This window comes from Phyllobates terribilis, unplaced genomic scaffold (assembly GCF_046119375.1).
Source record: "Phyllobates terribilis strain yellow unplaced genomic scaffold, ASM4611937v1 Scaffold_12__6_contigs__length_324123572, whole genome shotgun sequence".
Classification (NCBI taxonomy): Eukaryota; Metazoa; Chordata; class Amphibia; order Anura; family Dendrobatidae; genus Phyllobates; species Phyllobates terribilis.
Window position 1 is genome coordinate 150472616 of NW_027362772.1, and position 144179 is coordinate 150616794.

A 144179-nucleotide genomic window follows, 5' to 3' on the forward strand; every position below is an offset into this window, starting at 1 on the left:
TCGACAGCACAGTACGCACCAGAAAGTGGCACCTGAGTCTCATCATCAGATGCGTACTGAGGTGTGCTGCTGACCATAGGCACTGGCCCACCCGCCTCTTCAGATTCAGAGAGACAAAACGGTTGCGCATCACTGCATACTACCTCTTCTTCAAATTCTCGAATTCTGCTTGGCTGGCCCCCTCTTTCCAAGCCAAGAGATTCAGAGAACAGAAGTAGAGATGGCTCCTGTCCAGGGCTCTCTGACTGCCTGGGCAATTTGGCAGGTGGTGAAGAGACAGATGGGTGCTCTTCAGTGCTCAGGACCTGAGAGGATCTGGAACTAATTGAAGTCGATGCGTTAGCTGCCATCCATCCGACAACGGCTTCAATTTGGTCCTCGCGCAGCAGTGGGGTACGGCTAGCTCCTACAAAGCTGCGCATAAAGGACTGTTCCCTGGTAAAACTGGGGGATGCTGAGTCACTGGTGCCCGCAGCAGGCACAGAATCCCCACGTCCTCTCCCTGCAGGCACAGAATCCTCACGTCCTCTCCCTGCAGAAACTCCACGCCCACGCCCACGACCACGACCACATGCCTTACTCCCTGCCTTCTTCATCTTGGTAGACTGATAAAGATAGGCAGAAAAGTACTAAGGGCTTAGTGTGCTTATTCCTGAACAGCTGCTAACAGGTATAAGAAACACTAATTTTATAAAGTGTGGACTAGACTTTAATATGAGCTAATGTGGCCTACACAACTGTAAAGTGGAGTGTTTGGTGAACTTTATTTAGGTTTTTTTTGTCACAAAAAGACACTGGATGTGCCTAAAGATGTAATAACGATAGTATCACAAACTTTTTGTAGCTATTACAATGTAGGAAGGTAACCTACAATGCAATAGATGAGGCTGCAAAAAATAGGCTAATACTAATCTGGCTGGGGCTGCAGGGCCCAATGCTGCAGAAAGGCTCCTCTATCTACTCCTATATAGTGTGTTTGGAATCAATTTAGCTGAATATGGATGGAACCACCACACTAATAGGAGATATCAGGAAAAATTATGAATTGGCAATAAAGGACAATGTATGAGGCAGTGACACACACTGAGTGCACTACAACCAGACGGGGTTGAAGCACACACTACAGGGTGAGCTGCACTCACACACCAGACCTTGCAGACAGCGGTGAACAGTACAGATGCAGAGCACTGTGCACTAGTGCTGCAAGACGGAAAAAAAATTCTCTATCTACTCCTATATAGTGTGTTTGGAACCAATTTAGCTGAATACAGATGGAACCACCACACTAATAGGAGATATCAGGAAAAATTATGAATTGGCAATAAAGGACAATGTATGAGGCAGTGACACACACTGAGTGCACTACAACCAGACGGGGTTGAAGCACACACTACAGGGTGAGCTGCACTCACACACCAGACCTTGCAGACAGCGGTGAACAGTACAGATGCAGAGCACTGTGCACTAGTGCTGCAAGACGGAAAAAAATTTCTCTATCTACTCCTATATAGTGTGTTTGGAACCAATTTAGCTGAATACAGATGGAACCACCACACTAATAGGAGATATCAGGAAAAATTATGAATTGGCAAAAAAGGACAATGTATGAGGCAGTGACACACACTGAGTGCACTACAACCAGACTTGGCTGAAGCACACACTACAGGGTGAGCTGCACTCACACACACAGACCTTGCAGATAGCGGTGAACAGCACAGGGAACTGTGCACTAGCACTGCAAGGCACAGTGATTTAGAAAGTAGCTTGGGTAAAGCAGTATAGAGCAAATAGGTAGCTAAAACTGTCCCTCAGAACAACAGCATCCTATCCCTAACTGAATTCACAGCAGAGTGAGCTCAAAATGGCGGCGGTGGCTTTTATAGTGCATCATGACATCATTTCAGCAGCCAATCACAGCCATGCCATTAGTTAAGATGCCTACATGCCTAACAGGATGTGCCCACACTTCTTAGGATCCTCATTGGCTGAATAAAATGAAAATGTCTCATTGCATTATGGGAACTTCCGATTCCGGTATACGATATTGCAATAGTATCGGAATTAAGTATCGGAATTCCGATACCGCGAATATCGGCCGATACCCGATATTTCAGTATCGGAATGCTCAACACTAATCATCACTTCGATCAAGAAGAATATATCCAGCAGTGCCGCCATCACACGATAAAAGGATGGACGTGGTGTAGGATCTATGTCAATGTCATGAGATTATTCAATTGCAAAAATTTGGACGCCCGACTGCCGCTTCCTTCATTCTCTTTGGTTCCACCAGAAAAAGCCAAGCACATTCCATAGGGAACGAATAACGCAGTGGTTGGACGTCCAACTGTTCTGCCGATCGGTGGTCGTACACCCACCAAGCAGAATCAATAGGGCACATTAATGTAACTCCTGTATTTCATCCCGCCATCACTCACATCTTTGTCGCTCTGTTCCAGGTTAAGATTGAAGAGGATTATTTGTGTGACGGAGACGAGGAGCTTAATCTGAGCTGGCGTCCTCTCAGCCCACGAGACAAGATCCTGCAGTACACAAAGTTTTCCAGCCCGGATTTTGATTGATACATAATACTAAAAATGTGATTACTGGAGACGCTGTGCCTTTAATGGAAGAATGCGGCCGGCGTCTCTGCAACCGGATTGTGTGCGGATGGTGCGCCTCGCTGTGACGTCTTTGCTGCATTCCATGATTGGTCTCCTGCTGCCCCCCACTGGTTTGTCTGAGACATTTCACCTCTGATGTGCCCCGTTATTTCAGCCATTTATCTGTCCGCTATTTCAATACTATGAGAAAGGATCAGATCCTGGTTTTATACTTTTCTATGTGGATGTAATGTTTTTCTGTGCAGTAAACGTACAGCGTCCGTGTGTCTGCGCATTTCATGGAATCCATCTAATCTTCTGTATATTGCGACTCCTTTATGATCATTTCTAACCTTCCTCCTGATGGCTATACATTAGTGTTGAGCATTCCGATACTGAAATATCAGGTATCGGCCGATATTCGCGGTATCGGAATTCCGATACTTAGTTCCGATACTTTTAGAATATCGTATACCAGAATCGGAAGTTCCCATAATGCAATGAGCCAGTTTCATTTTATTCAGCCAATGAGGATCCTCAGAAGTGTGGGCACATCCTGTTAGGCATGTAGGCATGTTAACTAATGGCATGGCTGTGATTGGCTGCTGAAATGATGTCATGACGCACTATAAAAGCCGCCGCCGCCATTTTCAGCTCACTCTGCTGTGAATTCAGTTAGGGATAGGATGCTGTTGTTCTGAGGGACAGTTTTAGCTACCTATTTGGTCTATTCTGCTTTACCCAAGCTACTTTATAAATCGCTGTGCCTTGCAGCTCTAGTGCACAGTTCTCTGTGCTGTTCACCGCTGTCTGCAAGGTCTCTGTGTGTGAGTGCAGCTCACGCTGTAGTGTGTGCTTCAGCCACGTCTGGTTGTAGTGCGCTCAGCGTGCGTCACTGCCTCATACATTGTCCTTTTTTGCTAATTGATCATTTTTCCTGATTTCTCCTATTAGTGTGGTGGTTCCATCCGTATTCAGCTACATTACTTCCAAACACACTATATAGGAGTAGATGGAGGAGCCTTTCTGCAGCATTGTGCCCTGCAGCCCCAGCCAGATTAGTATTAGCCTATTTTTTGTAGCCTCATCTATTGCATTGTAGGTTACCTTCCTACATTGTAATAGCTACAAAAAGTTTGTGATACTATCGGTATTACATCTTTGGGCACATCCAGTGTCTTTTTGTGACAAAAAAAACCTAAATAAAGTTCACCAAACACTCCACTTTACAGTTGTGTAGGCCACATTAGCTCATATTAAAGTCTAGTCCACACTTTATAAAATTAGTGTTTCTTATACCTGTTAGCAGCTGTTCAGGAATAAGCACACTAAGCCCTTGGTAGTTTTCTGCCTATCTTTATCAGTCTACCAAGATGAAGAAGGCAGGGAGTAAGGTATGTGGTCGTGGCCGTGGGCGTGGAGTTTCTGCAGGGAGAGGACGTGGGGATTCTGTGCCTGCAGGGAGAGGACGTGGGGATTCTGTGCCTGCTGCGGGCACCAGTGACTCAGCATCCCCAGTTTTACCAGGGAACAGTCCTTTATGCGCAGCTTTGTAGGAGCTAGCCGTACCCCACTGCTGCGGGAGGACCAAATTGAAGCCGTTGTCGGATGGATGGCAGCTAACGCATCGACTTCAATTAGTTCCAGATCCTCTCAGGTCCTGAGCACTGAAGAGCACCCATCTGTCTCTTCACCACCTGCCAAATTGCCCAGGCAGTCAGAGAGCCCTGGACAGGAGCCATCTCTACTTCTGTTCTCTGAATCTCTTTGCTTGGAAAGAGGGGGCCAGCCAAGCAGAATTCGAGAATTTGAAGAAGAGGTAGTATGCAGTGATGCGCAACCGTTTTGTCTCTCTGAATCTGAAGAGGCGGGTGGGCCAGTGCCTATGGTCAGCAGCTCACCTCAGTACGCATCTGATGATGAGACTCAGGTGCCACTTTCTGGTGCGTACTGTGCTGTCGAGACTACCCAGGAGAAGCAGTTGTTTGAAGAGGGTGGTGTAGATGGTGAGGTCCTTGACCCATCATGGTGTGAGGGACAGGAAGGTGGTGGGAGCAGCTCTGAGGAAGAGATTCCCCGAACGGCCCAAAAAGGAGGGAGAGGGAGGGGGCAGACTTGGTTGCCTGTAGCCTCCACTTCGGCACCCATTAGGAGCATGGCTCTTCCAAAATCCAAAGCGGGCGCTCCCAAGACTTGCAGTGCCTGGTCCTTTTTTGACACAATTGCAGATGACATTTGCTTTGTCAAATGCAAACTGTGTAATCAGAAGGTGAAAAGAGGGAAAGGTGTCAGCAACCTCAATACCACAAATATGTGGAAACATGTGCGGACCAAGCACATGATGGAGTTACAAAAACACACTGAAGACCTAGGCCAACCTACAGCGCCACCTACCACCTCTTCAGCTCGTGTTGTAGCTTCTTCCTCCAGCTCACACACAGCTGGTTCGGCTTCCTCACAGGATCGCTATGGAAGAATCTCTGGAACTGTTGTACAGAGACACAGTGTAATTCCACCCTCAGCACCACTTTCCCTGTCATCCTCACACTCCTAGGCCAGTCTACAGCCATCGTTAGCACAGGCATGGGAGAAAAGGCGCCCATACTCGGCAAACTACCCCCGAGCATAGGCTCTGAATGCTGGCATTGCTAAACTACTGGCCCTTGAAATGCCATCATTCAGGCTGGTGGAGATTGACACCTTCCGTAACTTTATGGCATTTGCAGTCCCACAATACGTGCCCAGCTGCTTTTATTTCAGCAGGCAAGCCGTCGCTGCCCTGCAACAGCATGTCGAGGGAAAAATTAAACATGCGCTACAAAACACCGTCAGTAGCAAGGTCCACCTGACCACCGATGCGTGGACCAGTAAGCATGGACAGGGACGATACCTTTCCCTCACTGCCCATTGGGTAAATGTTGTGGAGCCGGGTACAGATCTTGAGAGTGGCGCTGTACGTGTTCTGCCAACTCCAAGTATTGCAGGAATCCAGTCTGTACACATTGACTCCTCCTCATACTCCAGTTCCTCTGAATCAGCGCTGCAGGAGCCGTCACGGTCTACCTCCACATCGACCCGTGAACGGTTACCTGTTATGATGACCGATATGAGCACAGCAATGGCCAAACGTCAACAGGACGTATTAAAATTAATTTCTTTGAGGAATTGAAGCGACACAGCGCAGGAGCTCTGGAATGCCATCAAGCAGCAGAGTGACGTGTGGTTTGTGCCAGCGAATCTCCAGCCAGGCATGGTAGTGTGTGACAATGGCCGAAATCTGGTGGCAGCTCTGGCCCTAGGCAACCTCACTCACATCCCATGTCTGGCACATGTGCTCAACTTGGTCGTGCAGAGTTTTTTGAGGGACTATCCGGATCTTGATGCACTGCTTCACAAGGTCCGCATAGAGTGCGCTCACTTGCGGCGTTCCAGCAATGCAAGATCGCGCATTGCAGCTCTGCAGCGCTGATTACGTCTTCCGGAACATCGCATCATATGTGACCTACCCTACAGGTGGAATTCAACGTTACATATGTTGGAGAGGTTGTGTGAGCAGCAGGCAGCAGTAATGGAGTACCAGCTACAGCAGGCGCAAACAAGTCGCAGTGCGCGCCGTTCACACTTCACCACCACTGAGTGGGCCTCTATGAAGGACATTTGCCACGTTTTGCGTGCCTTCGATTATTCCACGCGGATGGCGAGTGCAGATGATGCACTAGTCAGGATGACTATCCCCCTTTTCTGCCTGCTTGAAAAAACACTGCAAGCACTAAGGGAGGAGGTTTTGGAAGAGGTGGAGGATGAGGAGTCACAAATGCCATCTGCTTCTCTACAGTCTGCGCAACATGCTTCCTCACAAAGGCCTAGGCAGGGGACACTTTGTGAGGAGGATGAGGAGGAGTCAATGGAGGAGGAAGACATCTGTCCAGAGGAGGGAGGTACACAATGCTCTAGTAGTCAGTATCTAGAGCGAGGGTGGGGTGATGCAGAGCAGGCAGAGATCACGCCTCAAGCAGGGGACAGCGTTTCTTGGCCAGTTGGCAGTGTGCAGCACATGGTTGATTTCATGCTGCAGTGCCTGAGAAACGACCGCCTCATCGCCCACATTCTCAACATGGCTGATTATTGGGTGTCCACCCTGCTAGATCCTCGCTACCGGGACAACTTACAAAGCCTCATAACACCGTTGAACCGGGAGCGTAAAATGCGGGAGTACCAAGACGCACTGGTGCATTCCATCATGTTCTCCATTCCAACCGAGCGCATTGCTGCTAGTGCTTTACAAAGCAGCTCAGTGCGGCGAGGCAGTGGAGGAAGCTCTGCACAAAGAGGGAGCAGAAGCAGCGCCTCAGCACAAGGCAAGACCAGTATGGCCCAAATGTGGCAAAGTTTTGTGTCCCCGCCGCCACAAATGTCTACACCATCACAGACGGCTCCAGTCAGCAGGAGGCAACGTTTCCGTCAGATGGTGACAGACTACATGTCTTGCCCTCTCAGTGTACTCCAAGACGGCTCTTCTCCCTTCAAGTTTTGGGTCTGTAAGCTGGATACATGGCCAGAGCTTAGCCAGTATGCATTGGAGGTGCTAGCTTGCCCTGCTGCTAGCGTATTATCGGAACGCGTCTTTAGTGCCGCAGGTGGTGTACTAACAGACCATCGCATGCGACTATCCTCCGATAACGTTGACCGGCTTACGTACTTTTCTCAAAATGAACAAGGCCTGGATCTCGCATGAATTTGCCAGTCCTCTTCCAGAATAAATAATTGGTTGGCAACAGTATCCAGGTCTCCTGTGTGTTCATGTTTCTACCACCTGAACTGTAATCCCTGAGCTCCAACACCGCCAGTTGCTGCTCAGAAGTGCCGTCTGCACAGTCAATGCTTGCTCCAGTGTTATTGGGGTTCAGTAAAGTCAGCTGATCTCCAGCTGTGTGTCCGGCAAATTCTCCTGCTCTGTCCACATCCACTGTACTACTGATTTAAAACTTGCTCCAATTACACCTCTGGCTCCTCTGTTTTCAGTATTATCCCTGAGCTCCAACACCACCAGTTGGCGCTCAGAAGTGCTGTCTGCACAATCAACACTTGCTGCCATGTTATTGGGGTTCAGTAACGTCAGCTGTTCCCCTGCTGTGCGGACGGCAATTTCTCCTGCTCTGTCCACATTCACACTGCTACAGATTTTAAAGTTGCTCCAATTACACCTCTGGCTCCTCTGTTTTCAGTATTATCCCTGAGCTCCAACACCGCCAGTTGGCGCTCAGAAGTGCTGTCTGCACAGTCAACACTTGCTGCCGTGTTATTGGGGTTCAGTAACGTCAGCTGTTCCCCTGCTGTGCGTACGGCAATTTCTCCTGCTCTGTCCACATTCACACTACTAAAGATTTTAAAGTTACTCCAATTACACCTCTGGCTCCTCTGTTTTCAGTATTATCCCTGAGCTCCAACACCGCCAGTTGGCGCTCAGAAGTGCTGTCTGCACAGTCAACACTTGCTGCCGTGTTATTGGGGTTCAGTAACGTCAGCTGTTCCCCTGCTGTGCGTACGGCAATTTCTCCTGCTCTGTCCACATTCACACTACTACAGATTTTAAAGTTGCTCCAATTACACCTCTGGCTCCTCTGTTTTCAGTAGTATCCCTGAGCTCCAACACCACCAGTTGGCGCTCAGAAGTTCTGTCTGCATAGTCAACACTTGCTGCCGTGTTATTGGGGTTCAGTAACGTCAGCTGTTCCCCTGCTGTGCGGATGGCAATTTCTCCTGCTCTGTCCACATTCACACTGCTACAGATTTTAAAGTTGCTCCAATTATGCCTCTGCCTCCTCTGTTTTTCGTATTTACCTTGGGCTCCAATACCGCTAGTTGCTGCTTAGAAGTGCCTTCTGCACAGTCAACGCTTGCTGCCGTGTTATTGGGGTTCAGTAATGTCAGCTGATCCCCAGCTGTGTGTCCGGCAAATTATCCTGCTTTGTCCACATCCACTGTACTAGTGATTTAAAACTTGCTCCAATTACACCTTTGGCTCCCTAGTTTTTAGTATTGACCCTGGGCTCCAATACCGGTAGTTGCTGCTCAGAAGTGCCGTCTGCACAGTCAACGCTTGCTGCCGTGTTATTGGGGTTCAGTAACGTCAGCTGATCCCCAGCTGTGTGTCCGGCAAATTCTCCTGCTTTGTCCACATCCACTGTACTACTGATTTAAAACATGCTCCAATTACACCTCTGGCTCCTCTGTTTTTAGTATTTACCCTGGGCTCCAATACCGCTAATTGCTGCTCAGAAGTGCCGTCTGCACAGTCAACGCTTGCTCCAGTGTTATTGGGGTTCAGTAACGTCAGCTGTTCCCCTGCTGTGTGTCCGGCAAATTCTCCTGCTCTGTCCACATTCACACTACTACAGATTTTAAAGTTGCTCCAATTACGCCTCTGTCTCCACTCTGTTTTTAGTATTTACCCTGGGTTCCAGCACCGCCAGCTGTTTCCCAGCAGTGTCTTTGGCACAGGTACTCCCTCCTGCCCAGCCTGGTTCCAGCACGCCAGCTGTTTCCGGGTAGTGTCAACGTCACTTTGCCTCCAATGCGTTGTCCTTTCGTGTTGCGGTCGGGATAGCCGACTCTATGGTGCCTGCAGTTTAGGTGACTCCTATGTGGGCTGCGGGATCTGGCAATGAAGGCTGGTTCCATAGTGCCAATAAGACAAGCACCCCCTGTAGGACCGTGGGTTTCGGTAACTGCGGCCGGCTCGCGGCTTTGCTACTTTTTTTTACATGGGTACCTTCTGCTACCCATCCGGGTTCCAGTACCGTCAGCTGGTTCTCGGCAGTGCCTTTAGCTTAGGTGCCTCCTTCGCGGTATCCAAGTTCCACCAACGTCTGCTGGTCCTTGGTAGTGCTTTCTGGCACAGATACCTCCTGCTTAGTAACCGAGTTCCAGTACCGTAAGCTGGTCCTCGGTAGTTCCATTGCCTCTTGTACCTTCTGCTACCCATCGGGGTTCCAGTACTGTTATCTGGTCCTCGGTAATTCCATTTGCTCTTGTACCCTCTACTACCCATCCGGGTTCCAGTACCGTCAGCTGGTTCTCGGCAGTGTCTTTGGCACGGGTACTCCCTCCTGCCCAGCCTGGTTCCAGCACGCCAGCTGTTTCCGGGTAGTGTCAACGTCTCTTTGCCTCCAATGCGTTGTCCTGTCGTGTTGCGGTCGTTTTAGCCGACTCTATGGTGCCTGCAGTTTAGGTGACTCCTATGTGGGCTGCGGGATCTGGTAATGAAGGCTGGTTCCATAGTGCCAATAAGACAAGCACCCCCTGTAGGACTGTGGATTTCGGTAACTGCGGCCGGCTCGCTGCCTTGCAACTTTTTTTTACATGGGTACCTTCTGCTACCCATCCGGGTTCCAGTACCGTCAGCTGGTTCTCAGCAGTGCCTTTGGCTTAGGTGCCTCCTTCTCGGTATCCAAGTTCCACCAACATCTGCTGGTCCTTGGTAGTGCTTTCTGGCACAGGTACCTCCTGCTTAGTAACCGAATTCCAGTACCGTCAGCTGGTCCTCGGTAGTTCCATTGGCTCTTGTACCTTCTGCTACCCATCCGGGTTCCAGTACCATCAGCTAGTTCTCGGCAGTTCCTCAGCCTTCTTGTACCTTCTGCTACATTTCCAAGTTCAAGCTTTTTAATATGGTTCTTGGCAATCACTCTGGATCTCCTTGACGAGGACCCTGAAGACGAGGACCCTGAAGACCAACCCGAAGAAGACGAGGACCCCGAAGACGACGACCCTGAAGACGAGGACCCTGAAGACCACCCCGAAGAAGACGAGGACCCTGAAGACGACAACCCTGAAGACGACGATCCTGAAGACCACCCCAAAGAAGACGAGTACCCCGAAGACGACGACCCTGAACACGAGAACCGTGAAGACCACCCCGAAGAAGACAAGGACCCTGAAGACGACGACTCTGAACACGAGGACCCTGAAGACCACCCCGAAGAAGACGAAGACCCCGACGACGACGACCCTGAACACGAGGACCCTGAAGACCACCCCGAAGAAGACGAGGACCCCGAAGACGATGACCCTGAACATGAGGACCCTGAAGACCACCCCAAAGAAGACGAGGACCCCGAAGACGACGACCCTGAACACGACGACCCTGAAGACCACCCCGAAGAAGACCAAGAAGATGACCCTGAAGAAGTTGACCAAGAGGACAAAGAACAAGAAGACAACCACCAAGAAACAGAAGAACAAGAGACAGAAAACCAAGATGCAGAAGTACAAGAAGCTGCAGAACGAAAAGCGGAAGAACATTAAGCATAAGACTAAAAATCAGAGCAAAAGATATTATCTAAATTATAAGCAGAAGATGACTAAGCAGTGTATGTGGGTGAGTCCGTTCCTCCTCGTGGTGCCCCTGGAAAAGACCTGCTGCTGCAGGCCAAACTGAATGCGGACAAATCCTGTTGTAAATCTTTTGTGACGGGCAGAACGAAAGGTGTAATGTTCAAACTTTTATAGATAACAACTACAGGAATGCCTGTCACAAATAAGAATATGATGAAGAAGAAGAATATGAAGAAGATGAAGAAGTAGAATATGAAGAAGAATAATAGTTGAATAAGAAGAATATGAAGAATGCAAAAAAAAAAGAATAATACGAAGAAGGTGAAGAAGAAGAAGATGAAGAAGGTGAAGAAGAAGTTGATGAAAAAGATGCTGATGCTGAGGATGATGAAAGAGAAAGTGTGGGAGAAGTAAAAAAGAAGGTGAAGAGCATGGAAGTAGTGAAACATAAATATCTGACAAAATATAAAAAAACTTAACATAGTCAATATTTCCGTAACTCAGAACGTCTTAAAAAAAAAAATTAATTCCTGCTATTCCATTTGATTGGGCTAAACCTCTATGCCTTTATTGTCTCCCCCACCTCCCCCAATACATTCTACATTATTCTTGGTTGTTTTCCTTCATGTAGAATTAACCTACAAGGAAAGAAAGGGTTTATTTTCATTCCGATATTTCTGTCCCATTGACTTCCATTGGTTTCCGGTATCGGAATCGGCGATATCCGATACTTTTTGGGTATCGGTCCGATCCAATCCGATCCGATATTTCCCGATATCGGAAGGTATCGCTATACATCACTATAAAGAACACTTGATTTATTTTCTGTAAAAAAAGTTATAAATACACTGCTCAAAAAATTAAAAGGAACACTGAAATAACACATAATAGATCTGAATGAATGAAATATTCTCATTGAATACTTTGTTCTGTACAAAGATGAATGTGCTGACAACAAAGTCACACAAAAATCATCAATGGAAATCAAATTTATTAACCAATGGAGGCCTGAATTTGGAGTCAACCCCAAAATTAAAGTGGAAAAACACAATACAGGCTGATCCAACTTTGATGTAATGTCCTTAAAACAAGTCAAAAGGAGGCTCAGTATTGTGTGTGGCCTCCACGTGCCTGTATGACCTCCCTACAACACCTGGGCATGCTCCTGATGAGGTTGCAGATGGTCTCCGGTGGGATCTCCTCCAGGATGGCACATCAATGCGAGCTGTGGCAAGAAGGTTTGCTGTGTCTGTCTGCGTAGTGTCCAGAGGCTGGAGGCGCTACCAGGAGACAGGCCAGTGCACCAGGAGACGTGGAGGGGGCCATAGGAGGGCAGCAACCCAGCAGCAGCACCGCTACCTCCGCCTTTGTGCAAGGAGGAACAGGAGCACTACCGGAGCCCTGCAAAATGACCTCCGGAAGGCCACAAATATGCATGTGTCTGCACAAACAGTTAGAAACCGACTCAATGAGGGTGGTATGAGGGCCCGACGTCCACCGATGGGGGTTGTGCTCACAGCCCAACACCATGCAGGACGCTTGGCATTTGCCACAGAACACCAGGATTGGCAAAGTTGCCACTGGCGCCCTGTGCTCTTCACAGATGAAAGCAGGTTCACACTGAGCACGTGTGACAGACATGACAGAGTCTGGAGACGCCGTGGAGAGCGATCTGCTGCCTGCACCATCCTTCAGCAAGACAGGTTTGGCAGTGGGTCAGTAATGGTGTGGGGTGGCATTTCTTTGGAGGGCCGCACAGCCCTCCATGTGCTTGCCAGAGGTAGCCTGAATGCCATTAGGTACCGAGATGAGATCCTCAGACCCCTTGTGAGACCATATGCTGGTGCAGTTGGCCCTGGGTTCCTCCTAATGCAGGACAATGCCAGACCTCATGTGGCTGGAGTGTGTCAGCAGTTCCTGCAAGATGAAGCCTTTGAAGCTATGGACTGGCCCGTCTGTTCCCCAGACCTGAATCTGATTGAGCACATCTGGGACATCATGTCTCGCTCCATCCACAAACGTCACACCACAGACTGTCCAGGAGTTGGCGGATGCTTTAGTCCAGGTCTGGGAGGACATCCCACAGGAGACCATCCGCAACCTCATCAGGAGCATGCCCAGGCGTTGTAGGGAGGTCATACAGGCACGTGGAGGCCACACACAATACTGAGACTCATTTTGACTTGTTTTAAGGACATTACATCAAAGTTGGATCAGCCTGTAGTGTGTTTTTCCACTTTAATTTTGGGGGTGACTCCAAATCCAGGCCTCTATTTGTTAATAAATTTGATTTCCATTGATGATTTTTGTGTGATTTTGTTGTCAGCACATTCAACTTTGTACAGAACAAAGTATTCAATGAGAATATTTCATTCATTCAGATCTAGGATGTGTTATTTGAGTGTTCCCTTTATTTTTTTGAGCAGTGTACAATGATCGGATTCACTATGCTACATGAAAAATCCTCACGTGGCTGGCTATAATTTTCTTTTACTTAAATGCATGTATTTGAGGCTACAATTCATTTTTGCAAATGGGTTTCAGTAGCAAACGGCCTCTGTTTATTTCTCACTGCAGAATGAGGTAACTGAGAATCCATCAGTGAGCTCATTCTGGTAGACCACAGAGAATTTTTTCGTTTTTTTTTTTTTTTTACATTCTTAACTAATTTATGACCACATCAAAGTAAAGTGTGCAAAGAGCCTAAAAAAGCCAAATAGGGCAAGATTTTTATTGAACTCAATTGCAAAAATTATTTTTAGCCTCAAGTATAAATAAAGTGAGGAAGAAAAAAAAAAAGTTCCCAGAGATGAAAAAAAAAAGCCACTTTAAAATCCACTATTGCACAGAGCAGATCATTCACATATCTATATATTACAGCAAATATTGGACCCTGTGACGGGATGTGCCACCCGCAGGGTTTGCAGCAAGAAGAACGGCGCCATCTTGTGAGCGCAGCTTCTGATTGGCTGTTAGTAATGGTCACAAGCTCTGAATACAAGTCTATGAGAGCCAGAATGAGGTTTTCATAGACTCGGCGCCGCTCCATGAAACACTGGAGCAACTGGCAGGTCACAAACTGCAGGAGAGGCAGCGAAAACAGATATAAGACAGGGTACTTGGATTTTAAGCACCACCCCAGCAATGAAATAAAGAAAACTCTGGAGTGGTGCTTTAACCTTTTGGAGGCAATGGCCCGTTTTCTCTAATGGAGGGATATGCAGAAAGTTTCCAAAGAGCATCTGTGGAACAATCTCTGCCCTCCACTAGCTCAAAGGGGGGACAGTAAAAGGTAGAGCGCGTTCTATTGGGAAAGTAGATTTATTGTGTTAATGATACAATACTAGGCGGTAATTCTGGAGAAGCAGACGTCCTTTACACATCGCTCTTCCAGAAGAATAATTTACTCCTATTTCGGCATTCCTGGCTGACGCGGTGCTATGTGTGACCATCAGACCTAACAAGTCCATAGAAGGTTGCTAAGGAGACACAGACGGGGTCTTCACAATTACAGGTTCTTCAGCCAATCCAAGTTAGGCCCAACTTTGTCGCAGGGATGGCTGGGGATATCCGGCATGTTCCCGTCATCCCGAACAGGAACTGATAGAAAAACACATTAATGAAACAATTAACTACGTTGGAATCTTACTGTATCCCAGCCTCCAAAGAGGGAATCTCATCTTGTATGGTGTATGATACGTGCAGCACATTAAAGGGCATCTGTCAGTAGGATCTGGGCATCTATATGGCCATGTAGGTCATAGGAAGCTGAATAAAATGATACCTTGATATCTGTGATCCGATGTATTATTCCAGAGAAACACTAAGGTTACTTACCGGTAGCCGGTTTTTCCAGAACCCATGACAGCACACCTGAGAGAGAGGATCCGCCCTTCAAGGACAGGAAACCATCTGAAATAAAAGGGCGGCACCTCTCCCCCGCTTCAGTTGGTTACAGAGCATTGAGAGGACCTCCATAAAAAAGAGTTAAACACAAATCCAACACCACATCAAATAACACCCAACACACGTGCACATCCGTATGGTGAGAGAGAAGGGGGGGAATATACGGGTGCTGTCATGGGTTCTGGAAAAACCGGCTACCGGTAAGTAACCTTGGTGTTTTCCCTTCACCCTATGACAGCACACCTGAGAGAATTTTGGAGAAAGAAACACCTTAGGGAGGGACCACCGCTTGTAGCACCCTTCTACCAAAGGTTAAGTCAGATAGGCAGAATAGATCCAAACGGTAGTGTTTGAAAAAGGTAGATGGTGATGACCATGTAGCGGCCTTACAGATTTGATCTATCGATACCTCTGCTTCTCTGCCCAGGAGGTAGCCACGGCCCTGGTGGAGTGAACTTTGATGCCGTCCGGGATCGGGGTGCTACTTGTAGAGTAGGCTAAGCAAATGGCCTCCCTAATCCATCTGGCTATAGTTGCTTTCGTCACCCCATACCCCTTCCTACTTCCCTGGAAGGCTACGAACAGGGATTGGCTACGCCTCCACTGGCTAGTTGCCTTTATGTATTGTAATAGAGCACTTCTAACATCAAGGTTATGAAACTTTTGCTCCCCTGGGTTCTTTGGGCTGTTACAAAAGGAGGGCAGAACAATTTCTTGAGATCTATGAAACCTGAGCGCAACCTTAGGAAGGTAGGCTGGATCAGGCCTCAATACTATTCTATCCTCAAATATTTGCGTATATGGAGGATGTATGGATAGAGCCTGTAAATCACTTACCCTACAGGCCGATGCTAAGGCTACCAAAATAATTGTTTTGAGAGTAATGTATTTTGCGGACAGCTCCTGAACTGGTTCAAAGGGTTCCATAGTTAGTGCGTCAAGTACTAAATTTAGGTTCTATGGAGGAACTTTGGGTATTGAGATTGGCCTTGATCTACCGCAGGATTTAATGAACCTTGTAATCCATTTATTGGCTGCAAGGTTATGGTTATATAGCGCACCCAAGGCAGAAACCTGGACCTTAAGTGTACTGGTAGCTAGACCTAACTCAAACCCCTTCTGTAAGAACTCCAGGATGGATTTAATTGGAGGTTTTTGGCTTAATGGCTTTCATAGAAAATGCAAAAATTTTCTCCATGTTCTACCATAGATTTTGGTGGTTATGGGCTTTCTACTTTTTAATAGAGTAGACACTAAACCTGATGAAAACCCTTTGCCCGTCAATATTGCCCTCTCAAATTCCATGCTGCTAGGTGGAAACCCTTCACTTGAGAATGGAATATTGGTCCCTGAGCTAGAAGGTCCGGGGTCTCTGGTAGGATCCATGGGTCTGATTGTGACATCATCCTCAAAAGGGAGAACCATGGTCTCTTTGGCCAGAAGGGAGCTATGAGAATCACTCTCGCTTGATCCTTCCTGATCTTCCTCACCACCAGAGGTATCATAGCTATTGACGGGAATGCATAGGCCAACTTGAAGCTCCAAGTAATCTGGAGAGCATCTATTGCCAAAGGGTTTCCCCTTGGGTCTAGTGAGCAGAATTTCTCCACTTTCCTGTTGTTTTTGTCGACAAACAAATCTATCTCTGGTAGACCCCACGGCTGTACTATCTGATGGAATACTCTGAGATTCAGGGCCCATTCCCCTTGTCTCAACTTGTTGCGGCTTAGGAAGTCTGCCTTTGTGTTGTCTATTCCTCGTATGTGTAGCGCTGTGAGAGGTAAAAGATTTTTCTCCGCTATTTGAAAGAGCCTGCCTACTGCTTCCAGAAGAGAATAAGATCTCGTTCCCCCCTGGTGGTTTATGTAGGCCACAGTGGTTCTGTTGTCCGACATAACCCGAACATGGCGACCCTGGAGTAAAGGGAGGAAGCCTTCTAAAGGGTTTCTCACCGCCCATAGCTCCTTTAGATTTGATGACCCCTTTTCCTCTAGGAATGACCAAGGGCCTTGAATCATGTCATTTTCTAGGTGTGCGCCCCACCCTGAGTTGCTTGCATCGGTCATAACGATGTCCTGTACTGGTGTGTCCCACTGGACACCCCATGAGATAAATTTGACCTGTCTGTCCACCACAAGTTAGCGTCCCTGGTTCGCAAGGAGAGATGAGCCTTTCCTTCTAAATACCCTTTTAACAATCTTTGTGCTGACAAGATTTCCCACTGAAGGTTTCTTGTGTGAAATTGGGCCCACTTGACAGCCGGAATGCAAGATGTTACCGTACCTAGCAGGGACATAGCCTTCCTTAAGGACATGTCTGGCGTGTGTATGGCTGCTGACACCAAATTTGTGACTTTGTGTATTTTGCTGTCAGGTAGAAGACAAGTCTGACTCTGAGTTTAGGGTAAACCCCAGAAAGGCCTGGATCTTTGCGGGCTCTAGCCTTGATTTTTGGGCATTGATCATCCAGCCTAAATTCTGCAAGACAGCCATGACTTGATTCAGTTGTGAAATACAGTGGCTCTCTGAATTCCCCACTATAAGGAAGTCGTCCAGATATGGTATTATAACTGTATTCTGAATGCGGAGAAAGGCTGTTACCTCGGCTATCAGCTTGGTGAATACCCTTGGAGCAATCGACAACCCGAAGGGAAGAGCATGGAACTGGAAGTGTCTGAGACTTCTTTGAATGTAAAGAGCAACCCTTAGATACTTTCGATGACCTGGGTGAATTGGGACGTGATAGTACGCGTCTTTGAGATCTATCACTGCCATAAAGCAATTGTGAAAAAGAAGCTTTATTGTTGAGTTTATTGACTCCATTTTGAACGTTTGGTTGCTTACAAAACGGTTGAGGCCCTTTAGATTTATAATAGTTCTGAATGAACCGTCCGTTTTTTTTATTAAAAAGAGAGGGGAATAAAATCCCCTTCCTTTTTGACTGACCGGAACCTCGCATAGCACTTGCTTATTCAACAGGTTCAAGATCTCTGATTCTAGAGCCAGTTGTTCGTCTGGGGATTTTCTTACCGGAGTGATCACAAACGAGCGGTATGGCTGCTGAAGGAATTGAATCCTTAGTCCATCTCTTACTATGTTGAGGACCCAGGGACTGGAGGAAATGTTTTCCCAGGCATGAGAAAAAAAGAGAAAGTCTCCCTCCAACTTGTGGCCTGGCGTCATTGTGGAGGCTTTTTGGAGGCAGCGGAGGGACCCCCAAACATATATCCAGACTCTTTTTTGTTCTTAAAATCCCACTTTCTTTTTTCTCCTGGGGGGCGACCTCTACTAAATTTCCCCCTCCGAAAATAGGTCTTTCTGGCATCCGCCGAAAACCCAGGGAACCTTCCTTTCCTGTCACTTGCTTTCTCAAGGACATCGTCCAATTTTTTGCCAAAGAGAAATTGGCCGTCACAGGGGATAGAACACAGTCTAGACTTTGATTGTAAGTCCCCAGGACATCCCTTGAGCCACAGAGCTCATCTAGCCGCGTTTGATAATCCAGTCGACCTGGCTGCCAGTTTTACCGAGTCAGCAGAGGTATCTGCTAGGAAGGCAGCTGCACCATGCAACATGGGGAGGCTGGCTAGAATTTTTTCCCTTGAGGTCTTTTTATTCTTCAGCTGATCTTCCAACTGTTGTAACCATACCATACGGGAACGAGCGGTACACGTTCCTGCAATGGCCGGCTTTAGACCTCCTGCTGCGGATTCCCAGGCAACTTTTAAAAAGGTATCTGCCTTCTTGTCTAAGGGGTCTCTAAGTACCCCAGAGTCTTCAAGAGGGAGTGCCGATCTTTTTGATGATCTAGACACTGCAGCATCAATTTTTGGCACCTTGTCCCAGTTCTCAGAGTCCTTTAGGTCAAAGGGATACTTTCTCTTTGAGGATGAAGGAGAGGCTCCTACTTTTTCAGGTTTCCTCCATTCTCTATTGATAAGTGCCTGGACCTTAGTGTTCACCGGGAAGGTGTGTTTCTTCTTTTCTTCTAACCCTGCAAACATGATATCTTCTAGGGACTTAACGGATTTATCTTCCTTTAACCCCATAGTGGTTCTGACAGCCTTTACCAATTTGTCTGTGTCTTCTATAGGGAAGCATGGTCTCCCCCCTCTATCGCTGTCCGAAGAGGAAGAGGATGAGGATGAGGCCCCACTATGATACTGTCCAACCGATAATCCAGAGGAATCAGAGTCAGAAGAAGGATCGGATATGATTTTCCTTCTTTTTTTCAAAATAGTTTTAAGGGAGCTCTCTACCTCCGATCTGATAACCGATCTGAGGCTGGCTGCAAAATCCGGGGTGCCCTCACAAATAGTTTTTTGAATGTAGTCCGAGCAGAGCTCCTTCTGCCAGTCTATTGCTAGCGGGCATTTGCATATGGCACATTCTCTGTTCCGCTTCTTTGCGGTTACTTTCCTGGGTTCCTCCTGGTGATTTAAACACACAGTAGGAGCCCTTTAGCGAAATATCTAATGACATTCACGAAGATCACTCACCCCGCCACTGCGGATACCGGAATTGAAGGCTTTTTCAGGATACGCGACGTATCCCTCCTGGAGACCGTGGAGTCCTGAGAAGCTTTACCCCTCTGACTCGGACGACCGCTGCTCCTTCCGCTGGACCCTCTAGACCGACGAGCAGACAGAGGTGGCGATGAAGGTGGTAGCGACTGTGGCCATGGCGACAGCTGCTGTTGCTCCATGTCAGACATTATGACGAGCGGTGTTCTGACCCCAGGTGCTCCTCTTTATAGGGAGTTGGGCGAAGTCAGCCACCTCCTGGTCCCTGCGGTCTCCCTTCCGGTAATTAGGCCCCTCCCCCAGGCGCCATTCTCCTCGCAAATGCCACCAGCGTTTTTGTGATGCCGGCCGGCATTACACAGAGCGCCGCCATGTTTTCCTTCGGCACCTCCCCCGACGTCATCGGACACGCCCTGCCCAGCGTGCCCCGCACCATGACGTCAGAGGCACATGACCGCGGGGAGGGAGGCGCAGCGGTGTACGGAAGCCCAGGATCTCTGCACCGCCTGCGCCAGAACGTGCGACAGGTCCCCGGGGAACCTGCGGACGGCTCTACCAGCACCTGAAGGCCGGCGCCATGGACAAAACCGCCCGCTCTTCCAGCGCCGGGACAGGTCTGGGTAAGTTTTTCTTCAGCCTAACAGCCGCCTGATTACTTCATGAGGATTCCCATCAAGGACAGGAAACCAACTGAAGCGGGGGAGAGGTGCCCCCCTTTTATTTCAGATGGTTTCCTGTCCTTGAAGGGCGGGTCCGCTCTCTCAGGTGTGCTGTCATTGTTATGATCTGCTACAAGCACTAAGGAAAGACAGGAGATCTGTCCCTACAATAGAACTAAGCTTGATCCCTACAATGTAATGGGGAACCTGATCCTGCGATCAGACCCGCTAAAGTCCTCAGCTAGTCTGTACGAAGACCTATAGATGTGAGGGAGGGATCCCTACAAGAACTAGGGACTGGGAGAAAGATGGACACCTCCTAGCAGAAATTGTAGCAGAAAAGGACAAACAAACAACATAGAAAATAGAGGTCAAGAGACCTAACTAAACTGACGGAGTAAGGTAACAAAGCACCTGGCTAGCTTAAGAGTTGAAATTATAATGAAGTTCAGCAAGGCCAGAAGGGCGGAGCAGGATTAAATAGGCAGAAAAGGTCATGTGACCAGCAAACTAGAAAAAACCTAACAGGAGAGTTCTAACAGTACCCCCTCTTCTATGAGGATCCTCCGGATCCCCTCGGCCCAGGCTTATCAGGAAACCTCCTGTGAAACGCTCTGACAAGTCTGGAAGCAGAAACATCATCCGCCCTCACCCATGAGTTATCCTCGGGACCGAAACCCTTCCAAGCGACGAGATACTGCAAAATCCCTCTATACCGTCTAGAATTAAGGATGCGGGAAATTTCATATTCCCCGTCCTCCACCACCGGAGGAACAGTGGCAGTGGCGTCTCTATCAGATACATCAGCTTTTTTCAATAGAGAAACATGGAACACCGGATTAATCTTCCAGGAGGTGGGAATCTCCAACCTAACAGCAGATTGGTTAACTACCTGAAGCACCTTAAAGGGCCCTACAAACTTGGGACCCAATTTTTTAGAAGGAATCCTCAACCGCAGATTCTTAGAGGACAACCAAACCATGTCACCAGCCGTAAACAAAACCTCTTGACGTTTCCTGTCAAAGTACTTCTTAGATTTTTTATTAGCCTCCTGCAGATTACCACGCACATCCGTCCAAACTCTTTCCAAATCACCGGAAAAACTCTCCTCCTCAGGCACAGCCGATACCAATTTGGAGAATGACCCAAAAGATGGATGTCTCCCAGAACAACAAAAAAATGTCGAACACCCAGCAGAAGAGGATGTATGGTTGTTAAGAGCAAATTCAGCAAGCGGCAGAAACTCAGACCACCGACGGAAGTGAGTACAATAATTTTCCACATTACCTGATCCCTGCCTCAAATGTCTTAATTCCGTCTCAGCTGATGAGACACGATCAGGAACATCATACAACAACCCCAAAGCAGAAAAAAAACTATCCACTGATCTAAAGCACGGATCATTAGGTTGGAGAGAAAAGGCCCATCCCTGAGGTTCCTTGCGCAAAAGTGACATTATGAACCCTATGCGCTGTGATTCATCACCAGAGGATCTGGGTCTTAAATGAAAATACAATAAACAAGCATTTTTAAAGGAAAAAAAATCTTGTTGTTCACCAAAAAATAAATCAGGCAAATGTACCTTTGGCTCTACAAAATGCGCTCCAGAACAGCTACTCACGTGTTGTTGGAGCTCTGCCGCCTCCAGAGAGAGTCCCTGCAAGCGTTGAGCCAAATCCTGAACCGACACCATGATGGAAACTGGAGGTCTTTCCTTAGAGAAATTTTTAGGCTGGACTTACTGTTATGATCTGCTACAAGCACTAAGGAAAGACAGATCTGTCCCTACAATAGAACTAAGCTTGATCCCTACGATGTAACGGGGAACCTGATCCTGCGATCAGACCCGCTAAAGTCCCCAGCTAGTCTTGTTAGCAGAGGATTAATCCGCGTGACATCTAGAGTTTAGAACACAAAATGTAGGTTTATTCATATCCAGCATAGGCACAGCATGGAGTCTGGTGTTACTGCAGCATGAGGAAATCAAATACATATATAACAACAACACAGGAAGAGAAGGAGGGGGTATCCTGTCTGTGGGAGTTTTTTTTTTTTTTTAACTAAACTTTGTTAACAACCTCACAATATGCACAACATATGAAACAGCACAGTAGTTGTTGTAATACACATACAGATTAATATGTATTATTCCAACACCCCCACTCAACAACTACTTATCCTCTTAGTCCCATTGTGGTTCTCAATTCTTGGAACCTAGCTCGTGGCAATGGCTTTGTCATAATGTCAGCTACCATCTTATCAGTTTCACAATAGACAAACTGAATTATCCCACGATCTATCAAATCACGTAGATGATGATGTCTGACGTCAATGTGCTTGGTTCTAGCACTGATCTTTTTACTGCATGCAAGTTTAATGCATCCTTGGTTGTCCTCATAAATCACCATCGGCTGAATTGTCGGTTTGCCAAGATCGTCCATCAATTGTCTTAACCAAACAACCTCCTGGCTTGCATAGGCTGCGGACACATACTCCGCTTCTGTAGATGACAAGGCAACAGACATTTGTTTCCTACTAGACCAGGAGATTGAACTTTCTCCAACTTTAAACAAGTATCCACTTGTGGATCTACGATCACGCGAATCACCAGCCCAATCCGCATCTACATAGCCGGTAAGTTCTAGATCACCTGCTGCAGATAGTTTTAAATTTACATCTTGCGTTTCTTTCAAATATCGGAGAAGTCTCTTAACAGCATTCCAGTCTCTTTGGTGCGGTTTTTCCACATATCTGCAAAGGATTCCAACTGTTGTTGTGATATCCGGTCGAGTCATAGTTGATATGTATAGAAGTGCCCCCACTGCCTGACGATATTTCTCATTGTTAGGCAACAGGTCATCTTCTCCTTCCAGCTTCAGGTAGGATGGTTCCATTGGGGTTGATATACCTTTGGCCTCTGACATTTTAAACTGATTCAGAATCAAATTAATTTTTGCACTTTGGTTTAGAAGAAAACTTCCATCTTCCTCTCTCTGGATTTGGATTCCTAGATAATATGTCACACTTCCAAGGTCTTTTGTTTCAAAGTGCTGATTCAGAATTTCAGTCATTTTTCCAATTTCTGCGTCGTCTTGATGAATAACAATCACGTCGTCCACATATAAGAGAATATACATCCACTTTCCATCTGTATATTTTGTGTATAAGCACGGATCTGCTTGACCTCTTTTAAATCCTTCTTCTAACAAGACTTTATTCATCTTGGTGTTCCATGCTCTTGCTGATTGCTTAAGACCATAGAGAGATTTTTGTAGTTTGCAAACAAGATTCTCTTCACATCTTTTTACATAACCTTCAGGTTGAGTCATGTATAAGTCCTCCTCAATGTCACCATTTAAAAAGGCAGTTTTTATATCCAAATGTCTGACATACATCTTTTGTACAGCAGCTACAGCTAACAAAGCTCTGAACGTGGTCTGTTTAGCCACTGGAGCAAATGTAGCATCGTAATCTTCGCCATACTTTTGAGAATATCCTTTTGCGACCAACCTTGCTTTGAATCTGTGGACTTTACCTTCAGAGTCATATTTGGTTTTGAAGACCCACTTGCACTTGATTGCCTTTTTGCCCTGTGGTAGCTTGGTGAGTTTCCAAGTTTGGAGTTGATGAAGCGATTTGATTTCCTCATTAGCGGCATCGATCCACTTTCTTCTTTCATGGACAGGTAGTGCTTGCATTTCATCCCATGACTGCGGCTCTGACTCAGGTAGTGTCTTGACAATGTAGGATAGACGTTTAGCTGGTATACCTTTATTTGATCTTGATGATCTCCTGATTTCAGATTCACCTGATTTTTCTGTTGTTTCTTCATTAGTTGAAGAATCCAGCCAGACCTCTACATCCTCCTTGTTGCTGTCTTGTAATTGTGACTTCAGCTGGACTACTGGCGTGATGTCACAAAACTTGGGTGATACAAGGTTCTCATCAATCACTACATCTCTACTTATTGTGATCTTGTTTGTTTCTGGGTGTAGAATCCTATGACCTTTCTGGGTTTCGCTGTAGCCTACCAGGATACCTTCTTTAGCGTGAGATTCCCACTTAGTTCGCTTTTCTTTGGGAACATGTACAAATGCTTTACTTCCGAATATTCTTATGTGATGTAGTTTTGGCTTTCTGCTATTCCATTGCTCAAATGGAGTTTTCTCTGTAGCTTTACCTGGTAGTCTGTTCTGAAGATAGCAAGCTGTCATGATTGCTTCACCCCAATATGCTGTGGGCAGATTTGCATCAAATAACATGCTTCTTCCACTTTCACATAGTGTTCAGTTCCTTCTTTCCGCGACACCATTTTGCTCTGGGTTGTACGGTACAGTGGTCTGAAATAGGATTCCATTTTTCTTTAAAATGCTCTGTGTCTCATTACTTGTATATTCAGTCCCATTATCTGCACGTAGAATCTTTGGCATTCTTCCAAATTTATTATATACTTCAGCTAGGTATATTTCAAGTTTCTCTGGAACTTCCTTCTTGCTGTGAATCAGGTGGACAACTGTATATCTTGAATGATCATCAATAAATGTGAGAAAATATCTCTTCTTCCCTGGAGTCAGAGTGCTCATTGGACCACAGACATCTGTGTGTATTAAATCTAGTGGCTGTGCTGTTGTTGTACTAATTCTCTTAGGAAAAGCTTTCCTAGACATTTTCCCTTTGATGCAGCTAGTACACTTCATTGTCTGGTTACATAGATCAATTGTAATATCCTCAGCTAGTTGCTTTTGGACTAACTTTCTTATTGCTTCTGGGTCTCTGTGTGCCAGACGCCTATGCCACACATGAATACAGTTTTTATGCTCTTCTTGTTGCGCTGTATACACACACTCTTTGCATTTCAGCTGATAAAGTTCATCTGTGATGTTTCCCTCTGCTAGTGTGTGACCTTCCTTTGAGATGATGCAGCTGTCATGCTTAAATGTAACTTCATTTCCTTGTTTTGTGAGTTTCTTCACAGATAGCAGATTACTTTCAAGACTAGGCACATACAGCACATCCTTTACTGGGATCTTCCTGCTTTGTGTTGGTGAGATTTGACAATCAATATAACCATCTCCTATGCCTTCTGAAGTCATGTACTGACCATTAGCCATAATCACTTTCTCTGATTTACTTTGGTCAAGCTTAGAAAAGAAGTCTCTGTTATTAGTCATGTGACTAGTTGCTCCAGAGTCTATACACCATGCATGCTTTGATGTATTTGCACTGACAGTAAATGCAGTTTCAGTATTCACATAATCATTTTCTCCAGATACAGCACTTTTAACCCTTTGATGACTGCTTTGCTTTTTCAGCTGATTCATTCTAGCTTTCCAGACTCTGCAGTCAGCTTTCATATGTCCTGATTTCTTGCAAACAAAACATTCACGTGTTTCTTTTATATGCTTCCTGTTATCAGTTAGGTTTTGTGTCTGTAAAGCAGATTCTGTGTTGCATGTCCTACTGTTTACACCTTCTGCCTTTCGCTTATATTCATCTATGAGCTTCCCCCTGACATACTCCAGTGTAAGCTCATCATCTGGACGCGCATCTAGTGCGGTTACAAGCATATCATAGCTCTCTGGAAGGCCACTAAGCAGTAATGCGGCCACATGAAAGTCCTTTAGATTTACCCCAATGCCTCTCAGGCGTTCTACAATTTCCAGAACACTTCTTATGTAATCCTGCATATCCTGGCCTTTCTGTAGCTTAGACTGGTACAGCTTTCTCATGAGATAGAGCTTATTGCTTAAATTTATCCTCTCATGTACCTTTTGCAACTGCTCCCACATTTCCTTTCCAGTATTACATTTACACACATGCACAATCTGGTCATCATCTATACTGAGTGATATGGTACTTTATGCTTTCTGATCCATCTCTGTCCACTCCTGTGGCACTGGGTCAGGTTTAGGCTCCTGTGTGTATTTCCACGTACCTTCTCTTATCAGCAGCATTTTCACTTTGAATTTCCAGGATTGATAATTCTGGTTAGTGAGACTTGGCACTGTAAATTTCATGGAGCTGCTGGTGGTGGCCATCTTTGCTTCTTCTCAGTTTGCTGTCTTTCTTTCTTTTCTTTCCTCTGTGTTCTGGGGATCTGTGACTCTGGGACTCAGGTACATCTGGGTCCATAACCTGTTAGCAGAGGATTAATCCGCGTGACATCCAGAGTTTAGAACACAAAATGTAGGTTTATTCATATCCAGCATAGGCACAGCATGGAGTCTGGTGTTACTGCAGCATGAGGAAATAAAATACATATATAACAACAACAAAGGAAGAGAAGGAGGGGGTATCCTGTCTATGGGAGTTTTTTTTTTTTTTTTAACTAAACTTTGTTAACAACCTCACAATATGCACAACATATGAAACAGCACAGTAGTTGTTGCAATACACATACAGATTAATATGAATTATTCCAACAAGTCTGTACGAAGACCTATAGATGTGAGGGAGGGATCCCTACAAGAACTAGGGACTGGGAGAAAGATGGACACCTCCTAGCAGAAATTGTAGCAGAAAAGGACAAACAAACAACATAGAAAATAGAGGTCAAGAGACCTAGCTAAACTGACGGAGTAAGGTAACAAAGCACCTGGCTAGCTTAAGAGTTGAAATTACAATGAAGTCCAGCAAGGCCAGAAGGGCGGAGCAGGATTATATAGGCAAAAAAGGTCATGTGACCAGCAAACTAGAAAAAACCGTCATAGGGTGAAGGGAAAATACACATTATTCTTTATATGTAAATGAGCTGTTAAGATCTAGGGGCCGGAAATAGATCTCCATGAGAATCTGCCTCTTGAGATTATTGTAAATCAAAGGGGGATTACCAGTGTGAGACATGTAGATCAGGAGATCAGACTGTCAGTCATTACATGTCTCATGCTGGTAAACTAAGCTCTGGAGGCAGATTCTCAGGGAGAGCTATGTCCCTCCCATAGATCTTAACAGCCCATTTACATATTAAGAAAAAAAGTGGGTTTCTCTGGAATAACACATCGGATCGCAGATATCAAGGTGTCATTTTCTTCAGCTGTCTACGACCTACACTTTTTCCGGTATTTTCTGAGCAGACCTACTTTAAAAATAAAGAAAAGTGAGAAAATACTGTATTTGCCAGAATTTTTTTTACATTTTTTTCAGGAGCTAGCAAAGGTTCTTGCCCATAGACTTACACTCCCATTCTTGGGTGCTTGTGCCTTTAATATGGTCCATCAGTCAGAGACATGAAACCCCTCTCACCTGGGTAACTGTAGGGTACAGCTTTGTTGTACATGGCGGTGTATTTTGTATAAGGACTGACGAAAGGAGCAATAGCGGCTGCAAGGAGAAAGGTGACAAATTATTGTCTGATCAGAACACGGCACACTCATGTACAAGGGCAGTATGGGAAATGCTGGAGCTCTGACAAACCCCCATATCTGAAATTAAAAGGAACCATCTACCTTTGGGGACCAATTTTTTTTATATTAAGTGCATATTATTGGAGCGAATAATCATTTATGCAATTGGGTTGCATTCAACATTTTGCACCATTTGCCTCTGGACTGCACTGTCTGACTGGCTGCAGAAAGAGTTAACTGAGAATCTGTCAGTGAACTCACTATGATGGTCTGCAGGCAGTGTGTTTCTGAGCCGATTTATCAACACAAAGTGTAGCAGAGATCAATGTGTGGTGAAAAAAAAGAGCCTGTAAGGAGGATGGTGGAAAATTTTTAATCAAATCCAAAATAACTTAACCTTAAATACATGAATTTAGGTAAAAAAAATAAAAGAAATTGGCCCCATAAGTGGAAAAAAAAACCTTTAAAAGACTAAATCAAAAGGATAGGTTATCATTGCTATTGTTGGTAATCTATGGTAGAAAAGCCAGGGACGCTCACAGAGGTCAGCCCCACCAGTGATATCTTAGCAATACGACATTTAAAAAACCCTTAAAGGGAATCTGTCAGTAAGATGAACCTCCCACCCCCTCCAAACTGTATACATGAGCATGCAGGTCTTTGAAATATAAATCCATTGACACCTTTATATCTTCTATCTGTTGCTGCATTCCCAAATAACTCGTTTTTTCATTCATATGAAAATGAGTCTTTAAGTGCTCAGGGTGTGACAGAGCACTTCCCGAGCCTCAGTCTCTAGAGGTTGTTCCCCCCCCCCCAGCATAAGCCCCCTTATCTTGACTGACAGCTGTCTGTGTGATATCAAACAGTAAGCCATCAATCAATCTAAAGGTTCTGGTGCTGGATGGGAAAACAACCTCAGAGTGCTATGTCACGCCCAGAACACTTAAAGCTTCATTTGCATTTGAATGCTGATCTCTCAGGAATGCAGCAACAGATAGAAGATATAAAGGTGTTGATGGATTTATATTTCAAAGCCCTGCACGTCCATAGTCCATATGTTCGAGTACCAGTCCCTTTGTGGGTGGGATGAGTCCTTAGACACTGTCAGCACAGTTTGGACCGTACCTGGGCTATCTAGAGCAAGTCCCCTTACCCAAAATCCCGATGCCGATGGACACAGTTACAACGGGTTCTTTATTCCAGGCATTTTTGAGGAACACTCCCACTTCTTTAAGAAACAAAACAAAGAAGAAAATAAGATGATGAAGCAATTTACAGCCTATAGCTTGTAGAAGGATGAGGCACCAAAATTCAACATGCCCAATCCATCTCTATGATGGCCCTCATACTTGAGATGAGTGATCGATTCCCTCTGACAGGTTTTGGTCCAGTGGACGGCCCTATCAGTGACTGACAGCTACCTCTGTATGCATTCATATATGGAAGGCTTTCGCTCACCGACCGGACCCCCCCACCGACAGGACAGCCCACTGGACCAAAACCCCAGAAAGAGCCGAAGATTAAATGATGAAAACACGGGTTAAAGTGAATATTTCCTCACAAAACTATATATCCATCTGCTCAGCCCCTCCTGCTCTATAACATGCTGCCCGCAGATTAGACTGCATCTTCATGGCGACAGGTTCCCTTCAAAATTTAAAAAATTTGAGATCTTTGGTTCCAACCACCGTGTCTTTGTGTGACGCAGAAAAGGTGAACGGATAGACTCTACATGCCTGGTTCCCACCGTGAAGCATGGAGGAGGAGGTGTGATGGTGTGGGGGTGCTTTGCTGGTGACACTGTTGGGGATTTATTCAAAATTGAAGGCATACTGAACCAGCATGGCTACCACAGCATCTTGCAGCGGCATGCTATTCCATCCGGTTTGTGTTTAGTTGGACCATCATTTATTTTTCAACAGGACAATGATCCCAAACACACCTCCAGGCTGTGTAAAGGCTATTTTACCAAGAAGGAGAGTGATGGGGTGCTACGCCAGATGACCTGGCCTCCACAGTCACCAGACCTGAACCCAATCGAGATGGTTTGGGGTGAGCTGGACCGCAGAGTGAAGGCAAAAGGGCCAACAAGTGCTAAGCATCTCTGGGAACTCCTTCAAGATTGTTGGAAGACCATTTCCGGTGACTACCTCTTGAAGCTCATCAAGAGAATGCCAAGAGTGTGCAAAGCAGTCATCAAAGCAAAAAATATTTTCAGTTGTTTCACACTTTTTTGTTAAGTATATAATTCCACATGTGTTAATTCATAGTTTTGATGCCTTCAGTGTGAATGTACAATTTTCATAGTCATGAAAATACAGAAAAATCTTTAAATGAGAAGGTGTGTCCAAACTTTTGGTCTGTACTGTGTGTATATGACGCGAGTGTGCACGTGTGTGGGATACCCGGAGCCGGGTCTCTGGGGGTTGTAGTCTCCGTGGCGGCGACCCGGTCCCGTGGCTCAGGGTGGTCAAACCAGTGGCGGTCTTGTATATGTTTTAAGTTAATTGTCCGACTACGCCACCTGTGGATTGCGGTCAGTGCGGACCGCCGCTGCAAGGTAGACCGCTGGGGCTGATGGTGTATGCAGCTGAGGTAGTGTGACTCCCCACGGGAAGATTGCAGCCCCAGGGCAGTGTAGTAGATGGTGGGGGTGATGGTGCACGGGCGTCCCAGCACTAGTAGTGCTGTATGCGGTGAGAAAGCACAGAGTCAAGGTTTTGCAGTTCAGGTTCTTTACTCACAGTTCTCATCCAGGTCACTTGTGCACAGGTAGGACCGCCCGAGACGTGCTGCGTCCACCAGGCAAGGGGCTCGACCAACCCCCAGGTGATTCCAGAGTGTGGCACAGGACTCCCTTCTGTCCTGTCGTCAGCCGTGCCCCATCAGTGACACTATTTCTGTCCAGCTGCCTTGGGTCTTCTCTTGGGAGGCTGGGTGCCCACTTCCCTGACCCTATGTGGTATGCCTTTCTAGTAGGTATAGTGAGGGGTCGCACCAGTAAATGGTAACAACCGCCGGTTCTTGGTTGAGGATTAGTCGCCTCCACCAACTTGGGATCCGGTACCCTGTTCTGCCAACCCGTCACCCGCAATCTCCTGGGTCCTTAGGGTTCCTTCTGCCTTCGCGTCTCTGGGCCTCCCTTGCTGTTCTGTTCCTTCTCACTTTCCTTTCTGTTCCTTTCTGTTTCTTTCTGTTACTTTCTTCTGGCTCTGGCCTTCACTCTAGGCCTGCCTCGTGGAGCTGGGCCCAGACTGAGCCACAGCTCCCTGTCAGCCCTCCTGGCTGAACTCCTTCTCTCACTCCTCTGACTGAACAGACTCTTCTTCTCTGACTGACTGAACTAAGATGGTGCCCACCTTATATACCTCCCTCTCTGTGCATGAGCCCAGGTGACTTGCAACCAATGGGCTCCTACCTATGCCCAGAAACCGTCCCCTCCTGCTCCTACATCACTGGGTTTTCCTCCCACCTCCCCACTCCAGCCAGGGACATGATCTGTCGTGCCTGCATTACTTTACTAATGGGAGCACCATTGAGCTGTCCCCCGGAAATAGGGTGTGTGTGATGCATGCAGCTAACCGAGCCCTGGTCCACACTCTATCCTTACCCGGGAGTGGAATATCACACCTCTGGTTGAGGTGCAATACCCCTGTAGCGTCCGAACCCTCGGGGCGCTACATATATATATATATATATATATACACATATGATTATTATTTACACATATGATTATTATTTCTCAACCATATATTTTCTGATTATATATATATAGATAGATATCAGAAAATATATGGTTGAGAAATAATAATCTTATATAATGTGTGCGTGTGTAATATATATATATATATATATATATATATATATATATATATATATATATATATATATATAAACGCATCGGGTATTCTAGAATATGTATGCAGCCGACCGGGCGCGACTAATCAGCGAAGCAGTGTTTAAATGGGTTGTGCACTTGTGTCACCCCAGGCCTGGATGCCACAAATATAAAAGGCTGTGTCTGAGAGCAGGAGGGAGGTTCTCTGGTCAGGGACCATAAGCATGCAGCACCTCCTGTCCCAGGCCAGTAGGGGGAGCAGGCTGCCCCTATAAAAGCTGGAACTGAGGGCAGGGTTAGAGAGACCAGGACCCACTTCTGAAGCATCCAGAAGGGTTGCCAGAAGAGAGGGACAGGTCAGCGGCAGCTGAGGAGTCCGGGAGGCTGAGGAGGAACAGCAAGCCAGGGACAGAGGCGACGAGAGCCGGTCCTGGCTGAGAGAGAACTGAACAACCGGACACTGGGGTCCGAGGCTGTCAGGGTTGCAAGCCCGGCAGCAGATCACCTACCTGCGAGGGATTTTAGGTCCCTTGGCCTGAGAAGCCTGGAGGCTCCGCCACGCAGAGGGACCGGTACAGCACAGAGAAGCAACAGGTACCTAAGGCCCGAGTCGCAAGCCATACATGCGTAGTGCACGGCCAGCTCAGGGACGTGGGCTATCACACCACTAAAGGGGGAGATAGTCAGCAAGGGCAGAGAGAGTACGGTAGGCCTACCCACTCACCCTGACCAGTGGGGCTCGCCCGAATGTTCTCAGACACTCAGGCCCATTCCTACCCTGTACTCCTGTTGGGTCATAAGTACCACCTACAATAAAGACCCTGGACTGTTTGAAGTAGACTCTGGACCTTTATTATTGCGGCCTGCACCATCACCCCCAGCATCCTATTACCTGCCCTGAGGCTACACTCTTCCCGTGGGGAGTTATCCTATCCCTGTGCTGCACACCAACATCAGCCTCGGCGGTCTGCCTTGCAGCAGCGGTCATCCCTGACCGCAATCCACGGGTGGCATAGTCGGACATTCAAAACCCCACAAATAGACTGCCACAGCATTTGGTCTGACCACCCTGAGCCACGGGATCGGGTTGCCACTACTACCCCCATCATCACGCTGAAGCCTGGTTCCGAGTGCCCGACGGCCCAGGGGGTGAGTCACACTACTTTAAATTAACCCCCCAATGTATCCCCCCGGGGCCCCTAATGAATTTTGCAATTATGTTATGATGTCAATACTGCTTGTGACAACATCGCTGACCACGCACAGCCAGCACGTAATTCCCCCGGCTGCAGCTGGCTCTTGCTTCCGCTTACATCACGACTATTTGTGGCTGCAGCCAGGGGTCTCCTGTTCCGCGTACCACGGTGAATGATTGGCTGTGGGCGTGGTTATCCCCCATCGTGTCACACCCAGCATCCACCGCGAGCTCTGTCAATGAATGTGCGTGCGGTGGATGCCGGGTGTGACGGGATGGGGGATAACCCTGCCCACAGCCCATCACTCACCGTGGAACGCGAAACAGGAGACGCCTTGGCTGTAGCCGCAAATAGCGAACCGTGTTAGTGAGGACCGGGGAGCGGCGCTGCCTGTGCGGGTACTTCCGCTGCGAGCAGCTGGGAGATGACCGGCGCTAAGCCAGGAGATCGCCGCTGACCTCCATGCGGCTACCGTCGGGAGATCAGCGGCTAGGGCCCGCTGATCTCCCGATGGCAAGTGTGAAGGGAGTACCGGGGAGTGAGGCCGCCGGTCGGGGTACTTCTGCTGCTAGCGCCAGTCATCTCCCGGCTGCATCGCCGCTGACCTCCATGCGGCAGATGAGCCGCTAACGGCTGCCATCTTGTTCTGAAATCCCGCGTCGCTGATTAGCCGCGGCCGGACCAATCAGCGATGCGGGATTTCCTGAACGGACAGACGGGATAAGCCGATTATATAGTAGATATTTTGCATATACAGATATATTCTTTTTAACTATATATGTATATATATCATAGTAGTGTTATAATTCACTGCCAATAAACATATTACAAAAAAAAATGCTATTGGGGTGAGCGAGTCCCGGCTGCTGTCAGTGTGGACGGGGCAATGACATGACGTCCACACCTCTCACCCGACCGTCATTGCCCGGCCCTGCACGAGCCCACACCTGTCAGCACCGAAACGCCCAGCACCTGCAAATCCCAGGAGTCTCCTTGAGCGACACTTACTGGAGAACACCGCCACCTTTCCCTCTGACCTGCGAGCGGAAGCGGAAGTGCGGCACGCTATGACTTCTACATGTCAGAGGGCGGGGCTTATTTTCCGGGCTCAGCCCGCAGCCCTGCTAGAGCAGATGTTTTCTGACGATGAGTCTGGTAACATCCCTCTTACTGAAGTGGATTCTAATGGAGCCTCTGACATGCGCAATAAGCGTAGTGTGAACCCAGACCTAAGGCCTAATAGTGGTGCAGTGGTAACTCGCTCCTCTGCCGCCAAGAGAGAGGGACAGTCTAGTCTGTGGCGCTGCAGCCAACCTAAAGCAATGAGCTGGAGTTGGTATACATGCAGCGTGTAGGCGCACGTTCACACTGGTCATAAGGCAAAACCTAACAGAAACAAAATGAGCCTATACCCTGCTGTAAGTAAAAGCAATAGTTCACACCATTTTTGATAAAAAAAGAAGCATAAAAGCCATCCCACCACGACAAGGTGGGCACCCATAAAAGTACCCAATCAGAACAGTTCTAATCTCTGGTATTAAAAAAATGACCTCAATGTGAATGAGGGACGAGCAGGAGTGGGGCCGACTATGGACACAGGGACAGGAAGCTACATAAACCTAATACCCAGCTCACAGAAAGGAAGGCCGGGCCCTTGTGTGCACTGAGTGCAAGAAACAAATGCAATAAATATATTTGGAGGACTATGTGGGCCCATTATACTGTATGGAGGACTATGTGGGGCTCATTATACTGTATGGAGGACTATGTGGGCTCATTATACTGTATGGAGGACTATGTGGGCCCATTATACTGTATGGAGGACTATGTGGGCTCATTATACTGTATGGAGGACTATGTGGGCCATTATACTGTATGGAGGACTATGTGGGCTCATTATACTGTATGGAGGACTATGTGGGGCCATTATACTGTATGGAACACTATGTGGGCCCATTATACTGTATGGAGGACTATGTGGGGCCATTATACTGTATGGAGGACTATGTGGGGCCATTATACTGTATGGAGGACTATGTGGGGCCATTATACTGTATGAAGGACTATGTGGGGCCCATTATACTGTATGGAGGACTATGTGGGGCCCATTATACTGTATGGAGGACTATGTGGGCCCATTATACTGTATGGAGGACTATGTGGGCCCATTATACTGTATGGAGGACTATGTGGGGCCATTATACTGTATGGAGGACTATGTGGGCCCATTATACTGTATGGAGGACTATGTGGGCTCATTATACTGTATGAAAGGACTATGTGGGCCATTATACTGTATGGAGGACAATGTGGGCCATTATACTGTATGGAGGACTATGTGGGGCTCATTATACCGTATGGAAGACTATGTGGGCCCATTACACTGTATGGAGGACTATGTGGGGCCCATTATACTGTATGGAGGACTATGTGGGGACCATCATACTGAATGGAGGACTATGTGGGCCCATTATACTGTATGGAAGACTATGTGTGGCCCATTATACTGTATGGAGGACTATGTGGGGCCCATTATACTGTATGGAGGACTATGTGGGCCCATTATACTGTATGGAGGACTATGTGGGCCCATTATACTGTATGGAGGACTATGTGGGGCCATTATACTGTATGGAGGACTATGTGGGCCCATTATACTGTATGGAGGACTATGTGGGCTCATTATACTGTATGAAAGGACTATGTGGGCCATTATACTGTATGGAGGACAATGTGGGCCATTATACTGTATGGAGGACTATGTGGGGCTCATTATACCGTATGGAAGACTATGTGGGCCCATTACACTGTATGGAGGACTATGTGGGGCCCATTATACTGTATGGAGGACTATGTGGGGACCATCATACTGTATGGAGGACTATGTGGGCCCATTATACTGTATGGAAGACTATGTGTGGCCCATTATACTGTATGGAGGACTATGTGGGGCTCATTATACTGTATGGAGGACTATGTGGGCCCATTATACTGTATGGAGGACTATGTGGGGCCCATCATACTGTATGGAGGAATATGTGGGGACCATTATTCTGTATGGAGGACTATGTGGGGCCATTATACTGTGTGGAGGACTATGTGGGCCCATTATACTGTATGGAGGACTATGTGGGGCCATTATACTGTATGGAGGACTATGTGGGGCCCATCATACTGTATGGAGGACTATCTGGGGACCATTATTCTGTATGGAGGACTATTTGGGGCCATTATTCTGTATGGAGGACTATGTGGGCCCATTATACTGTATGGAGGACTATGTGGGGCCATTATACTGTATGGAGGACTATGTGGGGCCCATTATACTGTATGGAGGACTTAGTGGGGCCCATTATACTGTATGGAGGACTATGTGGGGACCATTATTCTGTATGGAGGACTATGTGGGGCCATTATACTGTATGGAGGACTATGTGGGGACCATTACTCTGTATGGAGGACTATGTGGGGCCATTATACTGTATGGTGGACTATGTGGGCCCATTATACTGTATGGAGGACTATGTGGGGACCATTATTCTGTATGGAGGACTATGTGGGGCCATTATACTGAATGGAGGACTATGTGGGGCCCATTATACTGTATGGGGGACTGTGTGGGGTCTATTATTCTGTATGGAGGACTATGTGAGGTCATTATTCTGGATGGAGGACTATGTGAGGCCATTATGCTGTATGGAGGATTGTGTGGGGTCTATTATTCTGTATGGAGGACTAAGTGAGGCCATTATTCTGTTTGAAGGACTATGTGAGGCCATTATACTGTATGGAGGACTGTGTGGGGTCTATTAATCTGTGTGGAGGACTATGTGAGGCCATTATACTGTATGGAGGACTCTGTGGGGTCGATTATTCTGTATGGAGGACTATGTGAGGCCATTATACTGTATGGAGGACTGTGTGGGGTCTATTATTCTGTATGGTGGACTATGTGGGGCCCATTATACTGTATGGAGGACTATGTGGGGCCATTATTCTGTATGGAGGACTATGTTGGGCCATTATTCTATACGGAGAACTATGTGGGGCCCATTATACTGTATGGAGGACAATGTGGGCCCATTTTTCTGTATGGAGGAATATGTGGGGCCATTATTGTGTATGGAGGACTTTGTGGGGGACATTATAATAAGTGAAGGACTATGTGAGGGCCATTCTACTATTTGGAGGGCTATGTGGGGGCTATTATACTATTTGGAGGGCTATGTGGGGGCTATTATACTATATGGAGGGTTATGTGGGGCCATTATATTATATGCAATCAATTGTACAGCTTGAAGGTTTGTGTGGGGTCCATCATACTGTGTGGAGAGCTTTATTGGCGTCATTATTCTGCCTGGCTGTGTTTTTGTGGCCATTATACTGTTTTCAGGGCTAGTGGGAGCCATTATACAGTGTGAAGGGCTGTGTTGGGGCCATCATAATACTGTGTAGAGAGGTGAGGGGGCCATTATACTGTTTGGATCGCTAGTGCGGGCCATTATACTGTTTGTAGGCCCATCATAGTGCACGGAGAGCTGTGTGGGGGTCACAGTTGGGGGATTATACTGTGTTGGGGTCACCATACTTTGCCGGTGGAGTTGAGGTGGGGTGTAGTAGGGTCATTATACTGCACATGTGGAGGAATTCACCATGGGGGTATCATATGTAACGGGTCTGGGAGGTGGAACCTCTGAGCAACTATACAAGGGGGCAGTCCTTGTAAGGAAGCGGGTGGCTCCCAGAGAAGGCGGGCAGGTAGTCACGGCTAGTGACGGGGACAGTCTCTAGACAGGCGGGTGGTCACGGCAAGTGACGGCAGAGCCTCCAGGTAGGCTAGCAGGCAGGTAGCAGGTGGACGCTCCCAGGTGAGCGGGCAAGAGTCTCTGGACAGGCAGGTGGTCACAGCACGTGACGGCGGAGCCTCCAGGTAGGCTAGCAGGCAGGTAGCAGGTGAGCGCTCCCAGGTGAGCGGGCAAGAATCTCTGGACAGGCAGGTGGTCACAGCACGTGACGGCGGAGCCTCCAGGTAGGATAGCAGGCAGGTAGCAGATGAGCGCTCCCAGGTGAGCGGGAAAGAGTCTCTGGACAGGCAGGTGGTCACAGCACTTGACAGCGGAGCCTCCAGGTAGGCTAGCAGACAGGTAGTAGGTGAGCGCTCCCAGGTGAGCGGGCAGGCTGGTCCATAGACAGACTGACAGGTGTCGGAAGGCAGACCGTCGGACCGCAGGCTTGCAAGCAGGTAAGCGGATATCAGGCAGGTATCAAGCAGGAATCTGGCAGGTGACTGGCAGGTAACTGGTAACGGGACCTGAGGGCTGAAGCAGAGTGAAGGCTTTGCAACAACATTGCTCGGGCACCTCCATTTTGGAGGAGGTGCCTTATATATGGGAGGTCCTCCGGCAATTGGCCGGGGACTCCTTAGGACGGCGCGCGCGGTCCCTTTAAGAGAGGAGGAGCTCTCGCGCGCGCGCGCCCTAAGCACACTGCCGGGGAAGGAGCGCGTGCCGGAAGCAGCGGGGAGAGAAGCGCTGGAGGACGCCGCGCCTGGAGCGGGGAGGTGAGAGGGACAGCGTCTCTGCCTAGTACGGGGCAGAGACGCCGATGCTACAGTCCCCCCCCCTTTAGGCCCCCTCTTTTTTTGGCCAGAAAGAAATTTTTCAAGGAGAAGCGGGGCGTTGATGTTCTCCCTGGGTTCCCAAGTTCTCTCCTCAGGACCAAACCCCTTCCAATCCACCAGAAAAAAGGTTTTTCCTCTTACCCTCTTGGAGGCCAGAATACTCTCTACCTCAAAGACATCATCAGCGGAAACCGGAGCAGGAGGGGCACCTGGATTATTGAAAAAAGAGTTAAAGACAACGGGTTTGAGGAGAGATATGTGGAAGGAGTTGGGAATCCGTAGGGTGGCCGGGAGTTTTAATTTGTAGGCCACAGGGTTAATTTGCCTGAGGACTTCGAAGGGACCGATGAATCGAGGGCCCAACTTGAAGGAGGGTACTTTGAGCTGCACATGTTTGGACGAGAGCCAAACCTTGTCTCCCGGACGGAATTGAGGCGGATCCAGACGTCTCTTATCAGCATATCTCTTCATCCGCTCAGAGGACAGAAGAAGAGCGGACCTGGTACTCTCCCAAATAGTAGAAAATTCGCTGACAAGAGACTCCGCAGCAGGGTTGTCCACAGAAACGGAGACAGGAAGTGGAATCCGGGGATGTTGGCCACCGACTATAAAGAACGGGGATTTGGAAGAGGATTCGCTCTCATGGTTATTGTAAGAGAACTCGGCCCATGGTAGGAGATCCACCCAGTCCGAATGGTGTGCATTAACGAAGTGCCGGAGGTAACTGGTCAGGATCTGATTGATCCGCTCCACTTGACCATTGGACTCTGGGTGGTAAGCGGAGGAGAAGTCCAGGGTGATGTCAAGCAGCTTACATGTGGCTCTCCAGAAGCGTGAGGTGAACTGAACCCCACGATCCGACACGATGTGGAGGGGCAGGCCATGGAGACGGAAGATGTGGTGGATAAAGTCTTTAGCCAGCTCGGGTGCAGATGGGAGACCAGGCAGGGGAATGAAGTGGGCCATCTTAGAAAAGCGGTCAGCGACAACCCAAATGACTGTACAACCGGCAGAAATAGGAAGATCGGTGATAAAGTCCATAGCAATGTGCTGCCAAGGAGCAGCAGGTACGGGAAGGGGCAGGAGATGGCCGGCTGGAAGATGTCTGGGAACTTTGTTACGGGCACAGGATGAGCAGGCCGCGACGAAGTCTACCACGTCCTTACGCAGGGTCGGCCACCAGTAATGTCGGGTAATGAGTTGGAAGGTCTTCTTTTGGCCAGCATGGCCAGCTAGTTTAGAAGAATGTCCCCAGCGAAGAACCCTCTCCCGATCTGGTACAGCTACAAACGTCTTACCGGGTGGGAGACGAGTCAGATCCAAGGGGGCCACATTCATCACCTTGGAGGAGTCGATGATGTGCGTAGGCTCCTCCTCTTGATCGGAGGACAGGAAGGACCGGGACAAGGCATCAGCTTTGACGTTCTTGTCCACCGGGCGGAAATGAAGAATGAGGTCGAAGCGGGCAAAAAACAACGACCACCGGGCCTGGCGAGGATTGAGTCTCTGGGCATTTTGGAGATATGCCAGGTTTTTGTGATCCGTGTAGATAATTACCGGGTAGAGAGCCCCTTCAAGCAGATAGCGCCACTCCCCCAGTGCCAATTTGATGGCTAGCAATTCACGGTCTCCTATGGAGTAGTTGCGCTCAGACGATGAGAAGATTTTGGAGAAGAAGCCGCAGGTTACCATTCTCCCGGTAGAAGATTTTTGGGTGAGTACCGCTCCGGCTCCGGAGGAGGAGGCATCAACCTCCAGGTAGAATTGTTTATTACAGTCCGGACGGTGCAGGACGGGAGCAGAGGCGAAGGCTTTCTTTAAGGAAAGGAAGGCCTCCTCGGCTTCAGGCGACCATGTCCTGGGATTAGCCCCCTTACGGGTGAGTGCAGATATGGGAGCAGTCCGAGACGAGAAGTGTGGGATGAAAAGACAATAGTAATTAGCGAAGCCCAGGAATCGCTGTATCGCCTTCAAACCTTCAGGGCGAGGCCATTTTAGAACGGAAGAGAGCTTCTCGGGATCCATTTGCAGACCTGTCTGGGAGATGACATAGCCCAAGAACGGTAGGGAGGTCTGGTCGAAGAGGCACTTCTCGTATTTAGCATAGAGGTGGTTCTGCCGAAACCTAAGCAGGACCTGACGGACATCCCTTCGGTGTGTGGGGAGATCCGGAGAGAAGACCAAGATATCGTCCAGGTATACCACTACGCAGGAGTACAGGAGGTCACGGAAGATGTCGTTGACTAGTTCTTGAAAGACAGCGGGAGCATTACAGAGACCGAAGGGCATCACAAGGTACTCATAGTGACCGTCCCGGGTATTGAATGCCATCTTCCACTCGTCTCCTTGACGGATACGGACCAGGTTATATGCTCCTCGTAGATCCAGCTTGGAGAAGATCCTGGCGCCCTTGAGACGGTCAAACAATTCGGAGATGAGCGGCAGGGGGTATTTGTTTTTTACTGTGATGAGATTGAGTCCTCTGTAGTCAATACAGGGACGTAGCGAGCCGTCTTCCTTTTTGACAAAGAAGAATCTGGCTCCAGCCGGGGAGGTAGATTTTCAGATAAATCCCCTAGCTAGATTCTCTTCAATTTACTCAGACATGGACCGGGTCTCGGCTGCAGACAACAGGTAGATACGCCCACGGGGAGGAGTGGTGCCAGGTACCAGGTCGATCGGGCAGTCATATGGCCTATGGGGTGGCAACGTCTCTGCTTCCTTCTTACCGAAGACGTCCGCATAGGGCCAGTAAGGAGCCGGAAGACCTGGTAAATTAGCTGGAGTAGGCGGAGGGCGAGCTGGGCGGACCGGAACCAGGCAGGTCCTATGGCAGTCTGGACCCCATCGGAGTACTTCACCGGATCGCCAGTTCAATACGGGTTCGTGTGTCTGGAGCCAAGGTAGGCCTAGCAACAGGGAGTGAGAAAGTCCAGACAGTACATGGAATGAGATTTCCTCAGAGTGCAGCATTCCCACCTGCAGGGTTATGGGTTCAGTGACGAGCAGGATGGTCTCCGAGAGAAGTCTTCCATCCACGGAGGCGACTGACAATGGTTCAGCCAGGGGCTTGGTGGGAATACGGTATCTCTCTACCAGAGACTGGGAGATGAGGTTTCCAGCAGCTCCAGAATCCAGGTGGGCGAGTTCAAAGTGACGGTTTTCTCCCCAAGCAATAATAGAGACCGGTAAAGTCAGAGACGGAGAGGGCTTACTTTTGTCTAGGACGACCTCTCCGAGCGGTCCTAGACACTGGCGTTTCCCGGCTTTTCCGGGCAGGAACGGATGGAGTGCTCCATACTGCCACAATAGAAACAGCTTCCCTCGGCTCGGCGAGATTCTTGGCGAGATCTGACCATCTTGGTCTGGTCGATCTGCATAGGTTCAGGCGAGGGCGCCCGCGGAGTGACTGGTTGAGAGGCAGGTCTCAGGGAAGTAGGAGCAGAGCAAGAAAAGTCTTTCTCCCAGGCAGTCTCTTTGGCACGTTCTTGGAACCGGATGCCAATCCGGGTAGCTAGTGACACCAGGTCATCCAGAATGGTAGGAATGTCCCGACCAGCTAACTCGTCCTTAATCCGACCGGAAAGACCCTCCCAGAAGACGGACACCAGAGCCTCATTTTCCCAGGTAAGCTCAGAAGCGAGGGTGCGGAACCGTATGGCATATTGGCCAACGGTGAGACTCCCTTGGCGGAGATGTAGCAGAGAGGAGGCAGAAGAGGTTTTCCGTCCAGGTTCATCGAAGACTTTCCGGAAAGCAGCGAGGAAAGACGGCAGGTCGGACACCAGGGGATACCCTCTCTCCCACAGGGGATTTAGCCATGCCAGTGCCTCCCCAGTGAGATGGGACATGATGAAGGCCACCTTGGCCCGGTCGGAGATGAACTGGTATGCCAATAGTTCAAAGTGCAGGGTGCACTGGTTTATGAAACCCCGAGCTAAAGTAGGTTCGTCGGCAAAGCGTGGAGGTGCCAGAAGCCGAGGTCCATAGTCGGGTACCATGACGGGACTGGATTGCGGTACCGCAGGAATGGGCACGGCTGGACCAGAGGTAGACAAAGACAAGTCACACAATGCGCCTAGACGAGAGTTAACGGACCGTAGATAGGACAGTACCACCTCCTGCTGAGTTTTCTGACGTAAGACTTCCTGGTGCAGATCGGAGATCTGGGGACCACCGGGTTCCATGGCCCGAGCAAACTGTAACGGGTCTGGGAGGTGGAACCTCTGAGCAACTATACAAGGGGGCAGTCCTTGTAAGGAAGCGGGTGGCTCCCAGGGAAGGTGGGCGGCTCCCAGGGAAGGTGGGCAGGTGTATGGAGGACTTTGTGGGGGACATTATAATAAGTGAAGGACTATGTGAGGGCCATTCTACTATTTGGAGGGCTATGTGGGGGCTATTATACTATTTGGAGGGCTATGTGGGGGCTATTATACTATATGGAGGGTTATGTGGGGCCATTATATTATATGCAATCAATTGTACAGCTTGAAGGTTTGTGTGGGGTCCATCATACTGTGTGGAGAGCTTTATTGGCGTCATTATTCTGCCTGGCTGTGTTTTTGTGGCCATTATACTGTTTTCAGGGCTAGTGGGAGCCATTATACAGTGTGAAGGGCTGTGTTGGGGCCATCATAATACTGTGTAGAGAGGAGAGGGGGCCATTATACTGTTTGGATCGCTAGTGCGGGCCATTATACTGTTTGTAGGCCCATCATAGTGCACGGAGAGCTGTGTGGGGGTCACAGTTGGGGGATTATACTGTGTTGGGGTCACCATACTTTGCCGGTGGAGTTGAGGTGGGGTGTAGTAGGGTCATTATACTGCACATGTGGAGGAATTCACCATGGGGGTATCATATGTAACGGGTCTGGGAGGTGGAACCTCTGAGCAACTATACAAGGGGGCAGTCCTTGTAAGGAAGCGGGTGGCTCCCAGAGAAGGCGGGCAGGTAGTCACGGCTAGTGACGGGGACAGTCTCTAGACAGGCGGGTGGTCACGGCAAGTGACGGCAGAGCCTCCAGGTAGGCTAGCAGGCAGGTAGCAGGTGGACGCTCCCAGGTGAGCGGGCAAGAGTCTCTGGACAGGCAGGTGGTCACAGCACGTGACGGCGGAGCCTCCAGGTAGGCTAGCAGGCAGGTAGCAGGTGAGCGCTCCCAGGTGAGCGGGCAAGAATCTCTGGACAGGCAGGTGGTCACAGCACGTGACGGCGGAGCCTCCAGGTAGGATAGCAGGCAGGTAGCAGATGAGCGCTCCCAGGTGAGCGGGAAAGAGTCTCTGGACAGGCAGGTGGTCACAGCACTTGACAGCGGAGCCTCCAGGTAGGCTAGCAGACAGGTAGTAGGTGAGCGCTCCCAGGTGAGCGGGCAGGCTGGTCCATAGACAGACTGACAGGTGTCGGAAGGCAGACCGTCGGACCGCAGGCTTGCAAGCAGGTAAGCGGATATCAGGCAGGTATCAAGCAGGAATCTGGCAGGTGACTGGCAGGTAACTGGTAACGGGACCTGAGGGCTGAAGCAGAGTGAAGGCTTTGCAACAACATTGCTCGGGCACCTCCATTTTGGAGGAGGTGCCTTATATATGGGAGGTCCTCCGGCAATTGGCCGGGGACTCCTTAGGACGGCGCGCGCGGTCCCTTTAAGAGAGGGGGAGCGCGCGCGCCCTAAGCACACTGCCGGGGAAGGAGCGCGTGCCGGAAGCAGCGGGGAGAGAAGCGCTGGAGGACGCCGCGCCTGGAGCGGGGAGGTGAGAGGGACAGCGTCTCTGCCTAGTACGGGGCAGAGACGCCGATGCTACAGTCCCCCCCCCTTTAGGCCCCCTCTTTTTTTGGCCAGAAAGAAATTTTTCAAGGAGAAGCGGGGCGTTGATGTTCTCCCTGGGTTCCCAAGTTCTCTCCTCAGGACCAAACCCCTTCCAATCCACCAGAAAAAAGGTTTTTCCTCTTACCCTCTTGGAGGCCAGAATACTCTCTACCTCAAAGACATCATCAGCGGAAACCGGAGCAGGAGGGGCACCTGGATTATTGAAAAAAGAGTTAAAGACAACGGGTTTGAGGAGAGATATGTGGAAGGAGTTGGGAATCCGTAGGGTGGCCGGGAGTTTTAATTTGTAGGCCACAGGGTTAATTTGCCTGAGGACTTCGAAGGGACCGATGAATCGAGGGCCCAACTTGAAGGAGGGTACTTTGAGCTGCACATGTTTGGACGAGAGCCAAACCTTGTCTCCCGGACGGAATTGAGGCGGATCCAGACGTCTCTTATCAGCATATCTCTTCATCCGCTCAGAGGACAGAAGAAGAGCGGACCTGGTACTCTCCCAAATAGTAGAAAATTCGCTGACAAGAGACTCCGCAGCAGGGTTGTCCACAGAAACGGAGACAGGAAGTGGAATCCGGGGATGTTGGCCACCGACTATAAAGAACGGGGATTTGGAAGAGGATTCGCTCTCATGGTTATTGTAAGAGAACTCGGCCCATGGTAGGAGATCCACCCAGTCCGAATGGTGTGCATTAACGAAGTGCCGGAGGTAACTGGTCAGGATCTGATTGATCCGCTCCACTTGACCATTGGACTCTGGGTGGTAAGCGGAGGAGAAGTCCAGGGTGATGTCAAGCAGCTTACATGTGGCTCTCCAGAAGCGTGAGGTGAACTGAACCCCACGATCCGACACGATGTGGAGGGGCAGGCCATGGAGACGGAAGATGTGGTGGATAAAGTCTTTAGCCAGCTCGGGTGCAGATGGGAGACCAGGCAGGGGAATGAAGTGGGCCATCTTAGAAAAGCGGTCAGCGACAACCCAAATGACTGTACAACCGGCAGAAATAGGAAGATCGGTGATAAAGTCCATAGCAATGTGCTGCCAAGGAGCAGCAGGTACGGGAAGGGGCAGGAGATGGCCGGCTGGAAGATGTCTGGGAACTTTGTTACGGGCACAGGATGAGCAGGCCGCGACGAAGTCTACCACGTCCTTACGCAGGGTCGGCCACCAGTAATGCCGGGTAATGAGTTGGAAGGTCTTCTTTTGGCCAGCATGGCCAGCTAGTTTAGAAGAATGTCCCCAGCGAAGAACCCTCTCCCGATCTGGTACAGCTACAAACGTCTTACCGGGTGGGAGACGAGTCAGATCCAAGGGGGCCACATTCATCACCTTGGAGGAGTCGATGATGTGCGTAGGCTCCTCCTCTTGATCGGAGGACAGGAAGGACCGGGACAAGGCATCAGCTTTGACGTTCTTGTCCACCGGGCGGAAATGAAGAATGAGGTCGAAGCGGGCAAAAAACAACGACCACCGGGCCTGGCGAGGATTGAGTCTCTGGGCATTTTGGAGATATGCCAGGTTTTTGTGATCCGTGTAGATAATTACCGGGTAGAGAGCCCCTTCAAGCAGATAGCGCCACTCCCCCAGTGCCAATTTGATGGCTAGCAATTCACGGTCTCCTATGGAGTAGTTGCGCTCAGACGATGAGAAGATTTTGGAGAAGAAGCCGCAGGTTACCATTCTCCCGGTAGAAGATTTTTGGGTGAGTACCGCTCCGGCTCCGGAGGAGGAGGCATCAACCTCCAGGTAGAATTGTTTATTACAGTCCGGACGGTGCAGGACGGGAGCAGAGGCGAAGGCTTTCTTTAAGGAAAGGAAGGCCTCCTCGGCTTCAGGCGACCATGTCCTGGGATTAGCCCCCTTACGGGTGAGTGCAGATATGGGAGCAGTCCGAGACGAGAAGTGTGGGATGAAAAGACGATAGTAATTAGCGAAGCCCAGGAATCGCTGTATCGCCTTCAAACCTTCAGGGCGAGGCCATTTTAGAACGGAAGAGAGCTTCTGGGGATCCATTTGCAGACCTGTCTGGGAGATGACATAGCCCAAGAATGGTAGGGAGGTCTGGTCGAAGAGGCACTTCTCGTATTTAGCATAGAGGTGGTTCTGCCGAAACCTAAGCAGGACCTGACGGACATCCCTTCGGTGTGTGGGGAGATCCGGAGAGAAGACCAAGATATCGTCCAGGTATACCACTACGCAGGAGTACAGGAGGTCACGGAAGATGTCGTTGACTAGTTCTTGAAAGACAGCGGGAGCATTACAGAGACCGAAGGGCATCACAAGGTACTCATAGTGACCGTCCCGGGTATTGAATGCCATCTTCCACTCGTCTCCTTGACGGATACGGACCAGGTTATATGCTCCTCGTAGATCCAGCTTGGAGAAGATCCTGGCGCCCTTGAGACGGTCAAACAATTCGGAGATGAGCGGCAGGGGGTATTTGTTTTTTACTGTGATGAGATTGAGTCCTCTGTAGTCAATACAGGGACGTAGCGAGCCGTCTTCCTTTTTGACAAAGAAGAATCTGGCTCCAGCCGGGGAGGTAGATTTTCAGATAAATCCCCTAGCTAGATTCTCTTCAATTTACTCAGACATGGACCGGGTCTCGGCTGCAGACAACAGGTAGATACGCCCACGGGGAGGAGTGGTGCCAGGTACCAGGTCGATCGGGCAGTCATATGGCCTATGGGGTGGCAACGTCTCTGCTTCCTTCTTACCGAAGACGTCCGCATAGGGCCAGTAAGGAGCCGGAAGACCTGGTAAATTAGCTGGAGTAGGCGGAGGGCGAGCTGGGCGGACCGGAACCAGGCAGGTCCTATGGCAGTCTGGACCCCATCGGAGTACTTCACCGGATCGCCAGTTCAATACGGGTTCGTGTGTCTGGAGCCAAGGTAGGCCTAGCAACAGGGAGTGAGAAAGTCCAGACAGTACATGGAATGAGATTTCCTCAGAGTGCAGCATTCCCACCTGCAGGGTTATGGGTTCAGTGACGAGCAGGATGGTCTCCGAGAGAAGTCTTCCATCCACGGAGGCGACTGACAATGGTTCAGCCAGGGGCTTGGTGGGAATACGGTATCTCTCTACCAGAGACTGGGAGATGAGGTTTCCAGCAGCTCCAGAATCCAGGTGGGCGAGTTCAAAGTGACGGTTTTCTCCCCAAGCAATAATAGAGACCGGTAAAGTCAGAGACGGAGAGGGCTTACTTTTGTCTAGGACGACCTCTCCGAGCGGTCCTAGACACTGGCGTTTCCCGGCTTTTCCGGGCAGGAACGGATGGAGTGCTCCATACTGCCACAATAGAAACAGCTTCCCTCGGCTCGGCGAGATTCTTGGCGAGATCTGACCATCTTGGTCTGGTCGATCTGCATAGGTTCAGGCGAGGGCGCCCGCGGAGTGACTGGTTGAGAGGCAGGTCTCAGGGAAGTAGGAGCAGAGCAAGAAAAGTCTTTCTCCCAGGCAGTCTCTTTGGCACGTTCTTGGAACCGGATGCCAATCCGGGTAGCTAGTGACACCAGGTCATCCAGAATGGTAGGAATGTCCCGACCAGCTAACTCGTCCTTAATCCGACCGGAAAGACCCTCCCAGAAGACGGACACCAGAGCCTCATTTTCCCAGGTAAGCTCAGAAGCGAGGGTGCGGAACCGTATGGCATATTGGCCAACGGTGAGACTCCCTTGGCGGAGATGTAGCAGAGAGGAGGCAGAAGAGGTTTTCCGTCCAGGTTCATCGAAGACTTTCCGGAAAGCAGCGAGGAAAGACGGCAGGTCGGACACCAGGGGATACCCTCTCTCCCACAGGGGATTTAGCCATGCCAGTGCCTCCCCAGTGAGATGGGACATGATGAAGGCCACCTTGGCCCGGTCGGAGATGAACTGGTATGCCAATAGTTCAAAGTGCAGGGTGCACTGGTTTATGAAACCCCGAGCTAAAGTAGGTTCGTCGGCAAAGCGTGGAGGTGCCAGAAGCCGAGGTCCATAGTCGGGTACCATGACGGGACTGGATTGCGGTACCGCAGGAATGGGCACGGCTGGACCAGAGGTAGACAAAGACAAGTCACACAATGCGCCTAGACGAGAGTTAACGGACCGTAGATAGGACAGTACCACCTCCTGCTGAGTTTTCTGACGTAAGACTTCCTGGTGCAGATCGGAGATCTGGGGACCACCGGGTTCCATGGCCCGAGCAAACTGTAACGGGTCTGGGAGGTGGAACCTCTGAGCAACTATACAAGGGGGCAGTCCTTGTAAGGAAGCGGGTGGCTCCCAGGGAAGGTGGGCGGCTCCCAGGGAAGGTGGGCAGGTGTATGGAGGACTTTGTGGGGGACATTATAATAAGTGAAGGACTATGTGAGGGCCATTCTACTATTTGGAGGGCTATGTGGGGGCTATTATACTATTTGGAGGGCTATGTGGGGGCTATTATACTATATGGAGGGTTATGTGGGGCCATTATATTATATGCAATCAATTGTACAGCTTGAAGGTTTGTGTGGGGTCCATCATACTGTGTGGAGAGCTTTATTGGCGTCATTATTCTGCCTGGCTGTGTTTTTGTGGCCATTATACTGTTTTCAGGGCTAGTGGGAGCCATTATACAGTGTGAAGGGCTGTGTTGGGGCCATCATAATACTGTGTAGAGAGGAGAGGGGGCCATTATACTGTTTGGATCGCTAGTGCGGGCCATTATACTGTTTGTAGGCCCATCATAGTGCACGGAGAGCTGTGTGGGGGTCACAGTTGGGGGATTATACTGTGTTGGGGTCACCATACTTTGCCGGTGGAGTTGAGGTGGGGTGTAGTAGGGTCATTATACTGCACATGTGGAGGAATTCACCATGGGGGTATCATATGTAACGGGTCTGGGAGGTGGAACCTCTGAGCAACTATACAAGGGGGCAGTCCTTGTAAGGAAGCGGGTGGCTCCCAGAGAAGGCGGGCAGGTAGTCACGGCTAGTGACGGGGACAGTCTCTAGACAGGCGGGTGGTCACGGCAAGTGACGGCAGAGCCTCCAGGTAGGCTAGCAGGCAGGTAGCAGGTGGACACTCCCAGGTGAGCGGGCAAGAGTCTCTGGACAGGCAGGTGGTCACAGCACGTGACGGCGGAGCCTCCAGGTAGGCTAGCAGACAGGTAGTAGGTGAGCGCTCCCAGGTGAGCGGGCAGGCTGGTCCATAGACAGACTGACAGGTGTCGGAAGGCAGGCCCTCGGACCGCAGGCTTCCAAGCAGGTAAGCGGATATCAGGCAGGTATCAAGCAGGAATCTGGCAGGTGACTGGCAGGTAACTGGTAACGGGACCTGAGGGCTGAAGCAGAGTGAAGGCTTTGCAACAACATTGCTCGGGCACCTCCATTTTGGAGGAGGTGCCTTATATATGGGAGGTCCTCCGGCAATTGGCCGGGGACTCCTTAGGACGGCGCGCGTGGTCCCTTTAAGAGAGGGGAAGCGCGCGCGCCCTAAGCACACTGCCGGGAAAGGAGCGCATGCCGGAAGCAGCGGGGAGAGAAGCTCTGGAGGACGCCGCGCCTGGAGCGGGGAGGTGAGAGGGACGGCGTCTCTGCCTAGTACGGGGCAGAGACGCCGATGCTACATCATACTGTGTCTGGAGACACTTTTGTTGGCATCATACTTTATGGGGGCAATGAATGGGGAATCTATGGGTTTCAATAGGGGGAAAATTACTTTGTAAGTCCTACAAAGTTGTGAGATCTGCTCTTGTGTGACCCCACCGAATATTATTATTGTTATTATAATTTTTTTTGTTTATGGAGAGCCCAATTAGGACTTCTGCTGTAGTTTCTATATAAGCCCCTGCCTGGGAAGTAGAAAGAATATTGCAAGGTACAGGACAGGCAACCATATTGGATTGGTCATAATCCCATTCTTTAAAATTGATGACCTATCTATGCTATCAATGCTATGTTGGGCAGGCCTAACTCAGTGCACCTGTTGAGCGTCATTGTATCATTAGTGACTGTTCTTGTGGCTTTGACATATACAGGTGAATGGAGCACAGCTGCAATACCAAGACCAGACACTACTAAACCTGCGGTGCAGAATCCCAGGCTCTTCATTCGATTATACAACATCATTGCAGCTCACAGGACTGGCTAATCAAATTTCACAGCCAGGGATTTTGGTAGGTGTGTGGAGTTTTGGACGGCTGTACTTTGGTGGCCATGGACTACTAAAATAGCCACTGGACTGGGGCCCGGCAAATATTTTTCTGAGAGTCAGAAACCACCGGAATAATATTACATCTGTAATTGGACCATCACTATCTTATGGCAAATATTTATACTTTGCTTTGATTATTATTTAGACAATTAAATCTACCTATATATCTTTGATCATTTTGTATTTTAGTATTAGCTTTATAAGTGTTGATAAAAGCAATAGACAGTCATTCTGGATCCGGCAGTAGAAGGTCATTATGCTTGGCCTTGCAGACACCTTCTTGATCCTTTCACCATCTTTCCCTCTCTAGGACCCAGTTGTGATCTCCATCTTCTGCTGCTAATTGACACACCCATGCTGGATCTTTAAATGCACTCCGTTTCTCCAGAGACTTGCTGGTGATAGAGTAAATTCCTCTGTTCAGGTCTGGTATTCTAGCAGTCAGCTAGATTCTCCTTGGAGTTCCTTTGTGGATTGTAGTCGTGATCTCTCTGGTGTCTTCTCAAAGCTAAGTGTATCCCCTTGTCTGTTTCCCTTGTTTGTCTTTAGTTGCATTGGCGCTGACTAGTGCTCACCCTTCCCCCTCCCTATCTAGGGCCTAGCTCTAGGGTCAGCCAGGGCTAAGGTATCCTGCTCGGCGATGGGTGCGGAACCTATTTGGAGACGATAGGGGAGTCAGAGTGTTGTTAGATCTTCTTAGGGGTCTCCACTCTCCCTTTCCCTAGTTACTGGGCTTTCCCCTTTTCCCATCGGCATGTGCTGGGTTCTTTCCATGCCTAGTATGACACTTAGTTTTTAAAAGTATAGCTAATTGGAAGGAGCCAGTTCAAGGACTTCTGCAGGATCCATAATTTACGATTTTGTTATTCCCAATTAAAATACTTTCTTAGGTAATGTATTAGTCATTCCCCTTTCTCCTGGGGGTGTAATAAAATACTTGTTGCTTGAGATTTGAGGGCAGACATGAATTGTACACTGACAGACACTGGCTGTGTGTTATTTTCTTATCTACAATGCATCATATTTATTTATTTTGAACCAATAATGGCAGATCTGGAGATCGTTTGCATCTCAACCCAAAGTAGTTCTTTTTAGAAGGGGCTACCATACCATGACATCTAGAAAAGGTTAAAATAAGTGCCAATAATATCAAGTCCCGTCTGTACTAGTACTAGCTGGACTGTATGGTTTTTCGGCAGTGCCATGGCATGTAAATCTTGAACATGGTGGTGATGCGGGATGTATTTCATTTTGTGTCATAGAAGTTATCAAACCACCAGATAGAAAGGGAGATTGGGACAAGAAAATACTCCAACGAGGAACATGTTGGATATATTGGTTGGAGTCTCTAAAAGACTCAATGCACAGTTGACCTTCTGTAGCTTCATCTGACCCCACTTTGGTCCTTTGGAACCAATCATGTGTGATTTTTTGAGACACCGTTTTTCTTTTTATATTTAAATCGCTTATTATGGTGGTATCTACTGTATATTTTTGTTTTATGGCTTTATTCTCTTTATATTTGTACTACTGGTAGTTTGTTCTTTAGGGTATTCGGGAGTATATATATTTATCGAGGGCGTTATATAATTAGATAATAGATATTTTGTAATAGAGTAGTGTGACTGGCAAGGATTATTAAGGACATCTTTAATCTAAACTACCTAAATATATATGTAGATACCCTTATGCAATGTGACCAATAGAGATGAGCGTTGTTCTACTCGAACTGTTCGCCAATCTCAAATTCGAGCTGTTTTGGGCGGTGTTCGAGCCGTTCGGCGAACACGAACAATTTGAGAAAAATTCGGCTGTTCGAGGTTATGTTCGATAACTGTTCGTGCACCAAAATCATAACTGGATTTTTTCTCAGTAATGATGAAAATTAATGTTAATACGCAGTTTGAGTGTACAGCGGGGTGGGGGGAGGGGCAGGGGATGGATCTCTGAGGAACAATGAAGATCTCCATTTTTTTTTCTCTTTCCCGCATTTGCAGTGGGGAGGTGCAATCTGTCAGCCTATCAGCAGCGCACACACGGAGCGAAGTGCTTTTTTTCACACAAGCAAGGGCATGTGTCATTGGCAGTGTATGTCACATGTCCTTGCCCTATAAGACCAAGCCATTTTCCCCGTCGCCACCATTTTCTCACTGCTGCAGCTGCGTGTTAGACGGCACCGCTGTTGCTGTGTGCGCTATACCTTGTTAATTTCAAGCCAATTTTCGCACAAATATACAGATAGGGAATAGTTGTGATTGCAGTCCTTTTAAGGACTAGGTTACAGCATTTCCTACGACTTTTATCAGGGAGGTCTGTGCTCTTAAATAGATAGATTGTGGGAGTAAAGACTAATTGTAATTGGAGTCCTTTTCAGGACTAGGTTACATCAGTTCCTATCAGTTTTTGCCAGGCAGGTCTGTGCCAGTGCTGTGCAAGTTTTTTTCACAGCATTTGGCTGAATCTAGCAAAGCTAATCCTTTTTGGCCTATTGCAGAGTGTGTTAGTCAGTGGAGTAGCCTATCTGTGTTGCAAGATATACCACCTGTGTATAGAATACCAATTTTTTTACTGCACCTAGTGAAGTAAAATCTTTTGGGCATAGCATCATTCTATTAGTCCATCTATACTGACCTCCATCAGGTTGCAAATTAAAACTAATTTTTATCTGCATCTACAGTACCTCTGAAAAAATATTTGGGCTTCTACCTGTGTGTGGGACTTGTTGTATTAGTCCATCTATACTGACCTCCATCAGGTTGCAAACTGAATATATTTTTTTCCTGCATCTACCTGTGAAAAAATATTGGGCTTCTAGCTGTGTGTGGGTCTTGTTCTATTAATCCATCTATACTGACCTCCATCAGGTTGCAAACTGAATATAATTTTTTTCTGCATCTAGCTCTGAAAAAATATTTGGCCTTCTAGTAGTGTGTCGGACTTTCTCTATTAGTCCATCTATACTGACCTCCATCAGGTTGCAAACTGAATATAATTTTTTTCTGCATCTAGCTCTGAAAAAATATTTGGCCTTCTAGTAGTGTGTCGGACTTTCTCTATTAGTCCATCTATACTGACCTCCATCAGGTTGCAAATTAAAACTAATTTTTATCTGCATCTACAGTACCTCTGAAAAAATATTTGGGCTTCTAGCTGTGTGTGGGACTTGTTGTATTAGTCCATCTATACTGACCTCCATCAGGTTGCAAACTGAATATATTTTTTTCTGCATCTACCTCTGAAAAAATATTGGGCTTCTAGCTGTGTGTGGGACTTGTTGTATTAGTCCATCTATACTGACCTCCATCAGGTTGCAAACTGAATATATTTTTTTCTGCATCTACCTCTGAAAAAATATTGGGCTTCTAGCTGTGTGTGGGTCTTGTTCTATTAATCCATCTATACTGACCTCCATCAGGTTGCAAACTGAATATAATTTTTTTCTGCATCTAGCTCTGAAAAAATATTTGGCCTTCTAGTAGTGTGTCGGACTTTCTCTATTAGTCCATCTATACTGACCTCCATCAGGTTGCAAATTAAAACTAATTTTTATCTGCATCTACAGTACCTCTGAAAAAATATTTGGGCTTCTAGCTGTGTGTGGGACTTGTTGTATTAGTCCATCTATACTGACCTCCATCAGGTTGCAAACTGAATATATTTTTTTCTGCATCTACCTCTGAAAAAATATTGGGCTTCTAGCTGTGTGTGGGACTTGTTGTATTAGTCCATCTATACTGACCTCCATCAGGTTGCAAACTGAATATATTTTTTTCTGCATCTACCTCTGAAAAAATATTGGGCTTCTAGCTGTGTGTGGGTCTTGTTCTATTAATCCATCTATACTGACCTCCATCAGGTTGCAAACTGAATATAATTTTTTTCTGCATCCAGCTCTGAAAAAATATTTGGCCTTCTAGTAGTGTGTCGGACTTTCTCTATTAGTCCATCTATACTGACCTCCATCAGGTTGCAAACTGAATATATTTTTTTCTGCATCTACCTCTGAAAAAATATTTGGCCTTCTAGTAGTGTGTCGGACTTTCTCTATTAGTCCATCTATACTGACCTCCATCAGGTTGCAAATTAAAACTAATTTTTATCTGCATCTACAGTACCTCTGAAAAAATATTTGGGCTTCTAGCTGTGTGTGGGACTTGTTGTATTAGTCCATCTATACTGACCTCCATCAGGTTGCAAACTGAATATATTTTTTTCCTGCATCTACCTCTGAAAAAATATTGGGCTTCTAGCTGTGTGTGGGTCTTGTTCTATTAATCCATCTATACTGACCTCCATCAGGTTGCAAATTCAAAATAATTTTTTTCTGCATCTAACCCAGCCAATAGTTTTGGCCTAATACCACAGTTTGGCCACTCAGCTCTGCTCGGTTACCATCCATTGTTTTTTTGTGCAAACAACTCCAGAGTTGTGAATTAGTTAACCACCAAAATGAGTGGAAAAAGGCCTGCTGCTGGTGGAAAGGGGAATAGGCATGTTGGGAAGGGGAAAAAAGGATGTGTCCGTGGGGTAGGTGTTAAAGCAACAGTAACATCTGCAGAAGAAAGACCATCTTCCAGCCAAACTAAAATGTCTACTTCTTTTAGCGGACAATGTGATAAGATCCCTTTCTTACGGCCACGCCAATCGCTACAAATTCCAGATGAGGCACAAAAACAGCAGGTGCTTCAACGGATATCAAGTGCTCCTTTAAGTGGGCTCTCCTCCACATCAACTTCAACATCACAAATACTCCAGTCCTCAAAGGTGTCACCCAAATCGCACTTGCTTCCTCACAGCTCCCAAATCTCCAGCTGCCCGTCTGAGTATGAGGTAGAACAGATGGTTGAGTCTGCAGAGCTGTTTACTCATACTATAGCCTGGGAATCAGAGGTCGACTCCAGCGCTTCTGTGAATCCAGACGAGGAAATGATCTGCACTGATGCCCAGAATCTTTATGAGTCGGATCCAGGACCAGACGCAGAAGGTTCTGACCATAATGTAGACCCTCATTCCCAAACTGTAACTCCTGTTGGTGGAGACAATGAGGAAGACGATGATAAGACTCAAATACCTGATTGGAGCGACAACTTTAGTTTTTTGTCAGGGCAGGAACAGGTTGGCTCTGAGGACGACGGGTGTGATAACGCACAGGGTGATGATGATGAGGTCGGAGATCCCACTTACTGTCAACCCACAGTCAGCCAAGAGATGAGGTCAGCAGAGGAGGTGGAGGAAGATGCTAGTGACGACGAGGTCAGGTTGCGCCTTCCTGGACAGAGACGTAGTACTGGAAGCACGTCAACAACTGCATCCTCAAACACAACTCTGCCTCTCACCACAAGTCGTGGTGGCTCTTCAGGTCGCATGGGTGCTAAGCCTTGCATAGCCTGGGCATTTTTTCAGATCGATAAAGATGACCCAACTCGTGTTATCTGTAACATTTGTCAGCAAAAGCTAAGTAGAGGCCAAAAAATACATAGTTTGAGTACTTCATGCATGAACCGGCACATGGACATGAAGCATAAGTTGCAGTGGGAAGCTCAGTGTGCTACAATGCGGCCTAGCCGGCCGGGCCAACCACCGTCTGCCATATCTTGTGCATCCGCGGCCTCTTCATCCTCTGTGACTGGGGGGACAGCAGTCACACCTGTTTTGGGGCGCAGACCTGCCACCTCTTTACCCGCAACAGCCAGCGTGATTGGCAGGTCATCATTTTCTTTGGAGGTGGTAACACCAGCTGGTGTTGAGCACTGTCCGACATCGATAGCACCACCTTTGGATCAAGGCAACCTAACATGTCCGCCTGCATCTTCCTCACAGACCGGCAGTTTGCCGGGGACACCCTTATCAACCCCGTCTAAGCACAATAGCCAGCCCTCGGTCCCTCAGATGTGGACAAGTAAAAGACCATTTCCTCCTAGCCATGAGAAAGCTAAGAGGTTGAATTTCACCATCTGCAAGCTCTTGGCTACAGAAATGCTGCCTTTCTGCCTGGTGGACACAGAGGATTTTCGAGACCTTATGTCCGTCGCAGTGCCCCAGTACCAGATGCCCAGTCGGCACTACTACTCAAAGAAAGGTGTGCCTGCGCTCCACCAGCATGTCGCACATAACATCACTGCTTCTTTGAGAAACTCTGTGTGTGACAGGGTGCATTTCACCACAGACACTTGGACGAGTAGGCATGGACAGGGGCGTTACATGTCGCTGACTGGGCACTGGGTAACTATGGTGACAGCAGGACAAGGGGCTGCTGTCCAAGTCTTGCCGTCCCCACGAGTTGTGCGTCAATCCTCTTTATGTCAAAGTTCCTCCACTGCTTCTGCCTCCTCAACCTCCTCTCGGTCTTCCACCTGCACCCAAAGCCTGTCTGGTCATGCCACAAGCTTTCTAACTGCGCAGAAGGGATCCTGCACACCTCCTTACTATGCTGGCAGTAGGGCTCAACGTCATCAGGCGGTTTTTACATTGAAATGTCTGGGAAATGTGAGTCACACAGCTGAGGAGTTGTGGTCAGCTCTGGAGAACCAATTTCATGAATGGTTGTCTCCACTGGACCTGAAACCAGGGAAGGCCGTGTGCGACAATGCTGCAAACCTGGGTGCGGCCCTTCGCCGGGGCAATGTCACACACGTGCCTTGTATGGCTCACGTGTTGAACCTGGTTGTCCAGCAATTTTTAGCCCACTATCCCAGACTAGATGGCCTTCTGCAGAGGGCACGGTCGCTGTGTGCTCACTTCCGCCGTTCGCATCCCGCAGCTCAGCGACTTACATCTCTACAGAAGTCGTTGGGCCTGCCACTTCACCGGCTAAAATGCGATGTGCCTACCCAGTGGAATTCAACTCTGCACATGTTGCAGCGACTGTGGCAGCACCGACAAGCCCTGGTGCAATACGTTCTGACGTATAGCCTGGGCCAACGAGATTCAGAGGTGGGGCAAATCACGCTGGAGGAGTGGTCTCAGATCAGGGACCTATGCACCCTTCTGCACAGTTTTGAAATGGCGACGAAGATGTTTAGTGCTGACGATGCCATTATCAGCATGACTATTCCGGTGATTTACATGCTGGAGCACATGTTAAACAGAATTCGGAGTCAGGTGGTGGCACAAGAGGAGGTGGAGGAAGTAGAGGAGGAGGAGTTGTATGCGGAAGGGCTAACATCTGCAAGGTCCAGACGGTCGGCAGCACCAAGGCGGCAGGCATGTGAGGGTGGGGGAGATGGTTTTACCAGGGCGCATGGTAGCAGCCAAACTAGTGAGGAAGGTGCAGGAGCCCAGGAAGAAGTGGAGGACGAACTGATGGAAGACTCATCAGATGAGGGAGACCTTGATCACATTTCTGTTGTGCGAGGTTGGGGGGAGAGGACAGAGGAAGGAAGCATGATTGTTACCTCGCCACCAACACAACAGGGACTTGGTGCTCCTGGATGCGCAACACACATGAGTGCCTTCTTGCTGCACTACCTGCAACATGACCCTCGAATTGTGAGAATTAGAAATAATCCTGACTACTGGGTTGCCACACTGTTAGATCCCCGGTACAAAAGTAAATTTGCAGAAATTATTCCTGCCATAGAAAGGGATGCACGCATGCAGGAGTATCAGCAGAGACTGTTGCAGAATCTTACATGTGCTTTTCCACAAAATACCAGTGGTGCACGTAGTGAATCTCACAGTTCCAACTTGCCAACCGTGGGACCGTCAAGTGTTCAGCACTCAAACCGTAACAGAACCACAGTATCTGCTGGTAACATCAATTTTGCGGAATCATTTCACCACTTTTTTAGCCCATCTTTTGCAAGGCCACAGGAGACAAGAAGTCTGACACATAGTCAACGCCTAGAGACGATGGTACAGGAGTATCTCCAAGTAAACATTGAAGCCATGACTGTGTCACTGGACCCTTGCTCTTTTTGGGCTTCCAATCTGGATAAATGGCCGGAGCTAGCCACTTACGCCTTGGAGATCTTGTCATGCCCCGCAGCCAGCGTTCTGTCTGAACGTGTGTTCAGCGCTGCTGGTGGTGTGCTGACAGATAAGCGCACGCGGCTCTCCACTGATAATGTAGACAGACTCACGTTCATAAAGATGAACAAATCATGGATCCGAAACGACTTTTCTACCCCTGTGTCATCCTGGGGAGAGTAAAAGCTTGATGATTGGTTAAAATCACCCTACCAACCGTTTTAAGCTTTCAAATTACTAATCATGTTTATCTGTATCTTGACTGGAAAATAATTTGGGCTTTGTAGCAGTGTGCAGCACTGATCCTATTAGGCCATCTATACTAAAGCTTCACCAGATTTAAAATTTAAAATAATTTTTAGCTGCATCTAGCCCGGAAAATAATTTTGGGGCTCCGAGATGCGCAAGACACATAAGTGCCTTCTTGCTGCACTACCTGCAGCATGACCCTCATATTGTCAGAATTTGAAGTAATCATGACTACTGGGTTGCCACACTCTTAGATCCCCCAAACTTTTCGATCAACCTTTTCATTTTAATAAAGACCAAAAAACCAAAAAAATGGTCATTTTTGAAATTATAAGCATTAGCAGGTTGTTAGAAACTGAAATCAAACAGTTTTCAACTCAAAACTTTATTCTAGGTGATGTTACATTTTCACATAGGACCCCTTGTTCGAAAGGAGCTTCTGAACTCTCTCGTCAATTGAATTTGTCAGGTTTTGGATGGTTTCTGCTTCAATTGTTTTGCATGAGGACAGAATACCCTCCCAGAGCTGTTGCTTAGATGTGAACTGCCTCCCGCCATCATAGACACTCCTTTTAATGATGCTCCAAAGGTTCTGAATGGGGTAGAGGTCAGGGGAGCATGGGGGTCACACCATAAGTTTGTCCCCTTTTATGCCCATATCAGCCAGAGATGCAGATGTTTTATGTGCAGCATGAGATGGTGCATTATCATGCAGAAAAATGATCTTGCTGTGAAATACACGGTTCTTCTTCTTGAACCATGGCAGGAAGTGCTGTTTGAGAAAATCCACATACATTATGGAGTTCATCTTTAGCGCCTTCAGGGATCCTAAAGGGGCCGACAATCTCTCTCCCCATGATTCCAGCCCAAAACATTACTCCACCTCCTCCTTGTTGGCGCTGTAGCCGTGTTTGCGTGGGGTGTCCATCAACCAGCCATCCTCCACTCCATCCATCTGGACCATCGAGCGCTGCACGGCACTCATCCGTGAACAAAACAGTTTTGAAATCAGTCTTCATGTAATGTTTGGCCCACTGGAGCCGTTTCTGCTTGTGTGAAGTGGATAGAGGAGGTCGACAGGATGGCGCATGCACAGCTGCAAACCTCTGAAGGACCCTGCATCTTGTTGTTCGGGGGACGTTGGAGGCACAAGCAGCTTCAAAAACTTGTCTGCTGCTATGACAAGGCTTTTTTGCCGCTGCTCTTTCAACCTGACGTAATTGCCTGTAGGAAAGAGTCCTCAATTTGCCCTTATCAGCACGCACATGTGTGTACTGTGAATCAGCTACATACTTCTTGATTGCCAAGACACTTCATCCTGATCATCGCACAATGTTGATTGTAGTCATGCCTTGACCTAAACACTCCACAATTTGTTGCTTCTCAGCAGCCGACAAATTAAGATAACATAGATGGGAGAGGTCTCTATGAATAGGAATTCCTAAGTATTTGATACCCTGTGAGGGCCAGGCAAAGGGAAAGTTGGACTGGATGGAATCCTATATGGATTTGGGGAGGGAGACATCGAGGGCCTCAGACTTCGCTGCATTGATTTTAAAATTTTACCATGTAACAAAGTGATCTATTTCAGCCATAACAGCATGGATGGATATATGTGATTGAGTGATATATACTAGGACATCATCAGCAAATAGAGAGCACTTGTACTCGGTGCCTCCCACCTCAATCCACCTAATATTGGGGTTATGGCGAATTGATGAGAGCAGGTGCTCCGTCACTAGGATGTATAAGAGAGGGGACAGAGGACATCACTGCCTTGTCCCATTGGTGATTGTGAAAGGTGATGAAAATGTTCTGACGCACCCCCTGGGCCTTGGGACACCCGGAGCCGGACCCTTTTTGGTGGATGCTGGTGGTTGTAGTCTTCGTGGCGGCGACCCGGTTCCGTGGCTCAGGGCGGTCAAACCAGTGGCGGAACTATTTATGTGGTTTTGATGTTTAAATGTCCGACTACGCCACCCGTGGATTGCGGTCAGAGTGAACCGCCGCTACAGGGCAGACCGCTGAGGCTGGTGTTGTGGGTGCAGCAGAGCGTAGCATAACTCCCCACGGGAGGAGTATAGCCTCAGGGCAGTGTATGCGGAGGATGGGGGTGATGGTGCAGGGCAGCAGCAGTAACGACACGGAGTCAGTGATGCAGTTCAGGGCCTTTACTCACAGTTCTTATTATCCAGACCACGTCTGCAGGTAACGGCTGCCCACGTCGTACTGTGCTCACCAGGTGAGGGGCTCAGACAACTCCCAGATAACTTTGGAGCACTTCACAGGACCCCCTTTGTGTGTTCTTTGTCTGACCTTTCTTACCAACACTTCTGTCCGGCTGCCTCGGGCCTCCTCTTGGTAAACTTGGCGCCAGTTTCCCTGACCCTATGTGGTGCCTTCCTAGCGGGTGTAGCGAGGGGCTGCGCCACATAAAATGTCAGAGCCTCCGGTTTCTAGCTGAGGGTCGTTTCCTGCCTCCACTAGTTCGGGGACCGGTCTCCCCCTTTGGCCTGACCCCTCCACGCAGGTGGATTCGGGCGTGCGGTGGCGACTCGCCCGTCCGCACCCCTGGGATCCCTTCATTCCTCGTTCCTGGAGCCTTCTCCGCTCCTCTTCCTTCCTTCTCCCTCTTCCAGGCCTGGGCCTCTGTTACTAGGCCCGCCTCCGGAGCAGAGCTCATGCAGAGCCCCTGCTCCCTGCCACTTCTGCTCAGACTTCTCTGCACTGAACTAAGATGGTGCCCACCTTTTATACTCCCTTCTCAATGCACCCAGGAACTGCTTCCTCCCTGCTCCTGCACTACAGGGTTCCCCTTCCTCAGTGTTCCCTCCCCCCACTCCAGCCAGGGACAGGGACTGTCGTGCCCATCTCAGGGGCATATTGGTCGCCCTGCCCCACGGCAATGTGGTGTAATGCATGCAGGTGTCGGGTCCTGATCCACACTCCATCCTTACCTGAGAGTGAGATATCACACCTCTGGGTGAGGTGCAATACGTCTGTAGCAACCGAGCCCTCAGGGTGCTACAGTTCCATTTATCTTCAGCCTAGGTGACGTATTGCGATACAGGGCCGTGATTTTGGCTATAAAAGGGTCCCCTAGACCCCTACCCCAAGCTTTTTAAGAGAATCATATATGGCGTGCCAGGAGACTCTATGGAATGCTTTCTCAGCATCCAACGAGAGTATCTAATTACAAATTTTTAACTGCATCTAGCCCAGGAAATACTTTGTGCCTAGTAGCAGTGTCTGCTAGTCAGCGGATTATCCCGGCTGTTAAGCAAGCTGCACCACCTGTAGTTTAGACACTTAATTTTTTCAAAGGAAATGCTTCGGGACCATGGGATACTTAGTGAAGAGCATCAGGAGGCACCCCAAGGCATAGGGGCTGGGACTGGCAGTAGGATGCCTTGCGGTGGACAGCCGAGCTCGATCCTTATAAAAGCTTTTTAACTGCAGCAGCTTTAGTGGACGCTACTGGAGCTGGAATTACCGCGGCTGCTGGCATGAGACTTGCCCTCCAATAGATCCTTGTAAATGGATTTAAAGTGTATTCATTCAAATTAGAGAGACAATTTAAATTAAAAAGCTTAGAGCTGCCTCCACCACAGGGGGCTCGCTCGACCCACCAGCGGACAGGCACCAGTATTGGGAGAGGGGGGCTGGCCGTCAGGGTTCACCGCGGCTCTGGCACAAACCCGGCGACACGGAGGTGGCACGGGCAGGAGCGGACTGGCCGTGTCGGCTTCTCACTTTTTGGATTTTAGAAGGGCATGACATGCCTATATCTGTGTCTCCCCCTCCTTTTACTCCTCCACCTCTTTTATTTTCGCATGACTATATGTACTTGTCACTTTTCCATGTGTTAGTTATGTCTTCTGAGCAGTTTGTCAGCTTTTGGACACCTTTGAAGGTGTTTTCTATGTGTTTCTATGTGTTTTTGTTTGCCTGCCATTGGTTTTAACGGTGTTCGAAGGTGTTCGACGAACAGTTCGACGAACAGTTCGGCGAACACACGGGTGTTCGACGAACCGAACCGAACTCGAACACTACGGGGGTGGCTCAACACTAGTGACCAATCCACATGGGGATATTTTACATGTCTTGTTGTGAGTCCGCATGCTTTTAAAATATTAATAAAAGTTACATTTTAGAGATTTAGTTTGTTTTTTTGTTTTCAAGTACCGTATCTGAGATCCTGCTCTATGTGAATAATAGTTTTTTTTCGATAATGTGTCTGGCCACACTCGGACTTATCTAGTATAGGTCACGCTTGCTGTAGGTTCTCACTTGCCTGCTATGAAGAACTGCTTCTGCCACTTGACCCATGTGTTCTTCACAAGAAGGGAGGATGGAGGCCTCATAGTAACCTGCTCTTTCAGTGTAATCACCAATACCTAAAATGTGCAACCATATTTAACCCTCCAGTCTATACAGCTGATCATTGCAGATGTATTTTTTGAGTGTCTTTCCTGCTACATGACTCCAAAACACATGCCTCCAACCATCCGGTTTCCCTCTGGACAGTCCTATGATTGTAGGGCAGTCCTGAAGAAGGGTGCATGTTCGGATTTCAATTGTATCTGCATCTTTACCTCTGTCGCCTGAGGTTTGGCGCAGGAGGCCTAATGGCCTCATTTCATCAAGACTCCTGCGCTGGTAATAGACTGGTGGGGCAATGAGGGGCATTATATTGTGTGGGGTAGGACTGTAGGGGCATCATTATTTGAGGGGCCTTGAGGACATAAAGTGTGACATCATAATGTGTGTGGGGACTGTGGGGGCCTTATACTGTGTGGTAGGTCTCATTGTGTGGGGGTCTTATACTGTGTGGTGGGTATCATTGTGTGGGGGCACATGAGGCATTATATGTGTGGGGTCACTGAGGGAATTATAAAGTGCGGTGGTGGACTATGCGGGCATTACACTGTGGAGCAGGTATAATTGTGTGGGGGCGCTAGGGGAATCCTCATGTGGGGGCATCAGTGCGTGGAGATTACTGTGGAGGCATCAAACAGTCTGTAGGGGGCCATTAGTATCTTTGGGGTGTTATACTTCATTAAAGCCATAAAAGAGCTATTAGATTTGGTGTGAACACTAAGGGGCTTCATTAGGGGCATTATTTTTTGGGGGGCACACAAAAAAGACTGGGTAGGCTTAAATGGGGTATCCAGAATTATTTAAATTTTTTACTACGGGTCGAAGAACTAACAGGCAGGTGATTCCCCTTCCTCATGAATACATACCTCCCAACTTTTGAGGGACAGAAAAAGGGACAGATTATGCTGCGCGCGTTGCAGCAAATTTTGGCCACACCCCAATCCACGCTCATTTACCATTTCTTTCTCCCCTGGCAAGAGGAGTTGTCAGAGGGGCCGTGGTAGTGGGGGACATTCAGCAGATGATCGAAACTGCAGGGTGTAGACCCAAATCTGGGGCTGTCCTCTATATCCGGGACAGTTGGGACTAGAGATGACTGGATGGATTCCTGGGTCTCTGGTCCAGTGTCCAGATCAGGGCTACCTGGCGGCTGAACAGGAGGCCGTGAAGCTCTTACCTTCCAGGGTCCCCGGCGGCTTTTGATTAGTCCGGGCAGCGCGCCGTCATCTGTGCGTCCTGCTCATCTCTAGTTGGGACCTGTGGATTATTTTTTGTTCCTCATTCACAGTCGGAGCCGCCAGAACTTTCTCATCTTTATGTAGCTTCACTATACGACATCCGGCTTTCTTGTATCTGTAAGGCCGTGTTCACACACTGCATATATACTGTGTTTTTTGTTTTCTGCAGATGTCCTCACCATACTACACAATAACAAAAGTCTCCCTTTTACATCACTAGAGCTGGTGGCTCAGCAGCTTAAAGGGGTTGTGCAGTACTAGAAAAACCCCTTCTTGAACTAAATGTTTGACGCTGATAAAATAAAAAAGCCTATACTCCCCTTCTGTGCCTGCTCCGTGTCAGCACTCCTGGTCCCGGGACTCTGGTGCAGTTGTTGTGACGCCGGCGCCCAATCATCGCTGGGGTCACTGTCTCCACCTATGTAAGAATTGAACATGAAAAGAGAGTCCAGGCGGCAGGTGATCTCTCAATTCCTCTTCATGTTCAATCCATACGTCGGTGGAGACTTGGGCGCTGGTATCACATGACACAAAAACCGCACCAGAGCCCTGGGACCACAAGTGCTTTCTTCACCTCAGTATACAGGAACCATAAAAATACAGTTATACACAATGTATCTCTATGGCCATGTGTACTCTGCTTCTGGTTCACTGCCTGCAATAGGGGTCAAGATTACCAAATTCTCCTATCCACATCATTGTGGGCTGTGGTGCGTTGGTAGAGCAGCAGCCTGCAAGCACTGAGATGCGAGTTCAAGTCCTGATGAGACCCGATCACAGCAGGGAGCAGAAGTGAATGGTAGAGCAGCAGCCTGCAAGCACTAAGATGCAAGTTCAAGTCCTGACGAAACCTGATCACAGCAGGGAGTGGAAGTGAATATGTAATTAAATTTATGCACTGAGCAGAGATAAGCGGCCCTGCCCCGAGGAGGAGCAGCAACGGAGTGATGAAAACCTCGGAGAGGGGAGTATAGAAGTGGGACAGTCCCGCTGAATCTGGGATGGTTGGGAGCTATGTGAATGTTCTCTGGAGGATCTGATTACTTGGAGTGGAGTGGGGGGGGGTCCTGACTTCAGGGGGCAGCGTTGTATCAGATCCTCTATACCCCACTGTGCCGCATCCAGTATATCCAGAACAGGCTATGCTCTGTAAGCTGAATAGTTCCCAGCTGCTCTGACACACTGCAACAAACCCTCTCCTCTATTAAATGACCAGTACAATTAATGTCTGGTTTACGAAACCCAGTCTTTCCTATGTCCTTTTAGGGAATTAGAGAAGAAACCGGCTCAGTGTTCTCATTTATTAGCCGAATGGAGAAAGGCAACAGCATCTCCTGCTCCAGACCCGACACTCCCAGGAATCAGAGCAATCAGCTGATTTATCACCACAGGACAGTCATGATATCGGGGGTTCGACCATATTCATTCTAATGTGTATGGGACATTCAGACATAGGGGGCTGTATAATAATGACTACACGGACGAGCAATGGAATAAAGACAAGCACAATGATATAGGGGGTAAAGAGAAGATTTTATTTATAGATGGGTTATTATATATTATAGTATTATATATATGTGTAAATTATTCATCTCTCAGAATAATCCTATTTATGGGCCGTGTTGATCCGGAGGAAGGCGAAAACCCCCTGTGAGGAATCAGCCAATTGTCCTCATATCAGGGGGGGAAATTCCTTCCTGACCCCAAATAAAGAATGGCGGTCAGAATAAATCCCAGGATCAAGGGCTGATTCTTCACCGACTAAAGTTAGTTTGTTAAAAGTTTTATATAATTTAATTTAATTTTTTCTAATGAGTTTTTATTTCTATATCTGTGTGTCAGTTATAAATGATATAAAATACAACTTACTATTTATTTTTATCTATATATTACACTATTAATTTGTGACTATAACAATCAGACTAAGGCCACGTTGACCCAGAGAAAAGGCAAAAAATTCCTTCCTGACCCCAAATAAAGTATAGCGGTCAGAATAAAATCCAGGATCAGGGGCTGACACCTAATGTAATGTAAGTGCAAATAAAAAACAAGCTATATCAATTATTTTTGTAGGTTTGGATTTGATTATGTCTCAAATTAAAAAAAATTTCAATTAAAATTATTGTATTTTTATACCTTATTTCTTATGCTCTCAAAGTGTGTACCTACTTATTAACCTATCACCCTAAATGTATGTATGGGCCGTGTTGATCCAGAGGAAGGCGAAAACCCCCTGTGAGGAATAAGCCAATTGTCCTCATATCAGGGGGGAAAATTCCTTCCTGACCCCAAATATGGCGATCAGAACGAATCCCAGGATCAAAGGATGAAACCCACCTGTGTAATGTACCTGACCTGTGTAATGTACCTAACCTATGTAATGTACGTGACCTGTGTAATGTACCTAACCTGCGTAATGTAAGCTTAATATACAAAAAAAAATACAAATACAAATAATTTTTAGTTACTTGGACTAATTATCATTTATATTTATAGGAATTAATTTTTCTTTTGAACAAAGAAAATGTTATTTTTTATAACTTTTTTTCTTATGCTACCAGTGTGTGAATCTACTTATTAATTTATGAGACTAAACCTATTTAAGGCCGTGTAGATCCAGAGGAAGGCGAAAAACCCCTATGAGGAATGGGCCAATTGTCCTCATACTAGGGGAAAAATTCCTTCCTGACCCCAAATATGGCGATCAGATTAAATCCCAGGATCAAAAGCCAAACTATGTGCCGAAAATAAATTACTGTGTGTATGTGCCTATCATGTAGTGTAGGTTCTATACTGATCATGTAGTGTAGGTTCTACACTGATCATGTAGTGTGGGTGATGTGATGTGTGATGGGTGCAGTACTTACCAGGCCTGTGCTAAGGTGAGTTCAGGGATAATGGCCGCTCCGTACATTCTCCTGCCCCAGGACTATTGTTCCTGAACTCACCAGATGGAAACTTAGCACAGGCCGCTCCTGGGGTAGAAGATCTTCGGGCTGGAGGGATGTCAAATGCCAGCCCAGGATTGGAGGAGGCCAAATCAAGAGTCTGGGGCAGCAAAACAATGGCAGTGGTCCGGCATGAAGATGGTATAGAGAGAGTTGATGTTGACGGGCAGCCGAGGTGACGTACAGCAGCAGAGACGAGGCACGGGTCAGGAGGCATGGAGTTCTGGGCAGCTGGCACGGGCTCATCCTGCAAGACACAAGGGGAAGACATGAAATCTTCTGTCTACTGCATCTTCTGTTATTAGGGGAATGGTCTTTATAATGAACCATTCCGCTATGTAACATCAGATACAATGTACTGATATAAAAGGTGTCTTGTGTGGACAGCGGTCACTCACCAGATGGTCATGGATTCTTTCACAGTCCAGATCTTTTCATCCACCTAAGAAAAAGAGAGACATAAAGTCATTACCGGAAAGTGAAAAAATACAAGATGGAGGATGACAATTACCACAATGTGAGAACACCTGATGGGAGTTATCCCCAGAGGAGGAGATACTTACCGGGCCCAACTTGGTGACACGTACGTAAATCCGGCCACGGGGTGAAGGACTGTATGCTCCGGCCACTGCAGATGGTGGTTCTCCAGAACAGGCCTGAATGGTGTAAATGGTGGCACTGCTCTCCTTTCCTCCAGTTCCTTCCAGCGGATGGTGGTAAAGAATGGATGCTGTCGGATGTTCCCGCTCACACCCAGGCGTGTCTGAGGGTCTTTGCGCAGCAGCTTCTTGATGAGATGTTTCACGTCAGCATCAAGCCAAGATGGAAATTTTGGCTTGTCGTTGATGATGGCTTTGAAAGCCATTTGCTTAACGGGGCCGTTGTAAAATGGGGATCGTCCTGCTGCCATCCTAGACACCACGATCCCCAGGCTCCACCAGTCCACTGCTGCGCCGTATCGTTTCCTACGAAACACCTCAGGGGCCATGTAGTGGAAAGTGCCCGTCACTCCAGAGATGTTTTTGGAGGATGTTACGCCATCTTGGGCAAGCCCAAGGTCGATGATACGGATGTGGCCATCTGCATCCAGCATGATGTTATCCGGCTTTATGTCTCTGCAAAGAAAGAAGAAAACCAATTAAGAAATCTGTCCATTGATAGCAAGAAATGGAAAATGGGTCACTACAAGATCAGGTAGAATAAGGGACAGGACACCAGCAAAGCTGGGGGCCATATCTCCAGAATGTAAAGGGGACAGAGAGAAGGAGGAAAGTACTGCTTACCGGTGGACGATGTTGTGTCCGTGGAGGAACTGGAGGCCACATACAATCTCTGCTGTGTTGAATCTGGTGAAGAGAACAGAGTGTAGTATCAATGTCATCAAACCCTTCTCTAGCAATCCCCAAATACCCTGGTACCCCATCATCTGGATCTAGCACCCTAAATATATGCCCTGCCAGTGCTCCCTTAGTTGCACCCTGACCTCAGGTTTTTTTTCCATCTCCTTAGCTCTCTTGTAGGCACATTCTCCGCTTTCTCACCTCACATTGCCGATGTTCAGGCAGCCGCACATCCTGATCAAGTCCTCCAGGCTGCCACCGGACAGATACTCCGTGATGAAGAAGGCCCTGTGCTGAGACTGGTGTGCGGCATAGAGGTGGCATAGGAATGGGCAGTCTCTGGCCGCCAGGAGTATCCGCCGCTCTCTCTTGATGGTATCCTCATTGTCCTCTTTTTTGATGATCATTTTGACGGCCACATTGATGTTACGGCCGGGGACTGATGCCAGGACCACCTGAGAAAGACAAATGGAGAATACTTAGAAGGTGTCTGCAGGGGGTGGAAGGGATGTGGATTTTATAGTACACAAGGCACATGAGAAAACTGAGTGGTCGCTCAATCTGCTGGTGATCAGGATTGGATGGACAAATCTATCTATCAGCATAATGCACTGCCTGATCCATGGATGGGCTATGGAGAGGTGTTAAAAAATAATCATAATTTTAATTTTCATTTCATAAATCAATAATACACATGAAAATAAGCAATTTTGTAATAAATCTTTTCAGAGAAATCTGCTTTGTTCTCTGCCAGGACAGATTCTCAGTTTTCAAAATTCTCTATTTCCTGGTAAAATCAATATTCAATGAAGGCAGATTGAGATTACTGAGAGGAGATGACAGTTGGTGCTGATAAAATGCTATGTAAGCGGGAGGAGGGAGGAGTACTGCATTTAGCTCTTCCCTCTCTCCCTTCTACATAGAGTACTATCAGCACCTACTGTCATGCTTTGAGTTGGCGTTAGTGTGGTCCAAATCTCCTTGTCTAACTAGATTTAATAAAAACACAGTGACCAATGTATGTACAATATGGCCGCCTTATAGGAGCTGATATAAACGATGGCATGTAAAAAAAACAATGTCCCCCCGCCCCCTACAGCTGTGAACCCCCCAGATGTGGGACTTACTTTGCCAAAGGCGCCCCTACCCAAGACCTGGTAGATGTTGAAGCGGCTGATGTTAAGCCTGGCATAGGGGCTGGATGATCCATCGTCTCCGCTGCATCCAGGTATTGGCTCGTCCAATCCGTTGTTGACTCCTCTACGCTTCTTCATTATCTTCTTGAATCCAGTGATATCACTGTCATCTTCTCGCTTCCTCTTACCTTCTCTATTCTCCATGCTCTGCTCTCCATGTCTAGTAGACTCCATTAGCATAAATTTCTTCCAAACCGCAAACTTCCGTCCGATCGCTTCAGCCGACAGTAGAAAGTAAACGGCAGTTGGTCGTGTGCAGGTGATGTCAGAGGTGACAGTTTAGAGTCCAGAGGAATGGCACAGAACTTCATGGCGACAGTTAGTGATTTTTTTAAATCTATTCCCATATACTTCAGGAATAATAAAAAAAAAACATACAAAAATTAATACTATTAATTTACTAGCTCTTCCTCTTACCAATGTAATCCTTCTATATTCCAGAATTTTTTTCTTCTTTTCCTGTCATTGTAAGATGCTACTTTTCATACAGTGTCATGTAAAAGTTTGGGCACCCCTGGTCAAATTTACTGTTATTGTGAAAAGTTAAGCAAGTAAAAGATGAAATGATCTCTAAAAGGCCTAAAGTTAAAGATGACAAATTTCCTTTGTATTTTAGGCAAAATATATATATATTTTAATCTTTTACATTTTAAAAATTTCAAGAAGGAAAATGGGCCAATGGAAAGGTTTGGGCACCCTGCATAGTTATTACCTAGTACCGTCCCCTTGTGAAAGTATCAGCTTGTAAATGCTTTTTGTAGCCAGCCAAGAGTCTTTCAATTTTTGTTTGAGGGATTTTCATCCATTCTTGCTTGGAAAATTCTTCCAGTTCTGTGAGATTCCTGGGTCGTCTTGCATGCATTGCTATTTTGAGGTCTAGCCACAGATTTTCAATGATGTTCAGATCAGGGGACTGTGAGGGTCATTGGAAAAACCTTCAGTTTGCGTCTTTTGAGGTCGTCTATTGTGGATTTTGCTGTGTGTTTAGGATTATTATCCATTTGTAGAAGTCATTTGCCCCCAGTTCCAGCTTTTATAGGGGCAGCCTGCTCACCCTACTGGCCTGAGACAGGAGGTATTGCATGCTAATGTTCCCCTGACTAGAGAACCTCCCCCTTGCTCTCAGACACAGCTTTATTACATTTGTGGCATCCAGGCCAGGGTGACACATATATATATATATATACAGTACAGACCAAAAGTTTGGACACACCTTCTCATTTAAAGATTTTTCTGTATTTTCATGACTTTGAAAATTGTACATTCACACTGAAGGCATCAAAACTATGAATTAACACATGTGGAATTATATACTTAACAAAAAAGTGTGAAACAACTGAAAATATGTCTTATATTCTAGGTTCTTCAAAGTTGCCACCTTTTTGTTTGATGACTGCTTTGCACACTCTTGGCATTCTCTTGATGAGCTTCAAGAGGTAGTCACCGGAAATGGTTTTCACTTCACAGGTGTGCCCTGTCAGGTTTAATAAGTGTAATTTCTTGCCTTATAAATGGGGTTGGGACAATCAGTTGTGTTGTGCAGAAGTCTGGTGGATACACAGCTCATAGTCCTACTGAATAGACTGTTAGAATTTGTATTATGGCAAGAAAAAAGCAGCTAAGTAAAGAAAAACGAGTGGCCATCATTACTTTTAGAAATGAAGGTCAGTCAGTCCGAAAAATTAGGCAAACTTTGAAAGTGTCCCCAAGTGCAGTTGCAAAAACCATCAAGCGCTACAAGGAAACTGGCTCACATGAGGACCGCCCCAGGAAAGGAAGACCAAGAGTCACCTCTTCTTCTGAGGATAACTTTATCCGAGTCACCAGCCTCAGAAATCGCAGGTTAATAGCAGCTCAGATTAGAGACCAGGTCAATGCCACACAGAGTTCTAGCAGCAGACACATCTCTACAACATCTGTTAAGAGGAGACTTTGTGCAGCAGGCCTTCATGGTAAAATAGCTGCTAGGAAACCACTGCTAAGGACAGGCAACAAGGAGAAGAGACTTGTTTGGGCTAAAGAACACAAGGACATGGACATTAGACCAGTGGAAATCTGTGCTTTAGTCCGATGAGTCCAAATTTGAGATCCTTGGTTCCAACCACCGTGTCTTTGTGCAACGCAGAAAAGGCGAACCGATGGACTCTACATGCCTGGTTCCCACCGTGAAGCATGGAGGAGGAGGTGTGATGGTGTGGGGTGCTTTCCTGGTGACTCTGTTGGGGATTTATTCAAAATTGAAGGCATACTGAACCAGCATGGCTACCACAGCATCTTGCAGCGGCATGCTATTCCATCCGGTTTGCGTTTAGTTGGATCATCATTTATTTTTCAACAGAACAATGACCCCAAACACACCTCAAGGCTGTGTAAAGGCTATTTGACCAAGAAGGAGAGTGATGGGGTGCTACGCCAGATGACCTGGCCTCCACAGTCACCAGACCTGAACCCAATCGAGATGGTTTGGAGTGAGCTGGACCGCAGAGTGAAGGCAAAAGGGCCAACAAGTGCTAAGCATCTCTGGGAACTCCTTCAAGATTGTTGGAAAACCATTTCCGGTGACTACCTCTTGAAGCTCATCAAGAGAATGCCAAGAGTGTCCAAAGCAGTCATCAAAGCAAAAGGTGGCTACTTTGAAGAACCTAGAATATAAGACATATTTTCAGTTGTTTCACACTTTTTTGTTAAGTATATAATTCCACATGTGTTAATTCATAGTTTTGATGCCTTCAGTGTGAATGTACAATTTTCAAAGACAGGAAAATGTAGAAAAATCTTTAAATGAGAAGGTGTGTCCAAACTTTTGGTCTGTACTGTATGTAGCCAGAAATGCAAAGGACCATCCATCTGATCCATCAAGAGTCCCTCTCATCTCATTAGTCCATAAAACCTTTGAACAATCCGTCTTCAGATATTTCTCGGCCCAGTCTTGATGTTTCCCTTTCTGTGTCTTGTTCAGTGGTGGTCGGGTTTCTGCTTCTTTACCTCGGCCATGTCTCTAAACACTGAGCACTTTGTACTTCTGGGCCTTCAGGAGACTGCAGATCTGGAATATGACAGCACTGGAGGATAATGGGGCCCTGGACGATTCACGTTTGATTCTTCTCAAATCTTTAACAGTTAATGTGAGTCTTTTTTTCTCAACATCTTTTTTGTGATCCCGTCGACTATTTGCACCAAAACTTTTGCTGGTTCTGTGATCGCGCCCCAATATCTTAGCAATTTCAGGAGTGCTGCATCCTCTTTAAGTCTCTTTTTTGGCCATTTTGTCTGAGGAAAACAAGCGCCTAATAATTCTTCACACCTTGGTAAAGAGCCTCACATCCTTAGTACGCACCCCCCTCATTACACAAATACACATCACCTGAGCAATGGTTCTTCTTATTTTGGTGCAGGGTAAACCTGTATTTATTACCATTTTTTTTATGTTTCTTCTAACTATTCCAATACTTGCAAATGTTCCTATCGGAGAGAGGCTTCCTGATCATTCCTTGCAAATGGCATCATGAGATGTTGCTACAAGAGCTTGGTATGTAATTTGTGAATTAATAGTTCACATCTATCAATCTTTGTATGGTCACCTTCATCCCTCCTAGGAAACAGATATAACAGTGACTGAATGACCAAACACCATTGATCCTTTCCCACCATTGGATGTAGTGGTGACATATGTTGGGAGCGGGCTCAGGAGCTGAACCTGCTCCGTACTCTGCAGGTGTCGTCTGTGTTATGCAGTCAGGGCCTGGGCGAAGAGCAGCAATCAGAGCTAGCTTAGATTGCTGCTGATTTAACTATCTAAATGCCGCTGGCACTCTCACACAGCTAAAATATAACTTCCATGGCGCAATCACTTTTGCACCCCAGCCCAAATGATCACAGGTTCAGGTACTGAGGGGGCAACGAAAATAACGTAAATTAAATAAAAAGTGTAAGAAAAATCCTAAAGACCAATTTTTTTATAATTTTTTTTTATTATCATGTCCCAAAAAGAAGCAAAATCAAAATCTAAGGCTACTCGACCCATACATTAAATTTTAGAATTGACGGTTTTTGTCTCCACCCCAAAAAAAGTGATCAAGAGGGTGTGAAACTACAGGAGTGCACAAGAAAATAAGCGGTCACATGGCTTATTATGTTATATACCCCATAATGGTCAAAAAAAATATTCAAATCGTCACGAAAAAATGAAGCCCTTATTCAGCTTTGTTGGCAAAAAAAAATAAAAAAGTTATAGCTCTCACAATTTGGTGCCGAAAAAAGCAATTTTTTTATTAAAAAAAAAGCATTTTAGTGTGTGATAGTAGCAAAATATTAAAAAAACTATATAAAATCAGGTATCACTTGTACCGCACGGTTAACCGCGCAAAAATAATAATACAAACTGTTCTTGTACTTCTATTTGCTCATTCTACCTCCCAAAAATCGGAATAAGGCTCAGGTCACATTTATCCTGTGCTCTCCGCTGAGCGCTTACATCGGGGTTTCCATGTAAAACAGAAAAACCGCGATTCGGGCAAAAACCCAATGGAACCACTCACTATAAAGAGGCAGATGGGGGCACTGTGGACCCCATTTGGTCTGTGTTCTTGCAGTGTCACATTATTTTAGGTGTTTTTTTAGCGCACAAGTGTTGGTGACCACAGTTCTGTAAAGACCTAAAAAGATGGATACCACCGGAAAAGACAGCAAATGGAGCCAAGGTGTTATTATAGTGAGTAGTACCAGCAGGGTTTTCATCTGAATCACATTTTTTGTGGAATTTACACGGAAATCCCAATTTAAAAAAAATATCATGTACCCCAAAATGTTACCAATAAACCCTAACTTATCCTACACAATACCATCCCCCACTCAGGTCCGTCATCTGTCAGTGGAACTATAGGGGGTCCCACGTTACTGGTAGAACAAAGACTATGGAAATGCAACGGCTCCCCCCTCAAATAAAATCCAATGAAATCTGCGCTCCTATATCCAAAAGCCCCATCCTTGTGCCTAAACCGTAGTAAGCGGCCACATGTTTGGCATTATTGTAGCGGGGAGAGCACACTTAACAATTTACAGGGTGTCCCCAATAGAACAAGCTGGGCATGACAATTATAGGTGCACAATGTAGGGGCACTAAACTGGCAGATTTGCAATTCTCCAGAATAAAGTACAGCGTGGATGTTATAAAATAGTCATTGAGCCGTAGATGAATTCATTGAGAGGTGCAATTTCTACAATGGGGTCACTTTTGTTTTTTTTCTGCTCTTCTGGCACCTTTGGGGCTCCGCAAATGGCGCCCGAACACTATTCTAGAAAAATCTGTGATCTAAACCCCAAATAGTGCCCCTTCCTTCCCAGCCCTGACATGTTGGCTAACAGTAATTTTTGACGACATATGGGCCATCACCGCATTTGGGAGAAATGCACAATAAATTTTGGGGTCCAGTTCCACCTATTTACCCTCGTGTAACTGAAACTTTTGCCGCTAATTTTTACTAACAAAATGTTATATTATATATACTGCCATGTTCAGCAAAAATTGCATAAGTTATGGAAGGAACTAAAGCTCAGAGTTCATAGAAGGAGCCCACGGGACCTTCAGGATGTGAAGAGTGCTTGTGTAAGAATTGGTCAAACTCACATCTGAGCAATGCCTGCGACTAGTTTCTCCATATAGGAGGCGTCTTGAAACTTCATCACCAACAAAGACTTGTGTACGAAGTATTAAATAGATTTCAGTAAGCGTGTTCAATACTTTTTCCCTCTGTATTTTTTCTTAATTACACATATTTTAATATATGTACATCTATGGTGTGATTTCTTTGCCTGTGTGGATTGGATGGGCTGTTACTAACAGCTGGTGAGAATTTCATGTCAGTAGCACCTTTAGAAATAGATTTACTTAGAAAATTGGTGACGTGTTCAATACTTATTTCACCTGCTGTATATTTGCAGTTATTGTATCGTTTGGATTGTTAGAAACAGATCTTTGTAAATCAATTAATAGTATTTTGAGAACCCGGCAGAGACATCTGTGTTTTTATGAATAAGAATATATTGTATAAATTTGGATACAATTGTAATATCTGTCCCCACTGGACTGGTCGTCTTCTGCATAAGTCTTATGTTGTTATCTTGTACTGTTATACTAATGATAAATTACTCTCAGAGTTGTAATCAGTGGCGTACCGCCAATGGCGGCAGACCACGCTACTGCTATGGGGTCCGTGGCCGGAGGGGGCCCGTGAGGGCCCCAAGCAGCGTGGGAACGAGGAGGATAGGTGAGTAGGAGGTTGCGGCGGCAGAGGAGCGGGTTGCGGCAGTGGAGGAGCGGGGCACACGCTGTAGCCGCTGCTGCAGCTATCACGTGTGCCCGCTGCTAAAGTGACATGAATATTCCCTCTTCTCCACTCCTATGGGCGTGGAGAAGACGGAATATTCATTCTGTTTAGTAGCGGGCACGGAGGAGCGCTGATCCCCGGCTTCTGCTGTCAGTGCCCGCCGCTAAAGAGAAAGCATATTCACGCTTCTCCACGCCCATAGTCCCGGCGTGGAGAGGAGTGAATATGCCAGCAGCAGCTCACCTCGGCCTATGAGAGCGCGCGCTGCTCAGATGCCGACATGAGCTGCTGCAGACAGGACGCAGCGCTGGAGCAGAGGTGAGGAAGGAAGGGGAGTATAAGTGTTTATTGTTTTATGTGTGCAGTGATTGGGGGGATGAGGAAGTCACACATTCCAGGATACTTGGATTGAGGAGGCCACACATACCAGGAATGGGGGATTGAGGAGGCCACACATACCAGGAATGGGGGATTGAGGAGGCCACACATACCAGGAATGGGGGATTGAGGAGGCCACACATACCAGGATTGAGGGGTTGAGGAGGCCACACATACCAGGATTGAGGGGTTGAGGAGGCCACACATACCAGGATTGAGGGGTTGAGGAGGCCACACATACCAGGAATTGGGGATTGAGGAGGCGACACATACCAGGATTTGGGGATTGAGGAGGCCACACATACCAGGATTTGGGGATTGAGGAGGCCACACATACAAGGATTTTGGGATTGAGGAGGCGACACATACCAGGATTTGGGGATTGAGGAGGCGACACATACCAGGATTGAGGGATTGAGGAGGCCACACGTGCCAGGATTTGGGGATTGAGAAGGCCACACGTACCAGGATTGGGGGATTGAGGAGGCCACACGTACCAGAATTTGGGGATTGAGGAGGCCACACGTACCAGGATTGGGGGATTGAGGAGGCCACACATACCAGGATTTGGGGATTGAGGAGGCCACACATACCAGGATTTGGGGATTGACGAGGCCACATGTACCAGGATTTGGGGATTGACGAGGCCACACGTACCAGGATTTGGGGATTGAGGAGGCCACACGTACCAGGATTTGGGGATTGAGGAGGCCACACGTACCAGGATTTGGGGATTGAGGAGGCCACACGTACCAGGATTGAGGGGTTGAGGAGGCCACACGTACCAGGATTGAGGGGTTGAGGAGGCCACACTTACCAGGATTGGGGGGTTGAGGAGGCCACACATACCAGGAATGGGGGATTGAGGAGGCGACACATACCAGGATTTGGGGATTGAGGAGGCCACACATACCAGGATTTGGGGATTGAGGAGGCCACACATACAAGGATTTTGGGATTGAGGAGGCGACACATACCAGGATTTGGGGATTGAGGAGGCGACACATACCAGGATTGAGGGATTGAGGAGGCCACACGTGCCAGGATTTGGGGATTGAGAAGGCCACACGTACCAGGATTGGGGGATTGAGGAGGCCACACGTACCAGAATTTGGGGATTGAGGAGGCCACACGTACCAGGATTGGGGGATTGAGGAGGCCACACATACCAGGATTTGGGGATTGAGGAGGCCGCACATACCAGGATTTGGGGATTGACGAGGCCACATGTACCAGGATTTGGGGATTGACGAGGCCACACGGCTTATTTTAAATATACGGTATTTTAAAATCAGTGAGTACGTGGTGCCCATAATACTGCAGGTCTGTGGCGTGCATTATACTATATGGGGCTGCATTTTACCCTATGGGGTGTGTAATATACTGTATGGAGGACTATGGGGAGTGCATTATATTCTTTGGAGGACCATGGGAAGTTCATTATACTATATGGAGGATTATGGGGGGAGCATTATACTATGTGGAGGATTATGTGGGCGCATTATACTATATGGAAGATTTTTGGTGGTGCATTATACTATATGGAAGGCTATGTGGGGCCATTATAATATTTTGAGAGTTATGTGGGGGGACATTATACTGTATGAAAGCAATTATACAGTGTGAAGGTTTGTGTGGAGTCATTATACTGTTTGGAGGGCTGTGTGGGGGCCATTATACTGTTTGGAGGGCTGTGTGGGGGCCATGAGAGTGTATGGAGGGCTCAGTGGGGTTCACAGTTGGGGCATTATTCTGTGTTAGGGTCACCATACTTTGCCGTGGGAGTTGAAGTGGGGTACAATAGGGTTATTATACTGTGCATGTGGAGGAATGCACCATAGGGGTATCATACTGTTTGGGGGGCACTTTTGTTGGCATCATACTTTATGGGGGCAATGAAGAAGGAATCTACGACTTCAGAAGGAGGTAAATTACTATGTAAAGGCTGTAAAGTTATGAGATCTGCTCTTCTGTGACACAGACAAATATTTATTTTTTGTAGGGGGGGGGCCCAATTAGAGCTTCTGCTATGGGGCCCCATGACTTCTATGTACGCCCCTGGTTGTAATTATTCTATTTTCATACATAGACAATCAAATAGATGCAGAAATTAATAAAGAAGAGCGTTTTATTCTTTTTTTCTGCTCATGTACATTCATAGAGGTGGAATGAGATTTAATTATATTGAATATATGGAATTTTAATCATGTTTGTATATAAAGAAAAACATACATTACTGCATTACTTGGAGATACGGTTTTCTATGTCTTTTACATTTCATTTCGATGATCATTCTCCAAGGTAAGACGCACAGCAGTTACAAGCTCTTTGCTATAGATTCCTATGATTTTGGACAAAGGGTAAGAGGCACTTCAAAAAATTACAAAAGCCTACAAAAAAAAGAAGTACTAAGCCCAAATGATAAAATTCAATAATGCTCAATAATTAGTATCAATATTAAAAAGACATACAGATATAATAAATGGAAATGAATACAGAGAAATTACTGTGCTAAGATGACCCAGATAAATAATAATTAATTACAAGTGTTACATGATTGCCCAAAATCCAAGAAAACAAAAGTGCTCCTGCAGACTGTTAAGATGGCAGAAGACATACACGATCTAATCAATCCCAGAAAATGATGTATATAGATCGGAGATAATTATTGAACATTATTGAATTTTTTGTCCTCTTTGCTATAGAGCTTACAAGCGCTGCTCTGAAGTTGGCCAGATCAGTGGATCCAACCATCTTCAGTGCTTCTTTGATCCTCCAATGCTGCAGAGGCAAAGGTGCCTCATATAGCGGCATGGGAGCAAAATTTGAACATATAGTGGAACCATAATACTTCTCCAAACTGTCAGTCAGGAGCACGCTTCTCCCTGCCGAGCAGGAAGCTGGAAGACAGGGGAGCAGCGCGCTCCTGAAGAAGTGATCACCTTTCCACCAGAAGAGTAAATACTTGCTGACCACTGGGTATCCCACACTGGGACCTCCACACCCCAAAAATTGCCAAAATATGGGGTTCTAGTGTCCCATTTGAATGGAGGGATAGTCCTGCACAAGCCTCATTACTCCATTCATTGACTCCATTCATTGCCCCATTCATTTATTGGTACTGCTGGAGATATAGGGCCCGATTCATCAAATTTTTTGACAGTTTTCTAGTGTTAAACACTTTGAAAAGTTACAAAATTTTGGCGCAATTCGAAGTAGCACAAAAATGTTGTGACTTTTAGCATTTTTACTCCACTCCTGACTAGATCCACCAAAAGCTGCAAAGCTAAGGCACCACTGGGCTTGTGGAAGCTTGTGGAAGCCCGGGGGGGAAAATTCATAAAGGATTATGTCACTTTAGGCGCATAGATAATCTATGCATAGAAATGACTAAGACAATTATTTTAATCATTTTGTGAGCGCTTTCTCAGTCACCAGTCTTAATGAAAAGCATGCATGAATAAGATTCGCTAATTTCTTTAAGAGGCGCACAGCACCTAATGATGTATCTGATCAGTGGTGTGCGCCTCCATCTGCCTCTTCAGAAATGTTACTCCAGTCAGGGACTACAGGAACTGGAGTCATATTTCTGGAGAAGAAATGGTTCCTATTTTGAAGAATTTGATGGCGGGCACAGCATTGCCCCGTCCTACAGCACCGCCCCGTCCTAGAGCACCTCTCCGTCCTACAGCACCACTCCGTCCTACAGCACCGCTCCATTCTACAGCACCGTCCAGTCCTACAGCACTGCCCTGTCCTACAGCGCCGCCCCGTCCTACAGCACCGCCCCGTCCTACAGCACCGCTTCGTCCTACAGCACCGCCCTGTCCTACAGCACCGCCCCGTCCTACTGCACCGCCCCATTCCACACTGGCTCTTTCCCAACTCCTCCTATTTTGGCGGAGCTACCTGAAAGTGTTGTGGAAACGCAAAAAAATCCCAATTGTTTGGCGCATCTTTGCCTTGAGCAATAATTTGAAACTTTTGAAAGTGTTTTATGCCAGTTTTCTGGTAATGACACTTTCATAAATTGGGATCTAAAAGTTTTTGAGATTCAATAAATAAAGGGCAAACTTTGGAGATGCTGTAAAGATGCATGAGACATGAGCGTGAGACTGATAGGCTATAAAGAATGAAATATATTGATTGTGCTAAAATAATTCAGCTCAAAATGTTGAAACAAATGACAAAATTACGCTAAAATGTGGACATTTACAACATGATACTGAATATTACCCCAGTACTAAAAAAACAACATTTTTAGTCTCAGAAATCTAAAAATAGTCATGAAAGTTGCCAAAACATAAAGCAACAAGAAATCAAGAATCACTATTAAACAGCTGAGACAAAGAGGGCTGTACGGCAGAGACATAGAGGACTGTACGTGTTGAGGGAGGGCAGTAATGACCCTTCACGGTTGACCAAGTGAGTGTCAAAATATTATGTTACAAGGTTGATTGCAATTCAAAAGAAAACCAGATGGAGGCAAAGCTCTGTATGGGGGGATTCAAGAATCTCTAACCCCGTTTATTTCTACTTACCATTTTATATTGTTTTGAGTTTATTAATATCCAATCACCTACACCCATACTACAAGCTTGAACCAATGTTAGTACAATTATTACTGAAATACACAAATGGTCATATTATCGTTAGTTCGGTGCATGGTGGAAAGTTACAAAGTCGTACATCCCGGCTCAGACTAGCTAGATAACAGGAGCAGGGTGTCTCATGGAATGTTCCTGAGAGAAAAGGTTAGTGTGGGAAAGTTGCATGTGAATCAAGAGGAAAGAAGCAAAGAATGTATGTTATGCAAAGAGTATAATAACATGATTTTGAAGCAAGCAGACAAAATGGAGTTGCCATAGCATGAATAGTATCAATATGTCCTTTACATTTCCCCCCTAAAAATTACGTTATTATCAACAATAGAGGTCCTTTCCCAGGGTTTTGGTTTGAGCCTGAGGAATATTGGTCTTCACTCAATTAGTGCCCTTGTTACCAATTGAGGCTGTTGCGGCATGTCCACCCCCCTTGTCCGTTAGTATAATCATAAAGCTCTGATCTTCAGACGTGAGGTTGGTCGGGGCGTGTGGGTGAAGGTCATCATTCCCTTGCCGTCCTGGTCCTCAATGCTGGTTACATCTGGGAGGTCCATGTATAGTAGCACTGGATGTTGGTTGACAGCGTTCTCCTTGCTCTCTGATAACTGGCAGGTTTTCCTCATGCAAATTGGGATACAAAAAAAGACTAGTTTTAGTAAAACATATATTAACAAGATGCAAGCAGCAATATGCAACACTCCTTGTAATATTCCAGCAATCCATCCACCAATCCCTTTAAACCAATCAGCAGGATTTAAAAAGGAAAACGTATCAGACCACCAACTGTCTTTGGTCAATTCATTATGTTTTGTTATATTCTTCCCTGAGTTTCCTAATGTCTTCCATTTTAGTCTTTAACCGTATGGTAGAGTCGGGGTCAATATAGTGACAACAGGCTGGGCCTATAACCTGACACATCCCTCCTTGAGCTGCTGTCAAATAGTCCAGCACTAAAGTATGTTGATTGGCCACTATGATAAGCTGATTCTGCACGACAACAGTAGTATTAATTACTTCCAATATACTCCAAATCTGGTCATCTAAGTAGTCAGTGACTTCCACTAATTTGTCCCACATTTGTGTAACCATAGGGTAGAGGAAGATGGTACTGGCTATCTTATTGGTATACTCATTTGTACTAAATGAGGTCTTCCTGATGGGCGTGGGGTGTTGTCCTCAGCACGTTTATAGATGGTATGAAGAGGAATGGCTCTCATATCTACTTTACCATGGGGAATAAGATAAGTGGCTGGAGTTAGTCAGGCCAACGTACAAATCCCCCCTACTCCGACTGGGAGCCATTTGTACGCTTTATTCCCACAGACCCAATATGTGGCTGATGGCAGATCCCATAAAGTAGAGTGCTGTAATACTAATTTATGTACCAAATCGATAAAAACGGTGTTATTTGATAACATACACCATGAAGGCATTTGTCCCAGGGGACTACAATATCCAACATCCAGATTGCTACATGTTGGATCACTAGGCTTATATTCAGAAAATTCATTGCAAGGGATGTTACCAGATATTTTATAACATGTGTCATTGGTACCTTTTATAAACAGATTTGCATGTACCCATGAGTGATTATGAATGTATCTTTCCAACAATGACAGTTTAAAAGCATCTGCCATACTAGAGGTAGCAATAAAACTGATTTGTAGACCTTCAGTTGGTATGAAGCCTAAATTAGTCAAGGAAGACTTGTTTCTGGGCACCCACTTGTTTCTGTTAAGGGCAAGAAATTGTAGGTGTTTACTAGTGGCAGTAAGATTTCCTTGCCACCAAGGGAGATCCACCCACCCAACTACTGGTATACCTACAGTGGTGTTCCATAATCTACTAAACTTAGTAGCATTATTAGCAAGGGCATCGCTACAATTGGGCCAGTTTAGTAATTCCTCCAGAGTGACTGGGACCACCAGAAAAGGCATACTAGTGGCTGAAACTGGTGAGTGAGTACATATCCAACAGTCACTTATATGGTTGTTCTCTAATTGACTCAATTCTTGTACCAAAATCTGGTGGTGAGTAATGAACTTATTATTAAAAGGGTCAGTATTCTGTTGTAGGCTATTCCAGGTATTGACTAATCTAACCATACATATTATCATAAAACATCTCAGGATGGTTGGCGTTTGAAGTGAAGCATGGATCCATGCTGACTTCCCTTCAAGTTTTACTGCTGTTGTGGTTGTAAGGAGCATTTGGTATGGTTCTAGTCCGTGTTTCCGAACATGCTTCTTGACATACACGTAATCTCCGGGTTTGAGGATATGACAACCTTCTGCATCAGCTGGATCTGGAATAGAAGATGATACTAACGCATGGGTGTTAGTTAAGGCTTTGGCAAGCTGAATCACATATTGCACTACATGATCTGTTTCTTCTGATAATTGTTGTGGAGTAAATCGAGCTATAGCTGGTTGCGACCCAAATAGTATCTCATAGGGTGACAGTTTGTGTTTCCCTATGGGGGTGGTGCGTACGTGATATAGTGCAATGGGAAGGAGCTCAGGCCACTGAGCCGTAGTCTCCTGCATCATTTTGGTCAATTGCCTTTTTAGTGTGCCATTCAATCTCTCCACCTTGCCACTTGACTGTGGATGGTAAGGAGTATGTAACGCCACTGTTGATGCGATCATGGTAAGTATTTCTTGATATACGCATGAGGAAAAGGCTGGTCCCTGATCACTTTCGATAACTTCTGGGACTCCATACTGGCAAACAACTTCAGAGACCAGCTTCTTGGCGGTGGTAAGGCTGCAGCCTCTTCCAATGTATCTTCAGTTGTGACAGCATATCCAGTATGAAGCCTGCCAGAGGTGTCAACATATCTGGATCCATCCGTATATAACGTAAGTTATGGATCATCCAATGGTACCTCCCCCACTAAAACAAGTGGAGTTGACTCTTTCCCCTCTCCTTCAGGTGCTGGTAGCAGGGTGGCCGGGTTGATGGTGGTGCACCGGTGTAACTTCACATTTTCTGGCAAAATCAACGAACACTGCAGCCGCAGGTGTCTCTGTGTGGACAGATGTTTAGGTTGCTGTAAAGCCAAAACTGCCGCAATATTGTGTGGAGCATAAATGTGAGTCTCATGTCCAAGGATGATGTCCGCCGTCTTCTCAAGTAACTGCTGTGTGGCGTGAATCGCTCGTAGACAGCTGGGGGAGGCCATGGCTACCGGGTCCAGATGTGCCGTGTAATAACCGACCGGGCGCTGGTTTGTACAGTGTCTCTGCGTGTGTACCCCGGCTGCATGCCCTCCCGTCTCAGAGACATACAAATGGAAAGGTTGAGCATAGTCCGGATTTCCAAGGGCAGTTCTTGGTGGTCCTTGTTGTTTACATCAGCAAGAGTGTCTTCTTTTAATGCATCATATAGGGGTTGCATCAGACGTGAGATGTCTGGGATCCATTGTCTGCAGTATGTGCATAGTCCAAGGAACCGTTGCAGCTCTATGGGATATTTTGGGAATGGTAGCAGGTAGATGGCCGTCTTTCTTCTGTGAGATGTCTGGCACCCCGAATAAGGCAGTGGCCTAAGAAAACCACTTGACCGAGGCAAAACTGAAGTTTCGAGGCTGAGTCTCGACAATTCAGTTTTGCCAGATGCTTAAGGAGGCTAACACTAGCCCTGATGGACATTTGCTCCATGGGGGCACACAAGAGAAGATCATCCACGTATTGTAATAGTACTACCTCAGAGTTGTCCAGCTGCCACGGCAGGAGACAGCTAGACATGTTCTTTGCAAACTGATTAGGGCTATTCTGCGCACCCTGCGGCATGACCGTCCAAGTCAATTGCCTGCCCTGATATGTCAATGCAAACAGAAACTGACAGTCTTTGTGTAATGGAATGCTAAAAAAGGCGTTTGCTAAATCAATTACTGTAAACTAGGCTGCGGTAGTTGGTATTTGTGAGAGAAGTGTATGTGGGTTAGGCACCACAGGAGTTTCCAAGACTTTCGCTGAATTTACTGCCCTCAAATCCTGCACCAATCGATAAGCGGGCGGCTGCCCCGGTTGGGATCTTTTCTTTACGGGGAACAACGGCGTATTGCACGGGGAAACGCAGGGGATTAGTGCCCTTTTCTCTAGCAAGGTCTGGATTTGCTGGTGTAGACCTTGTTCTTGTGCATGCGTGCGCGGGTACTGGCGAACCTTGGGAAAGGGCGCTTCAGGCTTGAGGTACACCTGTATTGGTTCTACCGGCAATCTCCCAATGTCATCTGGGCCTTGTGACCACAGATGAGAAGTAATTTCCTCTATGTATGGAGCTAACCTGGGATCTTTTGGGAGATTTCCACTCGTATCTGATATGTTAATCATAACCGTGGGTAGCGCCCGTAAGATGCAGACCTCCTCTATGTGTGCATCAGAGTTTGGATCCTTTAAAGTAAGGATCATCTGACCATTGTCCTGGTATTGGATTCGGGATCAGAATTTAGACAAGAGGTCTGCCTCTAAAAGATTTGCCGGGCAGGTCGGGGATATGACAAATTGTGCCATTACTTCTGGAAATGGGCCAATCGGAATAGGTTTGGTAAGAGTGTGTTTGTTAGGTCTGCCATCTACACCCATCAATATTAGATTGTCATTGGAAAATTGGACTGGGAGACCCTGGGGCAGTTCAGTGGATTTTAAAATGGAGTTGGCCCCCCCAGTGTCTACCATGAACTTCACCGGATTCCCTCCTACTGGGAGAACTACAGATGAACAGAGCCCAGGGGTGGTTACAGGCATCACGATGGCAGACTCAGGTTGGCCTCCATTTCAGAATGGACGGTCCTGGGGGACATTTTCTTGTGAGTCTCGTGGGCCGGGCGTCCTATTTCTAGATAGGGGGGCTTGGGTGGTGCACTGGCTGGCAGGGGTGTGACAGTCCCTTTAGAAGTGTCCTGCCCGGTCACACCTCCAACACAGAAGACAGGAATTCGTTACTGATCTTCTCCCAGGATACATTACTCGCTGATCAGGTACTGTCATTGGGCTGTAAGGGAGGATACTGGGGGGACAAGGGGGGATACTGTGCTACGGGTACTGTGGGTGCCGCAACTGCCACTGCAGCGGGTTTGGATTTAGGCTTAACCGCAGAAGCGGTCCGGGTGACACTCTTCTGGAAGCTTTTTGCTACTTTTAGGGCATCTCCTGGGGTGGCTGACTCAACATCTGGCCGTACAGCCAATATCGCGTCCTTGATTTCAGTACGTAAACCCTGGATAAAGGCGGACACTAACAGCTGGCAATGAGTTTTAGTATGTAAGGAGAACCCAAGGTCCTTATAGACCTTCAAAAGGCGCTCATAAAACTTCTCAACCGACTCTCCCTTCTCTTGAGTGACATCTGTGAGGGTGGTGGATTGATCAGCCAGCTTATCCTGAGCCCATATTTTAAGGGCTCGACAGAAGTCAATCCCACTCTCATACGTATTGGAGTCTAATGCTCTGTTATATGGGATAGCAGTCTCTATCATCGGATAATATCCTTCACCGGCTTTTACACGAAGCAGGTGTAAAAGATCTTGCCTTGTTGTTGAATATATCTCTCTATTTGTGGCCATGCCCCTGTAAAAAGCCATGGGGGAATGTTCGGGATCTGGGAGACGATTACACAAAGTATCCGTCTGTGCTGGGGTAAACGGGGTATATTTGGGTGGGCTGGTATTCTGGTCCGCTTCCTCCATTTCCTCCAACTTTGTGAGAGGCGGTAGAGGTGGAGGGAAATCAGGGGGAGGGGGGAGATCAGCATGAGTACTGATTGATGGGAGATCTCGGAGGTAGGGAAGTGCTGGGGGAGACCAGATATCGGATCTTATCGTGGGTTTGATTAGTTGAGCGGCATAATCGACTAGATCCCTGTCGATGGCCAAGAGTCTTCTCTCTCTCAATTTAGTTGGATGCGTGGCAATGTATTGCTTTATAGTCTCGACTATTATTTTGGCCGCATCCTGTTTTGGATATCCAAAGATACCGGTGGAAATAAATGGCAGGGCTAGGGTTGGGACCGCATGAAGCTGTGATGCGTATGCTATGGTGTTCTAAACTGTTTCTGTAAGCAGGTGTTGTGACCTGATTACATCTAGGGGATCATATCTTGGTCCCACCGCATGTATAACATTCTGACATGATAGCTGTTCGGCTCTTGTAGCCATTACCTCTACTTCTCTTAACGGACCATTGTCACGGATGTGATCGTTGGATGCAATCTGTATTGCAGGTTCCACAAGACAAAATATTTCTGCAGCTAGCCCCCCCCCCCCGACGCTGTAGTCTCGTATTTGCTGCATTTACAATGATCCCAACTTGCTGTTGCGGTATGCTCCCTATGCCTATTCTCAGTATAGTGGAAAATTCTGAAAGACCATTCAGTAAAACAGACGCCAACTCCTGGTACTTGTGTCCATGTTCTATTTCCCCAGTTTGGGAGAGGGTGAATAGGGTAGAATTCGGAGGACCCTGGGTCTCGCCGAATGGAGTGTGGACCATGGCGGGGGCAGGTGGGGGCAATGGTTTATAATACCCACCGTCATCGTTAACAAATGGGAAGGCTGGTGCTGCAGCATCGGGTCTGCGTGCTCCACAATTATAGCACGTCTCGCGCCATCCTGGATTAGTGGCCCAACACACATTACAAAGCCAGCCATCTGGGTTATATGATGGTGGCTGGCCACCAGTGGGAAGTGCAGGGTATTTAATCTCCTTAGGTAAAAATTGCTCAGTTTCCGGATTGAGGGGCTGGGGTACGGCTACATTTGTCGGGGTATGGGATGCTTCTTTAGGGGTTTCAGATTCGGTTTGTGGACACATAAGTCGGGAAGGGGAACCTACTTCCTTCTCTATCTTGTCCCCATCAGCTTCATTTTGTAGCACAAAACAGCCAGTCATCGTTACTGTGCTAGATAATTTTCCCTTCTTTGCATAAAGATAATTGAAATAACCAGGCTTCATCTCCTCCTCTATTTCAACATATCCTTCATCACAAATCTCATGTGCAACTTTCCTAAACTTTTCAGCGTCTTCCAATAATCCACAGTCAACTAATCTACCCCTTTTCTGCCAGATGCCTTCATCCCACAATGTAGGATGAAGTTTCCCTTCCACGGGAAAGTTTAACACCTTAAACACTATTGGTGCATTCTTAAATGACCTTTTCCCCTCTCTTCCGACCATGATGGTCATCACATCCTCTCCCTCCTGTGGGAGAGACACTCTCTTTCTGCTCCACGGAAACATTGATTAATCACTGCACTGCTGCCTTTCAACTGACAAAAGATCCTTGATTTGTGCACAGTACAAGTCCGGCCAGCCTCAGCTGCTGTTTCACTGACTTCACCCCTCCCGTTGGGGGAGTCACATACGGCCCAGATGAAAGGAGGAGAGCTCTCGTCCACAGCTCTCCGGACACTAGATATAGTTATATCTGTGTGTGTGTACTACCCAATCTTCGATCACCTGCCGCAACTGAACCTAACAGTGTTCAGTCTCCTAAGGATCTTTGTCAGAAGTTATGGAAGTCTCATACAATATTCACTTGTCAATCCGAGGGGGTATTGTTTTAAAAGTTATCAATATCAGAACCCTAATGAGACTACACTCCTATAGTCTCACCTCTGACTATATCCAACCAGGACGTCCGGAGATACTGCAAACAACCACACACCACGTGGAAACCACGCCAAATGGTCAGTATCACTAGTAAAGAACTCGTGCACTTACTGTGGCTTTTGTGGGGGATGATCAGTCCCAATTCCAGTGGGGGAGGTCGAAAGCAAGTCTCTCTTTGTGGACGTCCAGGGGTGGTGGGGCGTAGTCCCATTAGGAGACATAGAGGACTGTACGGAGGATACAAAGAGGGCTGTATGGAGGAGACATAGAGGGCTGTATGGCGGAGAAATAGAGGGCGGTATGGAGGAGACATAGAGGGCTGTACAGCAGAGACATAGAGGGCTGTACAGAGGAGACATAGAGGGCTGTATGGCGAAGACATAGAGGGCGGTATGGAGGAGACATAGAGTACTGTATGGAGGAGACATAGAGGGCTGTACGGTGGAGACATAAAGGGCTGTACGGCGGAGACATAGAGGACTGTACGGAGGAGACATAGAGGGCTGTACGGTGGAGATGTGGCACCCCAGGGGTCTGGTTGCCACAGTGATAGAAATATTACGTCTGGGAGCAAGTGGGAGGTTTCCTGGTCAGGAGCCCTTAAACATGCAACACCTCCTGTCCCAGGCCAGATAGGGGAGGAACCTGCCCTATATAAACTGGATCTGGGGCGGGGTTAGTCAGAGTCAGAGAAAGAGAAAGACACAGGGAAAGCAACAGCTAGGAGCTCTGTAGGAGCAGGAGCTGAAGACCAGGGACTTGAGCTAAACGGAGTTCGTCCTGGCAGAAGACACCGAGAACCGGACACAGGAGTCCGAGGCTGTGGGGACTTATATTCACCCAGCAGCAGAAACCCGCAGGCAGGGGATTTTAGGTCCTCTGGCCATAGACGCACGGAGTCTCAGTCACGAGGAAGGGACCAGCACCACCATCGAGGAGCGGAGGCTATCAGAAGGCCCCAAGTCACCAGCCATACGGGTGAGCACCACACGGTACACTCAGGGACGTGGGCTACTTCCAATCGCTTACAGTAAGGTAGCCAGGAAGAGTGCAGACAGACGGGGAGGCCTACAACTCCACCTGGCCAGGGGAGCTCCTGCTTGCTCACAGACTGACCAGGCCCCTTATGCTAGCCAGTACTCCTGGGAGGGTCTGCCTTAATATCATCAGTAAAGACCCTGAACTGCACTGCAAAGACTCTGAGTCATTCCTGCTTTCTCACCGCATACAGCACTACTGGTACTGGGACGCCCGTGCACCATCACTCCCACCATCCACATTCCCTGCCCTGAGGCTATACTCTTCCCGTGGGGAGTCATCCCATCCTTTGCTGCGCACACTACACCAGCCTCAGCGGACTGCCTCGCAGCGGCGGTACACCCTGACCGCAATCCACGGGTGGCGTAGTCAGACACTAACCCATAAAAACCCTATAAAAGACCACCCTGAGCCACGGGATCGGGTCGCCGCCACAGAGACAACAACCCCCAGAGACCCGGCTCCGGGTAACCCACACACGTGCACACGTGGCCCAGGGGGCGCGTCAACTTTGGCGTAGTCGGCAGGATTTCGTGCCCGCAACCACCGGGTACTGCGCGCCTTCAAAAACTGTCATACCTGCCGTGGTGAAGGTTCCCGCCATCCGGAGCCGTTTCCCGCCATCTTCAGTCGGTTCCCGCCATCTTCAGCCGTTTTCCTGCCATCCGCAGCTGTTTTCCCGCCATCTGCAGTCGTTTTCCCACCATCGGACGCCATCTTCGGGACACCGCACGGGAAGAAGAGGGGCATGGACGCCGAAAGCGCGCGAGACCTGAAGCTCCGCCCTGCGTACTGACGCTGCGCAAGGTCCTGGAAGGAGAGGGAGCGACGCTGACGTCACCAGAGCGCGACGCAAGGTCCTCCACCCTGACGATCGTCTGCGGAGCCGCGGCCTACGGAGAAGAAGCAACAGAAGGTAGGCCACACTTAACTAGGAGGGAGGAAGATGACGGCCAGTAATGCCGTTCACCATGCCTTACATCCCCGGAGCGGCCTGGCTGCCCCAGTACTCAGGGGAGTCGCATACCCTAAGCGACTTTAAAGAGAGACTGTACAGCCTATTTAAAGTATACACCCTGACGGAGGGACAAAAAGTGAGCATATTGGTAGGCCTGTTAACCGGCGCAGCCCAACGTGAAGTAAAGTCCTGGTCAGTCAGGGACAAGGAGACCGTGAAGGAGATCTTAGCCCGTCTGAGGGACACTTTTGATACCCGCACCTCAGCAGAGATCAAAATGAAATTTTATGGGTGCAAGCAGGGGGCCCAAGACAGTATAAGAGACTATGCTTTGAATTTACAAGAGGCCCTGGGAGCCATTAAACAGGCAGACCCTGACAGTGTGCAGAATGCAGATGAACTGTTGACTGAGCAATTCATTGAGGGTCTGCTGTCCAACGCCCACCGAACCCAGTTACGGGCAATGGCCTTGCAGAACCCTGGGTTAGACTTTGCAAAGTTCAAAGACAGGGCCATCCGGGTGCTCCGAGAAATGGCACCGTGTAGCGCTGTAACCCACCGGCGCCCTGCTATTACCTATCACCAGGAGGCGGCACCCTTGTCTACAGAGTCTGTAGGAGCTGGTGCGTAGGCTTTGGATAACAACCCGGCTACAGACTTGCACCACCAGGTCCAAGAACTGACCAAAAGCATAGCCGCGCTAACCTGAACTGTGCAGTCTTTACAGGTCTCTCCTCCAGGAAAGATCCAGCTGGCATCCGGACCGGAGGACATCCCATGGCGCCGACAGAGGAGGATCCCGCCGTCCAGAGAAAGACCCAGCGACCACTACAACGAGGACGGACAGCCCATCTGCCGCCGCTGCAATCAACCCGGACATATGGCAAGGTACTGTCATTTAAACAGGCACAACCTGGGGTAGAGGGCCAACCCCCAGGCATAAGATCATCAGGCCCATCGAACTGGCGTGATAAATACGTAGGGGGACGTCCGGTCTTGCCTGTGGTACTGGATGGCATTCCTATGAGTGCCCTACTAGACACTGGGTCACAGTTGACTACCATCCTGTACGTGCTCTTTAAGCGGTACTGGAATGACTCGGACATAACCCGCTACCCAGATGATGACCTGAGTATCATCGCCAGCAATGGTCAGCCCGTGCCGCAGGTGGGGTTCAAAGAGGTGACCATTAAGGTCGGTAAAGTCGAACTGGCGGCACAAGGACTGATTATTGTGGACATTGACCGTCATGAGAGTCACCCTAAAATAACGTTGGGAACTAACGTGATTGAAAATTGTCTTGCAGAGGTAATTCTCATTTTACAGCAGGTTGCCAAGAACGCCAGCTCCAGCCAGCAGCGTGTTCTCCAAAAAGAGATCCGGGCGCTGATGAAACGGCAACAACTGGAACTATCTGGTGGTGAGATTGGTAGCGTGAGAATGTGTGACCCGTTCCCTATTGCCATGCCCCCGAAAAGTGAGATGATGATCTGGTGCCGGGCAGCTATTGGTCTAAGAGGTAGAGACTACCAAGCAATGGTAGAACCCGTCTACTCAGACAGTAGGCCCACCATTTTGACAGCACGGGGGGTGGTCGATGTACGACATGGGAGGGTACCTGTCCGCATCATAAATATCGGGGAGAGAGAAGTATACCTGCCACGGTATGCCACGCTAGCCAAATTGTTCACCATAAATCAAAATTCTGTAAGGGCCGTGGAACCCTTGCCTCCATCTCAACCAGAGGAAGATAACTGCTCTAAGAAACAAATGGAGGACTGGTGTCAGCAACTGCATGTGGGTACTGACTCCACTCCCTCACACCAAAAACAGGGAGTCTACCGGGTGGTTCAGGAGTACGAAAGAGTCTTTAGTAAACACCCGCTAGACTTAGGGCGAGTAAAGGGGGTAGAGCATCACATCCCCACAGGAGACCATCCACCCATAAAGGAGAGATACCGACCGGTACCCCCTGCACACTATCAGCATGCAAAGGGGATGTTGCGGGACATGAAGGAGGCTGGGTTAATCAGGGATAGCTGTAGCCCCTGGGCAGCTCCTCTAGTTCTAGTGAAAAAGAAAGACAACACCATGAGAATGTGTGTAGACTACAGAAAGGTCAACCGTATCACACACAAAGATGCGTACCCGTTACCTAGAATAGAAGAATCTTTAGCTGCATTAAAATCTGCTAACTTCTTCTCCACTTTGGATCTTACTAGCGGGTACTGGCAGGTTCCTGTAGCTGAGGCAGACAAGGAGAAGACTGCATTCACCACCCCGATGGGTCTCAGCGAATTCAACTGTATGCCGTTCGGGCTCTGCAATGCACCAGGAACCTTCCAGCAGTTGATGGAATGCTGTCTGGGACACCGGAATTTCGAGACGGTCCTGTTATACCTGGACGATGTCATCGTTTATTCCAAAACCTACGAGGACCATCTGAAACACCTGGCAGAAGTGTTTGACGCCCTGGCAAGCTACGGCCTAAAGGTGAAACCCTCCAAGTGTCACCTCCTGAAACCAAAGGTGCAGTACCTGGGACACGTGGTGAGTGCCTATGGAGTGGCTCCCGACCCCGATAAGATCACCGTGATTAAAGACTGGCCAAGACCCTCCAGCATAAAGGAAGTGCGGCGGTTCCTCGGGTTGGTAGGCTACTACCGAAGATTCATTCCCGGTTTCACCAGAATGGCAGCCCCTATGCTGGACCTCCTGATAGGTCAATCCAGGGAGGCCAAAAACCAGAAGCCGCCCTTCAGGTGGGAAAAGCTGGAAGAGGAGTCCTTCCGCCAGCTGAAGATGGCCCTCACGGGGGATGAAATCCTGGCGTACCCTGACTACAGCCAGCAGTTTATCCTCCACACGGACGCGAGCAACATCGGGCTAGGAGCCGTACTGTCCCAGATCCAGCAGGGGAAAGAACGGGTAATCGCTTATGCCAGCCGAAAACTATGGCCCACAGAGAGAAACCCTGAGAATTATAGCTCATTCAAGCTAGAGTTCCTGGCAGTGGTGTGGGCAGTGACCGAACGTTTCAAGCATTACCTTGCCTCTTCCAAGTTCACCGTGTACACGGATAACAACCCGTTGACACACCTGGACACTGCAAAACTTGGTGCCGTGGAGCAGAGATGGATGGCCCGCCTGTCCAACTATGAATTCACCATCAAATACCGGGCGGGACGCTCAAATGCCAACGTGGATGCCCTGTCCAGAATGCCAAACTTACCAGACATAGGGGAAGATCCAGAAGAACTGGAAGAAGTCGAACTCCCTGCGTTCCACCGTCATGGGATTACCCTGTATTCCCACCGTGTAAGGGACAGGCGCTCTGCTACATTCAATCCCAATCACAAGACAGTGATCCCGCAGTCCGTCTGGTGAAGGAAATGCTGACACAGGCTGATGCCCGTCTTGACCCAGATGCTCCGGAGGACACCAAGCAACTGTGGAAGGAGAAAAGTAAGCTGTTTCTCTACAAGGAGAAGCTGTGCCGGAGGATGGTCAACTCTCGAACACATGAGCTGACCTGGCAGGTAGTGGTCCCAAGACGAGACGCGGCTATGGTTCTGGAGGCATACCACGATGGAGCAGGGCACTTCGGATGGAAGAAGCTGGAGTTCCTGTTGCGTGGACTGTTCTACTGGGTAGGCATGAGAGGAGCCATCGAGAGATGGTGCAGAGACTGTGGCCCGTGCAACCTAAGAAGAAAGGACCGTGCCAGCCAGAAGACTCCCCTGCAGTCCATCATCAACAGGCAGCCACTGGAACTGGTAGCCCTGGACTATGTGAAACTGGCTCCAAGCAAATCTGGGTACGTCTACGCCCTCACCATCGTAGATCACTACTCCCGGTTCCTGGTGGTGGTCCCTGTCAAAGACTTAACAGCTCAAACAGCAGCCAGAGCCTTCCAGCTGCACTTCTGCCGTCCACATGGATATCCGGCGCAAGTGTTGACGGACAAAGGACCAGTCTTCGAAGCGGAGGTCTTCCAGGAGTTCTGCAACCTGTATGGCTGCAGGAAGATAAGAACAATGCCCTATCACCCTCAGACCAATGGACTATGTGAGAAAATGAACCAGGTGGTGATAGACTTGCTAAAAACGTTGCCCCTGGAAGAACGCAGTCTGTGGCCTGAAAAACTGCCTGATCTGGTGGACTTGTATAATCACATCCCCATAGGTTCCACCAACTGTACCCCGGCTTACCTAATGAGAGCAAGACCTGGTAAGCTGCCTATTGACCTGGATATGGGAGTCCTGACACCTGAGGACACCTCGCCAGAGGCAGACTGGGATACAGAACGGCAGCAGCAGTATCGGAAAGTACAGGAGAGCGTTGAGCGAAGTCTGTCTCAAGCAAGAGAAAGGCAAGAGAAGACTTATAACCAGCATGCTCCTGCTGTTCCCCTGGTACCTGGAGAGCAGGTCTTGAAGAGAAAGAGGCGGCTCCACAAGTTGGACGACCAGTGGGAGAAGGACCCGTACACAGTACTGCCTTCAAGTCATGACAATCCAAAAGTCTGTGTAATCAGTAAGGATGGAGGAGAGACCACAGCCATTGTCTCCAGAGACCACCTGAAAAAGTGTCCCGAGCAGCTGCAAAGCCCTGACGAAGATCAAGAGAACCCTCAACCCGCAGAGGAAAGGGAAGAAATGATCAGTACCGTACTCGTAGACTTTCCCCGGTCCTGGACTCAAATCAACAATGCAGTTGTGGTACCCGTCCTCACCTTTCTCCAGCCAGCCCCTCAAGGGCCTACAGAAGAACAGGGAGCGTCAGCAGAGCAGCCGGCCCAGGCGGCAGAAGAATCCATACCAGCAGCCCAGGAGAATCAACCCCCTGCTAGTAGTGAGCCTTTCGTGCCCCTCGTAAGCCAAAGAGTATGCAGAAAGCTGCCAGGCCTGCGTGCAACACCTCCTACACCCTGTAGTGCAGAACCAGATAGTGGGTTACGTAGGTCCACCAGGAGCACTAGAGGACAGATGCCCGCTCGCTGGAGAGTCTAATGCCAAGTATATGTTTATCTGTTCATATGTAAATGCTGAAAAAAGTTTATGTTTTTGTTGCCTGTTCATTGATTATGTTTCTCAAGTTACCCTGCAGGTTTATTTAGACTGACAGGTTATGGACGCTGAATAACCGGAACTACATTGTAGATAGTTGCACCTTGTGCCTCTTGCGAAGATGGCCGCGGAAGAGAAAACCGGTCTGGCGTGGCCTCCTTGTGGCCCAAAGTAGCTAGCCTCAGTCTTGCAGCCACGCCCAGGGCCAACGTTTGGGGTTTGCTTTGGACAGGTCCCCTACTCTGTTCCAAGACTTCACCTTGTTGGGTGATATGGACACCCGGTCACGGACACGCCGTGACCTCTAGAGACTAAACTTCTTGTACATATGTTGTTGTATTATTGTTTATACCCTTGTATTTGTGTATGTTTTAAAAATGTGTTTAGTCCCGGAGTACTAAAATTCACTAGGGGGGAATGTGGCACCCCAGGGGTCTGGTTGCCACAGTGATAGAAATATTACGTCTGGGAGCAAGTGGGAGGTTTCCTGGTCAGGAGCCCTTAAACATGCAACACCTCCTGTCCCAGGCCAGATAGGGGAGGAACCTGCCCTATATAAACTGGATCTGGGGCGGGGTTAGTCAGAGTCAGAGAAAGAGAAAGACACAAGGAAAGCAACAGCTAGGAGCTCTGTAGGAGCAGGAGCTGAAGACCAGGGACTTGAGCTAAACGGAGTTCGTCCTGGCAGAAGACACCGAGAACCGGACACAGGATTCCGAGGCTGTGGGGACTTATATTCACCCAGCAGCAGAAACCCGCAGGCAGGGGATTTCATGTCCTCTGGCCATAGAAGCACGGAGGCTCAGTCACGAGGAAGGGACCAGCACCGCCATCGAGGAGCGGAGGCTATCAGAAGGCCCCAAATCACCAGCCATACGGGTGAGCACCACACGGTACACTCAGGGACGTGGGCTACTTCCACTCGCTTACAGTAAGGTAGCCAGGAAGAGTGCAGACAGACGGGGAGGCCTACAACTCCACCTGGCCAGGGGAGCTCCTGCTTGCTCACAGACTGACCAGGCCCCTTATGCTAGCCAGTACTCCTGGGAGGGTCTGCCTTAATATCATCAGTAAAGACCCTGAACTGCACTGCAAAGACTCTGAGTCGTTCCTGCTTTCTCACCGCATACAGGACTACTAGTACTGGGACGCCCGTGCACCATCACTCCCACCATCCACATTCCCTGCCCTGAGGCTGTACTCTTCCCATGGGGAGTCATCCCATCCTTTGCTGCGCACACTACACCAGCCTCAGCGGACTGCCTCGCAGCGGCGGTACACCCTGACCGTAATCCACGGGTGGCGTAGTCGGACACTAACCCATAAAAACCCTATAAGAGACTGCCACTGGTTATACCACCCTGAGCGATGGGACTGGGTCGCCGCCACGGAGACTACAACCCCCAGAGACCCGGCTCCGGGTAACCCACACACGTGCACACGCGGCCCAGGGGGCGCGTCAGAGACATAGAGGGCTGTACGGTGGAGACATAGAGGGCTGTACAGCGGAGACATAGAGGGCTGTACGGAGGAGACATAGAGGGCTGTACGGCGGAGACATAGAGGGCTGTACAGCGGAGACATAGAGGACTGTACGGAGGAGACAAAGAGGGCTGTATGGCGGAGACATAGAGGGTGATATGGAGGAGACATAGAGGACTGTACAGCGGAGACATAGAGGGCGGTATGAAGGAGACATAGAGGGCTTTACGGAGGAGACATAGAGGGCTGTACGGTGGAGACATAGAGGGCTGTATGGAGGAGACATAGAGGGCTGTACGGAGGAGACATAGAGGGCTGTACGGTGGAGACATAGAGGGCTGTACGGAGGAGACATAGAGGGCTGTACGGTGGAGACATAGAGGGCGGTACGGAGGAGACATAGAGGACTGTGCGGAGGAGACATAGAGGGCTGTACTGCAGAGTCTTTTCATCACACTTGATTTATGACTAATGATGTAATAAAGAACTTTCGATGTCACTTTAGCCAGACGTCCCAAGACTGAAAATCAAAAGATAATTTATTATAATATTATAATTTTCTTCATCGAGTTCATCAACCATTTGTAGGTTGTTTTAGTTACATATGTGAACAAATGATCAATAAATGATTCCTAAAAAAACAAGTAATATTGTTGCCCAACAGGTATGAAAGAGTGAGGAAAGTATATTGTGGATATAGGCGTTCTGCATTTTGTGAAAAATGTGACAAAAATATTTAAATGCCCTTTGAAGTGTCCATCTCACATGTCACTTCAGAGAGTTCCTCCTCCATCATCTACCAGTATCCTTGTATCATTCAGGTCCGTCCTGTAAATTACTATTCTGGAGTTTTACCACTGATTGTGTCGGGCACTTCTCCCCAATCTACGGCTCTTTATGCCATTCTGGGAGTTGTAGTTCTGACACCAGCATAGAGCTACCAGCTGGGAACATTGGTATAAGGCAATGTAACAGCGTTGTATCAGTAAGGACTTACCTGGGGAACATCTGCTTCTTCTTGCAAAACTTTCTCTTTATAAAGCGACGCCAGAAAGAAGCCAATCGGGTTTGAAGAACTAAAAAAAATAATAATTAACATTTCTATTAGATTTGTTTTAACAATTACTTCTTTTGCTGTTTATCTTCCCATTTTCTGCCTATGATATCTTTTGTTTGCCCATTTTGGTATTTATAGGACTTTTTCAGAATGGATTTTGAAGTAGAGAATAATAACAAATGATGTTATAGAAATGTTTACAGTGAGGTGAAAGATAAATGTCTGGCCCCACGTGTCTGTAGCCTCCTGACAATGTCTGGGCATGCTCCTGATGAGATAATGGGTGGTATTCTGGGGTATCGGGGCATCGGTGAGCTCCTGCACAGCCTGTTACTTGGCGGCGTTGGATGCGCTGATGCTTTACAAACCTGAGGTTTTCAATAGGATTCAGGTCTGGGAAACATGAGAGCCAGTTAGTGGCATAAATGCCTTCATCATCCAGGAGCTGTCCACACACTCTGGTCACATGAGGATGGACGTTGTCTTGTTTTGTTTTCAATGTTTTATTTATTGATAATAAGAGAACACAAATAACAAATCATTTTCATGTTGAATCAAATCTTAAAGAAGTGGTAAACAGCTTTAAACATGAGATTGAGGTAAAGAGACTTATAAGTAATTACAAGTAATCCACACAGGGCCGGCGTCAGCACCCGTCACACCCGGGCAAGTGCCGGGGCCCTGAGCAAGCGGGGGGGCCCACTTACGTTCAGGTACCCCGCCGGGCTATGGGCGGAGGAGAGCCGAGCCAGCGCCCGTCCTTCTCCCCCACTTGCTCAGGGCCCCAGCAGCCGGATACTTACCTCTCTCCGTGCCTCCGCAGATACACTGTCTTCCTGCTGTGCGTTCCCTGTGATGTCTAAGATCAGAGGATGTGGTGACGTCTTTCCACTGCGCCCTCCCCTGAGCCACCACAGCAGCGCAGAGCGGGACAATGCCGGCGACGCTGGAGTCCGGACCTGAGCAGCGGCAGCAGGTGAGGAGGAGTGAGGTGAGTATTTGATTTTTTTTTAATGTATGGAGGCATGGGGCATTATGAGGGCGGGGTGACATCATGCATGGGGCATTCTATCGGGGGGGTTAAACATCCTGAATGGGGCATTATATGGGGGGGGAGGAGACATCCTGCAAGGGGCATTATATGGGGGGGTGACATCCTGCATGGGGCATTATATGTTGGGTGACATCCTGCATGGGGCATTATATAAGGGGTGACATCTTGCATGGGGCATTTTATGGGGGGGTGACATCCTGCATGGGGCATTATATGGGTGGGAGTTGACATCCTGCATGGGGCATTATATGGGGAGTGACATCCTGCATGGGGCATTATATGGGGGTTGACATCCTGCATGGGGCATTATATTGGGGGGTGACATACTGCATGGGGCATTATATGGGGGAGGTGACATCATGCATGGGGCATTATATGGGGGGTGATATTCTGCATGGGGCATTATATGGGGGGTGACATCCTGCATGGGGCATTATATGGGGGGTGACATCCTGCATGGGGCATTTTCAAGAGAGGGGGTGATATCCTGCATGGCACATTATATGGTGGGGGAAAGGGACATCCTGCATGGGGCATTATATGGGGGGGAGAGGTGACATCCTGCATGGGGCATTATATGGGGGGGAAAGGAACATCCTACATTTGGCATTATATGGGCTGGAGGTGACATCATGCAAGGGGCATTGTTTGGGGGGTGACATCCTGCTTGGGGCATTATATGGGGGGTGACATCCTGCATGGGGCATTTTCAAGAAAGGGGGTGATATCCTGCATGGCACATTATATGGTGGGGGAAAGGGACATCCTGCATGGGGCATTATATGGGGGGGAGAGGTGACATCCTGCATGGGGCATTATATGGGGGGGAAAGGAACATCCTACATTTGCATTATATGGGGTGGAGGTGACATCATGCATGGGGCATTATTTGGGGGGTGACATCCTGCTTGGGGCATTATATGGGGGGTGAAATCCTGCATGGGGCATTATATTAGGGGTGACATCCTGCATGGGGCATTTTATGGGGGGGTGACAACCTGCATGGGGCATTATATGGGTGAGAGGTGACATCCTGCATGGGGCATTATATGGGGGTGACATCCTGCATGGGGCATTATATGGGGGGTGACATCCTGCATGGGGGATTATATTGGGTGGTGACATACTGCATGGGGCATTATATGGGGGAGGTGACATCCTGCATGGGGCATTATATGGGGGGTGACATCCTGCATGGGGCATTATATTGGGGGGTGACATCCTGTATGGGGCATTATATTGGGGGGTGACATACTGCATGGGGCATTATATGGGGGGAGGTGTCATCCTGCATGGAACATTATATGGGTGGGAGGTGACATCCTGCATGGGGCATTATATGGGGGTGACATTCTGCATGGGGCATTATATGGGGGGTGACATCCTGCATGGGGCATTTTCAAGAGAGGGGGGTGATATCCTGCATGGCACATTATATAGTGGGGGAAAGGGACATCCTGCATGGGGCATTATATGGGGGGGAGGTGACATCCTGCATGGTGCATTATATGGGGGGGAAAGGAACATCCTACATGGGGCATTATATGGGGTGGAGGTGACATCATGCATGGGGCATTATATGGGTGGGAGCTGACATCCTGCATGGGGCATTATATGGGGGGGTGACATTCTTCATGGGGCATTATATGGGTGGGTGACATTCTGCATGGGGCATTTTAAAGAGAGGGGGTGATATCCTGCATGGGGTATTATATAGTGGAGGAAAGGGACATCCTGCATGGGGCATTATAAGGGGGAGGAGAGGTGGCGTTCTGCATGGGGCATTATATGGGGGGGAAAGGGACATCCTGCATGGGGAATTATATGGGGGGAAAGGGACAGCACGAACTATCCATCCACATTTGGATGAAATTAAATGCTATGGCAGGAGACCCAGGAGGACCTCACTGCTGACATAGAGACATAAAAAGCTAGACTGCAGTTTGCTAAAATGTACGTGAGTAAGCTAAATCCTTCTGGAAAAGCATCTTGTGGACAGATGAGACCAAAATAGAGCTTTTTGGTAAAGCACATCATTTTAATGTTTGCTGAAAAGGGAATGAGATCAAGAAAGAAAAGAACACAATACCTACAGTCAAATATGGTGAAGGTTCAAAGATATTTAGGGGGTGTTTTGCTGCCTCTGGCACTGGGTGCCTTCACTGAGGCATCATAAAACCTGAAGATTACCAAAGGATTTTGGGTCGCAATGTAGTGCCCAGTGTCAGAAAGCTGGGTTTGTGTTCTAAGTCATGGGTCATCCAGCAGGACAATGACCCCAAACATACTTCAAGAAGAACCCAGAAGTGGTTGGAAACAAACTACTGGAGAGTTCTGAAGTGGCAGCAATAAGCCCGGATCTAAATCCCATTGATCACCTGTGGAGAGATCTTACAATTTCTGTTGGGAGGCGACGCCTTCACATATGAGAGACCTGGAGCAGTTTGCAAAAGAAGAGGGGTCCAAAATTCCAGTTGAGAGATGTAAGAAGCTTGTTGATGGTTATAGGAAGCGATTGATTGCAGTTATTTATTCCAAAGGGTGTGCAACCAAATAAGTTGTGGGTGTCAACAATTTTGTTCCTGCCTCATATGATGAGAGGTTGGGCTTGTTTAGCGTAGAAAAATGTGTGGTCAGTATAAAGGACTAGCACATGATTTATTCCTTCCAAAGACCATACTAAGGACCAGGAGGCACTCATTACGGGTGGAAGAAAGGTGATTCTGGCAGCTAAATAGGAAAGGGTTCTTTACAGTCAGAGAAGTCAGACTGTGGATTGCCGACCACAAGAGGTAGTAATGGCTGACACTATAACAGCTTTATACAACGGCTGGAGGACATTTCACAACAAATGGTATTATGGGTTATAAGTAATGTGTAAGTGGTGGAGAAGGGTCTTTTTTCGACCTAGAATTCCCACAGCGATCCCCCTGATTATATAATAAGACAATGTTTGGTTTTATAGGTCAATGAGAGAATCCTTAACAGACTTCACCAAGTTCAGAAGATCACACGAAAGCTGAAACAAGAGAGAAGGTTGGTATTTTGCCATCCCACCGATAGAGTAGACCTCGTACACACCGCGCTGTATTCATCTGTCCAAGAATAGAAGACGTCCGAAGGGTGAAGGTCCCGCACACAAGCGCAGGGGTCAGCCCTGGCCCAGGTCATGTGAGGCAGATCTCGGATCACTCCGGTCTTTCCATATCCTGCTTCCATACAGCAAGTCTGTATTGTTTCCCAAGTATGCTGAATTATTGATCCCGACCACCCACAGAGGAGGAGGCACATTAGTGGAGGGCCGTATTGCACAGATCTCATTCTTTCTTACTTTGTACATATTTCAGATGTCTCATGAAAATCTTGGACTCCTACGGGGATGATTACAGACAGAGCCAGCTCACCTTCCTACTTGAGGTATAACTTATTATGAAGTGCATTCTTTATTTAAGCCATTCTTTAAAGGGGTTATCTGAAGTCATCCAAGATGGCCACCCTTACCTGCAACCCGCCCTAGGCATAAACGAAGACTGGCTGCATATAGTATCAAAAATCGTCCTTAGAAAGCTTTCAAGGTGACAGGTTTCGGCCGATAAAACTAGAAGTGACTCGAGGTGAAAATATAAAAGCATACAGGTGCATCTCACTAAATTAGAATATCATCAAAAAGTCAATTTATTTCAGTTCAATACAAAAAGTGAAACTCTTATATTATATAGAGTCATTACAAGCAGAGTGATCTATTTCAAGTGTTTATTTCTGTTAGTGTTGATGATTATGTCTTACAGCCAATGAAAACACAAAAGTCATTATCTCAGTAAATTAGACTAAGAAGAAACACCTGCAAAGGCTTCCGAAGCGTTTAAAAAGGTCCCTTAGTCTGTTTCAGTAGGCTCCACAATCATGGGGAAGACTGCTGACTTGACAGATGTCAAGCCAGCCAGCCCCACAGTAACTTACTAGGAAAAGCAAATCCCGGCACTCACGTGTTGATGATTAATTTGTTTATTCCACAACTCACAAGACGTTTCAGCCTGTCCAAGGCTTTTTTCAATTGTAACGGTAACTTACAACACTCAGTCTTACAGGTAAAGACTCTTATGATTTACAAGATGTTATAGCTCCAATCTGTTTCTGCTGTCTACATGTGCCGCTCTATCTAACATTGCCTATGACACCTTGGGGTCTATCCCTTGCCCCACATGGTTCCTATTGATTGAATATGTGAGCACCTCCTGAGGAAGTGATATCCTCACAAAGGGCCAGTTCATTCTAATTGTATATACTTGTGGTGAGCGGTATTGAAGCCCTGGGTCTAGCAAACAACTATGCTTGTTTCACTGCATATGTGATTTAGTCACTTGTACATTCCATGGGAAGTGAAAAGCATTATTGAGCACTGTTTGGATATTTTTTCTACCATTCCCTTCCCTTAAAGGGCCAGGCTTTCAAAAATACTCATATTTCAGTTAGATGATTTTGACACATACCGTAAAAGTATTGTCTCAGCATTTTATGCACTAAAGCAATTTATTACTACGGTTAATCCAGTCTTAATACCAAACTACCTTATTTGGCTGGGTGTGTCAGACAGTCGCTCTGGATCTGGCTGTAGAAGGTTGCTGCGCTTGGCATTGCAGACACCTTTTTGATCCTCTCATTTCTGTAGTGTAGTGATATCCTTCTCCCTTTAGGACCCAGCAGCGACCTCCACCTTCTTCTGCTAATTGACACACCCTTGCTTGGTAGTTGAAAACTGTCTCCAGAGAGTCGCTGGTGATACTTCTATGTACTTCTGTGCAGGCTTGGAGTACTAGCAGTCGGCTAGTTTCTTCTTTGGTGCGCTTGGAGGACAGTTGGCGTTATCTCTCTGGTGTCTGCTCAAGCTAAATGTATCCCCTTTGTTTATCTACCCTGTTGTCTTTAGTTTATAGTGGGGACTGACTAGTGTGCACCCCATCCCCTCCATATATAGTGCCTATCTCTAGGGACATTCAGGGTTTAGGGTCCTGCTTGCCAACAGGTCCGGAACCTATATAGGGATGATAGGGTAGGCCAGGTGATATTAGATCTGCCAAGGGTCCTCCACTTCCCCTTTCCCTAGTTGTTGGGCTCCCTCCCCCCCCCCTTCCCGTCATTGTACACTTGTTCCTTCACTCACCTGGTGTGACATTATGTGTACATTCTTAGATCAAATACTTATATTTTCTTGGAGCCTAATTTTGTGTGTGCCAACGATCTGGCTGATTACTGATAGTGGTGCCCTGGCCTTAGACTTTTACTGAAATGTTATATCAGACATTAGTCACCTTCCAGTCTCAACAACAGTGTCCAACCTCACTTTCAACTATAAAGATCTTTGGGATTAACTTTCTTCTTGCACTTTCATTTTTTTCTTCCCTTCTTCCAAGAGCCATAACTTTTTATATCGTTCCCACAACAGAGCTGTACAAGGGCTTGTTTATTTTCAAAGTGACCATCTGACTTTGGTTGATTCATTGACCAGACCTTCAATAGTGATTTCAAAGTTGTAGTTTTGAATGACTTTTTAACATCCCACAAAAATTCCAAATGTTACAAAAATTGTGAACAAGACCCCAAAACCTGTACTTATGACATTACTTTTTGGGGTATTGTTTTCACATTTCATTGTAACTTGTCAACATGATACTCCAGGCGAGGACAATGGCGTTGATTTTTTTTTATGTAAAACGGGTTGTCCCGTTTAGAAAACTTTTCCCTTATGTGCACAGTTCTTACCATCCCTAAGCCCAGCGCTGAATCCCCGCCGCTACCCCAGTCTCCATTGTTCGGAGACCCAATAATGGACGTACCAGTCAGCGGAGGGATATTTTGAATGATCATCACTACGATCAAGAAGAATATATCCAGCAGTGCCGCCATCACACGATAAAAGGATGGACGTGGTGTAGGATCTATGTCAATGTCATGAGATTATTCAATTGCAAAAATTTGGACGCCCGACTGCCGCTTCCTTCATTCTCTTTGGTTCCACCAGAAAAAGCCAAGCACATTCCATAGGGAACGAATAACGCAGTGGTTGGACGTCCAACTGTTCTGCCGATCGGTGGTCGTACACCCACCAAGCAGAATCAATAGGGCACATTAATGTAACTCCTGTATTTCATCCCGCCATCACTCACATCTTTGTCGCTCTGTTCCAGGTTAAGATTGAAGAGGATTATTTGTGTGACGGAGACGAGGAGCTTAATCTGAGCTGGCATCCTCTCAGCCCACGAGACAAGATCCTGCAGTACACAAAGTTTTCCAGCCCGGATTTTGATTGATACATAATACTAAAAATGTGATTACTGGAGACTCTGTGCCTTTAATGGAAGAATGCGGCCGGCGTCTCTGCACCCGGATTGTGTGCGGATGGTGCGCCTCGCTGTGACGTCTTTGCTGCATTCCATGATTGGTCTCCTGCTGCCCCCCACTGGTTTGTCTGAGACATTTCACCTCTGATGTGCCCCGTTATTTCAGCCATTTATCTGTCTGCTATTTCAATACTATGAGAAAGGATCAGATCCTGGTTTTATACTTTTCTATGTGGATGTAATGTTTTTCTGTGCAGTAAACGTACAGCGTCCGTGTGTCTGCGCATTTCATGGAGTCCATCTAATCTTCTGTATATTGCGACTCCTTTATGATCATTTCTAACCTTCCTCCTGATGGCTATACATTAGTGTTGAGCATTCCGATACTGAAATATCGGGTATCGGCCGATATTCGCGGTATCGGAATTCCGATACTTAGTTCCGATACTTTTAGAATATCGTATACCGGAGTCGGAAGTTCCCATAATGCAATGAGCCAGTTTCATTTTATTCAGCCAATGAGGATCCTCAGAAGTGTGGGCACATCCTGTTTGGCATGTAGGCATGTTAACTAATGGCATGGCTGTGATTGGCTGCTGAAATGATGTCATGATGCACTATAAAAGCCGCCGCCGCCATTTTCAGCTCACTCTGCTGTGAATTCAGTTAGGGATAGGATGCTGTTGTTCTGAGGGACAGTTTTAACTACCTATTTAGTCTATTCTGCTTTAACCAAGCAACTTTATAAATTGCTGTGCCTTGCAGTGCTAGTGCACAGTTCTCTGTGCTGTTCACCGCTGTCTGCAAGGTCTCTGTGTGTGAGTGCAGCTCACCCTGTAGTGTGTGCTTCAGCCACGTCTGGTTATAGTGCACTCAGTGTGTGTCACTGCCTCATACATTGTCCTTTTTTGCTAACTGATCATTTTTCCTAATTTCTCCTATTAGTGTGGTGGTTCCATCCGTATTCAGCTACATTAGTTCCAAACACACTATATAGGAGTAGATGGAGGAGCCTTTCTGCAGCATTGTGCCCTGCAGCCCCAGCCAGATTAGTATTAGCCTATTTTTTGTAGCCTCATCTATTGCATTGTAGGTTACCTTCCTACATTGTAATAGCTACAAAAAGTTTGTGATACTATCGGTATTACATGTTTGGGCACACACAGTGTCTTTTTGTGACAAAAAAAACCTAAATAAAGTTCACCAAACACTCCACTTTACAGTTGTGTAGGCCACATTAGCTCATATTAAAGTCTAGTCCACACTTTATAAAATTACTGTTTCTTATACCTGTTAGCAGCTGTTCAGGAATAAGCACACTAAGCCCTTGGTAGTTTTCTGCCTATCTTTATCAGTCTACCAAGATGAAGAAGGCAGGGAGTAAGGCATGTGGTCGTGGCCGTGGGCGTGGAGTTTCTGCAGGGAGAGGACGTGGGGATTCTGTGCCTGCAGGGAGAGGACGTGGGGATTCTGTGCCTGCTGCGGGCACCAGTGACTCAGCATCCCCCAGTTTTACCAGGGAACAGTCCTTTATGCGCAGCTTTGTAGGAGCTAGCCGTACCCCACTGCTGCGGGAGGACCAAATTGAAGCCGTTGTCGGATGGATGGCAGCTATTGCATTGACTTCAATTAGTTCCAGATCCTCTCAGGTCCTGAGCACTGAAGAGCACCCATCTGTCTCTTCACCACCTGCCAAATTGCCCAGGCAGTCAGAGAGCCCTGGACAGGAGCCATCTCTACTTCTGTTCTCTGAATCTCTTGGCTTGGAAAGAGGGGGCCAGCCAAGCAGAATTCGAGAATTTGAAGAAGAGGTAGTATGCAGTGATGCGCAACCGTTTTGTCTTTCTGAATCTGAAGAGGCGAGTGGGCCAGTGCCTATGGTCAGCAGCTCACCTCAGTACGCATCTGATGATGAGACTCAGGTGCCACTTTCTGGTGCGTACTGTGCTGTCGAGACTACCCAGGAGAAGCAGTTGTTTGAAGAGGGTGGTGTAGATGGTGAGGTCCTTGACCCATCAGGGCATGAGGGACAGGAAGGTGGTGGGAGCAGCTCTGAGGAAGAGATTCCCCGAACGGCCCAAAAAGGAGGGAGAGGGAGGGGGCAGACTTGGTTGCCTGTAGCCTCCACTTCGGCACCCATTAGGAGCATGGCTCTTCCAAAATCCAAAGCGGGCGCTCCCAAGACTTGCAGTGCCTGGTCCTTTCTTGACACAGTTGCAGATGACATTTGCTTTGCCAAATGCAAACTGTGTAATCAGAAGGTGAAAAGAGGGAAAGGTGTCAGCAACCTCAATACCACAAATATGTGGAAACATGTGCGGACCAAGCACGTGGTGGAGTTACAAAAACACACTGAAGGCCTAGGCCAACCTACAGCACCACCTACCACCTCTTCAGCTCGTGTTGTAGCCTCTTCCTCCAGCTCACACACAGCTAGTTCGGCTTCCTCACAGGATCGCCATGGAAGAATCTCTGGCACTGTTTTACAGAGACACAGTGTAATTCCACCCACAGCACCACTTTCCCTGTCATCCTCACACTCCCAGGCCAGTCTACAGCCATCGTTAGCACAGGCATGGGAGAAAAGGCGCCCATACTCGGCAAGCCACCCCCGAGCACAGGCTCTGAATGCTGGCATTGCTAAACTACTGGCCCTTGAAATGCTATCATTCAGGCTGGTGGAGACTGACACCTTCCGTAACTTTATGGCATTGGCAGTCCCACAATATGTGCCCAGCCGCTTTTATTTCAGCAGGCAAGCCGTCCCTGCCCTGCAACAGCATGTGGAGGGAAAAATTAAACATGCGCTACAAAACGCCGTCAGTAGCAGGGTCCACCTGACCACCGATGCGTGGACCAGTAAGCATGGACAGGGACGATACCTTTCCCTCACTGCCCATTGGGTAAATGTTGTGGAGCCGGGTACAGATCTTGAGAGTGGCGCTGTACGTGTTCTGCCAACTCCAAGGATTGCAGGAATCCAGTCTGTACCCATTGACTCCTCCTCATACTCCAATTCCTCTGAATCAGCGCTGCAGGAGCAGTCACGGTCTACCTCCACATCGACCCGTGAACGGTTACCTGTTATGGTGACCAATATGAGCACAGCCGTGGCCAAACGTCAACAGGCCGTATTAAAATTAATTTCTTTGGGGAATCGAAGCCACACAGCGCAGGAGCTCTGGAATGCCATCAAGCAGCAGAGCGACGTGTGGTTTGTGCCAGCGATTCTCCAGCCAGGCATGGTAGTGTGTGACAATGGCTGAAATCTGGTGGCAGCTCTGGGCCTAGGCAACCTCACTCACATCCCATGTCTGGCACATGTGCTCAACTTGGTCGTGCAGAGTTTTTTGAGGGACTCTCCGGATCTTGATGCACTGCTTCACAAGGTCCGCATAGAGTGCGCTCACTTGCGGCGTTTCAGCAACGCAAGATCGCGCATTGCAGCTCTGCAGCGCTGATTACGTCTTCTGGAACATCGCATCATATGTGACCTACCCTACAGGTGGAATTCAACGTTACATATGTTGGAGAGGTTGTGTGAGCAGCAGGCAGCAGTAATGGAGTACCAGCTGCAGCAGGCGCAAACAAGTCGCAGTGCGCGCCGTTCACACTTCACCACCACTGAGTGGGCCTCTATGAAGGACATTTGCCACGTTTTGCGTGCCTTCGATTATTTAACGCGGATGGCGAGTGCAGATGATGCACTAGTCAGCATGACTATCCCCCTTTTCTGCCTGCTTGAAAAAACACTGCAAGCACTAAGGGAGAAGGTTTTGGAAGAGGTGGAGGATGAGGAGTCACAAATGCCATCTGCTTCTCTACAGTCTGCGCAACGTGGTTCCTCACAAAGGCCTAGGCAGGAGACACTTTGTGAGGAGGATGAGGAGGAGTCAATGGAGGAGGAAGACATCTGTCCAGAGGAGAGAGGTACACAATGCTCTAGTAGTCAGTATCTAGAGCGAGGGTGGGGTGATGCAGAGCTGGCAGAGATCACGCCTCAAGCAGGGGACAGCGTTTCTTGGCCAGTTGGCAGTCTGCAGCACATGGTTAATTTCATGCTGCAGTGCCTGAGAAACGACCGCCGCATCGCCCACATTCTCAACATGGCTGATTATTGGGTGTCCACCCTCCTAGATCCTCGCTACCGGGACAACTTACAAAGCCTCATAACACCGTTGAACCGGGAGCGTAAAATGCGGGAGTACCAAGACGCACTGGTGCATTCCATCATGTTCTCCATTCCAACCGAGAGCAGTGCTGCTAGTGCTTTACAAAGCAGCTCAGTGCGGCGAGGCAGTGGAGGAAGCTCTGCACAAAGAGGGAGCAGAAGCAGCGCCTCAGCACAAGGCAAGACCAGTATGGCCCAAATGTGGCAAAGTTTTGTGTCCCCGCCGCCACAAATGTCTACACCATCACAGACGGCTCCAGTCAGCAGGAGGCAACGTTTCCGTCAGATGGTGACAGACTACATGTCTTGCCCTCTCAGTGTACTCCCAGACGGCTGTTCTCCCTTCAAGTTTTGGGTCTGTAAGCTGGATACATGGCCAGAGCTTAGCCAGTATGCATTGGAGGTGCTAGCTTGCCCTGCTGCTAGTGTATTATCGGAACGTGTCTTTAGTGCCGCAGGTGGTGTACTAACAGACCGTCGCATGCGACTATCCTCCGATAACGTTGACCAGCTTACTTTTCTCAAAATGAACAAGGCCTGGATCTCGCAAGAATTTGCCAGTCCTCTTCCAGAATAAATAATTGGTTGGCAACAGTATCCAGGTCACCTGTGTGTTCATGTTTCTACCACCTGAACTGTAATCCCTGAGCTTCAACACCGCCAGTTGCTGCTCAGAAGTGCCGTCTGCACAGTCAATGCTTGCTCCAGTGTTATTGGGGTTCAGTAACGTCAGCTGTTCCCCTGCTGTGTGTCCGGAAAATTCTCCTGCTCTGTCCACATCCACTGTACTAATGATTTAAAACTTGCTCCAATTACACCTCTGGCTCCTCTGTTTTCAGTATTATCCCTGAGCTCCAACACCACCAGTTGGCGCTTAGAAGTGCTGTCTGCACTGTCAACACTTGCTGCCGTGTTATTGGGGTTCAGTAACGTCAGCTGTTCCCCTGCTGTGCGGACGGCAATTTCTCCTGCTCTGTCCACATTCACACTACTAAAGATTTTAAAGTTGCTCCAATTACACCTCTGGCTCCTCTGTTTTCAGTATTATCCCTGAGCTCCAACACCGCCAGTTGGCGCTCAGAAGTGCTGTCTGCACAGTCAACACTTGCTGCCGAGTTATTGGCGTTCAGTAACGTCAGCTGTTCCCCTGCTGTGCGGACGGCAATTTCTCCTGCTCTGTCCACATTCACACTACTACAGATTTTAAAGTTGCTCCAATTACACCTCTGGCTCCTCTGTTTTCAGTATTATCCCTGAGCTCCAACACCGCCAGCTGGCGCTCAGAATTGCTGTCTGCACAGTCAACACTTGCTGCCGTGTTATTGGGGTTCAGTAACGTCAGCTGTTCCCCTGCTGTGCGTATGGCAATTTCTCCTGCTCTGTCCACATTCACACTACTACAGATTTTAAAGTTGCTCCAATTACACCTCTGGCTCCTCTGTTTTCAGTATTATCCCTGAGCTCCAACACCGCCAGTTGGAGCTCAGAAGTGCTGTCTGCACAGTCAACACTTGCTGCCGTGTTATTGGGGTTCAGTAACGTCAGCTGTTCCCCTGCTGTGCGTACGGCAATTTCTCCTGCTCTGTCCACATTCACACTACTACAGATTTTAAAGTTGCTCCAATTACACCTCTGTCTCCTCTGTTTTCAATGTAAGTTTCTCAATCGGTGCATATTAAAGATAGTGTATCTCTTGCTAAATAGCTAGCACCTACTGATGAAAATCAAGGTTGGGTCGTTTGAACATAGTTAAATACTTGAAGAGAAAGAATACGACCATATCAACCCAAAGTTGTAATAAAAATTAACTTTTATTCATAAATAGTATAAAAAGTTACTACATAGTCAATATAGGGCACAGTATAGAAATACGAAAAGACATATAACATGTAGAAAAAACCGTCTCACTGAAGGGACGATGTGGTCCACAAATAACGAAGGGGGGGCCTCAGCACCACAGCAAAAACATATATATATCTAGTCCTTCATCTGTAATGTCAATAAGGAGGACTATCGGATAGCCACAGAGAAATACCCATAATAATATCCATATAGTAATGCATGTCACAAGCAGTATTAGAGTACTTGAAGATTTCCTCAGAAGGGACTCATAATCAGTACTATCTGAATGCCATATGTGGACTACTAGACTGTGCTTTTCATCATATCAGATGCACAGTATGAAAATAGGTAGGTGTAGAGTTGAATAAAGGCAAATACTGCATAGTATCAAAAAGGTTACCTGGGCTACAAGCTGTAATGTCGGGGCTCCCCCACGTGGACCGCTCGCCCACCCCAACGCACGTTTCGGCGTTTGCCTTCTTCAGGGGGCGTCAACTTCCTCCGGGAGAGTATGGACTTAAGTACCATGCTGGCCAATCAGATGGAGGGGGTGGACCCGTAGTGACGCGCGTAGCGTCCCCGCTGCTAAGCAACCAGTGACGCGGGCGTCATGCAAGGAATCACATGATGGTCACATGGACCCATGTGATGCAGGTCCTTGCATAAAGACGCCAGGCGGCACGGGGTACTCAGAAAGCGGCGACGCTCGCGCGTCAGGTCCTATTAGATTCACATAATTGGGGAACATACCGGAAGATATATACTATTCTTGCGCAATATAGTATATTTTTTCTTTCCCACTGCCACCACTTCAGTATATGGATGTATCATATAGTAACAGTATGTCACAGTCCAGCAACTTAACATTATGACAATCAAATAATACATCATTACATCAATTATATATATCCCATCATACAGAGGGCTAGTATAGATCATTTGCAATCCCATAAGTATATAAGTAAATGTGTAGGGGCCATATTGTCACACCAGTAATATATACTAAGTGAGATTTTAAAAAATAGAGATAACATCACATATATCATCACAAGTTCACAGAGAATCATGTATAGTGTGGGGTTAGCGAACTTCCCTGATCCAGATTCCATCAAAACAACAGGGTATATAAAGATCATATAGCACAAGACAAAAAAATCCACAGTATATATATATACACCGCAGTAGTTGTTCCCAGATGAGATGGATTATTCAATGTATTCATATTCACATATTGGTCCATATGGTATCAGCCATAATATACATATAACTCGACGGAGGAAGTAAGGTGCAAACGGATGGTGAAACACACTGAAAATAAAAAAATATAGATTAAAATCATAAAAACCACAACAGAGATATGTGACAGGGGAGGAATCTAAAGAAAAGGAGCGAAGCTGAGATTCTCATTAAGTCCATTGGGATGTACGGTATTTAGTCGCCAAATCCATCTAGATTCGAGCTGAGCCAAGCGTTGGCTCTGTTTACCTCCACGAATACCCATTCTCAACGCGTCTATCCCCCGAACCCTTAGGAGGGAACTGTCACAGTCATGATGCAATTTAAAATGTTTAGGTATGGTCCTGAGTGTGGAGGGATCCATGCAGTCGATTGCCGCCACGATCCCCAATATATGTTCTCTTATTCTAACTTTAAGTTGGCGCGTTGTTAGGCCAACATAAATGAGCCCACAAGGGCAGGTGGCGTAGTAGATAACAAAACGTGAGGTACATGTAATACGACATTTTATATCATAAATTTTAGTACCGGCTGCATTAGAAAAAGTACTGATCCTGTCCATATTGGGGCAGGCGACACATCGACCGCACGGAAAACTCCCACAGTCAGGACCTGATGCACCAAAGATAGTAGACGTGCCTGGTGCTGTTTGATAGTGACTGTGTACAAAATAGTCACGGAGATTCCTAGACCGGCGTACAGTGATGGGTGGGCGATCAGGAAGAATTTTTGACAATACCGGGTCTATCAAAAGGATGGGCCAAGCTTGAGTCAAACATTTCCTCATGCGCCCAAATTGTCCATGATAGTTTGTTATAAACCTTGGTTTGTCACTGATCTTAGGACTTCTTTGCAGATAGAGCAATTCGTGCCTATTTGAATATTTGGCACGATGATACGCTCTTTTCACCACTCGTTTACTGTAGCCTCTCTCATAGAATCTCTTCTTCATATCCATAGACTGTCTAGCAAAGTCCTCATCACTGGAACAAAGTCTGCGAAGTCGCAGAAATTGTCCAGTGGGTACTGAACGAACCATCCACGGAGGATGGGAGGACGACGCGTGAAGCAGCGTATTCGTGGAGGTATCCTTTCTGTAGATGTTTGTTTGTATCAGATTATTGTGGTCCCTCGTAAGGGTAACATCAAGAAAGTTAACTGTATCCATATCCCAATTGAAAGTAATATGAATATTCATATTATTAGTGTTGAGGAGTTGCACAAAAGTCTGCAAGTCCTCAACAGAGCCCTGCCAGATCAGCAGGATATCATCAATGTAGCGCGTCCAAAAGGGGACGCGCTCCATTGATGCCTGCAGATCCGGCAGGGAGAGGTCCCTCTCCCACAGCCCCGGGAACAAATTGGCGTAGGCTGGCGCAAAGGATGCACCCATAGCTGTACCCTGGAGCTGTAGGTAGAAGGACCCCTTGAAGGTGAAGAAACTGTGGGTGAGGGAAAATTCCAAGAGGCACATCACCAGGTCAACAATATCTCTTGGTAGATTAGAGGTGTTGAGAAAGAATGCACAGGCCCTAAGACCATCCACATGCTTAATATTAGTATATAATGATTCCACATCTCCTGTCACAAGAATCATCTCTGGATCCAGGTACAATCCATCCACTTTCTTTAGTAGGTCGCCTGTATCTAGAAGAAATGATGGAAGGCTTTCTACTAGTGGTTGGAGTTTACTATCAATCCATCGGTTTACATTCTCTAGAAAGTTCCCTGTTCCAGAGATGATTGGACGCCCAGGTGGTGAGGACATATTCTTGTGGACTTTGGGCAACAAGTAGAATGTGGATATCGTTGGTTCATTAACCAATAGTGCCGAAGCCAGTCCGGCAGTGATGGTCCCATCGGCTACGGCTTTATGGATAATTTTAGACAAATCGGATGAGAAAGAGGCCAGAGGATTGAATGTCAGACATTTATAACAGGTTTTATTGTGAAGCTGTCTGAGGGCCTCTCTCTCATACATGTCTTTTGGCCACAGCACGATGTTCCCACCCTTGTCGGCCGGCTTCAACACTATATTGGGGAGGTTCTGAAGAGCATGGAGGCGGTCCCGCTCCTGTGTGGTGAGATTGTCCTTCTCTATATAGCGGGGCATACGTTCGAACTCTCTCGTGACCACCTGTACGAACAAGTCTATGTTGGCGCACGTGGACAGTGGGGGAAATTTCTTGGACCTTACTCTAATAGATGCAGGGATCTTACCTCCTTCATCCATATTGTGTTCCATGGAAAGTTCGTCCAGCGTACGTAAGGCTACTTGTTCCTCTTCTGTTGGAAAGAGATTAAATTGTGTCTCATCAAAGTTCAGTAACGTCAGCTGTTCCCCTGCTGTGCGTACGGCAATTTCTCCTGCTCTGTCCACATTCACACTACTACAGATTTTAAAGTTGCTCCAATTACACCTCTGTCTCCTCTGTTTTCAGTAGTATCCCTGAGCTCCAACACCACCAGTTGGCACTCAGAAGTGCTGTTTGCACAGTCAACACTTGCTGCCGTGTTATTGGGGTTCAGTAACGTCAGCTGATCCCCAGCTGTGTGTTCGCCAAATTCTCCTGCTTTGTCCACATTCACTGTACTACTGATTTAAATTTGCTCCAATTACACCTCTGGCTCCTCTGTTTTTAGTATTTACCCTGGGCTCCAATACCGCTAGTTGCTGCTCAGAAGTGCCGCATGCACAGTCAACGCTTGCTGCCGTGTTATTGGGGTTCAGTAACGTCAGCTGATCCCCAGCTGTGTGTCCGGCAAATTATCCTGCTTTGTCCACATCCACTGTACTAGTGATTTAAAACTTGCTCCAAATACACCTTTGGCTCCTCTGTTTTTAGTGTTTACCCTGGGCTCCAATACCGGTAGTTGCTGCTCAGAAGTGCCGTCTGCACAGTCACCGCTTGCTGCCATGTTATTGGGGTTCAGTAACGTCAACTGATCCCCAGCTGTGTGTCCGGCAAATTCTCCTGCTTTGTCCACATCCACTGTACTAGTGATTTAAAACTTGCTCCAAATACACCTTTGGCTCCTCTGTTTTTAGTGTTTACCCTGGGCTCCAATACTGGTAGTGGCTGCTCAGAAGTGCCGTCTGCACAGTGAACGCTTGCTGCCGTGCTATTGGGGTTCAGTAACGTCAACTGATCCCCAGCTGTGTGTCCGGCAAATTCTCCTGCTTTGTCCACATCCACTGTACTACTGATTTAAAACTTGCTCCAATTACAACTCTGGATCCTCTGTTTTTAGCATTTACCCTGGGCTCCAATACCGCTAGTTGCTGCTCAGAAGTGCCGTCCGCACAGTCAACGCTTGCTGCCGTGTTATTGGGGTTCAGTAACGTCGCTGATCCCCAGCTGTGTGTCCGGCAAATTCTCCTGCTTTGTCCACATCCACTGTACTACTGATTTAAAACTTGCTCCAATTACACCTCTGGCTCCTCTGTTTTTAGTATTTACCCTGGGCTCCAATACCGCTAGTTGCTGCTCAGAAGTGCCGTCTGCACAGTCAATGCTTGCTCCAGTGTTATTGGGGTTCAGTAACGTCAGCTGTTCCCCTGCTGTGTGTCCGGCAAATTCTCCTGCTCTGTCCACATTCACACTACTACAGATTTTAAAGTTGCTCCAATTACGCCTCTGTCTCCACTCTGTTTTTATTATTTACCCTGGGTTCCAGCACCGCCAGCTGTTTCCCAGCAGTGTCTTTGGCACGGGTACTCCCTCCTGCCCAGCCTGGTTCCAGCACGCCAGCTGTTTCCGGGTAGTGTCAACGTCACTTTGCCTCCAATGCGTTGTCCTGTCGTGTTGCGATCGGGTTAGCCGACTCTATGGTGCCTGCAGTTTAGGTGACTCCTATGTGGGCTGCGGGATCTGGCAATGAAGGCTGGTTCCATAGTGCCAATAAGACAAGCACCCCCTGTAGGACTGTGGGTTTCGGTAACTGCGGCCGGCTCGTGGCCTTGCAACTTTTTTTTACATGGGTACCTTCTGCTACCCATCCGGGTTCCAGTACCGTCAGCTGGTTCTCGGCAGTGCCTTTGGCTTAGGTGCCTCCTTCTCGGTATTCAAGTTCCACCAACGCCTGCTGGTCCTTGGTAGTGCTTTCTGACACAGGTACCTCCTGCTTAGTAACCGAATTCCAGTACCGTCAGCTGGTCCTCGGAAGTTCCATTGGCTCTTGTACCTTCTGCTACCCATCCGGGTTCCAGTACCATCAGCTGGTTCTCGGCAGTTCCTCAGCCTTCTTGTACCTTCTGCTACATTTCCAAGTTCAAGCTTTTTGAAATGGTTCTTGGTAATCACTCTGGATCTCCCTGACGAGGACCCTGAAGACGAGGACCCTGAAAACCACCCCGAAGAAGACGAGGACCCTGAAGACGACAACCCTGAAGACGACGATCCTAAAGACCACCCCGAAGAAGACGAGGACCCCGAAGACGACGACCCTGAACACGAGGACCGTGAAGACCACCCTGAAGAAGACGAGGACCCCGAAGACGACGACCCTGTACACGAGGACCCTGAAGACCACCCCGAAGAAGACGAAGACCCCGACGATGACGACCCTGAACACGAGGACCCCGAAGACGACGACCCTGAACATGAGGACCCTGAAGACCACCCCGAAGAAGACGAGGACCCTGAAGACGACGACCCTGAACACGACGACCCTGAAGACCACCACGAAGAAGACCAAGAAGATGACCCTGAAGTAGTTGACCAAGAGGACAAAGAACAAGAAGACAACCACCAAGAAACAGAAGAACAAGAGACAGAAAACCAAGAAGCAGAAGTACAAGAAGCTGCAGAACAAAAAGCGTAAGAACATTAAGCATAAGACTAAAAATCAGAGCAAAAGATATTATCTAAATTATAAGCAGAAGATGACTAAGCATTGTATGTGGGTGAGTCCGTTCCTCCTCGTGGTGCCCCTGGAAAAGACTTGCTGCTGCAGACCAAGCTGAACACGGACAAATCCTGTTGTAAATCTTTTGTGACGGGCAGAACGAAAGGTGTAATGTCCAACCTTTTATAGATAACAACTACAGGAATGCCTGTCACAAATAAGAATATGATGAAGAAGAAGAATATGAAGAAGATGAAGAAGTAGAATATGAAGAAGAATAATAGTTGAATAAGAAAAATATGAAGAATGTTAAAAAAAAAAAGAATAATACGAAGAAGGTGAAGAAGAAGAAGATGAAGAAGGTGAAGAAGAAGTTGATGAAAAAGATGCTGATGCTGAGGATGTTGAAAGAGAAAGTGTGGGAGAAGTAAAAAAGAAGGTAAAGAGCATGGAAGTAGTGAAACATAAATATCTGACAAAATATAAAAAAACTTAACATAGTCAATATTTCCGTAACTCAGAACGTCTTAAAAAATATATTAATTCCTGCTATTCCATTTGATTGGGCTAAACCTCTATGCCTTTATTGTCTCCCCCACCTCCCCCAATACATTCTACATTATTCTTAGTTGTTTTCCTTCATGTAGAATTAACCTACAAGGAAAGAAAGGGTTTATTTTTATTCCGATATTTCTGTCCCATTGACTTGCATTGGTTTCCGGTATCGGAATCGGCGATATCCGATACTTTTTGGGTATTGGTCCGATCCAATCCGATCCGATATTTCCTGATATCAGAAGGTATCGCTCAACACTACTATACATCACTATAAAGAACACTTGATTTATTTTATGTAAAAAAAGTTATAAATACACTGCTCAAAAAATTAAAAGGAACACTGAAATAACACATCCTAGATCTGAATGAATGAAATATTCTCATTGAATACTTTGTTCTGTACAAAGATGAATGTGCTGACAACAAAATCACACAAAAATCATCAATGGAAATTAAATTTATTAACCAATGGAGGCCTGGATTTGGAGTCAACCCCAAAATTAAAGTGGAAAAACACACTACAGGCTGATCCAACTTTGATGTAATGTCCTTAAAACAAGTCAAAAGGAGGCTCAGTATTGTGTGTGGCCTCCACGTGCCTGTATGACCTCCCTACAACGCCTGGGCATGCTCCTGATGAGGTTGCGGATGGTCTCCTGTGGGATCTCCTCTCAGACCTGGACTAAAGCATCCGTCAACTCCTGGACAGTCTGTGGTGTGACTTTGTGGATGGAGCGAGACATGATGTCCCAGATGTGCTCAATCGGATTCAGGTCTGGGGAACGGGCGGGCCAGTCCATAGCTTCAATGTCTTCATCTAGCAGGAACTGCTGACACACTCCAGCCACATGAGGTCTGGCATTGTCCTGCATTAGGAGGAACCCAGGGCCAACTGCACCAGCATATGGTCTCACAAAGGGTCTGAGGATCTCATTTGAGTGTTATTTGAGTGTTCCCTTTATTTTTTTGAGCAGTGTACAATGATCGGATTCACTATGCTACATGAAAAATCCTCACGTGGCTGGCTATAATTTTCTTTTACTTAAATGCATGTATTTGAGGCTACAATTCATTTTTGCAATTTCTCTGTTTATTTCTCACTGCAGAATGAGGTAACTGAGAATCCATCAGTGAGCTCAATCTGGTAGTCCACAGAGAATTTTTTCGCTCTTTTTTTTTTTTTACATTCTTAACTAATTTATGACCACATCAAAGTAAAGTGTGCAAAGAGCCTAAAAAAAGCCAAATAGGGCAAGATTTTTATTAAACTCAATTGCAAAAATTATTTTTAGCCCCAAGTATAAATAAAGTGAGGAAGAAGAAAAAAGTTCCCAGAGATGAAAAAAAAAAGCCACTTTAAAATCCACTATTGCACAGAGCAGATCATTCACATATCTATATATTACAGCAAATATTGGACCCTGTGACGGGATGTGCCACCCGCAGGGTTTACAGCAAGAAGAACGGCGCCATCTTGTGAGCGCAGCTTCTGATTGGTTGCTAGTAATGGTCACAAGCTCTGAATACAAGTCTATGAGAGCCAGAATGAGGTTTTCATAGACTCGGCGCCGCTCCATGAAACACTGGAGCAACTGGCAGGTCACAAACTGCAGGAGAGGCAGCGAAAACAGATATAAGACAGGGGACTTGGATTTTAAGCACCACCCCAGCAATGAAATAAAGAAAACTCTGGAGTGGTGCTTTAACCTTTTGGAGGCAATGGCCCGTTTTCTCTAATGGAGAGATATGCAGAAAGTTTCCAAAGAGCATCTGTGGAACAATCTCTGCCCTCCACTAGCTCAAAGGGGGGACAGTAAAAGGTAGAGCGCATTCTATTGTGAAAGTAGATTTATTGTGTTAATGATACAATACTAGGAGACACAGACGGGGTGTTCACAATTACAGATTCTTCAGCCAATCCAAGTTAGGCCCAACTTTGTCGCAGGGATGGCTGGGGATATCCGGCATGTTCGCGTCATCCCGAACTGGAACTGATAGAAAAACACATTAATGAAACAATTAAGTACGTTGGAATCTTACTGTATCCCAGCCTGCAAAGAGGGAATCTCATCTTGTATGGTGTATGATACGTGCAGCACATTAAAGGGCATCTGTCAGTAGGATCTGGGCATCTATATGGCCATGTAGGTCATAGGAAGCTGAATAAAATGATACCTTGATATCTGTGATCCCATGTATTATTCCAGAGAAACACCAAGGTTACTTACCGGTAGACGGTTTTTCCAGAACCCATGACAGCACACCTGAGAGAGAGGATCCGCCCTTCAAGAACAGGAAACCATTTGAAATAAAAGGGCGGCACCTCTCCCCCGCTTCAGTTGGTTACAGAGCATTGAGAGGACCTCCATAAAAAAGAGTTAAACACAAATCCAGCACCACATCAAATAACACCCAACACACGTGCACACCCGTATGGTGAGAGAGAAGGGGGGGAATATACGGGTGCTGTCATGGGTTCTGGAAAAACCGGCTACCGGTAAGTAACCTTGGTGTTTTCCCTTCACCCTATGACAGCACACCTGAGAGAATTTTGGAGAAAGAAACACCTTAGGGAGGGACCACCGCTTGTAGCACCCTTCTACCAAAGGTTAAGTCAGATAGGCAGGATAGATCCAAACGGTAGTGTTATGCACACGCCCGGGCTGAGCGGCGTGTGCGTGTGATTGTAGTGATTCCACTGGACCATGAACCGGAGAGTGCCTGGAGGGGCGTGACTAAGTATCTGGCCGATCCGACCAAGATGGCACGACGGCATACGACGCCAGTGCACCAGGGAGAAACCGGGCAGAGGGACCAGGTGCTACTCCAGGTCAAACTCCGGACACGGGGGTTGACCCACACAGGGATTACTGGATCAGGCTGGTTAGGCTGGCGCACAGACTGGAGGGTATAGGCAGGCACGACTGGTATGCAGGCAGGCGGGTAAAGGCAAGCGCAGCTAGAGTGCAGACAGGGAGGCACTAGCAGGTAGGAACACAGGCGGGATAGGACCCAGTACACACTGGGACTCAGGAACAATACAGGTAGAGGGGTACAGGCAAGCACAGCTAGAGTGCAGACAGGGAGGCACTAGCAGGTAGGAACACAGGCGGGATAGGACCCAGTACACACTGGGACTCAGGAACAGGCAGGTTAGGCTGGCACAGACTGGTGGATATAAGCAAACACGGCAGGTATGCAGATGGGTGGATACAGGCGAGTATGCAGGCAGGGAGGTACTGGCCGAAAGGACGGGCTGGAGCACAGAAAGGTTAAGACCCAGTACAGACTGGGTCACAGAACCGCAGATGCGGTAGACAACCACAGCAGAGAGGGAACGCCCGAAGCGGTGGGCAAGAACAGAGCAGGACGGGGCTGCAGGAGCAGCGAGCACAAGCAGGGCAGGACAGGACTGCCGGAGCAGCGGGCACAAGCAGGGCAGGACAGGACTGCCGGAGCAGCGGGCAGAAGCAGGGCAGGACAGGACTGCCGGAGCAGCGGGCAGAAGCAGGGCAGGACAGGACTGCCGGAGCAGCGGGCAGAAGCAGGGCAGGACAGGACTGCCGGAGCAGCGGGCAGAAGCAGGGCAGGACAGGACTGCCGGAGCAGCGGGCAGAAGCAGGGCAGGACAGGACTGCCGGAGCAGCGGGCAGAAGCAGGGCAGGACAGGACTGCCGGAGCAGCGGGCAGAAGCAGGGCAGGACAGGACTGCCGGAGCAGCGGGCAGAAGCAGGGCAGGACAGGACTGCCGGAGCAGCGGGCAGAAGCAGGGCAGGACAGGACTGCCGGAGCAGCGGGCAGAAGCAGGGCAGGACAGGACTGCCGGAGCAGCGGGCAGAAGCAGGGCAGGACAGGACTGCCGGAGCAGCGGGCAGAAGCAGGGCAGGACAGGACTGCCGGAGCAGCGGGCAGAAGCAGGGCAGGACAGGACTGCCGGAGCAGCGGGCAGAAGCAGGGCAGGACAGGACTGCCGGAGCAGCGGGCAGAAGCAGGGCAGGACAGGACTGCCGGAGCAGCGGGCAGAAGCAGGGCAGGACAGGACTGCCGGAGCAGTGGGCAGAAGCAGGGCAGGCTAGAACCGCCGGAGCGGTAAGCAAAGGAGTCAGAGCAGACTAGAACCGCCGGAGCGGTGAGCAAAGGAGTCAGAGCAGGCTAGAACCACCGGAGCGGTGAGCAAAGGAGTCAGAGCAGGCTAGGCTGAGTAGGGGGGACAGGGCTCTGTTCACACGGAACAGACAGGAAGGGAAAGGCAGAGCCAGACACCCACAGGGTACTAGCAGAGAAGTAGCGAGTGGACCACAAACTCACAAACGGGAGTACAGAGACAACAAGCAGGAGTTAGGTACGAGTTCAGACTCTGCAGAAAAAGGAAGGGAACGGACATAGAGGCAAAACAGGTAAAGGATAGGAGAGAGTTCAGACTGGAACTGAGTGTACGGAGGAGACCGACACTGCAGCGGAATACAGGAGCGGGTCTGGGAATACGGCCCCCAGAGAGGCAGGACGAACAGGCAAGGTGCGTGTTCAGACAGGACAGACAAGATACAGGAGCAGGTCTAGGTAATCGGCCCCTAGAAGGCAGGAGGAACAGGCTAGGAGCGTGTTCAGACAGGTCAGACAAGATACAGGAACGGGTCTAGGTAATCGGCCCCTAGAAGGCAGGAGGAACAGGCTAGGAGCGTGTTCAGACAGGCCTGGAAATACAGCCTCCAGGATAGGCAGACAAGAGAACACAGAACGGGACCTGGCACCTTCAGAGTGCAAGCACACACTGAATGAAACACTATGCTCAGGCAGGGATAGATGGGAGCAGCTGAGCTATATACCAGGTGACAGACAGCAATAGGCTGAGGACGCACAAGGGGTGTGACCCACAGCAGGTACAAAAAGCAGGAAGTGATCGGGCGCCGCCCTTAAGCAGCAGAAACAGACACAAACAGACAGCATGGAGGGAAGCCAGAGAGACATTCTGGACAGGAGATCAAGTGCGCGCTCTTGCACAGTGGGAGATGGACCACTATGCAAGGACGCCGCCAGGTATGTTACAGTACCCCCCCCCTTACGCCCCCTCTTCTTCAGGCCTGCCAGAATCTTCCGCAGGGAATTCGAGGGCCAATTCTTCACTTCGAAGAGATCACTTCCCCTGTCCACCGGAAAAACTGGTCTCCTCTGGGTAGCTAGGATGCTACCTCCCATCCAGCCACCCTTAGCAACAGACGAAACGGGTGGAGTACCAGGAACAGCACACAAGGAAGTCTCTCTCCACATATTTTCAGGTGGCACCCCAGAGGGTACAGGAGACAACTGGAAGTCCTCCACCGGGTTGGAGGGGGACAGAGACTTGGGGGTAATCTCTGCTTCGAGGTACATCTTGTCAAGCTCACAGGAAGAAATAGACGGGTTATCAGGTACATAATGAGGAAAAGTCACTGTCTCTTTGTTTTCTGGTGGTACCCCGGAGGATTCAGGAAACAACTGGAGGTCCTCCGCCGGGTCAGAAGAGTGCAGAGGCTCAGAGAAAACATCTGCTTCAGAGTACACTAGGTCGGACTCACTGGACGAAGCAGGCGAGGTATCGGGTACCGAGTATAGGAAAGTCTCTGTCCATTCTCCACCAGGTGGCACCCCGAAGGGTTCTGGAGACAACTGGCGGTCCTCCGCCTGGTCAGAGGGGTGTAGAGACTCACGGGTAACCTCTGCTTCAGAGTACACTAGGTCGGACTCACTGGACGAAGCAAGCGAGGTATCAGATCCAGGATATAGGAAAGTCTCTGTCCATTTACCACCAGGTAGCACCCCGAAGGGTTCAGGAGACAACTGGAGGTCCTCCGCCTGGTCGGAGGGGTGTAGAGACTCGGGAGTAACCTCTGCTTCGGAGTACACTAGGTTGGACTCACTGGACGAAGCGAGCGAGGTATCAGGTACAGAGTATAGGAGAGTCTCTGTCCTTTCGCTACCAGGTAGCACCCCGAAGGGTTCAGGAGACAACTGGAGGTCCTCCGCCTGGTCGGAGGGGTGTAGAGACTCGGGGGTAACTACCACTTTGGGGTACCCATTGTCAGGCTCACAGGACGAAGCGGACAAAGTATCGAGTACCGGGTGTAGAGAATTCTCTCTCCATATGTCATCGAGTGGTATCCCGGAGGATTCAGGAGGCAACAGGGGGTCCTCCGCCAGGTAGTAGAGGTGCACAGACTCTGAGGTAACCACAGCTTTGGAGCATCCTTGGACATGCACACCGGTTAAAGTGGGTGAAGCATCTGATGCCGGGTGCAGGAAGTTCTCCTGTGTGGAGTCTGGATGGGCAGAAGTCTCTTCGGGCAGGAGAACTGGTGCACTACCCACGCACATTATCCGTTGGGGCTTCTCCGGGATACAGGGAGATGAAGCTTCAGTAGGGACTTCAAGGTTGGGGTCAGGAGGTCTCAGGGAGGACAGACCCTGGCGTGACGGCTTGCCTCTACGTCTAGCACGTCTGGACTGCCTCTTGAGGTTGGAAGAAGTATTCCGGAAAGCGTAGTCACCCTGTGAGGATTCTGGGTGGGCAGTAGTCTCATTGGGCTGGAGGACTATTGCGCTACCCACACACATTACCCATTGGGGCTGCTCCGGGATATCGGGAAGTGAAGCTTCAGCAGGAGCCTCCGGGTTAGGATCATCGAAGACCATTAGAAAGGCCACCAGGAAGGCCATTAGGTCCAGGAGGATCGGATCCTGTGTTTCATATAGGGGGTTGATCCATTCCAAGGCATCACCCGCCAGGTAAGACATAATGAATGCCACCTTAACCCGATCGGTGGGAAAACATAGAGGGTAGAACTTGAAGTGTAGCATGCATTGCTCCACAAATGCACGACTTTGTCTAGGATCCCCATAATAACGTAGCGGATCCGCGGGAACGAGAGCAGATAGATCCATCTGGACGGGTGCGTAATTCGCCTGGAACTCAGCTAAAGGAAAAAAAAAATATTTATTTATTTATTTTAATGCATGTATTCGCTGGAAAACTTCTCAGAGAGCGAAGGCCGTGGGGCTCAACGGGAACCATGGCCTGAGCATGCTGTTATGCACACGCCCGGGCTGAGCGGCGTGTGCGTGTGATTGTAGTGATTCCACTGGACCATGAACCGGAGAGTGCCTGGAGGGGCGTGACTAAGCATCTGGCCGATCCGACCAAGATGGCACGACGGCATACGACGCCAGTGCACCAGGGAGAAACCGGGCAGAGGGACCAGGTGCTACTCCAGGTCAAACTCCGGACACGGGGGTTGACCCACACAGGGATTACTGGATCAGGCTGGTTAGGCTGGCGCACAGACTGGAGGGTATAGGCAGGCACGACTGGTATGTAGGCAGGCGGGTAAAGGCAAGTGCAGCTAGAGTGCAGACAGGGAGGCACTAGCAGGTAGGAACACAGGCGGGATAGGACCCAGTACACACTGGGACTCAGGAACAATACAGGTAGAGGGGTACAGGCAAGCACAGCTAGAGTGCAGACAGGGAGGCACTAGCAGGTAGGAACACAGGCGGGATAGGACCCAGTACACACTGGGACTCAGGAACAGGCAGGTTAGGCTGGCACAGACTGGTGGATATAAGCAAACACGGCAGGTATGCAGATGGGTGGATACAGGCGAGTATGCAGGCAGGGAGGTACTGGCCGAAAGGACGGGCTGGAGCACAGAAAGGTTAAGACCCAGTACAGACTGGGTCACAGAACCGCAGATGCGGTAGACAACCACAGCAGAGAGGGAACGCCCGAAGCGGTGGGCAAGAACAGAGCAGGACGGGGCTGCAGGAGCAGCGAGCACAAGCAGGGCAGGACAGGACTGCCGGAGCAGCGGGCACAAGCAGGGCAGGACAGGACTGCCGGAGCAGCGGGCAGAAGCAGGGCAGGACAGGACTGCCGGAGCAGCGGGCAGAAGCAGGGCAGGACAGGACTGCCGGAGCAGCGGGCAGAAGCAGGGCAGGACAGGACTGCCGGAGCAGCGGGCAGAAGCAGGGCAGGACAGGACTGCCGGAGCAGCGGGCAGAAGCAGGGCAGGACAGGACTGCCGGAGCAGCGGGCAGAAGCAGGGCAGGACAGGACTGCCGGAGCAGCGGGCAGAAGCAGGGCAGGACAGGACTGCCGGAGCAGCGGGCAGAAGCAGGGCAGGACAGGACTGCCGGAGCAGCGGGCAGAAGCAGGGCAGGACAGGACTGCCGGAGCAGTGGGCAGAAGCAGGGCAGGCTAGAACCGCCGGAGCGGTAAGCAAAGGAGTCAGAGCAGACTAGAACCGCCGGAGCGGTGAGCAAAGGAGTCAGAGCAGGCTAGAACCACCGGAGCGGTGAGCAAAGGAGTCAGAGCAGGCTAGGCTGAGTAGGGGGGACAGGGCTCTGTTCACACGGAACAGACAGGAAGGGAAAGGCAGAGCCAGACACCCACAGGGTACTAGCAGAGAAGTAGCGAGTGGACCACAAACTCACAAACGGGAGTACAGAGACAACAAGCAGGAGTTAGGTACGAGTTCAGACTCTGCAGAAAAAGGAAGGGAACGGACATAGAGGCAAAACAGGTAAAGGATAGGAGAGAGTTCAGACTGGAACTGAGTGTACGGAGGAGACCGACACTGCAGCGGAATACAGGAGCGGGTCTGGGAATACGGCCCCCAGAGAGGCAGGACGAACAGGCAAGGTGCGTGTTCAGACAGGACAGACAAGATACAGGAGCAGGTCTAGGTAATCGGCCCCTAGAAGGCAGGAGGAACAGGCTAGGAGCGTGTTCAGACAGGTCAGACAAGATACAGGAACGGGTCTAGGTAATCGGCCCCTAGAAGGCAGGAGGAACAGGCTAGGAGCGTGTTCAGACAGGCCTGGAAATACAGCCTCCAGGATAGGCAGACAAGAGAACACAGAACGGGACCTGGCACCTTCAGAGTGCAAGCACACACTGAATGAAACACTATGCTCAGGCAGGGATAGATGGGAGCAGCTGAGCTATATACCAGGTGACAGACAGCAATAGGCTGAGGACGCACAAGGGGTGTGACCCACAGCAGGTACAAAAAGCAGGAAGTGATCGGGCGCCGCCCTTAAGCAGCAGAAACAGACACAAACAGACAGCATGGAGGGAAGCCAGAGAGACATTCTGGACAGGAGATCAAGTGCGCGCTCTTGCACAGTGGGAGATGGACCACTATGCAAGGACGCCGCCAGGTATGTTACAGGTAGTGTTTGAAAAAGGTAGATGGTGATGACCATGTAGCGGCCTTACAGATTTGATCTATCAATACCTCTGCCTTCTCTGCCCAGGAGGTAGCCACGACCCTGGTGGAGTGAACTTTGATGCCGTCCGGGATCGGGGTGCTACTTGTAGAGTAGGCTAAGCAAATGGCCTCCCTAATCCATCTGGCTATAGTTGCTTTCGTCACCCCATACCCCTTCCTACTCCCCTGGAAGGCTACGAACAGGGATTGGCTACGCCTCCACTGGCTAGTTGCCTTTATGTATTGTAATAGAGCACTTCTAACATCAAGGTTATGAAACTTTTGCTCCCCTGGGTTCTTTGGGCTGTTACAAAAGGAGGGCAGAACAATTTCCTGAGATCTATGAAACCTGAGCGCAACCTTAGGAAGGTAGGCTGGATCAGGCCTCAATATTATTCTATCCTCAAATATTTGCGTATATGGAGGATGTATGGATAGAGCCTGTAAATCACTTACCCTACGGGCCGATGTTAAGGCTACCAAAATAATTGTTTTAAGAGTTATGTATTTTGCGGACAACTCCTGAACTGGTTCAAAGGGTTCCATAGTTAGTGCGTCAAGTACTAAATTTAGATTCCATGGAGGAACTTTGGGTATTGAGATTGGCCTAGATCTACCGCAGGATTTAATGAACCTTGTAATCCATTTATTGGCTGCAAGGTTATGGTTATATAGTGCACCCAGGGCAGAAACCTGGACCTTAAGTGTACTGGTAGCTAGACCTAACTCAAACACCTTCTGTAAGAACTCCAGGATGGATTTAATTGGAGGTTTTTGGCTTAATGGCTTTCCTAGAAAATGCAAAAATTTTCTCCATGTTCTACCATAGATTTTGGTGGTTATGGGCTTTCTACTTTTTAATAGAGTAGACACTAAACCTGATGAAAACCCTTTGCCCGTCAATATTACCCTCTCAAATTCCATGCTGCTAGGTGGAAACCCTTCACTTGAGAATGGAATATTGGTCCCTGAGCTAGAAGGTCCGGGGTCTCTGGTAGGATCCATGGGTCTGATTGTGACATCATCCTCAAAAGGGAGAACCATGGTCTCTTTGGCCGGAAGGGGGCTATGAGAATCACTCTCGCTTGATCCTTCCTGATCTTCCTCACCACCAGAGGTATCATAGCTATTGACGGGAATGTGTAGCACCCTGAGGATTCGGCTGCTACAGGGGTATTACACCTCAAGCCAGAGGTGTGGTATTCCACTCCCGGGTAAGGATGGAGTGTGGAACTGAGCTCAGTAGGCTGCATGCACTACACACATCCCATTTCCGGGGGACAGACCAATGGTACTCCCACTAGAGAAATGTGCAGGTACGACAGTGTCTGTCCCTGGCTGGAGTGGGAGGGGGGGTGGAACATCCCAGTAGTGTAGGGGCAGATAGGGGGAGCAGTCTGGGTAATGCTAGGAGCTCATTGGGTGCTGGTCACCTGAGCTCACACATAGAGGGAGTATATAAGGTGGGAACCATCTTAGATCAGGGTCAGTCTGTCAGAGTTGAGTCAGAGAAGCAGAGCAGCTCAGCCAGCTCCAAGGCCAAGAGAGAGAGAGAGGAGAAAGAAGGACCCAGAGGGGAAGAAGAGGGAACTCCAAGAACCCAAAATTAGACCAGAGGGTGAAGAGTTGGCACAAGGGTACCGGATCCCAAGCTGGTGGAGGGCACTAATCCTTAGCCAGAGACCGGAGGTCGTGGGCAGGATCTGCCACGACCACCCACTAAATCCACCCGGAAGGCAAACCAAGAATAGGGTCAGGGAACCCAGAGACAAGGGTTTTACCAACAAGAGGCCCGAGGGAGCCGGACATAGGTGGATCCCTGGTGGGGAAGGCCAGAGAGAAGGACAAGTCAGAAAGGGAGCTCAGGACCACGCTCCAGAATCACCTGGGGGTTGGCCGAGTCCAGGACCTGGTGGATGCAGCACGGCTCGGGCGGTCACTCAAGGCCAGAGTGACCAGAACAACAGCAGTAAGTAAAACCCTGAACTGCACAGCCCGACTCGGAGTCTTATAACCACTCTCACTGCACCACCACAACCACCACCCTCTACAACTGACCCCCTGAGGCTATACCCCTCCCGTTGGGGGTTATACTACCAGAAGCTGCACACACACCACCAGCCTCAGCGGACCCTGCTGCAGCGGCGGCCGTATTGACCGCAAATCAACGGGTGGCGTAGTCGACACTAAAGAACATCCAGCAACATCTGTAGGACTGCCACACACTGAGCTTGACACCCTGGGCACGGACCGGGTCACCGCCACTCGGAGACTACAACCCCCATCTGATCCGGCTCCGGGTATCCCCCAAACAACACTGGCCCAGGGGGCGCGTCAACTTTGGCGTAGTCGGCAGGATAACGTGCCCGCAACAACCGGGTACTGCGTGCCTGAAGAGAAGTTCACCGCTACCTTAAAAAGAAGTCTCCCGCCGGTTCCGGAGGGTCCCCGCCAACGGACCCCATCACAGGTCGTTTCCCGCCGGTTGTCCGCCATTTGCAGCTTTTTCCCGCCTTGGAAGAGCGGACGCCATTATGGGCGTGCCAGAGGGTGGCAAGAGGCCACCTCCCATCGTGGGCCAGGTCAAAGAATGGCGCCAAAAGCGGAAACCGCGCCCACCAACAGAGACTGTGATGCTGGAAGTGTCCATCAGCGTGAGAGAACTGCCCCTGGAACTGACAATCACAAAGTTGCCCCGGGACCACCTTCAATGTGGGCAGAGACAGAACAAGAGAGTAAAGATGGGTGTCGCCTGGAGGAGTCTGGAGAGAGCGCACCCGGAGACAAGAAGTCTGGAGAGGAGTCCAGAGAAAGCCTACCCGGAGATGGAGGGAGAGTCAGGCAGCACCGACCCAGGGGTCAGGAGCCTGCTGCAAGCAACAACCCCACTAGGCTTAGTGGAGATCCTGGCACAGCTCCCCCGAGACCGTGAGTGTGCGCAGACCGCGCTGGAGCGCCTCGCACGGAGGATGGCCCAGGTGCAGCGAGAGACGTTGGCGGAGTGGAGCCGAGAGATGGCCCAGCGGACCGAAACCCGTCAGCGGAGCACGCCACCCGAGACGAGGAGACAGACCGCCTCTGAGGATGGTGCAGGAGGACTCAAGGCCGGAGACGGCGCCGAGAAGGGAGCTGAACGAATGGAGGCAGGTAAAGGGGACGTCTCTACCCCGAGCCGGGAAACCGCGTGCCTGCCCCAGCTCCCCGTCGCAGAGCCCGAAATTCCCCCTGCCGTGCCCGTCGCTGCATCGTCACCGCCGCAGACTAGGCCTCAACCGGAAACCGCGGCCGCGACCCCTGTGACGTCACGCGCTTCGACCCTGAGCGCGGAAAAGCAGGAAATACCATCGGCCTGGTCGCAAGGCCTAGTACACCAGGGCGCCGCCATTCCAACAGCGCCCCCTACCTTCGCGGAGCCACCAGCCTGGTCGCAGGGCCGAGTAACCACGGGCACCGCCGTTCTTACGGTGCCCTTTTCCTTTAGCGTGCCCCAAGCCTGGTCGCAAGGCCTGGTCAACCCGGGCGCCGCTACCACCACAGCGCCCATAACACCTAAAGTACCGCACCTGGGTGAGGACCTGTTCGCCCAGCATACGTGCCCGGATGGGCAGCCCTTTGTGTGGCCACCGGAGTTTCACCATCCCCGACTCCGGAAAGAAAGACCCCTAGATGAGCCCCTGATTCTGGTTCCGAAGCCCGTCAGGAGAACCCCGCTCCCGCTAGAAGAAGCACAATTCGAGTGGGACCCCACCGGAGGAGATCTCATGGGGTTCACTCAAGAAACGCGGGTAGCCGCAGCAGAGCGAGTGGAGTGCTGCCGCCAGCAGTTGGCAGACTTCGAGCGAGAACGGAGAGAGAGGCGGGTCCGAGAGCAGCGGCTGCAAGAACAGAGCGCAGGGCAGAAGAGCCGGACCAGGAGGAACCCCCGTGCAGCTCATGGTCCCCGTACCACCGGGACTGTGATTAAATTCAACCTGCAGCATGGGTGGGGCTTCATAAGAGACCATCATACCCCCGGCGACGTCTTTGTCACCCGCAGAGACGTAGAAAGCCATCTGCCGGAGGGACACAGAGGTCGTGACCTGTATGTAGGGGACGAGGTCACCTTCACCCGGCACAAGTGTGCCAAAGGACCCTACGCCCTCCATGTACATCGCCTGACGGAGTAGGAGCTGCGGTGTGAGGAGGAGCAGGAGGACGCCGTCGTTAAAGTACGGTAAAGAGACTGTAAATAGTTACCCATCGGGGTACAGTGAACTGTTGCTGCTTTAAATATGTCCCCGTTGGGACAAGAGTGAACTGTTAACCCGTGTGTCCCTATTCCCATTACCTGGCCGAGGACTGAGAGCGGCCATATTCCCCCTGTATATAGTTGCGCTTTCTAAGGCGCCCTCTACTGGTTTTATAGGAAACTGTTTTTCTTGAAGAGACTGTTGCACTTTACCCGGTCACAAGTTGTCCCGTGGCCGGAGGAACAAGAATGTTATTTATGAAAAGTTTATGCTGATATATATATTGTTTTATATGTTTATGTTTTATGAAAAAAAATTGTATGTTTTGGATGTTTATTCTCTTACAGCCCGAGGACGTGCTGTGATTTACCAGGGGGGAATGTAGCACCCTGAGGATTCGGCTGCTACAGGGGTATTACACCTCAAGCCAGAGGTGTGGTATTCCACTCCCGGGTAAGGATGGAGTGTGGAACTGAGCTCAGTAGGCTGCATGCACTACACACATCCCATTTCCGGGGGACAGACCAATGGTACTCCCACTAGAGAAATGTGCAGGTACGACAGTGTCTGTCCCTGGCTGGAGTGGGAGGGGGGGTGGAACATCCCAGTAGTGTAGGGGCAGATAGGGGGAGCAGTCTGGGTAATGCTAGGAGCTCATTGGGTGCTGGTCACCTGAGCTCACACATAGAGGGAGTATATAAGGTGGGAACCATCTTAGATCAGGGTCAGTCTGTCAGAGTTGAGTCAGAGAAGCAGAGCAGCTCAGCCAGCTCCAAGGCCAAGAGAGAGAGAGAGGAGAAAGAAGGACCCAGAGGGGAAGAAGAGGGAACTCCAAGAACCCAAAATTAGACCAGAGGGTGAAGAGTTGGCACAAGGGTACCGGATCCCAAGCTGGTGGAGGGCACTAATCCTTAGCCAGAGACCGGAGGTCGTGGGCAGGATCTGCCACGACCACCCACTAAATCCACCCGGAAGGCAAACCAAGAATAGGGTCAGGGAACCCAGAGACAAGGGTTTTACCAACAAGAGGCCCGAGGGAGCCGGACATAGGTGGATCCCTGGTGGGGAAGGCCAGAGAGAAGGACAAGTCAGAAAGGGAGCTCAGGACCACGCTCCAGAATCACCTGGGGGTTGGCCGAGTCCAGGACCTGGTGGATGCAGCACGGCTCGGGCGGTCACTCAAGGCCGGAGTGACCAGAACAACAGCAGTAAGTAAAACCCTGAACTGCACAGCCTGACTCGGAGTCTTATTACCACTCTCACTGCACCACCACAACCACCACCCTCTACAACTGACCCCCTGAGGCTATACCCCTCCCGTTGGGGGTTATACTACCAGAAGCTGCACACACACCACCAGCCTCAGCGGACCCTGCTGCAGCGGCGGCCGTATTGACCGCAAATCAACGAGTGGCGTAGTCGACACTAAAGAACATCCAGCAACATCTGTAGGACTGCCACACACTGAGCTTGACACCCTGGGCACGGACCGGGTCACCGCCACTCGGAGACTACAACCCCCATCTGATCCGGCTCCGGGTATCCCCCAAACAACACTGGCCCAGGGGGCGCGTCAAATGCATAGGCCAACTTGAAGCTCCAAGGAATCTGGAGAGCATCTATTGCCAAAGGGTTTCCCCTTGGGTCTAGTGAGCAGAATTTCTCCACTTTCCTGTTGTTTTTGTCGATGAACAAATCTATCTCTGGTAGACCCCACGGCTGTACTATCTGATGGAATACTCTGAGATTCAGGGCCCATTCCCCTTGTCTCAACTTGTTGCGGCTTAGGAAGTCTGCTTTTGTGTTGTCTATTCCTCGTATTTGTAGCGCTGTGAGAGGTAAAAGATTTTTCTCCGCTATTTGAAAGAGCCTGCCTACTGCTTCCAGAAGAGAATAAGATCTCGTTCCCCCCTGGTGGTTTATTTAGGCCACAGTGGTTCTGTTGTCCGACATAACCCGAACATGGCGACCCTGGAGTAAAGGGAGGAAGCCTTCTAAAGCGTTTCTCACCGCCCATAGCTCCTTTAGATTTGATGACCCCTTTTCCTCTAGGAATTACCAAGGGCCTTGAATCATGTGATTTTCTAAGTGTGCGCCCCACCCTGAGTTGCTTGCATCGGTCATAACGATGTCCTGTACTGGTGTGTCCCTCTGGACACCCCCTGAGATAAATTTGACCTGTCTGTCCACCACAAGAGGGCGTCCCTGGTTCGCAAGGAGAGATGTACCTTTCCTTCTAAATACCCTTTTAACAATCTTTGTGCTGACAAGATTTCCCACTGAAGGTTTCTTGTGTGAAATTGGGCCCACTTGACTGCCGGAATGCAAGATGTTAGTGTACCTAGCAGGGACATAGCCTTCCTTAAGAACATGTCTGGCGTGTGTATGGCTGCTGACACCAAATTTGTGACTTTGTCTATTTTGCTGTCGGGTAGAAGACAAGTCTGACTCTCTGAGTTTAGGGTAAACCCCAGAAAGGCCTGGATCCTTGCGGGCTCTAGCCTTGATTTTTGGGCATTGATCATCCAGCCTAAATTCTGCAAGACAGCCATGACTTGATTCAGTTGTGAAATACAGTGGCTCTCTGAATTCCCCACTATAAGGAAGTCGTCCAGATATGGTATTATAACTGTATTCTGAATGCGGAGAAAGGCTGTTACCTCGGCTATCAGCTTGGTGAATACCCTTGGAGCAATCGACAACCCGAAGGGAAGAGCTTGGAACGGGAGGTGTCTGAGACTTCCTTGAATGTAAAGAGCAACCCTTAGATACTTTCGATAACCTGGGTGAATTGGGACGTGATAGTACACGTCTTTGAGATCTATCACTGCCATAAAGCAATTGTGAAAAAGAAGCTTTATTGTTGAGTTTATTGACTCCATTTTGAACGTATGGTTGCTTACAAACCGGTTGAGGCCCTTTAGATTTATAATAGTTCTGAATGAACCGTCCGTTTTTTTTATTAAAAAGAGAGGGGAATAAAATCCCCTTCCTTTTTGACTGACTGGAACCTCGCATAGCACTTGCTTGTTCAACAGGTTCAAGATCTCTGATTCTAGGGCCAGTTGTTCGTCTGGGGATTTTCTTACCGGAGTGATCACAAACGAGCGGTATGGCTGCTGAAGGAATTGAATCCTTAGTCCATCTCTTACTATGTTGAGGACCCAGGGACTGGAGGAAATGTTTTCCCAGGTATGAGAAAAAAAGAGAAAGTCTCCCTCCAACTTGTGGCCTGGCGTCATTGTGGAGGCTTTTTGGAGGCAGCGGAGGGACCCCCAAACATATATCCAGACTCTTTTTTGTTCTTAAAATCCCACTTTCTTTTTTCTCCTGGGGGGCGACCTCTACTAAATTTCCCCCTCCGAAAATAGGTCTTTCTGGCATCCGCCGAAAACCCAGGGAACCTTCCTTTCCTGTCACTTGCTTTCTCAAGGACATCGTCCAATTTTTTGCCAAAGAGAAATTGGCCGTCACAGGGGATAGAACACAGTCTAGACTTTGATTGTAAGTCCCCAGGACATCCCTTGAGCCACAGAGCTCGTCTAGCCGCGTTTGATAATCCAGTCGACCTGGCTGCCAGTTTTACCGAGTCAGCAGAGGTATCCAAAATTCTCTCAGGTGTGCTGTCATAGGGTGAAGGGAAAACACCAAGGTTACTTACTGGTAGCCGGTTTTTCCAGAACCCATGACAGCACCCGTATATTCCCCCCCTTCTCTCTCACCATACGGGTGTGCACGTGTGTTGGGTGTTATTTGATGTGGTGTTGGATTTGTGTTTAACTCTTTTTTATGGAGGTCCTCTCAATGCTCTGTAACCAACTGAAGCGGGGGAGAGGTGCCGCCCTTTGATTTCAGATGGTTTCCTGTCCTTGAAGGGAGGGTCCGCTCTCTCAGGTGTGCTGTCATTGTTATGATCTGCTACAAGCACTAAGGAAAGACAGGAGATCTGTCCCTACAATAGAACTAAGCTTGATCCCTACGATGTAACGGGGAACCTGTTAAAGTCCTCAGCTAGTCTGTACGAAGACCTATAGATGTGAGGGATGGATCCCTACAAGAACTAGGGACTGGGAGAAAGATGGACACCTCCTAGCAGAAATTGTAGCAGAAAAGGACAAACAAACAACATAGAAAATAGAGGTCAAGAGACCTAGCTAAATTGACGGAGTAAGGTAACAAAGCACCTGGCTAGCTTAAGAGTTGAAATTACAATGAAGTCCAGCAAGGCCAGAAGGGCGGAGCAGGATTAAATAGGCAGAAAAGGTCATGTGACCAGCAAACTAGAAAAAACCTAACAGGAGAGTTCTAACAGTCATAGGGTGAAGGGAAAATACACATTATTCTTTATATGTAAATGAGCTGTTAAGATCTAGGGGCCGGAAATAGATCTCCATGAGAATCTGCCTCCTGAGATTATTGCAAATGAAAGGGGGATTACCAGTGTGAGACATGTAGATCAGGAGATCAGACTGTCAGTCATTACATGTCTCATGCTGGTAACCTAAGCTCTGGAGGCAGATTCTCAGGGAGAGCTATGTCCCTCCCATAGATCTTAACAGCTCATTTACATATTAAGAAAAAAAGTGGGTTTCTCTGGAATAACACATCGGATCTCAGATATCAAGGTGTCATTTTATTCAGCTGTCTACGACCTACACTTTTTCCGGTATTTTCTGAGCAGACCTACTTTAAAAATAAAGAAAAGTGAGAAAATACTGTATTTGGCAGAATTTTTTTTACATTTTTTTCAGGAGCTAGCAAAGGTTCTTGCCCATAGACGTACACTCCCATTCTTGGGTGATTGTGCCTTTAATATGGTCCATCAGTCAGAGACATGAAACCTCTCTCACCTGGGTAACTGTAGGGTACAGCTTTGTTGTACATGGCGGTGTATTTTGTATAAGGACTGACGAAAGGAGCAATAGCGGCTGCAAGGAGAAAGGTGACAAATTATTGTCTGATCAGAACACGGCACACTCATGTACAGGGCAGTATGGGAAATGCTGGAGCTCTGACAAACCCCCATATCTGAAATTAAAAGGAACCATCTACCTTTGGGGACCAATTTTTTTTATATTAAGTGCATATTATTGGAGCGAATAATCATTTATGCAATTGGGTTGCATTCAACATTTTACACCATTTGCCTCTGGACTGCACTGTCTGACTGGCTGCAGAAAGAGTTAACTGAGAATCTGTCAGTGAACTCACTATGATGGTCTGCAGGCAGTGTGTTTCTGAGCCGATTTATCAACACAAAGTGTAGCAGAGATCAATGTGTGGTGAAAAAAAAGAGCCTGTAAGGAGGATGGTGGAAAATTTTTAATCAAATCCAAAATAACTTAACCTTAAATACATGAATTTAGGTAAAAAAAATAAAAGAAATTGGCCCCATAAGTGGAAAAAAAACCCTTTAAAAGACTAAATCAAGAGGATAGATTATCATTGCTATTGTTGGTAATCTATGGTAGAAAAGCCAGGGACGCTCACAGAGGTCAGCCCCACCAGTGATATCTTAGCAATACGACATTTAAAAAACCCTTAAAGGGAATCTGTCAGTAAGATGAACCTCCCACCCCCTCCAAACTGTATACATGAGCATGCAGGTCTTTGAAATATAAATCCATTGACACCTTTATATCTTCTATCTGTTGCTGCATTCCCAAATAACTCGTTTTTTCATTCATATGAAAATGAGTCTTTAAGTGCTCAGGGTGTGACAGAGCACTTCCCGAGCCTCAGTCTCTAGAGGTTGTTCCCCCCCCCCCCCCAGCATAAGCCCCCTTATCTTGACTGACAGCTGTCTGTGTGATATCAAACAGTAAGCCATCAATCAATCTAAAGGTTCTGGTGCTGGATGGGAAAACAACCTCAGAGTGCTATGTCACGCCCAGAACACTTAAAGCTTCATTTGCATTTGAATGCTGATCTCTCAGGAATGCAGCAACAGATAGAAGATATAAAGGTGTTGATGGATTTATATTTCAAAGCCCTGCACGTCCATAGTCCATATGTGCGAGTACCAGTCCCTTTGTGGGTGGGATGAGTCCTTAGACACTGTCAGCACTGTTTGGACCGTACCTGGGCTATCTAGAGCAAGTCCCTATACACTCAGCCGTTTTAATTCTATGCCAGGAGATCTTACCCAAAATCCCGATGCCGATGGACACAGTTACAACGGGTTCTTTATTCCAGGCATTTTTGAGGAACACTCCCACTCCTTTAAGAAACAAAACAAAGAAGAAAATAAGATGATGAAGCAATTTACAGCCTATAGCTTGTAGAAGGATGAGGCACCAAAATTCAACATGCCCAATCCATCTCTATGATGGCCCTCATACTTGAGATGAGTGATCGATTCCCTCTGACAGGTTTTGGTCCAGTGGACGGCCCTATCAGTGACTGACAGCTACCTCTGTATGCATTCATATATGGAAGGCTTTCGCTCACCGACCGGACCCCCCCACCGACAGGACAGCCCACTGGACCAAAACCCCAGAAAGAGCCGAAGATTAAATGATGAAAACACGGGTTAAAGTGAATATTTCCTCACAAAACTAAATATCCATCTGCTCAGCCCCTCCTGCTCTATAACATGCTGCCCGCAGATTAGACTGCATCTTCATGGTGACAGGTTCCCTTCAAAATTTAAAAAATTTGAGATCTTTGGTTCCAACCACCGTGTCTTTGTGTGACGCAGAAAAGGTGAACAGATGGACTCTACATGCCTGGTTCCCACCGTGAAGCATGGAGGAGGAGGTGTGATGGTGTGGGGATGCTTTGCTGGTGACACTGTTGGGGATTTATTCAAAACTGAAGGCATACTGAACCAGCATGGCTACCACAGCATCTTGCAGCGGCATGCTATTCCATCTGGTTTGCGTTTAGTTGGACCATCATTTATTTTTCAACAAGACAATGATCCCAAACACACCTCCAGGCTGTGTAAAGGCTATTTTACCAAGAAGGAGAGTGATGGGGTGCTACGCCAGATGACCTGGCCTCCACAGTCACCAGACCTGAACCCAATCGAGATGGTTTGGGGTGAGCTGGACCGCAGAGTGAAGGCAAAAGGGCCAACAAGTGCTAAGCATCTCTGGGAACTCCTTCAAGATTGTTGGAAGACCATTTCCGGTGACTACCTCTTGAAGCTCATCAAGAGAATGCCAAGAGTGTGCAAAGCAGTCATCAAAGCAAAAAATATTTTCAGTTGTTTCACACTTTTTTGTTAAGTATATAATTCCACATGTGTTAATTCATAGTTTTGATGCCTTCAGTGTGAATGTACAATTTTCATAGTCATGAAAATACAGAAAAATCTTTAAATGAGAAGGTGTGTCCAAACTTTTGGTCTGTACTGTGTGTATATGACGCGAGTGTGCACGTGTGTGGGATACCCGGAGCCGGGTCTCTGGGGGTTGTAGTCTCCGTGGCGGCGACCCGGTCCCGTGGCTCAGGGTGGTCAAACCAGTGGCGGTCTTGTATATGTTTTAAGTTAATTGTCCGACTACGCCACCTGTGGATTGCGGTCAGTGCGGACCGCCGCTGCAAGGTAGACCGCTGGGGCTGATGGTGTATGCAGCTGAGGTAGTGTGACTCCCCACGGGAAGATTGCAGCCCCAGGGCAGTGTAGTAGATGGTGGGGGTGATGGTGCACGGGCGTCCCAGCACTAGTAGTGCTGTATGCGGTGAGAAAGCACAGAGTCAAGGTGTTGCAGTTCAGGTTCTTTACTCACAGTTCTCATCCAGGTCACTTGTGCACAGGTAGGACCGCCCGAGACGTGCTGCGTCCACCAGGCAAGGGGCTCGACCAACCCCCAGGTGATTCCAGAGTGTGGCACAGGACTCCCTTCTGTCTTTTCGTCAGCCGTGCCCCATCAGTGACACTATTTCTGTCCAGCTGCCTCGGGTCTTCTCTTGGGAGGCTGGGTGCCCACTTCCCTGACCCTATGTGGTATGCCTTTCTAGTAGGTATAGTGAGGGGTCGCACCAGTAAATGGTAACAACCGCCGGTTCTTGGTTGAGGATTAGTCGCCTCCACCAACTTGGGATCCGGTACCCTGTTCTGCCAACCCGTCATCCGCAATCTCCTGGGTCCTTAGGGTTCCTTCTGCCTTCGCGTCTCTGGGCCTCCCTTGCTGTTCTGTTCCTTCTCACTTTCCTTTCTGTTCCTTTCTGTTTCTTTCTGTTACTTTCTTCTGGCTCTGGCCTTCACTCTAGGCCTGCCTCGTGGAGCTGGGCCCAGACTGAGCCACAGCTCGCTGTCAGCCCTCCTGGCTGAACTCCTTCTCTCACTCCTCTGACTGAACAGACTCTTCTTCTCTGACTGACTGAACTAAGATGGTGCCCACCTTATATACCTCCCTCTCTGTGCATGAGCCCAGGTGACTTGCAACCAATGGGCTCCTACCTATGCCCAGAAACCGTCCCCTCCTGCTCCTACATCACTGGGTTTTCCTCCCACCTCCCCACTCCAGCCAGGGACATGATCTGTCGTGCCTGCATTACTTTACTAATGGGAGCACCATTGAGCTGTCCCCCGGAAATAGGGTGTGTGTGATGCATGCAGCTAACCGAGCCCTGGTCCACACTCTATCCTTACCCGGGAGTGGAATATCACACCTCTGGTTGAGGTGCAATACCCCTGTAGCGTCCGAACCCTCGGGGCGCTACATATATATATATATATATATATACACATATGATTATTATTTACACATATGATTATTATTTCTCAACCATATATTTTCTGATTATATATATATAGATAGATATCAGAAAATATATGGTTGAGAAATAATAATCTTATATAATGTGTGCGTGTGGGTATTCTAGAATATGTATGCAGCCGACCGGGCGCGACTAATCAGCGAAGCAGTGTTTAAATGGGTTGTGCACTTGTGTCACCCCAGGCCTGGGTGCCACAAATATAAAAGGCTGTGTCTGAGAGCAGGAGGGAGGTTCTCTGGTCAGGGACCATAAGCATGCAGCACCTCCTGTCCCAGGCCAGTAGGGGGAGCAGGCTGCCCCTATAAAAGCTGGAACTGAGGGCAGGGTTAGAGAGACCAGCACCCACTTCTGAAGCATCCAGAAGGGTTGCCAGAAGAGAGGGACAGGTCAGCGGCAGCTGAGGAGTCCGGGAGGCTGAGGAGGAACAGCAAGCCAGGGACAGAGGCGACGAGAGCTGGTCCTGGCTGAGAGAGAACTGAACAACCGGACACTGGGGTCCGAGGCTGTCAGGGTTGCAAGCCCGGCAGCAGATCACCTACCTGCGAGGGATTTTAGGTCCCTTGGCCTGAGAAGCCTGGAGGCTCCGCCACGCAGAGGGACCGGTACAGCACAGAGAAGCAACAGGTACCTAAGGCCCGAGTCGCAAGCCATACATGCGTAGTGCACGGCCAGCTCAGGGACGTGGGCTATCACACCACTAAAGGGGGAGATAGTCAGCAAGGGCAGAGAGAGTACGGTAGGCCTACCCACTCACCCTGACCAGTGGGGCTCGCCCGAATGTTCTCAGACACTCAGGCCCATTCCTACCCTGTACTCCTGTTGGGTCATAAGTACCACCTACAATAAAGACCCTGGACTGTTTGAAGTAGACTCTGGACCTTTATTATTGCGGCCTGCACCATCACCCCCAGCATCCTATTACCTGCCCTGAGGCTACACTCTTCCCGTGGGGAGTTATCCAATCCCTGTGCTGCACACCAACATCAGCCTCGGCGGTCTGCCTTGCAGCAGCGGTCATCCCTGACCGCAATCCACGGGTGGCATAGTCGGACATTCAAAACCCCACAAATAGACTGCCACAGCATTTGGTCTGACCACCCTGAGCCACGGGATCGGGTTGCCACTACTACCCCCATCATCACGCTGAAGCCTGGTTCCAAGTGCCCGACGGCCCAGGGGGTGAGTCACACTACTTTAAATTAACCCCCCAATGTATCCCCCCGGGGCCCCTAATGAATTTTGCAATTATGTCATGATGTCAATACTGCTTGTGACAACATCGCTGACCACGCACAGCCAGCACGTAATTCCCCCGGCTGCAGCTGGCTCTTGCTTCCGCTTACATCACGACTATTTGTGGCTGCAGCCAGGGGTCTCCTGTTCCGCGTACCACGGTGAATGATTGGCTGTGGGCGTGGTTATCCCCCATCGTGTCACACCCAGCATCCACCGCGAGCTCTGTCAATGAATGTGCGTGCGGTGGATGCCGGGTGTGACGGGATGGGGGATAACCCTGCCCACAGCCCATCACTCACCGTGGAACGCGAAACAGGAGACGCCTTGGCTGTAGCCGCAAATAGCGAACCGTGTTAGTGAGGACCGGGGAGCGGCGCTGCCTGTGCGGGTACTTCCGCTGCGAGCAGCTGGGAGATGACCGGCGCTAAGCCAGGAGATCGCCGCTGACCTCCATGCGGCTACCGTCGGGAGATCAGCGGCTAGGGCCCGCTGATCTCCCGACGGCAAGTGTGAAGGGAGGACCGGGGAGTGAGGCCGCCGGTCGGGGTACTTCTGCTGCTAGCGCCAGTCATCTCCCGGCTGCATCGCCGCTGACCTCCATGCGGCAGATGAGCCGCTAACGGCTGCCATCTTGTTCTGAAATCCCGCGTCGCTGATTAGCCGCGGCCGGACCAATCAGCGATGCGGGATTTCCTGAACGGACAGACGGGATAAGCCGATTATATAGTAGATATTTTGCATATACAGATATATTCTTTATAACTATATATGTATATATATCATAGTAGTGTTATAATTCACTGCCAATAAACATATTACAAAAAAAAATGCTATTGGGGTGAGCGAGTCCCGGCTGCTGTCAGTGTGGACGGGGCAATGACATGACGTCCACACCTCTCACCCGACCGTCATTGCCCGGCCCTGCACGAGCCCACACCTGTCAGCACCGAAACGCCCAGCACCTGCGAATCCCAGGAGTCTCCTTGAGCGACACTTACTGGAGAACACCGCCACCTTTCCCTCTGACCTGCGAGCGGAAGCGGAAGTGCGGCACGCTATGACTTCTACATGTCAGAGGGCGGGGCTTATTTTCCGGGCTCAGCCCGCAGCCCTGCTAGAGCAGATGTTTTCTGACGATGAGTCTGGTAACATCCCTCTTACTGAAGTGGATTCTAATGGAGCCTCTGACATGCGCAATAAGCGTAGTGTGAACCCAGACCTAAGGCCTAATAGTGGTGCAGTGGTAACTCGCTCCTCTGCCGCCAAGAGAGAGGGACAGTCTAGTCTGTGGCGCTGCAGCCAACCTAAAGCAATGAGCTGGAGTTGGTATACATGCAGCGTGTAGGCGCACGTTCACACTGGTCATAAGGCAAAACCTAACAGAAACAAAATGAGCCTATACCCTGCTGTAAGTAAAAGCAATAGTTCACACCATTTTTGATAAAAAAAGAAGCATAAAAGCCATCCCACCACGACAAGGTGGGCACCCATAAAAGTACCCAATCAGAACAGTTCTAATCTCTGGTATTAAAAAAATGACCTCAATGTGAATGAGGGCCGAGCAGGAGTGGGGCCGACTATGGACACAGGGACAGGAAGCTACATAAACCTAATACCCAGCTCACAGGAAGGAAGGCCGGGCCCTTGTGTGCACTGAGTGCAAGAAACAAATGCAATAAATATATTTGGAGGACTATGTGGGCCCATTATACTGTATGGAGGACTATGTGGGGCTCATTATACTGTATGGAGGACTATGTGGGCTCATTATACTGTATGGAGGACTATGTGGGCCCATTATACCGTATGGAGGACTATGTGGGCTCATTATACTGTATGGAGGACTATGTGGGCCATTATACTGTATGGAGGACTATGTGGGCTCATTATACTGTATGGAGGACTATGTGGGGCCATTATACTGTATGGAACACTATGTGGGCCCATTATACTGTATGGAGGACTATGTGGGGCCATTATACTGTATGGAGGACTATGTGGGGCCATTATACTGTATGGAGGACTATGTGGGGCCATTATACTGTATGAAGGACTATGTGGGGCCCATTATACTGTATGGAGGACTATGTGGGGCCCATTATACTGTATGGAGGACTATGTGGGACCATTATACTGTATGGAGGACTATGTGGGCCCATTATACTGTATGGAGGACTATGTATGGCCATTATACTGTATGGAGGACTATGTGGGCCCATTATACTGTATGGAGGACTATGTGGGCTCATTATACTGTATGAAAGGACTATGTGGGCCATTATACTGTATGGAGGACAATGTGGGCCATTATACTGTATGGAGGACTATGTGGGGCTCATTATACCGTATGGAAGACTATGTGGGCCCATTACACTGTATGGAGGACTATGTGGGGCCCATTATACTGTATGGAGGACTATGTGGGGACCATCATACTGTATGGAGGACTATGTGGGCCCATTATACTGTATGGAAGACTATGTGTGGCCCATTATACTGTATGGAGGACTATGTGGGGCTCATTATACTGTATGGAGGACTATGTGGGCCCATTATACTGTATGGAGGACTATGTGGGGCCCATCATACTGTATGGAGGAATATGTGGGGACCATTATTCTGTATGGAGGACTATGTGGGGCCATTATACTGTGTGGAGGACTATGTGGGCCCATTATACTGTATGGAGGACTATGTGGGGCCATTATACTGTATGGAGGACTATGTGGGGCCCATCATACTGTATGGAGGACTATCTGGGGACCATTATTCTGTATGGAGGACTATTTGGGGCCATTATTCTGTATGGAGGACTATGTGGGCCCATTATAC

General features: G+C 48.3%; 1 protein-coding gene and 1 long non-coding RNA gene across 2 annotated transcripts in view; one reads left to right on the forward strand and one right to left on the reverse strand.

Moving 5' to 3' along the window:
- LOC141173145 (uncharacterized) overlaps positions 1 to 2890 on the forward strand; it is a 15710-nt gene extending 12820 nt beyond the window's left edge. Inside the window, exon 2 of the long non-coding RNA XR_012252594.1 lies at positions 2460 to 2890. This is a non-coding gene — a long non-coding RNA (uncharacterized lncRNA). The remainder of the gene's footprint in view (positions 1 to 2459) is intronic.
- Positions 2891 to 14242: 11352 nt separating this feature from the next.
- On the reverse strand, positions 14243 to 69510 carry LOC141171730 (NADH dehydrogenase [ubiquinone] 1 alpha subcomplex subunit 3-like). The gene is made up of 5 exons (XM_073655377.1): positions 69405 to 69510; positions 33416 to 33481; positions 28527 to 28601; positions 27270 to 27347; positions 14243 to 14540 (listed from the first exon to the last, which is right to left on the reverse strand). The coding sequence occupies exons 1-5, from the start codon at positions 69508 to 69510 to the stop codon at positions 14449 to 14451; spliced, it is 417 nt and encodes a 138-aa protein (XP_073511478.1). The 3' UTR covers positions 14243 to 14448.
- Positions 69511 to 144179: the final 74669 nt, after the last annotated feature.

Coding starts and splice junctions, on each gene's coding strand:
- LOC141171730 (XM_073655377.1), bottom strand. CDS start 69,510: ATGGAGTCTACTAGACATGGAGAGCAGAGCATGGAGAATAGAGAAGGT. Junction 33,482..69,404: donor CAAGAAGATAATGAAGAAGC/GTAGAGGAGTCA, acceptor TCTGACATGTAG/AAGTCATAGCGTGCCGCACT. Junction 28,602..33,415: donor AAAGGTGGCGGTGTTCTCCA/GTAAGTGTCGCT, acceptor TGTTTCTTAAAG/AAGTGGGAGTGTTCCTCAAA.